Source organism: Colossoma macropomum, unplaced genomic scaffold, assembly GCF_904425465.1.
Source record: "Colossoma macropomum unplaced genomic scaffold, Colossoma_macropomum, whole genome shotgun sequence".
Lineage (NCBI taxonomy): Eukaryota > Metazoa > Chordata > Actinopteri > Characiformes > Serrasalmidae > Colossoma > Colossoma macropomum.
Genome location: NW_023494795.1, coordinates 2,231,515 through 2,364,104, shown reverse-complemented (window position 1 = coordinate 2,364,104; position 132,590 = coordinate 2,231,515). Strand labels below are relative to the sequence as shown.

The window sequence follows — 132,590 nt, the reverse complement described above, 5'->3', positions numbered from 1 at the left end:
CTCAGGGGTACAGCGAATAACATTGGGAGTGTCTCACTCCAGCTCTTTCTGAGCACTGAGCATTCAGGAAAAACCAACAACAGTAGAGTTAATTCAGTTTATCGTCCACTGCTGTGTGCGTGGATGAAGTGAGTGTCCTTTCCTGTCTTGTTAAGGCCTTTATGATGCTTGTTAACCATGTATTTGACCATGTATTTGATTTAGTTTCACTTTCACACACACAGTTTAGATCACCATTATAGTGAGTTATGTTTTAGTAACTGATCATTTGCTGTGATCAGCACTTAGTTATTAGCATTTTGTAACATGTTTGTAGCCATGCTAAACTTGAGCGGATGATGTTACTGTGATATACACAGTATTTTTTTTGTATTTTGTAACTCGGTGTTCATTTAACAGCCGTAGAAACTCTTTCTCACACACATGTTCACTCATATTGATGCTGCAGCCTTTATGATTACAAATAAAGAAAGTTCAGTCCTCTGTTACCCTGAGCTCTGACAGGAACTCCAGAGGGACCCACGCCTGTAATACACTAGGACAAAAACATCTCTAGCATTATTAATTTATGAAATACTTTTCATTTTAAGGTAAACATTAATCAAAGCCCTGAAGACCCGTCAGAGTTCCACCCCAGTGACAGTTCAGTACATTTTTTCTGAGGTTGTACATCTGGTGTGTTGTCATCGCATCGTAAACGTATAGAGGTATACAGCAGGGAGAACCGGTCTAACCTAAACATTTTACTGTGCATTGTTTTATTCAAAGTATTTTAAAGTGAGTTAAAATCCAGTTCAGTTTCTTGTTAGCATATTTAAGTAGCTTTTTAAAGGGGAATTTCATCAGCTTTTAAATCATTATGATGTAAACAAAGTCATTCAGAGTGGTTTGATATAAAAAAAACGCCCATTTTAGAGAAACTTACTGACTCAGAGTTCTTTACAGTGGTGGTGATAGGAACCAGGGGTCACCATGACTACAACACAAATATAGCCACTTTATTTACTATCTAAAACTACCAGTGAACCTACACATGTGTTCTAATGTAAAATTAATAATGATAAATAGTGGAATCTAAAAGAATTTTCTTTAGCTCTATTTGAGCTGGATACGTTTTGCCTGGGCAGGTACTTTAATTTGAATGGTTACTTAATTTGAATGATTACTTATCCAGTACAAATAATAAGTAATGTGATACCAAATTCTGGTAATAGATACCAGCGCCTCTGTTTTTTGGTGAGAGGAGACAAAGCTAACTGTGAAAAATTCAGTTCTTGGCACAGTTCATTTGTGCTCAAGTTGGGCAAAATGTGTTCAGTTAAATGAGCCCTTTTTTGTAGATGTTCTATTTGATTTTAACTGGAAGTTAATTTTGTTGTTTGTTTAGATCAGTTTAATTCTAATCTTAACGCCGAAGTGAACGACCAGGCTATGACATTTCAATCAAGGCTATCGGAGGTAATTTTGGGAATTTACACAGATACTGTATCCCGTATGAATCGGCCAGTCAAATCCCTGAAATAACTGACATTACCAGACCTCCTCTGGTAAAACTAATCCAGCTCGAATAGGGCTTTAGAGTACAGCAACATGTATGTACCTCTCCACCATGAAAATGTTTTAGAAATTACATTTTACACCAAAATCTCAAAATATCTCAAAACTACTGTAAATCAACATCTCAGACAATCAGACAATGCAGCTGTGACCATTTAATATACTAACTTTGTGTGCGGTAGCATTTAGAGGCATTAAACCGTTCAGATGTCTGGTTCCTGTCACCACCACTGTAAACAATTCTGACTCAATAAATTTCTCTAGAATGGAGCATTTCCAAAAAAACACTCTGAAAGATTTTGTTTACATCTTAACTATTTAATTAAGCAAAAATGTTTTAAAAATTGCCCTTTAAAAAGAACTGACAGACGTGTTTCTCCCACTGACTGCAAATCCAGGACCAGATACTGGATTCAAGGTCCAGCTTTGAAGACCTCTGGTTTGCTTCCTTGTAAAGAGCTTTGGCCGGTTTAATGAAGTGGCTTTATGACTTAAAGTCATCCTCGCCAATGTTTGGTAATTGCTCTGCGCCCTATACGCTACACTGTACAGAGCAGTCTATAATGTATAAATGAGTACAGCTTCCACTCAGTATTTCTATATCATTTATGTATTTTACAACACTGTAGGTAAACTTTCTTCCAACTCTATACTGTATTTTGTTTTTTTTTTCTAAATTTTTAGTACCTTACTGCCCTCCAAGACTGTAAGTAAAAACAGGGCAGTGTGTATTATTTATTTATCAAATGATTTTGTACATCATAAACAGTAGCTGTTCTGCATGGAAACCATGATTTTCAACATAACATAAATCACTGTTTGTCTCATTTATCTTGACCTCAAAGCAGAAACACAAACAAGTATTACCTTCTGTAGTTGACTGTGTAAGTATTTATTGGTTGTTTAGTGCAGCGTTCATGCCAGATCATTCAGCGAAATGTGCTCATGGCCGGTTGCCATAGAGACAGGCCGCTTGAACTGCTCAAAGGATGAAATAATGTGATTAGGTTGAGTTATTTTCATTACAATGACAAGCAAAGTGGCCAATTGCCCAAAATGATATCAGACTTAAGAGCGAACCTGAAAAAATTACCCACTTGTTCAAAATTGTTCAGACTTAATGGATATTCCAGCGTTCTTCACCCTAATCTCAAGTCTCAGGGTGGGATCATGAGAGGATGGCTTTAAAGCTGTTCTTGTGAAGCTTTATCTCCGGAGCCATACAGCAAAAACAGCTAATCCAGTTATTTTTCACTTTCCCTTACAGTGTTTGGTACCCATGCATGATCAGGCAGGATCCCTTAGCAAGTGAAACCTTATTAAATCCAGTCATAATATGTAATATTTCTCCTGAAATGTCTGCCGGGATTGTACAAGATTAGTACAGGATTTATTTACCTATTTCTTGACATTTTTTACTTGATTGAAGTTATTTTATCTAGTGGAAGTTTCTTCTGTTGGCAGACGTTGTGCTTGTTTAAGTACTATTTCTTGAAAAAGCAACATTATTTGCCAATGGAATTAAATATTTTCACTGGATAAAATTGTTAAATCCAGTAAAAATGTCTGAAAATATATTAATCTTTTAATATTCTTTTAACAATCTCAATATGAGAAATATTAGATGCTTGAATAGATTTAAGATGATTTGAAGATATTTTTTGCAGTGCACCTAAAATTCTTGCCTTTAGAAAATTAGTTTAAGCTCTAAAGTAATCAATTGTACAGATTTACAGCTTTTTGTAGAGCAGTGTTTCCAGTCGACAGGTTTTCTGTTCTTTTCTCCATGACCTTCCAGATGCAGCAGATACAGATTAGATTGAAAACACTGGAGTAACACTATGAAATAACACCTGTGAAATTATTTAGTTATCAAAACTGTTAATCTAATTAAAACTGATCTTTAATATATATATAATCTTATATTTTAGATTCTTCAAAGTAGCCATCATTAGTCTTTAGGACAGCTTTGCACATTCTTGATCATTCTCTCAAACATCTTCCTGAGGAGCCACCTCGGATGATTTTCTAATGTTTGAAGAAGTTTCAGAAATTATGAGACCTAATTTAATGAAAAGTATTTTAATATTTAAGCTGTCTTTAGAAGTAAAGGTGCCAAAAAGGGCTCTTTGCACAATGCCATAGTTTTGGTTCCCCTAAAAACCTTTTAATGGATGGTTCTTTTAAAGAACCTCCACTTTGTTTAAGATGAGATAAGACAAGATAATAAGATAAGATAATCCTTTATTAGTCTCACAGTGGGAAAATTCTCACTGCTACAGAAGAATTAACAAGAGAGAATTAACAAGCAAGTAATTAACCTCAATAATTACTCAAGGTTACAGTTTGTAACTTGTTACTAGATAAACAGTATATATAATACTAAAGGTAAAAAAGGTGAAAAATTTTTAGTCTATCCCTCACAAAATTAACAATATAAACAAGTATAAATAAAAAAGCCAAAAATGTTTACATTGTAAGGATATTTTACCCACATTGTACATAGAGTATTGATTTACAGTATATTACATAAGGGAATGGTGATGAATTTACAATTTAAACATTGTAAATAGAAAAGCAAAAGATCTTTACAGTATAGCGATACATATTTCACATGGAGTGTTGATTATATTACACACAGGAAATGGTGATGAATTCAAGCTTTAAAGCTTCTAAAGAGAAACATCAAACTGGTACATTTAAGTGAGGTTTTTTAACCTTAAACTGTTGATCTTTTAAGGTTAAAATCTGTTTTTCAAACATGGTGCCTTCAGGAACCAAAAATGTTTTTTCTTTGGCAGAGTTTCTCAACCACTGAGAATCCTTTGGTGGTCCTTGGTCAAATACTGAGAGGGGCCAGTGGTCCACTGTGGGCCAGTGATGGCACTTTGTCATAAAAAATTGACTTGCTGTAAAAACGATATAGCTAATTTGCCACCATTCTTCCTGGTTTCTAGTAAAAAACAAATAAATAAATAAATAAATAAACAAGCGTATGTTGACCTAATCTTTAGAAATTCAGTCTTCAGTGATACACATGGCATATCGTGTGTATCAGAACCCACAGCACAGCTGTTGTGTTGTCCTGAGCTCTCACACTTTCTAGTGATAAATAAGTTGGCCTTGAGGTGGAAAAGGTTGGGAACCCCTGTTCTGTGGCATCACCCAAAGAATCCTTTGAGAAAACCTTTCTTGTTTTAACAGTAGAGACATCAACTTCTTTTTATCAGTTTCTTTTTATATTAGAAACAGATTTGAAGCATTTAGGCAAAAGCTGAAATGAGTCTGGACCAAAATGTCTTTAAAAGGCTCATATCAGGGTAAACTTTCTCCAGTAGAGTCTGACTGCAGACATGCAAACCCAGCCAGATGCCGTCTCAGCCTTGGTGACGTCATATGTACATGCACTGTCTGCCACAGTGGCAGAAGCAGCTCAGCAGCGCGTTACTGTTTGGTTGTTTCTGTTTAACCAGTCGGGCGGTGCACGTCAGTCGGGCGGTGCAATGCGTGTCTGCAGCCAAAGCCCTGTCATTTTTTTCTCTCTTTTTTAAAATAATGATGTAAACACAGCTGTAGTTTCAAAACATATTATTCACTCCCCACTCCATACAGTCCATATACAGAAATGGAGGTGAAAACATTTTTGAATATACTGTTTTTGTAATGTCAGCTTATTTACATGTCAGCCTATTCAGCCTGCAGCAGTGGAGCTCCACACATTCTCACTGAAGTTACTCACTAAGTACTGTTTCAGCCCAGACTGCTTTTTGAATGATGCACGATACAGTGCAGCCAATCAGAGCAGAGGTCATTTACATATGTGAGTCTTAAGTGGTCGTGTTAAAATGATTTACCACATAAAACTAGACAACCATTATAATTGGACTTCAGGGGAAATAATAAGGGTGAGCAGCTACATCAGTAGTGACACTCACAAGCGGTCTTACAATCTTCGTGACACAGCAGTGCTTCTAGAAAACAAAGGCTGATTTCATTGCTTATGAAAGTGTTAAAAAATAGTCTATGTAAAAAAGCCCCCATGTTTCTATGTTAAAGCGGTTATTTTCAGGGAGTTCCAGAGAAAGTATATATATTTAAGGTCTACTGTAAAAATCTACTGCCCTTGTTATTACTGAATAGGTCTCTCAGCAGATACTGTATATGGTGTGCGTGTGTTTGTATGTGGGAACGTGAGTGTTGTAGCTGTATTAAATAATTTGTAGTACCAAGGGATTGAAATTATTTAGTTATGTAAATCATAATGTGTTTCAAGTGCTGCCTTTTGTATGCAACAATTAGAACAAAGTCAGAAAAGGGATCAAAACTGTCATTGTCATTCAAAGACAACGAGGATTCAAGCTATGCTCCAATAAAACATGTATAATGTCACAATGCTGTAACTTAGGAGGTGCCGTATCTAATAAAACATGCCTGTAATTACAGTGTGGGACTCTGTTGCTGTTTTTTGTTGCTAAGTTATTGGTGGTATATTCAAGTAAAAACAGTGGGGAACTCTCAGGGCCCTCTGTGCCCACAGAGAAGGTCAAATGGTTTCTGGACACTAAAAATAAATGTCTGTAATTGGTACATTTTTATGTTGGAGCATCATCATGCTTGTGTTTAAACTCAGTATAGTCTTACTTCATTGTTACATTGGTTGGAAGCAAAAAAGCTTAAAATCTTGACACATAATTGTCCAATCAGGATATGATTTTCTCTGTCGCATCTAGGTAGATACAACCCCATTTCCAAAAAAGATGGGACGCTGTGCAAAATGTAAATGATTCAAAATGCAATGATGTGCAAATCATTTAAACCCTATATTTATTTGAGAGTAGTACAACATATCAAATGTTGAAAATAAGGAATATTATTTTTTTTAATATTTGCCCATTTTGCATTTGTTGCCAGCAACATGTTCTAGAAAAGTTGGGGCGGGGCAACAAAAGGCTGGTAAAGTCGTGTAATGCTAAAACACCTGGTGGTGGATGTGCAACAGGTCAGTAACATCACTGGGTATAAAAAGAAGAGTCTTTCAGAAGTAAAGATGAGGAGGGGTTCACCACTCTGTGAAAGACTGCATGATCAAATAATGCAACAATTCAAGAAAAACGTTTCTCAACACAAAACAGCACTTGGGGATTTTATCATCTACAGTACATAATGTCAAATAAAAGATTTAGATGATCTGGAGAAATCTCTGTATGTAAGGGACAAGGCCAAAAACCAGTATTTGCTGGTCGTGATCTCTGGTCCTTCAGGCAGCACTGCATTAAAAACAGACATGATTCTGTAGTGGAAATCACTGCATGGGCTCAGAAACACTTCTGAAAACCACTGTCTGTGAAAACAGTTCATCACTGCATTCACAAATGCAAAATGCAAAGAAGAAACTGTATATAAACCGAAATGCCGCCACCTTCTCTGGGCCTAAGCTGTCCTGTGGTCCGACAAATCAACATTTGAAATTCTCAAACTCCAATAAAGACTTTCTGGAAAGTTGATATACGTCATTGACTTTGATTTGAACAGTAGTTTAACCAGGTTTTAGTCCGTTGTTAGCAGGTGTTGAAAACAGCGGTAGCTCTGTTCCAGGGCTCTTTACTAAAGGAGTCACAGTAAAACTGCTACATACATGGTATAATATATATTAATATATGTTACAAGCTTTAAATAAAATACATGGGATGTTGTTTACAAGCTGCAGATGTCAGTGTTTAATCTAAAATGACCAAAAAAAAGTTGCATGTGCATCCATGTTAGTGAAGTGCTAACATACTATAACATACCACACGGGAGCTGGCAGAAATGAGCAACATCATATTAAGATTTATTTCCTGAATTCAAAGCCTAGTTTGAATAATCACAGTTCACCACTAAACAGAACTGCCTAAAAACAGGACTCAAGTGTTTGGATGGCGCCAAGTTACAGGCAATCGGCTGTCCACCTGTTATAGACAACCAAGGTCCAGTTAGCTTGGTTGTCTCAGGTACATGACTCAGGTACTCCATGGTAAGTCATCTTTCACCCTTTTTGCCGTCTTCCTCAACAAGCTAAAATTTCTCACATTTTCTTTTAAAAGTTAATAAAAGACTTCTTATGTTCTGATTCAGCATTTTCAGCAATTCAGCATTTAGTTTAATTGCTTGCTGTGTTCCACTGCAAGTCCTAAATGGAATGAAACCTTCTCAAGGCTTTTGTTCCCCTTTCGGTAGATGCTGTGTTTTACTCCCTGGTCTCTAAATTTCTCAGTGCAACCAAGCTTTTTATATTCCACTGGCTTATCATAGAGCATTTGGTCAAAGAGGCCTGTTGCTTCTCCAAATAAGGACTGATTCATAAGACCTCTGGCCCATTCTCAGCATTCCATCAGTCTTGCTTTGGTTTTTCATTCTCGAAGACCTTCTAAAGCTGTAGGGAATGGATGTCCCATTATCTTTTATCATACCTATAAACTTTAAAAGGACGAAGTACGGTTTAAACTGGATTTTGTTTTGTAGATAAAAGAAACAGCTGGAATGGCTTTACTGTGGTGGCCACAAAGAGGACTCAGAAGAGCCAGCACATCTGTTTTGAGTACTGCAAGAACAGAACCTTCAGAAAATGACATCTTTACTAATATATACCTTTTACTCTGTGTGTTAGTCTTTAGAGATGTGAAGCTCTTTCAGCAAATCTTGCATGGTTTAAAAAAGGACCAGGCAGAAGTTGATTTAAATGTTTCTGAGGTTTGGATTGAGGAGAAATATTTCTTCTGTTATATTTTGAATATTATTCTGTGTTGCTTTAAGTCAAAGTACAAACCCTGTTTCTAGAAAAGTTGGGACATTTTGTAAAACGCTATTTAAAACAAGTGATTTTGTGATTTTTTAATTCTCCTGAACCTTTAATTAACTGACTAGGCCAGAAACCACTGTTGAATATGCACAACCTTTGATCCCTCAGATGTGTTAAATATAGCCACATGGGCTTAGGAGTATTTCTGAAAAACGTTTTCACTTAAAACAGTCTGCCGCTGCATCAAGAGCTGCAACTTAAAACTCTATTACGCAAAGAGAAAGCCATACATCAATTCTATGCAGAAACACCACCGAGTTCTCTGGGCCCAAGTTCAAGTTCATCTTAGATGGTCCGAAAGACAGTGGAAATGTCTGCTGTGGTCGAATGAGTCCATGTCGAGTTCTCTGTGCCAACAACAAAAGGGATCATCCACACTTTTATCAGTAAAAGGCGCAAAAGTTACCAACTTTCATGGTATGAAGGTGCATCAGTGCTCACTGCATGGGTGACCTGCTTAGCTGTGAAGGTACTATTGATGCGGAGGTGTATATTAGGAATTTAGAGGGACATATTTTGCTGTCAAGATGTCATATTTTCCCAGGATGTCCATGGTTATTTTAGTAAGACAATACCAGGCCTCATTCTCCATGTGCTACAACAGAATGGCTTCGTAGACACAGAGTGTGTGAGCTTGACTGGCCTGCCTGCAGTCCAGATCTGTCCTCTATTATAAAAAGTATGGAGCATCATGAACAGGACAATCAAACAGCAATGACCACAGATTGCTGAGCAGCTGAGGTCTTGTATTAAGCAAGAATGGGCAAAAATTTTTGCCCATTCTCAGTTCCCAAATGATGAAAAGGGGTCATTATTTTTTTGTGTGTGTTTTGCAGGCACCAAAAAAACATTTGTTTATATTGACAAAATACAGTTGAGTTGGTGAGTGAAAACATTGGAATTCTTTTCTTTGTTCACTAAAGGTTTGAGAGAATTGCCAATTTACAGATTCTTGTTTTAATTGGTTTTACAAAATGTCCAGTTTTCCAGAAATGGGGCTTGTATTTATTTGACTTGAATCAAACCAGTTAAACTGATTGTTACCACAGGTTGACTTTTATTTTTTGAACAGTGAGTTTAGCTATAAGTCTATATTTAATGTTTAGCCTACAATACTTCTGGATATTTCTGTACATTTCTCCTTGGAGGTCCAGCAGGGGGCACTCTAACATATCAGAATCATATATTCACCAGCATGTAAGCTAACTGGAGTTTGACTTGGTATTAATGTTGCGACTCATCACAAGAAAAAAGAACAATGAAGAGCAGAAACAGAGGTAGGAAACATTGACTTGGCTATTCTTGGTAATCATGTATACACACAATATAAATAAAGTCAACCTGAAACCAAATGGTCCTTTTTTACCTTGTTAGCTCCCCAGTCATGTTAAGCATAGTTCATCATATCATACCTCTGAAAATACCAAGTTCTCATTGTCACAGTCATAGTGTGTAAGAAAACTGCATTATGATTTCCGGTTCATGTTGACTTTACGCAGGGTGGGCTGCATGTATTGTGTGGAGAAATTTAGCAATTTGTAAAATTCAATATATTTGGCAAAAATACTACAATTACACTGCAGTTCAGTACAGTTGTGTGATATGGTTTTGCCAAGTGAGGGCAGTGCTGTCATTCATCACTCTAATACTGTGGCCCACTCTAATTCCAGGCCGCTGCCTTGCCCAGTCTGCACTGCATCACTGATGCTCAATTTCCACTCGTCCACAGAACGTCTGTTGCTTTTTTAACTGTTTTTATCCACAACCAGCTGATGATATAAAAGTTCCTCATATCAGAAACATTATCTTTTCTATAACCATTATTTATTCAAGTTTCTCCATTCTAATAATGCACACACAACCTTGGTGCTAATAGCTCCCCCTTGTGGAGAATATTTAATTTGCTAAACTGTGAGTGTGAGTTACAAGCCAGATTCATGACAGATCCATACAACAAAAACACATGGCAAAATAGCCAGACAGCGCATATTATCAGCTTATTGGCATAAAGCACATTTATAGAATTGTAACACAATGTAAACCTTTATGTTGCCCTCAGAACAAGAATTTTGTTTGTTTTTGTTTTTTTCATAATAATAGTGATATTTACCACCCAGATGAGAAGTTTCAAAAAAGTACACAACCAGTCAAAAGTTTGGACACACTTGCTCATTGATTGATTCTTTTTTTACATGACATATTGCTCTTGTTGTGTTATTGTTTTGCTGTCCAGTGTCAACCATAGAAGGATGGGTTCCCCTTCTGAGTCTTGGTTCCTCTCAAGGTTTCTTTCTTTTGCTCTTAGGGAGTTTTTCCTTGCCACTGTCTCCGTTGGTGACACTCATGGGGGCTCAGACCCGGATTTTTCTGTAAAGCTGCTTTGTGACAACACCTGTTGTAAAAAGCGCTACATAAATAAACTTTGACTAAATTAAATTGAATTGGCTGGTAACTGAATCGCGTGCAAAAAGATGTAATTCAACTCTGTTGTAGCACAAGACACGTACAATTTAAATCATATACAGTAGACAACATAGAACAGACAGCATAGAAAGGTTTTCCTTATTTTTTCTCAGACGTCAAAACTATAAAATAACAAAAATAGACCAAAGACCAAAAATAGCTCCTCTTTGTCTCGATGCGGCTTTAAACACTTGATCATTGTCTTAAGCAGCTTCATGAGGAACCTCCTGACATGCTTTTCCAACAGGACTGAAGAAGATTCGACAAATTCATTTTTTCATTTTTTAGAATTTAACTAAAAATTTGAATTTTGTTTTACATTTTGTACATAGACACCAAGTTCACTATTTGTATTTGAAACAAATTTCATTTGCATTTAAATACAGGGAGATTCACTCGAAAGAGGCCCCGAATATTCTGTAATAACTCTATCTTGGTTGAATCAATCTGAACAAAACAGCGTGCAATGAGCTGCACAGTATATGGAGCTTGATCACTTCCAGCATCGCATGTAATGCAATCGATCACACATACGTGAAGATATGTAGTCTGCAGCTTTTGTGGAGCTGAATTCCACATTGTTCCTTCCACACCACGATGAGATATTCCTGTCTGTACATCATTTCTACAAATTTTAGAATTTTGACTGGAAGTTACTGGAACTGAAGTCATTGATATACAGTCAGCGAGGCAGTTGGGAAAGCACACAGCCTAGTGGGGCATCTGTACTAGATCAGAAAGGTCAGAAAGATGGCATGATCTGTGTTTATTTATGACAGTTTGTTTAGCTGATCATAATCAATAATGCAGTCCAGATGTGTTAGGATGAACAAAGTGCCTCATCACAGCGTCGTCCACTAATCTGCTCGCTCTGTAGGCAAACTGGATGGAGTCCAAGTGAGGAGGAGTTGGTGATTTTAAATATGACAGGGTCAAGCTGTCAGATGTTTTCATTACCACAGATGGTAGGGCAGCAGGCCTGCGGTCATTAAGGCAGGTAGCGTTGTCCTTTTTTGGAAAGTGGTACAATAACGATGACTTGAAGTAGTCAGGGACAAATCACCTTGCAGGAGACTGAACTTGTATGTAAACACTGAAGCCAGTAGGTTTGCATGTGTTTTGGTGTTGCACAGGAGACAGTCAGATCCAGCTGCTTTCTGTGGACACTGAGAGTGGTGCAGACAAAGAACCAGTGCCAGTGCCTGATGGACTGATCTGGCCAAACAGCTGCAGGGGGCAGACTGTGGAACATCAAGCAGCACCATCACCATAAAGCATTTTTCCACTTGACAGCGAGGTTTACGGCATGGTACGTTTACAGAACTGTCATTTCTGTCGCCCAATGCCAAGTGAACCATGCTGTATCTGAGGCCCCATGCTGAATTTGGGGTACCAGTGTCCCAAACCAGGTCATATGGGCAGGAGCAATGTAATACACAGGCTTATCTGGAGGGCTCTGAGTAATTCAGGGCTTTTGATTGGCCATTTTGGTTTGTTTATTTTGTTTTATTTTAAATAAGATTTCATTATTTACACTCCAGCCATCCACACTCACACCAGTGATTATCTTTTTATGTATGTCATTCATATCTATGCCTGTTCATTGGCTGGATTTACTCAAAAACCACCTCTGATGCTGATTGGTGGCTGTATAAGCTGCATTTGACTTGAAAGCCAGAACGAGGTCCTTATAGCAAAATGTATGAGAGCAAAGCTCAGTAACAAAATGATCAAAAGGAAGAAGTACCTGACAAGAGCAGACTATATTGAAAGAAAATGAAAGAATAATGGGATTTTTTTCAGTTCAGTATCTAATTATTCCTCTTTTTTTATATTTTTATATTTTTATTTAATTTTATAGCTCGTCGTAGCATTGATAATAAGCACATATGAGTTCAAGTTCAGGATAAGTTTACATTTTATTTTCTAACTTAATCTCCTTGTATGTCCCACAGTCCAAAAACATGCAGTCAGGCTGATTGGACGTGCTAAAATTGCCCCTAGGTGTGAGTGTGTGTGTGACTGTGTATGTCTGTCTGTCTGCCCTGTGATGGACAGGCGACCTGTCCAGGGTGTATCCTGCCTTCTGCCCAATGACAGCTGGGATCGGCTCCAGCACCCCACCGACCCAGAAGGATAAGCGGTTTAGATGATGTATGTATGTATGTATGTATGTCCTTGTATGGTTTTAATGAAATATATATTTTTATATTAACAAGGTTTTGAGTTTCTGGATGCTGTGTGTTGTCTGGTGTGCTGGTGTGATGACCTCTTTCCATGCTTACTAAATCTGGTGTAATTTGTCCACATTAATCAGAGGGGAACTCAGTTGTGTCATGTTGATAAACTGGTTTTATGGATGTTAACTAGACCCATTAGGCCCACAAGCAGGTTAAAGCACCCCTAAATATGGGGAGAGCAAGTGCAACCCACTGATAGGTCAATTGTCACAGAACCATCATGTCATCACTTGACCTGCTAACCACAATCAGTGTGTCCCAATTCAGGGCTGCATCCTTCAGAGGCTGCATTTGAAGGCTGATTGCGTCACAATGGTGCGACTAGGCTGTCCTATTTCAAAAACTCTTTCATATGTGGCCGAGAAATGTGTCCTTCTTTTCCACAGCAGCGAAGGATCCAACAGGTGGATCCTTCACCAGTCAATATATACCGAGGTTCACTGCGTGCCAGCAAGGATTTAGGGACATAGCAGCATCAGCAGAGGAGCGAACGGCGGCTGAGGAGACACTTTTAAATATAAGTACTGGGTTTGAACTGAGGTAAGCTAACAACACAAATGAAAAAAAAACAGTCAGTAGCCGGCGGTGAAGCTTCTCCAGCTGTAATAAATGAAAAAATAACCAACTAAAATCAAAGTTTATGGCTTCATCTTTAAAGAATTTTAAAATGATGAGCGGCGTTTTGTGACACAGCTGTAAGGGCGGAAACAGTGGTGCTGTGACACAAACAGGAAATCTGCTGTAGAGCAGACCATCTCATTTCAGTTCAGTCTTTGCGGGTCTGCACAGCCTTCGAAGAACATGCCTTCGTCGACCACATCCTTAGAAGGATCCAGCCCCTGAATTGGGATGCACTGATGGTAAGTCACTGCCTTTAGCCTAGTGTAAACAATGGCAAGAACTTACGTTTTTTAGATGTTTTTACTCATGTTTTGTATATGCAGATGTGCAAAACCCTAATGCCAGATCAGTGATGGGAACCAGGGCTGGAACAGACAGAGGACAGGCTTCTTTACAGCAGGGGCTAGATTGGAGCAGGTCCACATCTAAAGGACGATGCAGGAGAACCCAAGCCAGTGAGAACCACATCGTACTAGATGTAAGGAATCATTTCTATGTAGTGTAGTGCCTGCCTTTACCACTGAAGTTCTGTCAGAGACAAAGAGTCACTATTCTTGGTTCTGGTTCAACAGTGTAGGCTAGAGGTGCTGAGACAGTGAGAAAGGCTGTCAGAGGCTTCCGGCACTGGGTGAGCAGTGGAGGCTACAAGTGCAGAGACTGTGGGTGCTGCAGCCACTGATATCATGAGTTCTGGAGGCCCTGAGATAACAAGAATAGAAGCAGCACATCGCAAGAAAGAAGAGGAGAAAGTGGACACAGATCAAGGTAAACTCTCCTTCACTGGTACCAAAACTGGATTGTAGGTAAAAGCTGGGACAGGAAAATCCAGAGTTGTAGAAACAGCCACAGACAAGCCATAAACAAGATTCTGTTGGAGACATAAGTGGGACTGGAATTGGGCTGCAGAAAAAAAATGCTTGGAGAACCATCTGCAATGGTGCGAAGACCCCTTTATACTCTTCTTGGTGACTCCCCACCACATTGGAGAGCAGGGAGCCTTTCTGTTTGGCTCTCAGTGTTTTCCTCTTGAGGCAAAATAAGCTGTTCCTCTGAGCTGGAACTTGACGACGGCTTCTGTTTGCTGTCACTAAGGTAGTAAAAGTGCTGAAAGAGATGCTCACTGCAAGCACAAGGAGTCCCATCGCAGTTGCTGGTGAAAGGAAGAAGAACAAGAGAGTGATTAACAGTGGTGGGTCATGTTGGATGACACAGAGGCCCACCAGCACCACCAGTAGTCAGCACAGATCTGGGTGTGAGAGCGTAGGGGTGCTGAACTTTCCTGAAATTACCCTCTGTGTTGTGCTAGCTTAGACTGTGGTTGGTCCAAGTCTCGAGCTCCTGCGTCTCCACTTGTAGATCTAATCAGATTTTCTATGTATTTGGACAGAGAGGTGATCTGTAACAAAGGAGTGGCAAAGTGAGCTGGACATAATTGCACAGGTGTCAACATTTACCCTTATATATTATCTTGTTTTCACTTTCTGTTTTATTAAACTAGCTTAAAAGCTGATCAGGAGTGTAGATGTACCAGTTTACGGGGAAATTCTTCTGTCGTTTGCTTGATATACACGGGCAAAACTGATATCCTCACATGCAGCACAGCGAACAAGTCACCAAGCAAAGCTACATTTACATTAGCTGCATTATCAGTTTTGCAGAACACAGCCTGACTCTGCTCTCTCTCAGACTCTCTCTGGCTGCCTGTACTTGTTGTTGTATGTGTGTTTTGTATAGAACTTCCTATAAGTACGACCAACAAATTACTACTTGTGCAAAATGCAGCAGCAAGAATATCAACACAGACTAGAAAACAAGATCATATTAGAGCAGTTTTATCATCACTGCTCTGGCTGCCGGTCTCTTTTAGAATCGACTATAAAATTTTACTACCCGTTTTTAAATCTCTTAATGATTTACCATCTTCATACATTTCTGAGTGCTGATAGACGATGTTCCTAATCGGGCTTTAAGATCATCCAGTGCTGCTGCTCCATGTTCCACGTATGAAACTTAAACAGAGGCAGCGTTCTGTTTTTAAGCACCAAAGATCTGGAACACATTACCAATAAACATCCATCAGACTCTTTGTACTGTGAAGTACTTTGAGCTGCATTTTTAATATATGAAAGGTGCTATATAAATAAACAATATTATTATTATTATTATTATTATTATTATTATTATTATTATTATATTTACCTGTGTGAGGCAGTTGTTAGGTAAATAAAGTACAAATAAAATGTCTGATCCAGTATGAAGTAATTAGTATGATCACTAGAGGAATATATCACAGTAAGGAAAATCAAAACTGGATAAATCGCTGTGGTTGATAATGATTTTAATGGTAGGATTGTACTGTACCAGTATCATTTATACAGTTTGGAGGCTGTGAATATAAGGGTTTCTGGAGGTTGACTATGTAATCACAGATTCGCAAGCAGAAACACAAGCAGGTGAGATCAAATACAGGAATATACTGTACTAATTGAACACAGTTAGGTCAAATTCAAGAATATATTAGAACCAACATAGAACCACTAGAACAAGACAATTAGGAAAATAAGACACAGGGAGAACAGCTGGTGGCTGAACAACTACCAATAATTCCTCAACCAACATAGAACACAGGAGGGCACAGGCATTGACTTGACCACAACCACCACAACTTAATTATGTCATTCCCACGCCTTACTAGGTTGAGGCCACAACTTATCTTATTTCTGCATCTTAATAAATGCAAGACCTGAAATTAACTATTACAACCTAATTTTCTTGTTTGCTATACTAACTTGTTGTAAGGGCCCAGCCTGTGCCACTAGCCGCCAGCAGAGGGCGACAGCGTCGAGGCACCACAAGCACAGGGAACTCCAATTCCCAGAAGTCCTCGGGCTGATTAGGCCCAATGTGGCACACCTGTGGACTCCTCTACTTAAGACTGTGGCAAACAGCAGCCCTTTGTCACAGCTTTGTAGAGGGTGACCGGTACGGTACTTAGCCCAGGTGTGTATTTAGAAAGGAAAACAAAACAAAAAAGAGAACTTGCCCCAAAACTACTTAAAAGCCCAAAATTAGACTTGAATAAGAAATGGCTGCAAGCCACACAAAAGTGTTTGCTCCACAAAGAACAAACAGGTGAAACGTAAAGCTGATCTTCCCCTGATAATCACAGAGGAAGTGTCTGTTTTCTGATGATCTTTTATTTCACCTTTCTATCTCAGCCTTTGTTTGAGCGCTGTTTTCAGCATCCCCTTTGTTCGCCTTTTCCCGCCGTTCCATTTCCATTCATTGAGGTGTTTTTCCCGTTTTCACCTGTACTTCCCGGTGGTGCAGCGGTAACTCCTTGGACTCCTCGAGCCTGGATCTGAGCCACCTCAACCCCAACGTGCACAAGCACTCAATTACACTCCGTCACCTCATTAATTCATTTAAGACCCTTCCTCATGGGTTTTCCTCTCTGCACTTGGGTCCGCCTCCCTGCTGTCCCGTAATACTTGTAGCCACAGCTTCACTACCATGACTTAACTAACTTGTTTCCACACTTTACCCAGTCATGGCCTTACTTTAGAATCCTGTTCCCACACGTTAGTAAGGGCACACATTATTTTTATTATGAAGGTGTGTCACCACTGGGGCTCTGTAGGTTTCATTAAGTTCCAGAAAGGACTGAAAGGTTCCTGGTGGGACGGGGGGTCTGTGACAGCACGCTCAGATTTTTTGCTGAATGTTCTCTCTTCTTTCTAAAAAGCAATGTTTTATGGAAAATACATGCAGAATGCCTTGCCTGCCTGGGTTGTGCTACGAGAGCCACTAATTGGTCTTCCTCAGGCAGCCACTCAACCGCTGCCTGATAAAGACCAGGAGGATTCTAAAGGACTCCACCCACCCAAGCCACTGTCTGTTCTCACAGCTGCCGAGCAGGAGAAGATACAGAAGCATAAAGTCCAGAACGAGCCGGTTCTGAGACAGTTTCTTCCCCGAGGCCATCAGGCTGCTGAACAGCCAGTAGTGCTGGTGTATCGGTCTGTAGGTCTGGCACTGCACCTCTGAGTCATCATCTTAATGGACAATCCACACCTCATCCACATCTCATTAGACTCACTCTGATGCTCTGCACCTTCAATCTAGCAAATCTGTACTTATGCACATAGACTGACATCTTGTACATCTTCCATTTATATCTTGTATAATGTGGAAGATTTCTATATCAGTGTTCTATCCCTGAGTACCTGCATCATTTATTATCTACCTCAGACTCACTGCACATACGGAAATGTGTACAACAGCACATTTCATAGTTTTATTTCATTACTTATTACTGTACAGCTGTACATTGGAATAGTGCAATACTAGTGTATATTGTGCATGCGTGTATATATTCAGAGTCAGGGTGTGTGTGTGTATATGTGTGTGTGTGTGTGTGTGTGTGTATGTATGTATGTATATATATATATATGTATGTGTGTGTGTGTGTGTGTGTGTGTGTGTGTGTGTGTGTGTGTGTATGTGTGTATATATATATATATATATATATATATATATATATATATATATATATATAAAAAAAATGTGTGTATGTATTTGTGTGTGTGTGTGTGTGTATATGTACACATATATAGTATTTAAATTCTATAGGGGGCTACGCACCTAAGATTTTCACTCACTTTCCACCTGTGTAAATGTGATGTGACAATTAATTTGATGTTTTAGACTGTTTGTGTCAAACAATGGGATTTTTAATCTATAGTATTACATACCACCCTGCGATGGACTGGTGACCTGTCCAGGGTGTATCCTGCCTTCCGCCCAATGACAGCTGGGATAGGCTCCAGCACCCCACCGCGACCCAGAAGGATAAGCGGTTTAGATGATGTATGTATGTATGTATGTATGTATGTATGTATGTATTACATACCTCAAATCCTAAAAGCATTTCTAATGAATGGATTATAGAGGATGTCATTCACATATGTTTCATATTCAAGTGAAGTTAAATGAATTGTGTACGTTATTTGAACTTCTCTGCTTTATTCGCCTCACAGCAAGAAGGGCCTGGGTTTGATTCCCAGCCGCGTGGCCAGGGTCCTTTCTGCGTGGAGCCTGCATGTTCTCCCCTTGTCCGTGTAGGTTTTCTCCGGGTGCTCTGGTTTCCTCCCACAGTCCAAAGACATGAAGTCAGGCTAATTGGACTGTGTGTGTGTGTGTGTGTGTGGGGGGGCAACTTTCAACAACATTGTGTGTCATATGAAAAGAACAAATGTAGCAGACGCTCTGGAATTAGTGAAATTGCTCTCACCAGCTGCTCTGCTCCAAATTTCCATTAAACCTTAAACGGTGCTGCTGAGGCGGAATGTATCGGCTGCTTGGCCACGTTCAATTAACCACTTTCTCATAGTGTCGTGTATAAAGACTTTAAGCATCACAAGTAGCTGTATTTCTCTTCTTCACCTCATCTGCTGATGTAAGAGTAGCTATAAACCTCTTCAGCCTCCAGCTATTTAGATAAAGCCGTTTCTGCTGAGTGTGCTGTTGGCCCCGCCCTGATGGGATGACTGACAGGTTGGGAAGACCATGAAAGTGAAAATAAAATCTGGTCAAATGCTTTTTCAAAGGTATTTTGACACAAAATAAGCCCAGTAGGCCAGAATATGTTACTGCAAAGTGGAGAGTCGCTGTTTCCCATTTACATTTGAATTTTGCTCTGTTTCTAGCCTGGTGTTCTCTTTGAATTCAATTTAAATACATTATTAGAGAGTGAAAATGCAAATAAGAAAAATTTAATTTATCATTTTGACACAATTATTGCATAATCACATTAAGAATAAATATGCAATTCTGGAAATACATTTTAATTGAAATAGAGCTACTCATAAAGCATCTGAGTCTTCGTGTGAATGAAATGTCAAAACTAGTTTACCAAATTGCAAATTAAGATCGCAGTATTGAATTTGAATTTTCATTCTGAGCTCAACATTACATATATTAATGGGAATTTAAAAGCAAACATACAAATAAATTTATTTTACATATTATATTCTAATTTTAATTTTTTATACTGTTATGCTTCCAAACTGGTCGACACTAGAAAGCAAAACAATAATACAACAAGAGCAATATGTAAGAACATAACTGAAATATGAGCAGAGCTCAGTGTTTTGTGAGGCAGGTGAAATAATGTCTAGGTTTAAATAGTCTGTCCAGCACCAGTATCATCAGGAGAGTCATTAGCATGCAGGTGAGCCTTTCTGCACACACAGCATTGGACAACAGGAAGCTCCATGGTGGTCAAACTGGTCCAGAAGGCCAGACAAGCAGGAGCACCCGATCAAGGCAGATGAGGCAACAGTGTCAGACCACATGGGATGGGCAGCTGTTCAGCTCAGCAAAGAAACACACACAGACAGTTGGTTCTGTTTGGTTTGACTGAGAACAGTATGTAGTGTTAAGAGTGCAGCAGAGCCAGAAGGTAGCAGAGACATGAGGCTCCCTGAGATGTCAGCACCCCTCCGCTCCACCGTCAACAAACCTGAGTGAGCGAGTGAGAGCAGCAGGACGACAGCACTGACATTCTCAGCTCATCATAACTGTGTCAGTGAACCATAAGCTGTGTGAACTGCCAGATCTGCACCCTTTATCTAATGGGGAATAACTTGTTACCAAACAAGATCTTACGGTGTACAAGGATAAAAAAACAGTACTTCATTCATTTATTCATTTTAATCAAAGAAAATGGGCAAAGTGTAAAGACACAATAAGTAACAATATAGTGGAGAAATGCTAGCTATTAAATTGTGCATATGTAAAATAAATTGATTTATAAATATATACTGTTTGCTCATTGGGGACCCCTAGTGGCTTGGTGGCCCTAAGGGACTTTTTGTACCACTTACATAAACGACCTAGACTCTAAGCATAACTATTTTTCATCAACGTGTTCAAAATCAGTCTTAGCAACTCTGCTCTGAAAACTCTAACCTGAGACGCTGAAACTTTTCTTTTATGCAGATTTAAATTATGAATTGTGTGAAGGAAAGTGTAGCAGCTTAATGAGAAACATCTGCTGCTGTATTAGCATTTTAGTGGAAATATTCATTATTTTACCTCTTTTTGTAATTTCATGACATTACGTATTAGTTCATTAGTTATATTAAGTTACTTTACCAACCACTGCAGGCCACAGCAATTAAAAAACAGAGGGGTGTGACTGGCTGGTCTTCATTTGAGCTGGTCTTCATTTGGGTTGGTCAACAAGATGCTCTGTTCTGTAACAGGGTGCAAAAATTAACAGGTGTAGCTGATGAACCAGCCTCTCACACTCAATGTTAGTATGTCTGTCAGTGTCAGTGGCACCAGACAAAAGATTAATGCAGGTACCACAGCCGTTTTTAACTACTCATAGTATTAATCTTAGCCTACATTAACCTATCCACCAATAATGCTTTTAAAAAATACATTTTAGGCCTGAAACTTTCTCAAAACTATTATAAAATGGTGTCTCAGGCATCAGGCAGTGAATTCATAACCATTTCATGTAATAACTTCCTGTGATGCAGCTTTTAGAGGAATTAAACGATTCAGATGTCTGGTTCCTATCAGTGCTACTGTGAACAATTCCCCCTTTAACATGTCATTCAACCCAACTCACCAACCCATCCCAATTCTGCTAATATGCTAATATGCTAATCCAAGCCATTGTGCTGTTACACAAATATACATTTGAATAGTTTGTGTGTGTTAGTCTTAAGGCAAAGCGTTCTTTCTCCTTAATTCAGTTATTATAGTGGCATAATTCAGTGTTAGAGACTTAATGTAATGCATTATCCGCCTGTTCTTGGCCACTGATATTAAAAATGTAATAATTTGTTGAGTGACAGTTAGGGTTCATGACCGAATCAGCTGCTATGTTTTTTCTTCCAGCTGAAAGTGAGTATGTGTACTTTGTTTTACTTTCTTTGTAGGGACTGAATCTCTATAATAAGCAGAAGAGATCAACATTTCTGATGCTTACCCTGGTCCCCATGAACAACATTAACTCAAAGTGTTGCTTTAATTTGGAAAACTAAACGTGTCAAAAGCTTTCCTTTTGGTCACTGAGGTTCAGGTCAAAGGCAGTGTTTAGCTACACTTAAACATAGCTGAATTGAACGTCCCTCAAAAGATAGTAATACAATGTGTGTGTAAGTGTTTGCGCACACATCCGTGTGTGTGTGGGTGGGTGGCTTCCCAGCTCATGAACATGGCCTCGCTCCAAGCTCCCTGGTCCCAAGGCTAATATTTCTGAGCTACACTGCCAATTCAGTGCCTCAGGCCAAGCATGACTAAATAAGGATGTTCAGCTTTTGCAGAAGAAAAAAGAAGCCGCCTGATTTTCACAACAAACGCCGTCGAAGAACTGCTTCGATCCTCGTGCGACTGCACACTCTTTCCAGTGTGGTAAAAAGGCCATGACGGATGCCTCACATGATTGATATGGATTTGCAAGTTATTTAGCTTGAGGTTTTTACTGTGGTGGAGGCCAAAATGGGTATAAGACCTCCTGCATCACAGTAACTTCACTCAAAATTCAACAAATTCAAATGTGGCTACTAATTAACAAAAACTAACTGGGAATGTTTAGCATTGTCATTTGGATGATACTCAAATAAACAATGGAGCAGTCAGTTTAACATTCTTGTCCTTCATAAGATGGAAAGACTAGAAGCAGTGCTGGAGGCTGTCTGCCTTCACCTGAACATCTCCGAACAGTGCTGATGTGAAGACAGCAGAGAGCCACTAGGTGGCATCTACTTCACAGGACTCTGATTGCTCGTGTTCAACCACTTAAACGTATTAAAATGAACTTTTATGAATAAAACCAAATGGTAAAGAATATATCCCTTTGAATCCTCTTTGAATTCCAAAATTAGCCCATTCACAGAGTCGTTTACATTACACATGGCACCAGAACAGTTCTCCTGTAATATGTTCATGTTAAAATGATTATATGCAGATAAATAGGTAACAAATTAGAGGAAAAAACCAACATGAAGTGCCTCTGTAAGGTGTTGGGCCACAATGAGCCGTCGGAACAGCTTCACATCTCTGGAACTATACTGGATGGATAACGTATCATTTTTCGGATGATGGTAAAGGAGAGCGCTGTCCAACATGTCGGTTATTAATCTCCCATAGGTGTTCTGGGAACTGGGATAAGGTCTGGTGACTGAAAGGCCAGAGCATATGACTTACATAATTTTCATACTAATCGAACCATTCAGAGCCCTGTGGATGGGAACCGTGTCATCCTGGAGATGTTTCATTAAAGATGATCAGTCAGAATAACTATGTATTGATTTGCAGTGAACTCTTCCTTCTAATGGGACAAGTGGCCCAAACCATGCCAGCAAAATGCCCACCACAGCATAACGGAGCCACCAGACGCTGTAGGGGTCAAGCATTCTGGCCTGCGCTGTTGTCTTGATGTACAATAAACATGCATTTGCCCACTTGTGGAGAATGTGATGAACTTACCATATAACTTCCACATCTTGTACACTGGTATTTCTGTTTTTTGCGCAACTGAACTCAGAAATAAAGGTGCTGAACTGTCTCTGGGTCAGTGCCCCTCTTGTCACTGGGGTGGGACACTCAAATGTCCATCTCAGTACCTTTAGTCAGGGAACATAACTGAACCATAATCCACTGAATGATATGTTCTAAGCTGTACTGACTCCACACACCCCGTCTCGTCTCCAGGCTTTTATTTTACTGTTCTGTTTAAAACATTCGGTTATGAAAAGGTACAAATACGAACTTTTCACCTGGAGAAACTTATTTAAGGTTCACAATCAGACCTTAAAACCACTGTTGGAGCTTTGAGGGAACATTTACACTGTTTGTGCCTTGATGAGGGAAAAACGTACCTGAACAGAACCTTTATTTCTAACAGTGTCTGTAGCTGTAGATGGAATATTCTTGCTGACACAGTCTGATCATGTCCTGTATTCTCAGTCACCTGAGGAACAATCAACCCTCTGTTTTTCACTACATATCACACAAGTGCACAAGCATCACTGTCAGTGAAAGTGCACTTCCTTGTTTACTGATGTCTTTCCCACAGATCTAAATACAGACGTCACTTTAGTCACTGTTCCCATTGAATATGAGGTGAGCAGTGTTTGTGACTGAAGCTCCGGTCCTCTGTGCCCCAATGATGAACACTCTTTCATCATCACTTAGATCTTTATCTTGCATTTTGATCTAAATTCAAGGTCAACTGGAACTGCTCAGCGTTTATATACAGGCCACAGAGCATGATAAGATGGTAACATCTTAACTGACCATTAAAACTCTTAGAAAGCCTCAGATCTCTTTGTTATTGTTTTTACGTCAGTGACTGTCAGTACATTCTACCTGAAAGTATCTGTAGCACTGGTAAATACTAATGTAGGCCAATTTAAAGTGAACAAAAAAATGCATCAACAGTAAATCAGCAGGTCTTCATATCTAATAAGGAAAAGGTTCAATGATGGACGTCACCTTTCAGGGTAGCTAATGCCAAACTAATGCTGGAGCTGGTCAGAGCAGCATTGAATGCTACAGCATTATTACATGCTAAGATAGCAAGCATACATCAGTCCGCTGGCTTGATAAGGTCGGCACCCCAGTGCCTAAATGCCACTGCTTTTCCACCCCGGACCACCTAGATTACTGTCCTGCATACGATGTCTAACTAGTGTGGCTGGTATAGTGTAGTGTGTTACACCACTGCCTTCTACACTGTAGACTGGGGTTCAGGCACCCTACACTATACCAATAAGAGTCCTTGGGCAAGACTCCTAACACTACCTTTGCCTATCTGCGTAACATGATCACACTGTAAGTCACTCTGGATAAGAGCGTCTACCAAATGCCGTAAATGTAATGCAAATTTTTAAGATTTTAAATGTACAAAGTCTTTTATTTTGGAAAATAAACTAAGACCAATATTACAACTGAAACTGAGATTTTTTTGGTCTTCAGTTTCAGAAATGAGTAACAATTCACTTTTCCGCCAGTCTTTTGGGAAATTGGGCAAGCTGGGCTTGTCTAAAAAGAACCAACTGGGTGAGCCAGTTTGCTACAGCGCCACCCTGAGGCAGAGAGTGCTGCATCACTAGTTAGTTAAGAACACCAAAGACAGAAACTCTCAGATTGTGGGTGAAGCAGATAAACAATGACTTTTCCCTGAATTTGTATTTGGGCACCTATTTTCCCAAGGAAAGCATAACGTCATAATACTTTCTATTTCAGGAACCCCTTAGAATTTGGATTGAGGCCTTTAGGGGTTGAAAAAGAGGTCCCAGATCGGGGGGGCTTTTTAATGATAATGTTTATCTTTACACACGTTTTAATCACAAAAAGCGAGCGCCGTACAGTCCTGTTTAAAATTTTAGAAACTGTCAGCATTTAGGTTAAAAAAGCTAACAAGTGATCTCAGCATATCTCCACCATTATTTATCGGTAGACATCATATTAAAATGCTTTTTAGCAAGCACAGTGACAGATGAGGTTAAGCTCATCTTAGAGCCATAAGTTAGTCATAAATATGAAATATAAATAAAAGCTGCACCATCATCCAGAGGCAGTGCACCTTTCTCAGCCACACTGTTCCATCATTTCCTAATCTAATAACTCTGAGTAATTTACTGCCAGGCTGCTCTCACTGCAGGTTCACTTATCTGGAAGCTTCTACAGTGGTTATGTTTCTCTACTCCTGTTTTACCATCTGTATATCCTCACACATCTAAAATCATGTCCATGCCCACTGACACATGCTGGGCCCTCAGTCCATTTACTGAGGAAATCAGTTCAAAGGCCTGCTGCTGTAATGTTTCCAAAAGGGGAAACTTCTTTTGTGTTTCCATTTCGGGTTTAGCCTCTTCATTTCACTGAGCATGGAGCCGCTAATTCTCTCCTAAAATACGTCTCAGGGAGCTCGTTCGTTCTTTCTTGGCTAAACTCTCCAAATATGATTAATGCCTAAAAATAGGCCGAGCAGAATGAGGAGATAAGAGCAGAGGGCTCTGCCTTATAAGACAGAGAGCGACTCATTAAAGCCGGCCGTGAAATGTGACTGACAAGATCTCCTAAGATGAGTTTGCCCCACAAATCTGTGGTCTACATTTCCTGCTGTCTGCAGCTCTGAATGAGGACAGGAGACACACATGAGCATTTGACCAATTGTTCATTTACTTCCATAAAATTGTACAGCAAAGCAGGATTGACATGGCGAACGTAGCGCTGTTTACAGCATAAGAGCAGGTTTGGAAAAAAGACCTTCAATGTCCCTTGAACTGAGAAGCTGGGAAGAGCAGTTACACAATGCAGCCATTCATATTGAGTATTAACAGTATCATGTTGTTATTGTCTTTGTTTTGACATAATCCACAAACTGAAACCAAGCCTAATGACTAATGCGAGATATTACCAAATGGCCACCTCGGGTTTCTCTCCTTGTGCAGAGCATAACTCCTCTAAAAAAAAACTGCACCTTTTTATCAAGCCAAAAATACAGTGAGCTGCTAGACTATCAAGTCGAGGAAAATGTGCAGCTAACCACAACGAAAGGTAGGAAACATGCAGCTACATTTAGTGTTCTTGTGCAAAATGTCACAGACAATAAATATGAGTATGTGTATGACACCCTTGACATCTTTCACACATGTTCACTTCACACAAACACGATTAATCGAAGTTTTTTAAGACACACCGAGCAGAAGATTGGTCGAGTCTTTTTTGTTCTACACAGTACAGCACCATTCCAGCAGGGGGCGCCCCACTCCTACACCTCAGCTACAGTAGGCACTCAGTCTGGAGCCCCAGAGACCAGATCTGGAATCAGCTATAACTTCTACTTTAGGACTTTTGGGTACATCAGCTGTGTTTTTAAAGAGGGAATCTTTCAGACATGCATGCTTTGGTCCCTCCTAACATTCACCTCGTGGTCGGTATCTTTAAAATTAAGGCTTTTTAACTCTCTCTGTGCTGCATAGATCACTGGTTCACACATTTTCAGAAACGAAAGAGAACAAGGCACGAGTGAAACAAGTGACTTTTTGTCTACCTCTGCCTTTGGTCTAAGATTTTGGGAACTGGTGAGCACAGAGGGGGGGATCTGCCCACTGTCCGCCCTTTCAGTTCCTGAATAAGAACAGGTTGCTTTTAACCTCGACTGCTAATGAGCTTAATGAGGAAAAATCCAGGTGACGTCGAATGTTTACACCGCTGGACTCTGAGGGAAAGACTGCAGGCCCCTCTCGCCCTAGTTTACATCAGCCACGGCCCATCAGCTGCTGAACTCGGCCTTCTGTCAGCGGGCCGCAGCCATTCTCGCCCACAAATTAGCTTTTATCGCCGCCTTTGGTTTTCCTTGGCTCGTGTCCGACTATTTGGCCCGGCTGAGTACGCAGGAGTGGTGGATTTGCATAGCAAATGGCCATGCAAATACCTTTTACCTCGCCTCGAAATAAGCTTCAGAAAGTCATGACTCATTTTTTTCCACACCCTGACACCTGAACGCAGCCCAGATCTCTAGAATGAAGGTCTGAGTTACTGTGTTTCCTGACTTCAATCCTGGAGGTCCCAGCAGCACCGCACAGTTTTGTGCTGTCTCTGCTCTACGGCTGATTTAAAGGGGTGCCAACAAATTCTTAATAAAATAATTCCAATAGGAACCAGACGTCTGAAGAGTTTAATGCCGCTGAAAGCTCCCTCACTGAAAGATAAAGCATGAAATGGTTAGGAATGGGCTGCCTGATGACTGAGACATTGTTTAGCTGCACTTTTTAGAAGAGTTTGGCCTAAAATATATTGCATTGTAAAGGAAAAACATGTAGGTTCCCTGTTGGTTTTAATAGTAAATAAAATGGCTATATTTGTGTTGTAGGCAACCCCTGGATCCTCTCACCACCACTGTAAAGAAATGAGTCGGTACATTTCTCTACAATGAACCATTTCATATTAAACCACTATGAATGACTTTATTACCTGAACGACTGAATTATGTCAATTTTTAAAAATTGGTGGCCTACCCCTTTAACTCAAGAACTTGAGGTTCACTAACCAGCTAGGTTAGTATAAATCAATTTTAAAAAATTCAGCATAACTAAATCGTTAAGTTGTAAACAAAGACTGAATGGTTTGATGTGAAATGCATCACTCTAGAAAAAACATAATGAGTCAGAACTTCACAGTAGCAGTGATAGGAACCAGATGTCCGAAGTGTCTAATGCATCTAAAAGCTAATTCACATAAAAATTTTGGCCTAAAACATATTGTAAAAAATCTATTCATGGCAGAAAGGCCTCCTAGCCAGGGTGTCTGAAGGCAAAATAATCCCCAACAAAAAACCTTATACTATGTAAAAAATAAGTTATTTTAGATAGTAAATTAAATGGCTGTGTGCATTGTGGACACTGTGACCCCTGGTTCCTATCACCACCACTGTAAAGAAAATCTTAAGTTACTCTACAGTGCACAATTTCATATTGTTACTCCCTGAACTACTTTGTTTATTTCTCAGTGCCTGAATTATTTCTGGAAAAAAAACTGAAAAATTGAAAGAATTCCCAAAAGTACAAAACTGTGCAATACATATAGAACTTCCTCCAAGACTAAACTCAAAAAACACAGCTTTAATCGTGTTTCCAACAAGTTATTTGGCCAGTATGTAAGGCAGGGGTGTCAAACTGTGTTCCTTCCAGGTCACAGCTCTGCAGAGTTCAGTGCTCTGCACCAACATACCTGATTCTGCTAATGAGCTAATTAGCGAGGCCTTTGTGAGTTGAATTCGGAGTGTCAGAAGAAGGAAAATGCTAATCTCTGCAGAGCTGTGGACCGAAAAGAATCCAGTTTGACACCCTTTTTTTAAGGGTTTACGTGTATTGGCGCCAGCTAAGTGGACACACTTTTGGTCAGCAGTTATTATATTTTAAGACACAGTAGAGCTGAAGACACTATATAAACACGCTGTGTGGGTTTAGTAACAGCTCAACAGTCAGAAGCTCAAAGGCACTGAGTTTGTAAGGTTAGACTGTTTCGCACTTGGTTTGAAGCTGCTTTTTGAGAGAGAGGCAGTGGGAGGTGATCCTAGCTCAGCGCTCTCGCTCTGAGACGTGTACTAATGCATTACACGTTGACCCTGAACTCGTTGTCTGGCGGAGCTGTTCAGGCTCTCACCTCTTGCCTCAGCCATTTGATTAAAGCAACGTTAATTGTAGAAACCAGGCTAGCAATGAGACCACAGTCCAAATCCTACGCACAGCTAAATGCAGCCGTCTGACTTCGCTGTCTATTGTTCTACAAAAGGCGTTCAGATTAAATGACTGTAGGCACATCATTAACACTACGATAATGGTCAGTTATTACGCCCAGGTAAGAACTACAGTATAGCAAAAATCACCAAATCATCAAATAAAATATCACTAAAATGTCCCAAATTAAACCACAACCATTTGAATAAAAACCTACATGTGGACCTCAAAGTTAAGACTAGTATGAGCGCAAATAAAGCTCAGCTAAAACAACTGTGTGCTCAATTTTGGAATGATTTCAGGAATGATGGGAGCCTCAGGCTAATAATGAGAAACCTTAATCCGATGTCCTCTTTTCTGATCCAGTACTGTATAAAAGTCAGACACTATATATTTAATTTCCAGTCAAAACAGTCATTACATTCAAGTTAATTTGATATTTCTGAGGAGATTAGGCGGAAGATAATCCCGTCTGATAAGGAGTGGAGAAGTCAAAGGAAAAAGTGAAAAAACAAGTTTTCTAAAAAGCTATTAAAAGATGATAAATACTGAAAACGCATCTCCTACCAACAGACCTGTCAGACCACTGAAACTGTAACCATCAGAGAAAAAGACAAAAAAGGAAGAATGTCTGAAAACAAAACCTGGAAGCTGTTGGTGTTCTCAGAACAACGGACCGACCACCCCAGAGTCCAGACCTCAACATCACCAAATGTGTTTGGGATTGTTTAAATTGCAAGAAGCTAAAAATGCAACCAACTTCTAAGACTGAACTTTGCAGGTGAGGGAAAATATCCATGCAGATTTCTTTCAAAACTGAAAGCAAGGAAAAAGGGAAGCAGTAATGAAGGCAAAGTGTGGACACTAAATACTGGAAAAAAAATCTTATATTTAGTTGTTGAAGCTTCTCTGTAATTTTCCTGTTTTATTTTTCTGGTGCTGAAAAATAACTTGTAGTGGTTGTTTTGACTGGAGGCTAAATAATTGAAGGGCGGTCTCTGACGTTTGCACAATACTGTACCTGAGGAAGAGGTTTGGGAACGTCTTACTCAGAAACCTGACTGGCGTCAGTGAGGAAAAGGCACGAGTGCTTTACACTATAACACTATAGCATCGTACAAACATCACATTAAAGGGTGAAAAAGAGGAATGTGACATTCAAACATGCGTCGACAAAGCACTAGCTGCAGAGAACCCATTCAGAACACCTCCTACTGTACACTCTATACACTATATGTACAGTATCTATATCTTTACATACATACATACACACACATACATCACACGTGGCTGCCGTTTCGTTTAGGGGGGAAGGTCATTGGGGTAGCTTTCTATGGTAACCCAGGCAGGTCCTGTACTGTAGTGCGGGCAATCCACCCAGGGGGAGTATAGAGAGAGAGAGAGGGGGAGAGAGAGAGAGAGAGAGAGAGAGAGATGTGGGGGTGACATTTTCTCTCTAAAGAGGCTTTGGTGCCACCATGTGGCTTATAATGTCTATGAGATGGTCCAGGCCCCAGAGGTAGCCGTCCTCGCGGTTGCCCTCCACCCATGTGGCCCGGTGGCTCAGCTTCTGGCCCTCGGGAAGCGGAGTGGTCTTTCCAAAGTCTATCATCCACACCTTCGCCTGCTCCTGTTTGTCGTGGACGAAGAGGAGAGAACTGCCAATCACCTGAACACAGAGAGGACAAAAATGACAATGACTGTAGAAACTCAGTATGTTTCTCTATAAAGGTTCCTAAATGGTTCTGCGTGGTGCCGTTCTACGAAAAATCCTTTAGATAGGTATATGGATGGATGGATGGATGGATGGATGGATGGATGGATGGATAGATACTGAAGGGAAACTGCAGTGTTACAGTAGCAAGACATATAATTGCACATAAACTTACAAATATTGGGCAAAAATAAAAATAGAAATAAAAACAGACATAAATTAGGCAGAAAAAGAAAAATAGACAGTAAACTATGAGAGGGTAGGAATAAAGTATACATTACATAGGATATACGACAGATTTGTTGTATTTACATGGCAGCAGGTACTGCGCTAAGTAATATGAGGTGGTTACAACACACTGAGTATAAACATAACTAGGAGTAGCAGCAGTGTTTACAGTCTAAGGTGCACAGTGAAAGTGTCTTTACAGTAGCAATGATGAGTTTTGATGAGTTAATGAGTTTTGAACCTTTACATTATGTGGAGGTTCTTTTAAAGAGGTTCTTCAGCCTTGCTAGAGTTCTCCTCTATTTATAAAAATTGGTTCTTTAGAGAACCAAACATGGTTCTTCTTCACTCCAAAGAATATTTTTGGCTCTTTTATTTTTAATATTAAAAGTATGTCACATTTAATGCATGTTATTCAATAATAACCTGCACAGTATTGTTATAAACTAGACATCAAAACGTAAACCGAGGGTTTATTTACATGTTTACGTATTTTGGGGACAATGAGAAAAGAAATAGCAAATGGTATTAAATAATAAACTATAATTACCTATTTATAGTATTTTCTTGTCACAAAATACAAATAGCTGTTGAATATGAGGCACTCTGGGAATTAATTTTATTAGAATTTTAAATCTGTATGATATACAGCTTTCTCAATTATTATGGAATCATCTTAAGCTGCGTTTATCATTAAAAACGTCTTAATGTTTTAACCTATAAATTTAAAACCTGTAAAATATTAGCATTATTATATACGTGTCTGCAACATAATTGGTTTTATATTATAAAAACAGTGTTTCCAAACTTTTGAACAGTATATATTTCCACAAACAACACCTAACAAACAGACGGCACACAGCTGCCCCTTTTTTTCCGCTGTAACATTAAGTGCTGCTCTCTAATCAACGTGAGCAAACAGTGGCATGTGTACAAACAGTATTAAAATGCTAATTAAATCAAGCAGGATGTATGCTGTTTGCATCAGGCTTACAAAGTGTACCCATCGTAGGTTTAACATGATGATTTGGAAGGAGGTTAACACTGATATGAAGGTCATAATTTGCAAAAACCCCCTCAGAGCTTAGAGCACTGCTGACTTGTTCTAACAGTGAGAAACTTTGCTGTTTTGTGCTGTTTTGGTCTGACTGTACATTAGTTTCACCTCTTTTGTGTATAAAATATGATCAGTTCTGTTTTACACTGATAAATCTAACGTGGTCTAATCTAAACTGATCTCTGTACAAAACTGTATTTGCTCTTATATAAAAGCCTTTCCTCACCTGAAAACTGCTAATGTAATCCAGGATAAGTGAGATAAACCTCACCTCAACGTTATTCTGCTTTTTTCCTTCAAATGTCCAACATTTATGCGCTTTGTGTACATGCATTATTGTTTAATCTATTTTCCCATCAACTGTTACAGTTCATTCTGAATGTGTGCACATTTGGCACGAGCCACACCCCCACTTTGAATGGCACATTTAAAATGGTAACTTAAAATAACCAGCTGCTCAGAGGAACAATTGCAGTGCTGTTTACCTCGTGTGTCTTGAAAAACGGGGAGATTTCCAGAGTGTCCCTGAGTTCCTTTAGTCGGGTGAGATAGGAATTCTGTTCAAACAAAAACATAACACATATGGATACAGTTAAATATGTGTGCATGTAAATATATGTAAGATACATAACGTAAGGTTTACACATATACAGTACTGTGCAAAAGTCTTCTGGACTCTGGGCATCTGAGAACATAAGGCCACTCACTGTATGGCCATTTATTTAGGCCATGAACCACTAAAAGTAGAATACAAATGAACTAATAAATAATACTTTGATTTAATGGGTGTTTTTATCTAAACCATTTTAAAATCTCTGCTCAAAAACCACAGCAATATTTGCTGAGAAACAGAAACAAGTTCTGGCGTTTATTTTAAAAAGAAAACTTCAAAGCGGCACTAAGATTTTTTTGTGTTTGTGCGCTGCTGCGAGTCGTCTTGTAAAACCTAAAATAATCGTGTAAAAGTCAGAGGCGTCGGGTCAGACTTCAATGGGAGTTTTTTAGATCACGTGATACTTCAATATGTACTAAAGTCACACGCACAGACCCAAAAAGAAGGTCCAGCTGCAATGGAACATTTCCACCAGAGGGGTCTCCAAAACCCCAAATCTGACACAGTGCAGCTTTGAGGAAATAAAATTTAGCGTGATATTTTTTGACAACAATTAAAAACATTGTTTTAAATTCGCCAAACCTTTAGCATTTTGACTGTTACCTTTGTGTTACATATTATGTGCATGTTCTAGGGCTGCAAACCAATTTTCTCCATATGAGACAATAAAGAACAAATAAAAGAATGAATGATTCATTCAACTCAAATCATACAGGATTTCACAGTCAGAATCTCTACCACACTGTGAAACCCTTAAAGATAAAACATCCTCTACACCTAAATATGGCATTTCCTGCTAATTTTACTGCACAATTTCTGTTTATTTGCCACAATGTCAAAAAAATCTCTTCTCAAAAAACATAGTATTTACAGTTACCACCCAAAACCTGCTTCAGCTAATCAGTAACTGTATGTCCGAGCAAGAAAGTTATTTTTTTATTAAAAAATTTTAAAACTTTTATTAAAACAACAAAAATGGAGATACAAGGTTTTATTCTAACAGCATTAATACGTCTGCTGTGTCCCTGGGTGAGGGGGTGCGGTTAGATTAACTTTCTGGCCGAAAGTGGGCAGCCCTGATAGAATAACCAGGTAAAGTAACTATAAACTCATCTTCTAGAAGATTAACAGAAGTCAAAGGCCTTCTGAATACATGAGAACCCAGTCAAGTCACCGACTGACAGATCTTCTTTGCACTTGTCTCTTTGATCGCTTTTGAGAAAGTTTCAGGTAAACCTGCCAGTAACTGGCACATCTGATTACATGTTCTGTTCAAATGCATCTTACACTTAAAAACTGCTGAGTAACTGGTAATAAAGTCACTGTGTGACGAATACAGTGGTGGTTTAATCATATCTATAGGTTTTCACGGCACAGTTATCAAATACATTCCCAAAGCTCCTTTGGTTAAGTATAAAACGAACTGCCTTTATTTGTCATCTCTTCAGCAAACACAGCCGGGCAGCTAAGGCAGTGAGGAAGGACAAGCATGGTGTCAGATAACCGGCCGCTGACCTGCCAAGGCCAAAATTCTTCGGAAATGTTTGTCCTAAAGATTTCAGATGCCCTGGTGTCACCATCCAACCAGGGAAACGTTTGTGTTTGTTCTGAAGATATTGTTCACACTATGAAGAACGGTTTTGTTTTTTTGATCTATGTTTCCTGTGGTCAGTCTTTACAGGAGCCTCCTGAGGAATATTATGTTACAGTACGTTTAAAAAACCTCCACATTACCCAAATGTTCTAGGAAGAACCCTGAAATTGGTGTAGAACCTTTATATTATGTGAAAATACCTTAAACCTTCACTTAAATTTCCTTTTCTTTATTGAGGCACTTGTGTCACTTTTTTTTTATAGTGTACATTCAAATGAGGGATATGAGTTAAATGTGAATGTGCAAAAAAACAAACCAAGACAGCAACCAAAACAAAACTAGACAGAACAGCTTTTTTCCACTAGCACGGACAAAATGTGATCGGAAACGAGAAGTTCTGAGCTTCTCTGCTTTATTTTAATACGTCTTTCAGCTTGGAGGAAGACACAAAGGAAACCCTGAAGCTTAACAAATGTCTCTGGGGAGTTTATACGTTTTGAGGTGTTCCCCAGGCTACTTGGCTCCCTCTCACTCGCAGGAGTTCCTCATTGGCAAAAAGCCCTAACACACAAACACGCACTCACCAGGATATTCATGTTTCCTTTGACAAAGTCATGGAAGGCCTCTGTCACCTGCTCACGACTCTTGGTCTTTTTAAAGTCTCTGTTTACTGTCCCGTCTTCCTTCTGTGGGCAGGCAAAGAAACGACAGGCATCAGACACTTCATCAAATCCAACTAGTTAACAACAACATGTGAAAGTGAACAGTTGACATTATGCAAATGAATTCATGCTCACTCAGTAGCAATATTTGTCTTTTCTGAATTTCTGTAAGAAACTGAATCATTTCTGGCCTTTATTTTAAAAATAAGTTTTAAGCGGCAAGATTTGTTTTGTTAAAAGTTCCGGAAGTCGCATTCAGGATGGAAAAACACACTAATATATAGTGTTCATGCGCTGCTGTGAGTCATCTTGTAAAACATGAAACAGTAATGTTAAAGTCAGAGGCGTCGGGTCAGATTAAGAGATTTTCAAATCACATAACATTTCAATATGTTCTAACATCACACGACTGAAAAAGAAATTCCAGCTGCAATGGAACATTTCTACCAGAGGGGTCTCCAAAACCCCAAATCTGACATAGTGCAGCTTTAAGGAAATAAAATCTAGCGTGATATTTTTTTGACAACAATTAACCATTTTTTTTCATTCACCAAACCTTTAGCATGTTTTATTGCATGTTAAAGTTGTTACATATTATGTGTGTGTTCTAGAGCTGCAAACCAATTTTCTCCATATAAGACAATAAAGAACAAATAAAACAACGAATGATTGATTCAACTCAAATCATACATGCAGAATTTCACTGTCAGAATCTTTACCACACTGTGAAACCCTTAAAGATAAAACATCCTCTACACCTAAATATGGCATTTCCTGCTAATTTTACTGCACAATTTCTGTTTATTTGCTGGGTTTAATAGACTGGAAAAATAAAACACATAAACAATGATTTAATAGAAACTTTTGGACAAGCCACATTAAAATCTGAACAAGTGTGTTCACTGTATAGGATGTGTTCACTTATTTTCACTGGTAAAACATGCAATTTGACCAACTTTTGCATATGTAGTTCTTAAAACAAAGCCAATACTTCTTAAATCTGAATCTATTTGTCATCTATAGACTGTGATCAAGTCTGTGTTTCACTGTGGGTGACTGACAGACATAATATGGCCACTGAGACATAACAACAGCTGCCTGTTCTCCAAACTCGCACTCACTTCTCAATACGCAACAGTCTCCGAGGGCAACCTCCAATACCATGACAACAGAGGGGGCGAGAAAAAGAGAGAGGAGAGAGAGAGAGAAGTCAGCCCTGGCCTTCTATGGACATTGTTGGCCTTGTGCGAGTGGAAACTCTGAAAGGAGGAGACCGCCAGCCTTTCCTATTCACACACCACATGGGGAGCTTTCCTTAATGAAGACATATTTTGGAAAATCCAGCTAGAGACCAAACATGGTCTCCCCTAATCCTCTCTTCCCTGACTTAATGTATCCACTGCAGCGCAGTTCAATTCAATTAGCCCGGGTGTTCCGAGCTGTGTTCTGTCTTTTTGACGTTTCCCCATGAGGATATATTTGGGTTTACATAGCAACCGCCGCTGTGTGCGGGCAAAGGCCACAGTCCCGGAACCAAAATCGTGTTGTGAGGGCTGCTGCCTGTCACTAACTGATGTTACGCTCAATGGAAGTGCCACCACCAGCCCCGGTGCATGACAGAAACACTCAGCAGAGCCCGTCCTCTTGAGAAACGGCAACGCTGCCCTGTCACTTCGGCCTATTAGCCCGTTATGTAATTAAGATTCATGCACAGACACGGTGATTCAATTTATGGAGGCGAAACTTCACTTTCAATTTTAGTTTGAGTCAGCTTGTGAATCATTTACAAGAAAAACTAAAAATAATGATGTTCATAAAGGGACACACGAGTGGCAGAGCCAGTTCGCTAGTACGTATATCAACGACCATTAAGTCAGCTAAAAATCCCGACCTGTTAAATTTGAACAGTTGTTACTGTCACATTATAGTGTTGGTAGTTTCTATGGCAAACAGTTAAATTTGAATTTGGAAAATGTGTAAATATTAGGCCAGAGCTTTTCATCATTCTTTTCTACTCATTCGGTTTCATTGGTTTGGTTCTCTTCACATAAATGTTCAGAAATTCTAAAGGTTTTCTTTCTAAAAAAATAACTACTAAATTGGTTCTCTTCACTTAGAGATGTTCTTCATGATAAAAAGTACTAGAGGGCTGGTTTCAGCAGTAAATGCTGGATTGTACAGTAAAGGGGGAAAAGAATGAATTTGATCCAATCCTGTGACAAATCTAGAGAAATAGAACACATTTACATTGTGTGATGTGAAGTTAGCTGTGTATTTCCTCCTGTGGAGTAGTAGAGCATATCTGAGGTGTTAGCCTATTTTAGGTGCTCATCTTAAGCGAGGTGCCTCAGTTAAGAACAACTTTTTTTCAAGGTATCTATGTCGGTAAGGCAAGTTTATTTATACAACACCTTTTAAACAAACACTGCTGTCATTCAAAGTGCTTTACAAATTAGACAATTCAGAGTCAGAAAGTACAGAGTTGTTTAAAGTAAACACAAACAGAAAAACGTAATTAAAAACAACATTAAACATAATTAAAACAATACATTTAAAAGAAAATCATTAAATGATAGATCAAATGAGATTAAATTAGGATCATTAAATAATCAATTAAAAAAATAGTTACAGAGGAAAAGGGGGCTAGAAATGCTAACAGTGTTTAAACTGAGCTGAAAGCAGCTCAGACAGGAGCGTTTTGAGCTGGTATCGTTATTGGGGACAAAAAAAGTAGCATTTACATTTATGGCATTTGGCAGACCCTCTTATCCAGAGTGACTTACAATTTGATCATTTTACACCAGCAGGTGAAGGCAGTGTTAGGAGTCTTGCCCAAGGACTCTTATAGGTATAGTGCAGTGTTTACCCAGGTGGGCATTGAACCCCAGTCTACAGTGTAGAAGGCAGCGGTGTTACCCACTACACTATACCAACCTAAGTGTTGTGTTATGTAACAATACGACATATCATACTGTGTCAAATTCCATCACAGTGTTTGGTATTAAATCGTACTGTATGGTGGTATCTTGACTAGCATGTTAGCTTGCTGGTAAAGCCTCAGGCAGGAAAAGCTCTGTCACTGTGGAGGTTTGCATATGGGAAGTAGCCAAAACAACTGGAAAAATAAGCATTTTGTGTGTTATTTGAGCTACAATGTTTTTTAATTTGTCATATTTCAATCATGATTTTAAGCATGTTTTTGAAGTGTTTCTGTCGCCTTGATTTTCTGGTTTAAACGTCTTTTTCCATGCAAAGAGATACGAGTCTGGTCTTGTATGACTGGAAATAACTACCTCAGGCAATGTTATGATGATGGTCAGACTTAGGTCTTTGCTAAAAGTTAAGGCTGGATGCATTTTACAAGCTTTGGTTGTCTAAACTGTGCTGATCGGTTCAGTGTAATGAAGTTGAGCAGTTAGCAGACTCTGTAAAGGGTGATAAACAGGTACGTTATCATTGAGCAGGTATGCTTCACGCAACAACGCCATCACAGCTGATAATGAATGAAAGTTAGTTGGATCAGTCAGTATCTCACTTGATACTCACTGGCATCTGTTTCCTGGACCTGGTTTACTGGGTTACTTTTTACTGGATTACTTAGTTTACTTTCCACATGGCTGAGATCCACTTATCTCACCTTGATGCCCTCAATGCGAAAGCCCAGCGTGGCTGTGGAGCTGATGGTCTCCCTCCACTGCATGTATCGAGGTTTTGTGACCGCTTTCTGCTCTTTTTCCTCTGCTGTCGGTGCATCTGGGTCCACCTCGGTCATCTTCAGGTACATATCGCCCCTCAGGCTTGGCTTCTTCCTGGCTTTTGTCAACTCTTCTTCCAGATACGTCCTGCAGCAACAAGAAGAGACAATACATGTATTTCTCATAGCTAGTATTGTATTTCAAACCACTATTTTTAATAAAGCAAATATCTAAGCATATCTTAGTATTTAATTTTGTCTGGGTCTTCGTACAACATGGGAAGAAGCACAATGATGATTCCAAAGTTCTAAAGGGGACATCTTCACCTCTGACACCAACCTGAGTAGCTCTGTTGAGACCCCAATTTCATGAGGATTTGTGTTCCTAGATTTTCGTTCTTCTTTAAACGAAAACCTTTTCACTAGCCTGGATCAAATACGGCTTTCTTTGGCGAAAGCGCGGAGCCTAAAAATGTGTTGAAATGGACAGCAAGAATCCTTAAGCACTGCATGGTTTTGTTTGGAACAGGCCTGCATACATTCTGTTAATATCCTGACCATCTGGCTATCTCTGTACTCATCCAGAGTCAGGGCTGTGTTCCAGTCAGGCTTACGTGAGCAAACAGAAGACTACTGGGAACCGCAGAAGCAAGAGAGAATGATTAGAGTCTCACGGTGTGTCGAAGACCACGCTTCACTAACCGAAAAGCAAGTGCACCAAACTGTTAGCAGAGAAGAGGATAAGAGCAAAATTTGACTCAATGTCAAAAGTGATAATGAAACCTGGGAAGCTGTCAAGCTGAAATTTGCATTCATTACTTCCTTAAGTATGTAGGCTTGCATGTGGTGATAAAATATGCCTGAGGCAGCACAACCAACCAAGAACAAAGAGCTGTCTCAGCAGTGACGTGATCATTCTGACATGTGGTTTACCTCCGTCCTTCACTCCTTCATTTGAATAGGCTTGATTTTGCTATTGTCTGAATATACCACCTCCTCTCTCCCTCCCTCTCTCTCTCTCTCTCTCTCTCTCTCTCTCTCTCTCAGAGAGTTGTTCCCAGAGACAGGCATGAGGCATGAAGAGATTTGCACTCACTCCTCCTGTTGCTTCCAGGAGTTACAGGCTCTTTCAAACAGGGAGGATAACATCAACTAGAACAAAAATGAAGCTAGTGCCAACAAGGCTTAGCTTGAGGACCATACATGCAGAATAGCTAGCTTGCCCAGTGATGCCCAACCTTATTCCTGAAAATACTTTCATTCTCACTCTACCACACCTGATCCAGCCAATCAAGATCTTCAAGAGCATCGAAATAATGAGACTAGGTGTGTTAGATAACAGCTGAAGCTCTAGAGGGAACAGATTTTAAGGGGGAGCTCCAAGCTTTAGGAACCTTGAGCTGGAGAGCTATGAAACAAGAACTCCACATCCTCCACTTCTGCACATTTTCAAGCATTATGTTTTTGTTCTAGTTGTGCTAAAGGATGAGGAACTTGGACAGGACGATACTCAAGAATGGTATAAAACAATCTGATAATCTGGGGCCACGTTCACAAAAATGTTCCACAGAAAAAACTAATTTTAAGAATCTTAAGACAAACACTAAGAATGTGCCTCGATCACCAACCGTTCTTAAGAAGAAATTTCTTCTTAAAACCCACTTATTATTAAGATATTGGTGAATGAGGCCCAGTGTTCTTCAATGCAATTCTCATAAACACCTAAGACATTCTTAAAAATGTTCTTAAGTCCTCATTACTTGCTTAAGAAAATCTTAACTGTTTTTGTATGTATGCTGTATGTTATTCTTCATGTAGACTATCAATCTCATGTTGCATTTTACAGAACACCAGAAATCACAGAAGTAATAGCCAACAGAATAAAAATTCTTCTTAATTCACTGTAACACACATTTTGTGAATCCTATTTGAAGTTAGTTTAAGAGTTAACCACTGTCCGTTCCTACAGTCTACGATGTGTGAGACTGTCGTAACGTTAAGAAGATATTTAAGAGCATATTTTTCAAAGAATATCATGTTCTTATAATTGTTAAGAGGAAATTAAGAAAATGCGTAATAAGTGTTTTGAAGAAAAATATAAGAATAATTAAAGAATGTGGAATGTTGCTTGATGTATTGGCATGAATTGGCAATGAATTATGCATATGTCATTTTGAATTTATGTGATTTTCCTAAAATCTAATAACAGCTTTCATCTGTAGTATGTTGTTTACATGACCGCTTAATAATCTGGTAACTGACAAAAACATCTAATTATTAGTCTGCATGTAAACACACTAAAGAGACCACAGAAATGTCCTCTTGTGCATCTCCATGAAACTGACCTCACACCCATCTTGCAGTCCATGACACAGGGCATGTCAAACTCGGCCAGCAGGTCGTCCATCTGGTTGTACTTCTCTCCATCCTTCTCCACATCACCGTGGTACGCTGGTACATACGGCCTGAGAACATCCTTCATCAGCCAGTCCAAACAGCGCTGTTCACACTCACAGTGCTTTTTCAGGATGCGGCCGTTGGCTCCTGCCTTGAAACTGCCTGTGAGACCCAATGCATTGCAGTTAGGACACACAAACTGACTGATTTCCAAAAAACTGTTTAATTCTGAGAAGCAATGCAATTTGCCTTCAAGTTATACAAGTTATGCAAACACAAATGCTGCTGTAAGTGAAAGCCAACTTAAAAAAATATCAATCAAAATGGAAAATCTCGAGGAAATTGGCTGTTCTGTAAAATGTTTTGTAACAATAATAGCCTAAGGCCATTGGCAAGACCTACCTGCATGGCCTGCCAGCTGGATCCATGGGTATTTTTTCTTGAAGGACATCACAAAAGGGGACCAGTGCACCATGTTCTTGATCTTCTTCCATGATTTGTGCTGTTCAGTGAAACAGAGAGAGAGAGATTTCCAAATGAAAAATACAGGCTGAGGGAAGATTGAGGGTAAATAAGGATTTGGCAGTAAAGAGGGTCTGGATAAATAATTTCTTATGTAAATAATTACTTATGCAAGTTGGGTGGTTTCTTTGGAGTTTTAGTGGGAGGAGGTCATTTTCCTATATTAGAATACACCAAGACCAGAAGTGCTTACTCAAGGCCACACTAAAAAAACCTAGACACATTTTGCATGCATTTGACTGTCATTTATGCTCTGTCTCAGCCACTCCTCATCAGCTTGACAAGTGCAGTGAGACAAACAAAATGCCAAAGGCCCTAACTACACCAGTCAGGCATAACATTGTGACCACCTCCTTGTTTCTGCGCTCATTGTCCATTTTATCAGCTCCACTTACTATATAGGTGCACTTTGTAGTTCTACAGTTACAGACTGTAGTCCATCTGTTTCTCTGATACTTTGTTAGCCCCCTTTTACCCTGTTCTTCAGTGGTCAGGACCCCCATGGACCCTCACACCTCAGTGTCACTGCTGGACTCAGAACAGTCCACCAACCAAATATATATTCAGCCAACAGCGTCCTGTGACCACTGATGAAGGACTAGAGGATGACCAACACAGACTGTGCAGCAGCAGATGAGCTATCGTCTCTGACTTTACATCTACAAGGTGGACCAACAAGGTAGGAGTGTCTAATACAGTGGACAGTGAGCGGACACAGTGTTTAAAAACTCTGTCTGATCCACTCGTACCAGCGCAACACACACTAACACACCACCACCACGTCAGTGTTACAGCAGTGCTGAGAATGATCCACCACCCAAATAGTACCTGCTCTGTGAGGGTCCATGGGGGTCCTGACCACTGAAGAACAGGGTAAAAGGGGGCTAACAAAGTATCAGAGAAACAGATGGACTACAGTCTGTAACTGTAGAACTACAAAGTGCACCTATATAGTAAGTGGAGCTGATAAAATGGACAATGAGTGTAGAAACAAGGAGGTGGTCAGAATGTCATGCCTGATTGGTGTAAGTGCCATAACTCTGAGATGTGCCATTCACTACATACAGTACACACTACAGTAGAATCAATAAAACCAGTACGCCAGTATTCTATATTTGTACTGCTCTTTGCAGCATACTGAGCACAGAGTCACGCAGAATCCCCTCCAGATGGCGGAGAAAAGAATGAGAAAATGGGCAAACAAGTGAGCACATGAGCACTCATTAGCTAACAGCTTTGGGTTCATCACAATGCCGCTCGTTCGCCAGTACCGGCTATGCACACAGAATTTGGCTGCAGTCTGTCGCTGAACAAAACATCAGGGTACACACAGGTGCAGGAACAGATGTTAACACACTCCGCCTGATGCGGTCAAGACTGAGACTTGTTAGGACACCTAATTACAGGGAGGCTTCTACAAGTACACAACCGGCCTGTTTTACATGCTGAGCCTTGTTTATCCGCCTCTATGTTACGGGTGGCACTGTGTGCCATGCTTCCCAAGTTATTGTCATGTGAAGTGAATCATAATTACACAAAACACAGCCTTACTGTTCTCGCCCATTTAGACACGCCAACAAACGAGCGCTGTTCTCAGTCGAACCTGAACTGCTTGGTTACGCTGTGTTATTCCGATTCACTTCACATCCTTGACAGATCTCTCTTAAACTTTCCATGCTGGCATGGCCGCCACATTCTTTGCTGCAGTCTCTGAGACAGATGGAGGGGGGTTTCCCTTAGTGACTGGGGAAACCACACTGCCTGGTGCCAGCTCTCTTGGGGTTGATCTCCCTAGCGCTGCGTACACTGTGGCCACAAATATCCGCTTATGCTTCCAAAAGAGCCTGGACTGACCAGTAGAGGCGAATTAAGCAACACATTCAAGAAGAAATTCAATTCAGTTCCCCTCTGTCATTATATCAGTACGGCATAATGAAAAGCTTTCTCACGGTTGGTGTGATATTCATCGTAAACACAACAGCGCAAAGACGGAAATAATAATAATTCTAACAAAGGAAACGTATAGTAAACCTGCAGGTGCTAAACTGTACTGTGTATTGTGAGTTTCATGCTTATAGAGACTGAAAATGGCTTAATAACAGCCCATGAATTAGCATTATAGTGGGTATTATTACTGCACCTTCAGTCCTGGCGTTACTATTGTGGTAACAGAGTCTTACTGCATGTTATAATGCTGTAAATATTAGAGATACAGGCCAAACAAAGCTGGACCTGTGTTTATTAGTAGTGTCAAATTTCACACATTAAATTACTAATTGCTGGTAATGCATTTTATTAGTTTGACCCTTCAAAGCAACCATAGTTTCAGTTTAAAGCTCAGCTGTTCATGCACTGTTGCTACGACTCCAGGACTGAGGCTGTCTCGTTCAAATACAGCTTTAAAACAGTTTAGCTGAAGCCTCTTTTAGTCAAAGTTATTTCCAGCTATTTCCAAGTACATTGAGTCCTTTATTTGTATCATTTACTGTATATTTTAGAAGAAAACAAGTACTTACAAGCATTACTTTATCATTTATAGGCCAAACATTCGGTCGATGTCGCCAATGTCAGTAATATCAGTAACGTTGGCAGTGGATGACGTCTTCCCTGGATGACCAATGGATAAATCAACAGACTAACAAAAGCAACATTAAAGTGGAAAATTACAGTTCACCTATCAGGTATTAGAGTGAGAGGACTACAGTGGTGGAGGAGGTGGAAGCCCTGACTGTATATATGGTATATATGACTTATACATTCACTGGTTGGAACAAGCTGCCGCTGTTGCTCTTGATGAAGCTGGAAACTGTGTTTGCGTTGTTTAATGTACCGTTCAAATTGATTTATTGAAGGAATTATTTATAATTATACTCTAACGAAGCTCCTTTTCCACTCATATAGCCATGGCAAGCTGCACTGCTTGTTAAATGAAAAAAACAGGTCAAAGGGGTCAAATTAGAGCAAATACAAATGCAATTAATCTTGATTCATTATTTTCATTTATTACAGATCCAGTGTTTATCATTTACATGAAAGAAGAAAAAGTAATTAAAGCTTGAGTTTTTTTTAAAGAAAAAATATCATTATTAGCCTGTACTTAGTGTTTAGTGCCATTAAATAATTTAATAAAGAGCATAATCAAAACATGACTAAAGAGCTGATACAATCATGTCGTATTTCATAGGGGTATAAAAACGTCTCACAGACTTTAACAAGCCAACTCTTTTATAACAGAACAAAAAAGCTGATCTGAATGGAGAAACTAAGGTTCCCAGAAGTCATTTACAGTCATCTCAATCATCCCGAGAGTTCTGCTGTTCTGCTGTTCTGAGCCAAAAGAGAGAAGAGGACCATCCTTACACATGACACATTACTGCTGTCTGACCTCTCTGATTGTGTATGCTGTTGCCTGGAAGCCAGCCAGAGCTTTCTCTGTTCCTTTGCACGCTGCCTACACACCCCCTCAAGTAAATTCACCCCAGCAGGGCACGTAGTGGAAACTCAGAGGCCCCGGGGGTCAGCCGTGCTGCTTGGGGAAAGCCAGAATTTGGACATCAAAAATAAACCCCCACGTTCGTACTAGCAAAGGGTGCAAGGTTTTCCCTGCTGGCCCTGGTGCAAAAAAGCCCCACAGAAGAAAGAACAAAAGTCGCTCACAAGCTGAACAGTCATTTTTAAGAACCCCTCTATGTGGACTGGATTCCATGATCAGTGAAAAGCCTCTACATGAACTGCATTCATATTAAATTTACACAAGCTGGGTAAAATATTCCTAGAAAGCAGACAGGCATCTATTTACCAACTGATTAAACACAACCGACTTTATTTCCGAGGTTTATTAGTTAAGTCCAGGCGCTGATTAAAAAAAAAAATAGATCAGGAAAAGGGAGAGTGATACAATCTTTACAACACGATGAAATATGACACAGTTCCTGGATCATCTCAAAGCATCTGATCTAAAGCAGAGCCCATCTGGATGTGGCGGCTGGAGCTTAAAGTGCTTTAAAAACATGAGTGGTGATGGACAGAAAGTGTTCGGCACACCACGGGACACTTTCTCTCAATTCAACACAAATCAAGGCTTGCGGAAAAAAAAACAACCAGATCTATGAGGACATTCTATTCATTGGGCAGCCTGTGGGAAAACAAATAAAGTGGTACAGCTCAGTTTCAGGAAATGATAGGAGATGTAGGCCGCCCACAGTCACGTCCAGATGACAAACTTTACATTGGGTAAAGAAATATCTATAAGTCTGTCAAATGGCGGTGCGTCCAAGGATGAAGCTGAGGGTTTACACTGAAAATACTGAGACTAGTAGTGAATCAAATACACTAAAACATACGTGTAATGCAGATGGGCTACAACAGCTATACAATCTATTGGAGCTACACCATTACATACTATTGAACACCAAAGGTCACAAAGCTCCAGACCTCCTGCCTTTTGACCTCCAGCCTCATCAGCAGGTTGTGCAACAGCGTGGATACATCATTTTCCATTTTTCAAACTGTGTTCAAAATATTGTCAGAGTACCGAATTGCATGGCTGAATGCTTACTTTTAAAATTGGCTATCAGACATGGCAATCAGTCATCAGGTTTTTGTTTCTGATAATTACAATATGTTTGCCAATATTTAAAGCCAATATTTTGAATAATTAAGATATTATGTAATCATACACCACCGGCTAATAGTAACCCATAAATTGCTTAAAATGTTATTACCTAAACACGATAGTGTTTTGTCTGTATTCAGAGAATCAGAGATCCAACATGCTGCCATTCCCACCCACTGAACTAACACTAACGTATCTGATCCAGCCAATCAAGCACTTCTGAAGAAGTTCACTAGCTTGTGTAGGTGTGAGAGACTAGAACTAGTCTCCACAGGAAGGTAGATCTCCAGGACCAAGGTTGGTGACCACTAATCTACAGCAACCTACGTTGACACTTAACATAAACTATGTGTATGAATCACCAAACATGTGCTGTGTACAAACACAGTTGACTGGCTCAGACGATGCGACAAGCTTTATTTAAAGCACAGTAATATCATGTTGTTGTTTGTTAGGTTTTGTTGTTTTGACTACTATGGTATGTCACAAAAAGGAAAAAGAAGCAAACAGAGGCCCCAAAGTAGTTGCAGATGTCCTAAAACTAGTTGCCACGGGCAACGGTCATGATCATAACATGTTATTTGGCCATTAATCACCATATAAATAACTGATTCACAAATGAATTCACTGCATGTTCATTTGTTCGTGTACAAGCCCGTACTGGCTGCCTTCCTGGCTTTTTAGGAGCTTTCTACTGATGACAGACACAGCCCAGGTCAAATAAACATTACTCACCGCCTCCCAGTGTTACAGCACCAGAAGTTACAACATCGTTATGTAAGACCAATGATGTGCCAATAAATGCAATTTCTGCTTTCTTTTATTTACATGCATTTGCCACAACTCGACTGATACAAACGCACCCAGTTTATACTCCATTGACCTAAAATTATGACTGTGAAAGCTAACAGCTGTGGAAAACAACTGCAGTCAGCTTAAATAATAGTAATCAGCTAAACTAATTGCCATCGGGCGATTATGTAATAATTCTGACAGGCCTAGCAATTATTAAACAATTACTAAAACTCTGTTATTTACGTTACCGGCATTTGGCAGACGCTCTTATCCAGAGCATCTTATAATTTGATCATCTTTTTTTTTTTTTTTTACACAGCTGGGCAAAGGTAGTGTTAGGAGTCTTGCCCAAGGACTCTTATTGGTATAGTGTAGGGTGCCTGAACCCCAGTCTACAGTGTAGAAGGCAGAGGTGTAACACACTACACTATACCAACCATGCTGTCTTGTGACTAGTCAGCCACATGTAGCCTATTTGCTACACTCAAAACAACTCAGCACAGGTTCAGCAGTCCTGAATCGGTCATCACTGTCTAGTTCAGATAAGCAACACAGCAAACACAAGGCAGCCTAACTCCTCATTTAAATTGAAACGCCACTGCTTTTACCTGAAGCTCTCTGGTGATCAGGATGATGGATGTGGCGAGAAAACTTAATGCAGGAAGAAGGAGACTCCAAACATGTGAGGCCAACGCTGACATGGTGTCAACAGTGGGGTGCCACTCCAGTGTGTTGCAAACAAGAGTGGTATCGGCCAGGGCTTGAGGGAAAGGAAGGGTTGGGCAAAGGGTGTCTCTCATTTGTTTCTTTGTACAAATGTATTTGTATTTAAAAAATCAGGCCATGCAAATGTTCCCCGGTGGCACGCACTTGGTCTAGGACCATATGGAAACCTATTTGGATGCTGAATGGAGCAATAAGCCATGCAAATCTGAGGGTTCTCCGAATTCAACGTGAGGGCAGATGGGAAAAGAGCTCAATATTACACTGATTATACTCATACATTACTGCCTTCATGTATGACCACCACTGCCAAGCAGACCAAAGAATTGTCCACAAACAGGTCAAGAGATTCGAGTCAGCTGTGCTTGATATGGATACATCATTTTCCATTCCACATGTGTTCAAAATATTGTCAGAATACTGAGTTGCAGGCCCCAGTGTTTACTTTTAAAAGTGGTTTCCAGGATTGGCAAACAGGCATCGGGTTCTGGTCACCAATGATTACAGTATGGTTGCTAATATTTAAAGCCAATATCTGGAATAGTAAGGTATGATGTAATTACACCACCGGCTAATAATAACCCGTACTTCGTTTAAAAAATTATTGCCTAAATAGAATATTATTTTTAGCTTGTTTTCACTGTTACGGGTACTTTACAGCAGTGGCCACCAACACTTATCTTGGAGATCTAACATGCTGCCATTCCAGCCCACTTAACCAACGCTAATGCATCTGGCAATCAAGCACTTCTGGAGAAGTTCATTAGCTGTGGTAGACTGGAAGATTTCCTGGCAGGTCTCCAGGATCAGGGTTAGTGACCACTGATCTACAGCATTTCAACCTCCCTCCTTTAACTGACACTAATGCTTCTGATTCAGCCAATCAAGGACTTCTGGAGAAGTTCATTACCTGGGGTTTTTGTGGCAGATGGTGGCTGGAACTACACTCCACAGGAAGGTAGATCTCCAGAACCAGGCTTAGTGACCACTGATCTACAGTATTTTGCAATCAAAGTGTAGCATGAAGCTTAACATGAAGGGACCTGCACATATGACCACAGCAAAATGTGCTGCATGCAAATGCGACATCAGGAGATTTGAGTCTTTTAAGTTTGACAAATGTGACCAGGCTGCTTTTTTCTTGGCCGAGTCCATTTCGCAGCTACGCTTCCGCGCTGTGTTAGACAATGTGGACAGGCGATAGGAGAAGTTTAAATAAGAGAAGGCGAGATTCACTGTTATTTTCAAACCGAGGTGAGGTCATCTCCTTGCTTTGACGTCACTGAGCTAATTTGTGCGACAGCCAGTTTTCCTTTTCCCGTGTCAGACCGATGATGAATTGACCTTTTTTTTGCCCTAAAACTGCAGGTGACAGATGACTGGACATTGTCCTCCTTTTTGAATAACAAAAACAGGCTGCAATTTTATTTTTTTAATTTTTTTATAGATTCCAAACAGTGAAATTTAAACACTTTTGTTTAAATTTTGAATCTGCCTCAATAATGGAGTTCAGACACTGAGCAGGTAAACATATTAACCGCAGTCTTTGGCTTCATATCTGAATAATTCTGAACGGAAATCACAGACGAAACAATAGATAATTTGCTGAGGTCTTATGCAAAACATACATTTACTGTTGTTTACTTTGGCCTCTATAAACAGAGGAACTAGTTTACAGATTCAGGCTAGTTTACAATTGTAAAAGATCCCTTATTTGCATGCAGGATTGTAATTTGCATGATTGTAGTTGCATGAATGCAGCGCTTAGCACTGAGGAAAACATACCCAGGCTCAGCCTATTGTACTTTCAAATACCTGAAAACAAAAACTGAAAAAAGCTCCCAACAGTAAATGGTTCGTATGACCTATTTACAACTTTTTCGGTCAAGTTAACATTTAATCACATAAAATACAAGGAATGTTGTATATTCATTTGTTCAATATAAATAAATTATTGATGTTATACAGGCTTCTTAGTCATTTTAGTCATACACCACTGCCTGGAACCACCTCTCATATTAATAACTCCCTTCTGTAGGAAGAAAACCTTTTTTCCATTTCCATTTTTGTTGTTTTTCAGTTCTTGACATAATTTGAAAATGCCTGTTGCCCTTTACAGTGTGTGTAAATTTCATGATGAATGGACCAAAAGAAACGGCCCAAAATGACTTGAAAAAAAATCTGGTTCTATTGACTTACATTAAAAGTAAAGTAGGTTTTTTCCTTCTACTGTAAAGTTACCATTTTGGAGATACGAGGTTTTGTTCCAACAACAGCGAACTGCTGTTATTTTATGCAATGGTAACTTATACAGTGTAGATTGAAATATAATACACTAAGAAGGTTTATCAGAAGGTATTTTACAATGTTTTATTCAATATTTCAAAAGCTGGTAACCCTAAGAGGTTATTAAATGATAAACAAAATATGCTGTAATCATCTGACATTGGATCACCACATTTTAAATGTGAGATCTTCTGGATGTTAATTTTACTATAACTTTATTCAGTCTTATACAGCTTTCTCAGTCATTACAGAACCATCTACAGTTCTGTTCATCAGCTAAAATTTCTTCATTTTAACAGCTTCCTACTAATTAGCCTGTAAAGGTGTAGAGAAGCAGTATAATCATAATCATTTTAAACGTGTATCTGCAACAGACTGGTTGTATATTTTTGAAAAACTGATGAATGTTGGTGTGTGCAAGTAGTGTTGGGTCAAAAGGAGAAGCAAAGGTGAGCAACCTCCCCTCTGCTGATATGAGCAAGCATCGTCTCGAAACCACAAAAGTTTCCGACGCCTGTGTGCGTGCTGGGAGACACTCGAGTGATTAGAGTTTTCTTGCGGCACCAATAAGCCTGTTCATCTTGCTGGGGCGCACAGACAATTCAAACCTGCTTTTAATCTCTTTTCAACAATCTATTCCTGATTCCTTGCGAGAAACCGGCCATAACGTCAGTCTCCTGGTCACTTCTCAGAATGGAGAAGTATGCCGGAAAGTACGCTCAACAATAAATAAAAACATACGTAATGCGTTTGAGCTGTTTGCTGTTTGGGAATGCCAGGAAGGCACAACTGCCCCAGGGGACATTTCTGTACGTGATGGTCAATGCCTGGACTACAACCCCTCCCCGAAGGCCCTCGGTCACTGCGTTGGCCTGCTATCAATAGCATTCAGGTTTGTTAAGCTGGAGAGCGGAAGAGGTAGCGCCATATCGCGGGGAGAGCACTTGGCGACGTTGGGTCATGCCATTGTTCTGATAAAGGCCGGCCAAGCTATTTCCAGCACGAGGAAAGGGATGCCGCTGTTTCGCAGCGTCCCCCCTCAACCTCGCTGGTGTTGTTAAAGTTTCCACTGAGCGCTGCTGGGGGAGGAAGTGGCTTTTAACCCCTCGAGAGGAACCTCTCACTGAAGACAGGAAAGTGCCGGGCTTGGTGACAATACTTTCCACATCTGCGACCAACGCGAAGCAAAAACACAGAGATCCTTGCTGAGACAAGACTCACAACCACAAGATATTAGAGAACTGTTTCTGTGTCTGGCCCAAGGCGTCGTGCTCATCCACTGGCCACTCTTACTGCTGGACTCTACTTAACAGCAAGCTTTAAATGCAAGACACAGTACATCACTGTGTAATTGACAGGTCAAAACCAAAGGTCAAAGAGATTCCATGAATATAAAGCTATCATATAAACAAGTGCATGAACAACTGAATGAACATGGTGTTTACCACCAATACAATACAACCATCCTCAAACATGCAACTGGCCAGTTAAAGAAATGGCCTGGCAAAAAAATCTAAATTACACAACTTTCCACTCCAGGTGTAGATTTGCTTCTGTTTTACTTGTCTTTACATTATACTTCTTTAGTTTAGCATTGAAGCTATGAGGCTAACATTGCTAATAAACACCAAAAGTCAATAGTCACCCAAATCTTTTTCATAAAAACATCCCAAAAACTTCTCTTAACATGCTCAAACTGCAGCCAGGTCTTCGATACGGTTACACAGACTCGTTGATGTGGTTTAAGGCAAGGCACAGTATGACTTCTGTAGTTCATGCATATGAACTATGAAAATGAATGAAACGTCAGTAGCTGATCGCTGTGACTAAAGCACCCACTTTAGTTGGGCTGAGTTCACTTCCCCCTTAAACATAAAAGCAGTTAAAAACTTATTAATAAAAGGAAACAACAGAAATCATGACTGTAATTCGTAATGTCTGTATGTAAGCGTGACGTGTGTACAAAACAGGCAGCCAAATTTTGGCACAACATCTGTTGTTTTGTCCATTCTACAGTTTACAGTAACTCACTGTCTCCTAAACCACATCTACAAGTCTGTGCAACTTCTAGCAAAGACCTGGATGCTGTTTGAGCAGCTTGAGAGAAGTCTGGGGGATGTATTTAAGGAAAAGATTTGCGTGACTATTGACTTCTAGTGTTTATTAGCAATGTTCGCCTCAAAGACTGAGCGCAAATCTACCGAAAATTTGTTTACCTTATGTCTATTATGTCTGGAGTAACTGGAACATTTTATTTTGGACATTGTTTGCATAATTTTTTGAAGTAAATCAAAATGGGCAAGAGAGTGCACTCTCACTGCATTCAAATGCTGCTTCTACATCTATACCAAAATATTATTATACTGGGCGATTCAAACAGATTCATCTGATTTCAAAACGATTCATTTCACATGTAAATCATTACAGATCAATGCAGTAAACTGTAAATGGTTTAAATGAGCATAAAGTTTATTATGTAATTGTACAAGGTCTCAGTATGAACCTCCTCCAGCTGTACAGACAACATCAACGCCATAGTCAAACTCATCCCGTACTGGATTGAGCGTGTCGGGTGTCGCTGCACTCACGGCTCTTTCATGTTATTTAAACAGGCAGCTGATGTTTAGTCTAAGACAAATAGCAAAAGAGCACATAATGTTGTGTATATTGCAACTCTGGCTGATATAGTGTAGCTTTGGCTTTTAAAAAAGGCTTAAAAAATTTGCCAAAATAATCAGCCATCAGCCAGTTTGGCTATGAAGCAATCAGAATCAAAATTGGCCACAAAAATTCATCAGTGCATCCCTAATGAACGCTGAATAATAAAAAGTCATCAACAAGGTGTAAACACGTGTTACACTTTTAAATACACTCTTTAAAATGGCTGTGAAACAGTTTTTGGCTTGGACATGTAGTTCTGAGAAGAACCTTTAATTTGGTATAGAACCTCTGCATAAACAGGTTCTTCCCACATACTTATCTTATTCTTTAAAAGAAGCATCCATTGAAAGATTTTTTAGGTAAACAAAAGTGGTTATTCAGAGAACCCATTTTTGGTTCCATTTGTCACCTTTATTTTTAGAAGTGTAGTAAATAGTCTGATCTATTTAAAAGATAGAAGTCAGTTATCAGTGTCATCTCAAAAAACCTGAAGTTCAAGTTTGCCTTCACGCTCACACTCAAGTGGTGGAATGCGCTGTAATGGTGAGCACAACAACCACAAATTACATAAAGAGGTGTTTAATGGTGTACACACGACCTGGACCTCTGGTTGCTTTCAGACATGCCACAGTTAGCACAGACATTTATTAAGTAGCAGAGAGCTACGGGGGAAACACGCAACAGAGAAAAGATACGAGGAACTCTGGAATATCTGGAATTCTCTGTTCTGTATAGTAGAAAATGCCCTTTGACTCTAAACAGTAGCCACTGTAAGCTTCCCTCAGTCACTACAATAATGCCAAGTGATTGAAAACTAGTGCAGGTCTGTTTCATGTAGGTTTTACTAGTTAATACAGAAAATGTTAGAATTTTTTTCTTTTTCAGCTTTGTCAGAATATTCTGATTCTCTGAAATGAACCAAATACCATTCGCCAAATGTGTAGTCTGATCTTCAGAGTCTGACCAAATCGGACTGTGCCGTAAAACTGCTGCAATATCAGGTTTAGCTCAGTTTTGTCAGTTTTTTCCAGATCAGTATTAATGTTGTTTTGTTCCAGCCAGTCTGTAAAGCATCTTACAGCCCATTTAGTTTGGCGAATGGTGTTGAGTTCATTTCTGGCTGATTCCAGGTTGTTTAGCTGTTCTTCTGTCTCAGCTGCCGACTGAAAAGCTGCTCAGTGGTGATGACAGTTTGGGAATTTAGTGTTGTCTCATCTTCAGAGTCTGACCAAATCGGCTGTCGGTCAAATGTGATCTTAAAAGTGTCCATTTTCTGTTTGTGGCAAAGTAAGAATTAAAACATTCAAACGTTTAAACGTTGAAAAGGCTCTTCAAGTATTATTATTTATGTGGATAATTTACGGCACCAACTCTTAAAAGTTCAGCAAATTTCACACGTGCAAAGAGACTTTCTACAGGCACAGGATGGGTCTATGGATGTATATGTGGGCCGGGGGCGGGGGGGGCGGGGGGGTGGGGGGGGGGCGCAGTGGGTCATGGCAGCCTGTGCACCATAGTCTGTGCATGAAAGACTTGGACCAAAAGAAATGACCCAAAATGACTTGGAAAAAGGTCTGGTTCCATTGACTTACATTAAAAGTAAAGTATGTTTTTTCCTTCTCCTGTAAAGTTACCATTTTGGAAATATGAGGTTTCCTTCCAACAACAGTGATATGTGAAAGCTAGGACAGGCCAGGTTCAATTGTGCAAATATAATTATGCTAACTGGTTCACCCAACAATGCTAATGCTACTAACAATTAATGAAAGTTAGGGAAAGGCCAGGTTGAATTAGGCAAAAGTGGTCATGCTAACTGGAAGCAACTGATTGGGATTCACTGTCACCCACGTTAGAGTTTATACATAAAGTAGCCCCTGAAGGAGGTCTGGGGAACCCAAATGTCCTGACAGAAACAAAGAGGGAGTGCATAAATATGCACCTCACGCGGCTTCCCTGCGAGTAGAAAATCCCCAAGGCCTCAGCGTGTTTGAAAAAGGCAGATGCTATCCAGTGGCTCATTAGCAGCAGATGGGTAATTTCCCTCTGTGGCTATCCCCTGTAGTGCACTGCAATGGGGTGTACCACTCACGAAAAAAAAAAAAGATCTTGAGAAAAGAAAAAAAAAAGAAATAAGGCCGGTGAACTTCCTGTCTGTTGCATATGAAACGGCTCTCTCCAGCAGAGTTGTTGCAGCAAAGAAGCCCAGCTGTTTGAAGCAGGCATGCCTTGACGTCAGCTGGTCGCCAGGCAACCATCAACCACAGGGGTGTTACATTTTCCATTGCTTGTAGTTCTCAGATCCTCCAGCAAAAAACAAGCAGCAGCCCTGCCAGGCTCACTTTTTCTTGGGTGGTTGATGGTATCGACTTGTTAACAACTGCAGCACAAAACTTTTGCTGAGTTGTTCTCAAAAGCCACGGCATGTGTAATAATCAGCCAGCCAGACTGAGCAAATACTTCAGCTCAAGTAACGTTGGAGAACTCCTCTGAGAGCTGACGAAGCCACTCCGCTGAGTTACCGACACATCAGTGCAGGCGATGGCAAAGCAGAAGCCTCTCCAGGAGCTTACGGTGCTCACTAGAAGACACAGGCTCACATGATACTGCTCCCAAAAGTGAAATTAAACAGGTCTTCTCCAACCCAGAGAGGCCGTCTGACTTACATCAACCTTGGAACAAGCTCACTTTAAATGCTTTGCGAAGCCTGTTTTGAGTAGAAGGACTGCAGTTCTTATATTTCTATATTATATTATATCAGGTCAGGTCTCTGATCATATTAAAGGGCTACATTTTACATTTACATTTTTACAAAGCTACATTTTATTTTTTTTTCTCTGATGTCAATTTATGATGTTACAAAACAGTCATAGTTCATTTTTACATTTTTACTTTCGAATTAATTAGTCTATTTGTCTTTTTGTCAGACTGATTTATGTATGATCTCCATTCTGATCGGTTTCTCTGCATGATACCTTATAACTTCAGTGTGAACAGGTGGGGCTAAACTCCCATAGCTTAATTTGCATCAATATAGCACAAAGTGGTACATTTTAAACTTCACTGAAGTTTACAAACAAAAGTTTGGGTGCCCTGGTCAGATGATATGTTTTGTCACTTATTTCTGTTTTTCTATGTATATATTATATTTATTTATAACTACACATCCTCCACAGAGAACACACTGCTGCACATTTTAATGCACAATTACTGTTTATTTGCTGAATTTAACAGATTGGGGAAAATGTATTAAAATGTGTCCTGGGCAAAAGTCATGGCACATTTTATTTTATATTTATTTTATGTTTAAATTTTTTAATATGTTAAACTCAGCAAATAAATGTAAAAATATGCACAAAATGTGCAAAAGAAATAGTAATATTTAATGCTTAATATTTTCATATTTAACTTTGTTGCTGTAGAAGATGTGACAACTTATTTTCACTTTTCACAAATCAACAAAACGTCATCTGACTGAAGGTGTTCAAGCTTTAGAATATGACTGTACTGCATCAGACTCTTTTTTTAAAGTTGAGAAAATGTTTTTTCATGATTTAGGTGTTTTAAACATGATTTATCTTATGGTTCAAAATGCAAAATTCTTGTTTTGTCGTAATCAAATGTAATAGTTTTTACCTGCCCAGAAAACACTGTTTTTGATTACATCACCACGCACCAGCAGGTGGGGAAAATGATATTAACCCTGTCTGATTGTTCGTATCTTCTTAAACTCTTCATATATCATGATCCTCATATGTTTCATATCTAAATGCTCCGTTATCATCACTACTTTCCAAAACCGCTGCAGCAGCTTTAGCAGCTGTAAACTCTCTGCACGCCGTTTCACATGAGTCTCCGATGTGGACTGAATGAAGAATGAAGGGTGTCCGGCGTGATGGTCAGTCCTTAGTGATTTCCTGAGTGTCCATTGGTCAGTATGAATGTAGACGGACACACGAATCCACCAGTTCCACACGGTGAGAGGCAGATGACGTGTATCTCAGCCCCTCTTCATAGGCTCATAACTCCGGATGTGAGTCTCGTATGATCTCGTGATAAGATGGAATGGAAAGGGCGACTCTACAGATTCAGGAAACGTCAAGTCACGTCAAGTCAAGGTTTAACCAATAATACATTTCACCTTCCCATCATACTTTCCCCTCCTATCATCAAGCAAAACACAGAGTCCCTCCCTGATACCGTGTTTCACTTGGAAATACGTATGGAAGGAAAATGAGCCATGATTTTGGAGTCACAGTGATTTCAAGACAGGTCTAAAAGGCCAGTGTGGTTGCAAGTTTTTGTTCCAACCAGGCTGGAATGTACTTGATTGATTGTTTTAAGAGTGACTAAACAAGCAGAATCAGGTGACAGATCACAGTGGCCCCCTGCAGATAAAACCGGACACAGCTTAAAGAAGACCTCAAGCTACAGGGAGGAACTTTACGATAAGCGAGGATTAAAAAGAACTGTTTTAGCCATAACGGCACTCTGCGCCCTCATTTGTCAGCTCTTCTAATTGTGCTCGTTTAACTCATGCACTCATGATGAGGAAATATGCACAGCAAACAAAACACATGTAGCCCCTGCAAATTGTATCCTCCCACTCATCGTGGGCTGCAGCTCACAGGAGTAGGCCTAGACATGCGCTTCAGCGTGCAGACTTTCACAAGGATGAGGACAGGAAAGAGCACATGCCTTGCACCTCACTCAAAAACTAGGAGTGAAACAACCACTGCATTGCCAGTGCTTAGTCACGGAGCCTATTCCTGTTCCTTAAGGAAGATAATAGCAATGACAAAATAATTCAAAATATTTTTAGAGAGAATTATATCCATATACACACACTGTTTTACCCTGTTCACCAGTGGCATTTTCGGGAAAATGAAAAAGGGCAACCTGAAAATGAATTAAACTTTAATTTACAGCATACAGCAGACATTCACATCCAGAGAGACAAATCAATCATTCAAATGTACTGAAGTCTAAATTACACATTAACAATAAACTAAGACGGCACTTCTACAGTCTAGGGCTAAGGCTCAAGTCTCCCCTGGGGTCTACCTGTGCCTGGTCAGGACCTCCATGTTGGTGTTACACCTGATTCAGGTGGCGTGAGCTATTCGGCAGTGTGAGCGCTGCACCTCAAACACGCTGGCTTTTCATACATACAGTGTTTACGCTGCGGAGGAGAGCAGCGAGAAACTTATACAAACATTCCTTTTTCCAGACGGATAGATAGTCACATCAGTCACTCTGCTCAATATAAATATAACTTATAAAAGTGCACCGTATATTTGTTTATCCTCGACAGCATTCTGACTTTTCAAACCGGACAGACCAGCCGGAAAATCTGTTTGGAGCACAGAATGTTTAACTAGTATTTCGTCATGAAATAAATTAAAATTAAAAAATGGTGTTAAGTTTTTGTATGGTTTTCTGTAGTTTGTCTGGTTTTGTGTGGTACGGTTTTCTGGCAGAAGAAAACTGCATCTGGTCTATTCTCTAAATATCTCACTGCTTCAGTGCAGCATCTAAGACGCTCTGGTGCTTCACACGCACAGCCTGTGTGAAAGCGCTGACCAGTTAACGAGGTGTCTAAATGAAAAGCAAGACTTTCCGCATTGCTCACGCCATGCAGAAGCAGTATGTGTGAATCAGGCTTTACTGAGAGGGGTCTACCACTCATGTAATACCTACGGGTCATGTAGTGGTCCTGACCAGTGAAGAAAGAAGGCTAATAAATTACGCAAAGAAACAAACAAACTACAAATATAAGATAATCCTTTATCAGGCCCACAGCAGAAAAATGCACAAAAAAGACCTGGCAAACAATCAAAAAGTAAACATACTTCAAAAAGAAGAGGAGAAAAGTATAGAAAGTAAGAGAAAAGCTCAAAGAGAGCCGGAGCTGCTGCGGCAGGCTGCCATCCTCGAGGCGCCATCTTGGATTGAAGTGCATCTATACGTTAAGTGGAGCTGATAAAACAGACAGTGAGTCTAAACACAACGTAGGTACCTAATAAAGTGAGCAGTGAGTGTATCTGCATGCCGTCATTAGTGTATAAACAGATTAAATTCATTATTTTAGAACAGGCAATATTTAGCAAGCTGGTTTAACATGTAAGACATGACATATTTGGTACACTAAGAATAAAATGAACAGCTATTACCTTTTAGCCTTTTTTAGGCTTGTTTATTGGGCCTGTACACAGTCAAGGGACTTTGTGCAGCTGCAAAACAATTGAGGCAAAAATGTGCACCCTTTGTGCCGAGAGCAAGGCCCTCAGTCTATTTACTTGGGTTACGCTTGATACTTGTTACAACAAGTAACCACAAGCCTGTAGCGCCTTTCTGCAAATGCACACTAAGGCAAACACATACGCCAGCCAACACACACACACACCAAGGGCTCTTCTCGCATCTCTTTGCCACAGGAAAAGGAGACACCATTACTCTAAACATGCTCACGACGGAAGAGGTAATGTATTAGAATTAACACCTGCAATAGCCGGCCTCGCTTCTCTGCCCTGATAAAACCCTCTGCTCTTGTAGTGGGGTCATTGGAGAGTCTTGGCAGAGGCACAATTATGTCAGTCTCATTATGTTTCCTGAGATACGTATATCACCCAGTGAGTACATATCTTGGTCTAGTGTTGGCTGCCGAGGCTGCCGCTACTCGTCTGTCCCACAGAAAGTTCCACACAAATAGTCAATTCCACAGACAGGCCAAACGGTGTTAGCTAGCTACGCATTTTGCAGACACACTAAAGGAAGGATGGCTTTTTTATGACATGATGGACATTAAAGGAAGAATATTAGTCTGTCCTTTCTAAAGCTTGTCCCAATAAAAGACATTAACCCTTGTGTGGTGTTCAGGTCTGTGGGACCCGTTTTCAGTGTTTACCAAAAGAAAAAAGAATGCAATTTATTATATTTCAACCCCAGATTTCTTGTCCTTTGCTCTTTCTCTGTGAAGACCATATAAAATAACCCATTTTCAGTGTCTTCACTCTGTTCACCCCCCACACATTTATATTACACATGGTGTTGGGCTGAACCCGCGGGGAGTAAAGGTGTGGAGGTGCTGTGTCCTTCACTCTGTTCTCCTCCTACATGGCCTGCTGTTAGTGTGTTTGTATGTGTGTGTGTGTGTGTGTGAGAGGGTGGACAACATGGACAGGCTGCTGACTGGCTATAGCTGCTAAAGGAAACACATCAACACCACACGGGGGCTAAGCACCCTTGTTTGAAGGGGAATAACATGATTTTTTTTTTTAAATGTCTGCATAATTTAGTCATTTAGGGTGGTTTGAGTTTAAAAACATATCGACTCGGATTTCTTTACAATGGTGGTGACAGGAACAAAGGGTCTTGATGTCTACAATAGGGGTCAACCGTTTTTATATATTATAAATTTTATACATATATTTTTTTATTTATTATTCATATCTGACACAACCACAATCAACAAAACACACTTCTGTAATCTGGACCAACGTCCCACCCACAACATTGCTGGATCGTTTGAATTGTGGACCACGCGTTGAGTAAATACTATCAAACGTGCTTCTCAGCGTTTGTGAGAAGCCGTGTCTGCCTCACTCCCACAGTGAGGAAAAGTCAGAAATTGCTGCAGTTGAAAAATGCAAACAGCTCAAAGCCCTCGGTCATAAGATTTTCCTTACTGTAGCCAGACAAAGTGACTCGTGCAGCTGCCTGGAACATCACCTTTGTTTGGTGTGGTGTGGTTTCAGGGTAAATGAGCAGACATGGTGTGTTGACCCACACAGCTCCTTTAGCAGTTTGAACGTGTTCAGAACGTGTGCGCCTACAGTGGAGCTTCAGTGGGTCAGCTACGCAGACACACCTCCAGAATGCAGTTAATTATTTGTAAAATTATAACTTATTATTTTACAGCTAATAAATAACTTACAAACAATTTCTGGTCACTTTCATTTCTATTTTCACTCGTTAAAAGTGCAGCTGTTTCCATGGAATCATGCGGCACATTTTCAAGAGCCAATCAGAATACGCCTGATACATTCAACATGTCCAATCACTGCTTGATATCGCATGAAATACATTTTGGTTGAACAAGAAAATGAAATAAACATGTTGTTGCTTTTTACAAAGTAATGACATTATGTTTACTGTAATATCTTTACTGTAACACATTTACAGTTATGTATCTTGTTAATGTAGACTTTATTCCGTTTATGTATCTAGGCTTTCTCACTTGCACCAATATAGTGAAAATGCAAACTCCTGATGTGTGGCCTTTCAACGTTAAGTCAGTGACTCATACTACACATCTGTTTATATACAATATAAAAATTGTGTATTTATTTTGTATTTATCTGTTTAAAGATTACTTTAAAATGTTTTAAGTTGCTATTTTTGAAACCTACACTGTCTAAAGCTCAAAGCACTTTATTTTTATAATGTATTAACATTCACTTAATGTAAGTTGGGAGTAAGAGTTGTGTTATTGTAAATTATTACACTACAAAAATAATTTTTTTGGTAAATGAATATCAGCCCCAAATATCGGTTATCAGTGCCATCCATTATTTATAATCGGTAGCAGCCCTGAAAAAAATACACATCGGTTGATCCCTAATCTACAATAAAAATAAAGCAATTTTATTTACTGTACAGAACCACTAGATGAACCAACACGTCTTCTGTGTTTTTATATGTAAGTCTTAAAAGAAAAGCTTTCTTTGGGGACTATTTTGCCTCAAAACACCCCACATCTATCTCTCGGTCATGACTCGACAAAAAAAAATACTTTTTAGGCCAAAACTTAATTTCAAAACTATTGTGAAACAATCTTTCAGGCATCAGACATATACATAACCATTTCATTTAATAACTTATTTAATTTCATAACCTAAATTAATATCTGTGAGGCATTAAAAGCTTAAGACTAGTCTGTGAACAATTCTGACTTGTTTCTCTGGAACAGAGCATTTCATACCAAACCACTCTGAATGACCTTTGTTTGTATCTTAACCATTTAATCATGATGAAATTTTGAAAAATCAGTGGAATTCCCCTTTAAGGTTGCTGATGTTTTGTATGAGGCTAACTTGCCATGTTTTCCATTGGGGTAAATGAGACACAGAAAACAAAACTATTTTTCCTGCCACTTCATTTACGCCTTACTTTGTTATTGTATCCACCGTCTAAAATTGTTAGATGTTTTGTTTTGCTGTATGTTTCTAGAAGCTGTCAGGATTTGCTGCCCGAAGCTGTCTCACTGCCACTCGTCCAGCCTTCATATTTTCATAACCACAGCTGCCGTTTCATATCCACACGACTCTGACGGACAGGACAGTGTAAACAGTGATGTAGTGTCACATCACTAACCCTAAGTTTCTGTTACAGACCGATCAGATGTTAACAGGCTAATTTGACTATAATCTGTCCTCAGTAGAGTAAACTGGGCAGATTGTTCGCAGATTAACAGCCTCCAGTAATCTTCAGTGAAAGGCTTACGGTTCAATTCTTTAATGAAAAAGTCAACATCCAAACTGCATCCACAGCAAAGAGTCTGTTATTGAATGTCTCTTACAATTTCAAATGTCTGTGTTTAAACAGGAGAGTGTTTATAAAGAGTAAATATCGCTGCTGTCGGAAGAAAATCTCATAGTTTTCCAGTTTCTGACTTAATTTGAAAATGCCTGTTGTCCTTTACATCGCATGTAAATTTCATGAAGAATGGACCAAAAGAAACGACCCAAAATGACTCGGAAAAGAATTCTGGTTCCATTGACTTACATTAAAAGTAAAGAACGTTTTTCCTTCTCCTGTAAAGTTACCATTTTGGTTTTCTTGCGACAACAGCGAACTACTGAAATATAATGTAAATACAAAATTTTAATAAAAATATATTGTTTAAACATGTTTAAAATCTCATAGGGATAAGTTGCCATTATCTATAATAGAGGAAAAATAGAGGAAAACAAGCTAACTTTGGGCACATATGTTCTCGCTATTCTGTGCTCCACTGTAGCTGAAGATGACCAAAATATATATTAGTTACTCATCTAACACTCCGGGGAGAAACGCACAGCGAACAGAATCACATCACACAATGTAAATGTGCACAATTTCAAGTTATATTTGTTAAGGATTGGATCAAATTCATTCTCTTCAGAATAATGTTCAGTCCAGCACTTTCTGCTGATGGTGAATTTTTATCTAAACGGTTCTGTTTTATCTAAACGGTCCTTACCTCACATGCACCTCACATTGCTGGGAATGTCGTGTCAAAAGCCCAACAACTGCTTCCCTGTGATGGATCTGAACCCTGATCTCATATGTGGAGAGCAAGTAACCATTCAGCTAAATGCCCGTGTATAAAATGTGCACAACCACTGTACCCCTCTGTCCTGAACTAGTAGCCTTTCACTGAGCTCCAAATGTGATGACTATTCTCTCTCTGTTGTGTGAAATGCATTGACTGTATGAAGCTATTACAACAAACCTGCATCATCATAAGCAGCACTTTGAGGAATTAAACATGCATGAATTCATTTTTTAAGCCTATATTTAAAAAACACACATTTATTCATGTTTATAGCCTGACTGCAAACACAAATAGCGCTTAGAAAAAAAAATGTGTTTAGACTGAAGCACCTTACAGAACACGCTCAAGTTTTGTAGGCAACAAATTCTGCCATTAGCAGTCATACAGCTTTTGATCCTTTGCCTCAGCGACACTGAGTGCCTTTGTTCAGCCTAATAGCACAATGAGTGTGAATGTGCTTTACGTTCTGATGTACGTTACTATTATTATTTCATCACATTCATTCTGCACAATAGCGAACGGTGCTTTTGCAAGTTTGTTTTTCTATTTGTTTAAAGGAGAACCTTAAAGGAGTCAGTAGGGGTGGGCTATATGGTGACATAACGGATCATCAGCACTTAAAGAACGCTTACTAACTCTGTTTCCTTACAAAGTGTTTTATATGTGGCATTACAGATTCTATTTTATCATTTCCAAATTATTAAATCTCCAAACTATACATCATGATACATATCGCAGCTGTCAGAACAAAACCTTGTATCTCCAAAGTGATAACTTTACAGGAGAAGGAAAAAACATGCTTTACTTTTAATGTAAGTCAATGGAACCAGAATTTTTCCCAATTTTTGGCCGTTTCTTTTGGTCCATTCATTGGGAAATTTACACACAATGTAAAGGGCAGAATGTATTTTCAAATTATGTCAAAAACTGAAAAACAGCGAAATAGTGTATCGTGAAAATGTCTTGAAGTATTTATCGCTTCTCATTTTGTCATCGTGATCTCCAACAACTTTTTCAAACATCACATTTTATGTGCATATCGTGCTGCCCTACCTGATACCAACACCGGTTATCAGATCGGTGCCACCTCTAGCTGTAACTATTGCTGAGCTCTCCACACTCTCTGCCCCACCCACTCCACTGAGACAGCCAGTGAGATCAGTGGTCATTAACCTTCACAGAGAAGTGATTGGATAGCAAAAAATAACTGACATCCCTAAAATGGTATGGATGTTGCATCACCTGGAATTTGAGGCTAGCATAACACAGACATGAACAGCCGAGGAGACTCGTCCAGGTGCATTCCACAAACACAAAAACCAACCAAGTAGCTTTAGGGCAACCTACATAAGCAGCAGTCTCTCTCTCTCTCTCTCTCTCTCTCTCTCTCTCTCTCGCTCTCGCTCTCGCTCTCCTCCTAAACTCATTCAGTCTCTTTCTCTCCCCTATCGGCTTCCCTCACCTATGAGGACATGTATATCGAACACATTCCAGCCTGCCTTCGAAAGGGGAAGTGAAGGGTGCATTTAAATCACACGACTCCTCCCTGAAAGGCCAGGTCTGCTTCATTATGCTTTCCATGGCATGAAACTAAACTCATCTATAGTGTGTGGCGTATATAACTGCGAAGATAAATCCACAGATATTAACCCCATGTGTCAAACACGAGGCCCACGGGCCGGATCGGGCCCACCACACAATCCTACCCGGCCCGCGAATGTATTTTAATTTTCAATTAATATTAGCTCATTTCAAAGTGCTCTGCACTACAGTCCCCAGCATGCACTGTAACGTAATGTGTGCTCTGACTCTCCTACCCCAACAACAGTCTATGGGACAGCGGCTACACCTCAGTTCTACACAATTTACACTTATCACCAAACAACTAACTGCAGTTCAGCCCATATAGATACTTAACGTCAGCTCAGCAGCTCAGAAACTGAGCCCAAGTCTTAATGAACTTGAAGCAAAGAAAGGATGGCAGGTGTAGAGTTCAAGCTGATAGGTAGGTTTAAAAGACTGAACTAGTGGGGATGTTTACATGAATATTTCAAGTGTTCATGTAATATTTTAAGGTCTACTACAAGTGCCTATCGTCGCTGTCCAATGAAAACCATGTATCTGCATTTTTGTTGATTTTTATTTTTCATCACTCCAGCTGTCCTTTACACCGTGTGAAAATTTCATGATGAATGGACCAATAGAAAAGCTCTAAAATCACTTGGAATAAAATCTCTTTACATTAACTTACATTTAAAGGTAAGAGTGTTTTTGGTCTCTCCTGTAAAGTTACTATTTTGGAGATCCTTGTTTTGCTGTTTTGGACAGCGATGCTGTATTTTAGTGTTGAAGTTTTTGCGTATCTTGAATAAACAATGGTCAGTTTGGTTTTTATAGCAAAATGTTATTTAAAAATGAAATAAAACATAGTTAACTGGCCCACAGATCTGTTGTTATTTTTTAATATGGCCCTTTTGGTGGTTGAACTGGACTATTAGTCTGTCTATACACAGTAATCATTTTTGCACCAAAGTGGAAAATACTTTGTAACTATACTGAAATAATGTTTTGGAAGATCCTTTACTCTAAAAACTGAATATAATATAAGTCCTCTTACTCACTTACAGCTCCAAGACAAGAAGTAGTATTAGTATCAGTAGTAGTAAGGTTATTATTATACATATTAAAGACATATATTATTATTATAACATTAAATTCATATCAGCGTAAACTAAAACCTCCCACGGCGATGCTTGTCTTTGTGTGAGGAGCAGCACTGCCTACTACTCACACCGCAGGACAGAGAGTTTCAGCAGGACAGACTGAGTGAGGAACTCACAACGCGCTGGTTATGACACACATTATCACATTATCACATTATCACATTATGCATGCACGCCAAGTTTATCTAGTGTTTTAAGTTTATTTAGATTTTACACAAGACTTATTCTGAAGTTACTTTAAAGTTAACAGTGCAAAATATACAAAAATACATGTAAATATATTTAAAGTCTGTTTTGAAATATTTATGCTAAATATATTTAACTAACATTTTTTAATATTTAAATATATGCCAGATTAGGCACATGTATGTATGTATGTATATATATTACAATATATGCACCTATATAGACAAAATATGCTGTTGCTGTCTTGCCGATCTCCTAAAATATGATATCACTTTACAGGAGGAGGCAAAAACCAGCTTAAATTTAAATGGAAGTCAATGCAACAATATTTTTGTAAGTTGTTTTGGACAGTGTCTACTATAAAATCCGTCATTCATCAGTTTTGTCACTATTCCGGAGTTACACAATTAAGCGCAGCGAGCGCAACATACAAACAGCGCAAAACACGCTAAGTTTAGCCTGTTGAGCCGACAGCTTAATGCCCTGTTTAGCTGAATGATGTCAGAGATGTTTGTCATGTTTAAGCTAAAAAAGGTTCCAGCACCAGTTTGTTGTTGAGAGAACGGACATCAGAGAGAAAAATGTAAAGATACAACAACCTAGCATGGACACCAGTCTACTTGCTCGGTCAGGAGCCTCATGGCCTGGACCCACAGTGTGAATCACTGATTGACCTCCAGCAGTGTCTGACTTTCATGTATGTAAATATGAGTGTATGGGATGCAGTTGTGAGACAAATTACTTGAGAAATTTGAATGTGAATCATTTAGAACTGTCTTTGTGAAGCTCTGAGAAGCCACTGAGTGCTTAGCATAGGTTTATTCATATATCGCTCAGTTCTATTTTCCTATTGCATATTAAACATAATTGTTAAATGTGGTTCTTATTAAAACTAGATCTATATATACACCAGACCTTTTTCCAGGTCATTTATGGTCATTTCTTTTAGTCCATTCATCATGAAATTTACAAACAATGTAAAGGGCAACAGGTATTTTCAAATTATGTCAAAAACTGAAAAACATCAAAACTGGAGATACGAGGTTTTCTTTCAACAACAGCGATATGTATATATACATATATCATGCTATTGTGTATTTATATAGACACTTTCTTAATTGCCTTTAATTGAGTAAAATCTCAAAAAAAAAACTGTATAAAAAACTAATTTTACTCCCTTCCTTTGCATATAAGATAATCAATAGGATTCTGTTATTGTCCTCCTAAAAGCATCAGAGCACTTCTAAATCAACTAGCACGAAAAGGCTTTAAAGCAGTCGAGATGAAGGGATTCTCTAACAAGTACTGAATGCTTAGATGTAATTACGGCATAGCTGTCCACAACATAAACCTAATACTGGTGTAAAGTCAAGCCCAGTGGAAACTTTTGTGGGTCACTCGTTTGACCAAAACCACTGATAACACCAGTTAACGCCACTCAAGTTTTCCGAAGCCCAAGAGCAACCCGCAAAAACAAAAACCACACAGCCAAAGGCTGTGAAATAGAGATAAATGTAACAGAAATCTGTCGACCTGCAGAGTTCACTGAAAAAGCCTCCTTTATTGGATAATTTTGAGCAGAAAGGAAATCAAAGAAAAATGCTGTGACATATAACAGATAAGGAACCTCTTACTGTGGAAATAACCTCATTACAGCTGTGGAAAATTACCTGTGTCTGAAAATAATTTGCACTGCCTGATCTGAAGGTGCCAAGTCACTCACAACACTCAGTCCTGAGTAAGATAAAATCTTTTGAAAGATGACCATGCAGTGCCGTTTTCCTTTACCTCTCTTTCTTCATCTCTGCATCGCTTTCTGTGATAAACATGCTCTGAAGGAAAGTATCTGCACTAGCATAGCTCAGTTATGAGGAACTGCCTGAATAAAGTAACAAGAAAAATACGCTTCACCACACTGAGAAAAGAATGACCCCCCGATAAAGAGATGAGCGCTCAAGCCAGGAGTGTGGAAAGTTCAAATGCTTTGAATTCTTGCACGCAGGACTATTTTTAGGGAAAAGCGAGAAACTGAGGAAAAAGTACTGTCATTCAGGAAATACTTTAAAACTCCAGGATCTGTTTTTCACAAACCTTCCCTGACTCTGCTTTCGTGCCCATTGGTAAACAGCCCCAGGTGTGGACATGATTAACTGCTATTAACTGGATGTTAATAACTACAGCACTTTCAGGAACTAAGGCACCAGGTAAACACCTGTATGACTAATGACACGAGCCGAAATGGATGGAAAAGCTCTTGTGCGAAAATCTAAACATTCTCAATCTACAAAATCCACAAAATCCAACACTTCACCCTAAAAAGTGACTCTGTGAATGGCTTGCTTACAGGAACACGTGGGGCAGAGATTGCATCACTTTTCAAGGCTACTGAGTGATCTCGGCCTTGTGGGCACTCGGCGTGTATACACAACCTTTTATGAGCACTGCGGCCCTCATTGAGAGCATAATGGGATGTTTCTTGGTGTTTTCATGAAACGAACGTCCCATGATAGGCCTTCTGGCGGAGGTCCGATGTGGCGTGCAGGGCTGTATTATTCCACTGCTCGCGATGCGGCTGAAGGACCGCGCGATTGCCATCTCTAAACAACAGAGCTCTCTGTGACAGCAGCAACATGTGAACCACAGATTCTCTCAACAGTCCGGCCAATGAGACGTGCCCCGGAGAACGTGGGCTCGACTCATTCGCGACAGGCTTGCACTGGTGATAAAATTCAATATCACAATGCTCTCCAAATATATAAAGGTATCAGGCAATATCTCACCATTTTTCATCAATATTACATATGTAAACTACGAATATGTGAAATTTCACAGGTCATTTTAAAGATTGAAAAAGTGGCTATATTTGCTTTGTTAGTGATCATGACCCCTGGTTCCTATAACCACCACTGTAAAGAAAATCAGAGTCGGTGAGTTTCTCTATACTGCACTATTTCCCGTTAAACCATTCTGAATGACTTTGCTTATATACCACTTATTGAATTATGCAGAAATTTTGAAAAGTCGGTGGAGTTGCCCTTGAATAGGACAGCATTAATAAAATTACTGGCCTACTATTAATGTCTTATAAACCTGACATAGCTTGTTTTCACTGGGCTGTTGAATAATTCCTTCAAAACAATCTGAAGCACCCAGTAACTGACACATGTTGCCGTTAACTTCCAGGTCCTACATACCAGTAAAGTCCAGAAAATAAAATAAAAAAACTAAAACGAAGTGCTTGACAACAGGGACACCTTCATTATGTATACTTATGTATTTATTTTTTGAAAAAGTATCACTAAAACTGAAAAGCAATATCAGTGCATGTCTATATCAGGGTGTTCCAGTCTAGACGATACATAGCCCAGCATTACACACAACTATACAACAGACCTGCTGAACGCTACAGCTGCTAAATAGGAAACGTACTAATGGCCACAACACATGCACTTTCTTCTTTAGCAACTGGATGATTTGTTGGCAAATTACCCATAAAATAGGTTATATGAGACCCAGGCCCACTTGTTAACCTTGTACTGAGCTATTTGTTCTTGGATCCGCCTTTGTGCTCCACTTAAAGGGCGGCCAGCAAAAGTCCGGGAGAAAAGTCCCCGCAGTCTGTCAGCGGGACACAGAAGTACCTTTGTATGTGAGAATGTCAAGCGTTACTCAAGGAGAATACTGACTAGACAGAAACAGGAAAGCTCAGCTTCAGTGCAGATGCAGTGAAGCAAAGCTTATATCAACATGCTAGCCTTTAATGGAGGAAATGAACTGAATTCTCACTCTTAAATAAGACTCATGCAGGAAAGAAGCCCTGGCCAGCTGAAAATATAATGTAAGTCCATTTTCTGTCGGAAAATAAAGATAAACATATAGTACGACGATAGTATGACACCTTGCTTGGCTTAGGTGTTAAAACCAACCCTGCAGCAGAAAAACATCAGAGCTGGACTCACCGCTTTCTGCTGAGTCTGCAAGAAGGCTGGCGTGCGCTCCGGGTCACTGGAGATGTCGTCCTCCGATTCCTCCCAGGAGGAGGAGAAACCTGTGGAGGAGGCCGACGAGGAGGAGAGTTTCCGCTGGGCTCGGGAGATCCGCGGGCTGACCTCAGGCTCCTGGCCCTCCCCGCCAGCCTCCATGCCGTGGTCCGTCACTATGACTGCAGGGATTGCGGACACCTCCAGGCAGCTGCCCTCCACCTCAGCCTGAGGCAGTGCTTCCGCTGGCTCAGCCCCGGCCTCCGTCAAGCACGTCTCAGTCCATGTCTCCAATTGCTCAGAGGTGGCCAAGTCATTGCTAACCTCTTGCGAGGTGCTGGAGAGGTTGCTGACAGGGCTGTCAAATCCGCTCCAAGTTCCCTCTGATTTGCTCCCCTGCGGGCCGCCCTCTTTCGTGTTTGGGTAGCCCGTGTCGTTCTCCTCTACGTGTCCCTCTGGCTCACGACAGTTTTTCCCATTCTGCAGCTCCTTGGGGATCCCTGTAAGGTGGTCCCTGCTCTGTGCGTCCGGAAGGTTCCCCAAGACAGGGACAGGGCACAGCTTGTCTGGCTGAGGCAGAGGGCCACGATTTGGGCTGGACTGCCTCGGAAGCCGTGGGCTCCATTGGAGCTCCCTGCTCTGAGCACTGGCAGATATATGTGCCTCAAACAAGTTCACCTTCTTGTTCACTTCCACGTTCTGCAGCTCACGGCTGCGCTGGAGCTGCTGAGCGGCGCGCCGCCCCACCTCCTCCTGGTCATCCTCTGGACTGGACCCACTCAGTCGCCGCACCCGGGTCCCCACGTTCACCCCCAGCAGGTCAGGCGGGCGGCAGGGCGAGCGTGCCCTTGTGCTGCTGGTGGTAGTCGCCACCGGGGGAAAGACAAAAGCCGTTCCAGAAGAGCCAGGGCTCAAGCTACTAGGGCTGCAGGGGCTGCTGCCCAGCAGTGGGCAGTAAGTGGTGCGGTCCGGCACCGGCAGCACAGGCCTCCCAGTCCGTGGGCTGCTCTTATCAGTCAAGTTATTGGGGTTCATCATGATCAGGCTGTTCAGGGCATAAGCAGCCATAGTAGCAGGCTGGCTCTGTCCATAAGTGCTCCCATTTAGGCCTAGTCATCGACACTGCACTGGCCTCTGCAGCCAACCATCATGAAGTCGGGGTCTTGGAAAGTGGACTTGGATAGCGACACAAGCCGGTGTGCTTCATTCAGTCATTGTATTCCCTGCCGGTACATGAACCCGGGGAAGCTGTTGAGAAGAAAAACAAGGTTATTATAATTTTGCAAGTAGAGTAAAAACACAATTTGGATTCAGAGAGAATTGAGAGGAACATCAGTGGACCAGAGACCAAACCGTTCCAGACTGCTAGCTGCACAATGAACTTTCATTCTGGAACATCTGGATTATAATTACTATAAAACCAGCAGAGATCACTATCTATGACTGAGTGATTAATCATTTTTCTATGAGCTGCCATTTTAATTACATCCTACATTATTTACAGTTGTCTGAAGTTGTAAGTGTAGAAGTTTAACTGAGTACCGCAGAGCCGACGTTCTTTCACTGGCATAAAAACAGCACGTCTGGATCCCAATTTAAAGAAAATAATCACATTTAAAATCCCAATTGAAATACTGGTCAGATTAGATATTTTCCATTACATATTCTCTTCCACAAATCTTTCAGCCCTGAAAAAAAGATTTAAGCAGTAAAAAAGCTGGTATCAAATATCTACAAAATGAAAGCAAACATGATCCGCAGACGGTCCACGAAGTCAAACGCTTGGTAGATCCTCACAAAAATCCCTCAGGAGTCACACCGTCTCCTGAATCTCACCCTAAGCAGCAATTCACCCCCTAAATATTGGAGGTAATCGGCCATGCATTGCTGAATCAGTAAAGGAGGAGGTCCTCAAGTTTCAGAGCCACAGCATAACGTATCCTGGATAAAACCTCCCAATTGTTGGCAAAAATACACACAGATCTCACCAAGAACTGAACGTTTTTTATGTAATTGAGCAAAACAGAAAAAATATTAATAAAATGCTGAAGCCTCATAAGAGGAAAATAACATTAGACATGCTTTAATACTTCAGACCTTTAGCCTAACAACTGTACTCTACCCAACCAGAAGCTTGGTGAAACTGAGATACATATACAGCATTAATTACTCTTGAGTTACACCACACCAGAGGAAATGTCACAAACCACCAAAGCGATTAAGAAAAACCGTGAGGCCTCAGCTCCACTGATGCTAAACATTCGGGGATTAGAGTTAAGGCGAAACGAGCCGAGTGGAACCCATTAGCGATTCCCATTTATGGGAAAAAAGTCAAGACAAGGAGAGATTTGAAATTTGATTAACTGACACTCCTTGTGATCCGTCGTGGATCACAGGAAGCACAAGGAGTCTTTTATATTTCAGACTGTACAGTGCAGTCTCGTTTAATAGGAAAAAACAGGTCCAACACCCGATGTTATGGATCATGGCACATGCTGTGTTGCTTTAATACAAATAATGCATTCATCCTAAACATGTGCTATGGCTACACACTTGTAGCAGCTGCCCCGCCGTGTGTCAGCGAAGGCGACTGCTTCCAGGGAACCCAAATGGAAAATGACAGTCAGCAAATTACAAACGAATCTGATTCAAATGTATAACCCACAAAGATTGAACCTGCAGCCCTGGCATTGCATAAAGCCCAAAAGTAAAGAGACAAAAAAACAAGAGGGAAACACAAAGCAGCCTCTCGTCTTACACTGCATGGCATGCTGGCAGTATATTCGTCCATATGCCGTGTAATAATTGCCACCTCTTCCTTTCCAGCCCTTTAAACAGGTTATTCTCACCAATCTAGAGTAGATAGCTACTAAAGTACTGGTCTAGTGTTGGTCAGTTATACCTCAACATTTTAGCTCCACGAAGAATAACAATCGACCGTGAGATTAAGCAAATTTAATGCAATCATGTCTACACTGTTAGGATCTGTGCAGGTACATTTTTCGTTCATCAAGGTACAAACAGTGTAAATGTTCCCACAAAGCTCCAACAGTGGTTCTAAGGTCTGATTGTGAAACTTAAATAGGTTTTTCCAGGAGAAAAGTTCGTATTTGTACCTTTTCATAACCGAATGTTTTAAACAGAACAGTAAAATAAAAGCCTGGAGACGAGACGGGGTGTGTGGAGTCAGTACAGCTTAGAACATATCATTTCAGTGGATTATGGTTCAGTTATGTTCCCTGACTAAAGGTACTGAGATGGACCCTCGAGGGTTCCACCCCAGTGACAAGAGGGGAACTGCCCCAGTGACAGTTTAGCACCTTTATTTCTGAGAGTGTACAAAATAGGGTTATGCCTGACAGAATGCTGCCTCATATTACGCTGCAAATGCACTTGTACAATGTCAGAAGCTGGACCTGATGCTCAGTCACCATTTAGGGTTGTGCTGTATGGAGCAGCATATAAAATAATACAAAGAGAGTCAATAAACACGTGGTGACTCTCTTACCCGAGGCGGTGGGTGTTAATATCCTACCTTCACCAGCGAGTGTGTACAACATGAATGAACTGGTGCAGATGAATGCAAAGAGTTTCCAGTTTCAGAAACAACAACGTCTCGCCTTTTTCTCAAAAACATGTGGTTAGAAGTTTGAAAGAATACAACATCCGATGCCCACCTCGCCAAGCAGAAACGTATTCGGATGCAACAATAACAGAGAGCAAAGTCGATATTTAGGATACTCTACGGTTTACATCCATGTGTCTGTTGCTAATATTGATTTTTATGCGTTATTTTAGTAAAACAGTGACGTATTATCGCTTTATTACACAGACGTTTGACCAAAGCTGCATTATTACATTGTCATAAAGCATCTATTAGCTTATTTATCTTCTCCAAACTCCAGACTCGACGTCTTAGTTTAAGCTGCGGCATTTCCCGTCGACTAAAGGCACCCAAAAAAGACTCGTTTCTGTCTTAAAAGTGCTGGTTTGTTCGTTAGAGGCTGTAGAGGAGTCAGAAAAAGAGACTCACCGTGTTTTTGACCAGCGTGGAGCGTCTGGTCAGTAACCGTCAGTCACTCTCCCTTTCGTAAATAAACACAAACCCACGTCTCAGTCTGAGCGCCGTACTTCGAGTCTTTACTGCGAACTTGGTGAGGTTATACTCGCTCCAGGTCCGGTGTTATAAGGCAGATGTGTCGTTGTGCTCCTCTGCAGTTCGCTTCGAGCGCTCGGCTACGTTTGGTTTAACGTACAAAGAAAAAACGCAGGAAGGAAGTTGAGCTGCCAGCCGCTGTGAATGCAGAACAGTGTCTCTCTCTGCTTCTCCACAAACACCGGCCTCAGAGGGACGAGCCTTCAGTCCGCAGCTCGCCCAGCTCTCAAACAACTCAGCACAACAGACGCGAACTGAAACTCACAGGGACGCTGTCCCGGCCCGGGTTAAGCCCGAGGTTAGACTCTTGTGACTGGCCTGCATGGTTACCTTCAGCCCTCAGTGGTGCAGCTGATTTGAAAGCATAACATAGAATTACCTTACTTTACCTCTATTATAGTTTATCTAACTAATCTAGGTTTTCTGTAAGAATGCAGGTATGGAAATACCTTTAATGCTCAACTAAAGAGCAGGAAAGTCTGAAGAATTCAATTGTTGAGATGTAAACTCAACAGAAAAGGGTGGATGTGAAGTGGTTGACATTAGCCATGTTATTTACAGTCTGAAACCACCAGTGAACCTACACGAGTCTTCTGAGTGTGTGTTTGTGTGTGTGCGTGTATGTATATATATATATATTTATATATGTGTGTATCTATATATATATATATATTCATATTTTTTCAGTTTTTGACATTATTTGAAAATGCATGTTGCCCTTTACATTGTGTGTAAATTTCATGATGAATGGACCAAAATAAATGGTCCAAAATGACTTGGAAAAAAGTCTGGTTCCATTGACTTACATTAAAAGTAAAGCATGTTTTTTGCTTCTCCTGTAAAGTTACCAGTTTGGAGATACAGCGGCATATATACACTTATATACACTATAAATTGTTTTTCTTTGGGAACTATTTTGCCTTATAACGCTGCATGTTCTGCTCTGCAATGAATAGGTTTAAAAATGATGCTTTAGGCCAAAGTTTTATCCCAAAACTATAAAAACAAAGCTGTCAAAACAATGTCTCGGGCATCTTGCCATGATTACATAAGCATTTAATTAAAAAGCTTTTAGAAGCTTTTAGGACTTCTGGTTCCTACCACTCTTGTGGCTTAAGTGTCTCTAAAACGGCACATTTTACATCAGACCACACCGAATCACTTTGTTTACGTCTTGATAATGTGTTTATACAGACTTTTTGATCAGTCAGTGGAAGTCCTGTGTTCCTATTAGCCAACCAAGACATGATCACTCAGGTGTCTGTGATATTGATTACCTTCAAATGATAACCCGAGTCCGTTCCTGTCAGACGTTTGTCAATCAGAAGTTGTTGATGAACAGTGGAAGCCTGATACCAGTGCTGTTTGCATTGCCTGTGTTCTTGTTGGTGATGTAAAAACAGAGGTTCTTACCATAAAGCCAAGATGATATCGCTTTGTTTTTGTTTCCCTTGAGACAAAGGAAATGTGTCGCCTGGATGACTTAAGTGAATGGAAAATACTATGCTGTAGTGGCCGCTCTGATTTGAATGAGACTGACTGGCTGATAGGTAGTATGAAAATTAATTTTCCATGTCCCGGGACGGGGGCCATGACCTAAGTGCAGACTCAGCGAGGGGAAGATCTTCTTTCTTCAAAGCACAAAACATCCCTCAATGTTTCCAAGAATTTCCTGTATTCAGCCGAACAAAACAACTAACTTGTCCTACTGTGAAGACGCCTCGTATCTCCACCCGGAGAGCTTTAATACTGACCTTTCAAACCAATAAAACTAGATGACGTGTTGGGATCGTCTTCCAGGAGAACTCTTTTCTTCAGTCAGTCATCGACAACACATGACTGTCACTCAGTAAGTTCATGACTGTCTATGTTTACACAGAAATAGGTTACACCACAAAATAGTCTCTCAGTGATGAGCCGCACTGAGCCGTCTTTTAGCTGGAAGCTGATGAAGTTTAGATAATGACAAATCATTTGTGGTTTTTTCATCTCCGTGACTAAACAAATTCCTCTGCTTATATATGAAAATGCCTCAGGACGGTTTAATCGAGAGGGAAAGAAGGTCGTGGCCAATCTGCAAAACATAATTGACCTGCAGTTCTATTTATTTAAAGGTGAGCTGGTGGGAAAGGATTGCATTATATTTGCTGGGATTGCCGCCTGAAGCTGTACGGCCGGTTTGCCTTTTCATTCACATGTGATACTGATGTTTAGCCAAGGTGTGCCCCTCTCCAGAAAAGCAGTGACCACTTCTTCAAACATTGCAGGGCAGGACATGCAATTAGGACAGAGCAGAGGAATGATGCAATCAGGAATCCACCCGAGATAAAACTGTCAGACCCACACACAGGCTGAGGTGTGTGGAGCAGTAAACAAACAATGACACACTGTGCCGGGTGTTCCTGCAGGTATGGATAATGGACAAGAGGCAATGCCAAAAAATGGTGGTTTATATGGACAATCTGTCTTCACTGGACTCATAAATAGACTTTTAATAGAGGAAACCAATGAAGACTTGAAGCACTTGAACGCCATTGGCTTCCACAGATCATGAACGCCACCTGCTGGTAGACCTGGAACAGTAACACTGCCTACGTGTGTGTGTGTGTGTGTGTGTGTGTGTGTGTGTGTGTGTGTGTGTGTGTGTGAGAGTATTGGTATTGCGCTTCTGTTCCAGGTGGCGTTTTATATACACACACACATATATATATATATATATATATATTTTATATACACTGAAATCCCACAGTTCTGGATAAGCCATCAGCCTGTTGCAGGGATCTGTATTTTACTTGAAAGTGTTTCCAGGTCTACAAGCAGGTGGCTCTATATATATTTATATGTATAAAAAAATACACACAAAATATATATATATATATATATATATATATATATATATATATATATATATATATATATATATATATATATATATATAAACATATATGTGTGTGTGTGTATATATATATATATACACATTGTGAGTTCAGCTTCTTTTATTATAAGGGTTTAAAATTACATCACCCATCTATTTGACTGGAAAGAACACAGTTACAGCCTCATACAACACCCACCTTTTGAATGTAGCTTATGAAATATATGTATATATATATATATATATATATATATATATATATTCATATTTTTTAGACAAAAAAATGTGAGTTCATATATATATATATATATATATATATATATATATATATATATATATATATATATGTAATTCCACATTGCTGGTTAAACAATCAACCTGTTGCAGTGATCTGTATTTCACTTGAAAGGTTTTTTTTGTTTGTTTGTTCGTTTTGTTTTTTTAAAAATCGTCTTTTACCAGTAGATGGCAGCAAAGTGTTACAAACCTTAAAAAGACTTACACATGTATTTACTTAATAACACTTACATAAACATTACATTATCACAGTCCAGTTATTTGAGTACTTTTGTTGTTTTTAAGTAGTCACAGATTAAAATAATACATATATTATATAAGATTAGTTAAGCCTAATATATAGCAGCATAACAGGGCTGCTCAAAGTGTGGCCCACAGGTCAAAGTTGGTCCATGAAGCGTGATTATCCCTCACCTAAAAAGAGAACCTACATATTTTTATACTAGATGCAACTTATTAAATCAGTTCTTTGTTTAAAGTTGTATTTTGTACAGAAAAAAAACCTTCTTGATTTAACCCCTCCCAGGGCAAAAGTTTGGATCCCCCTGCAATAGGGGCTTTCAGTTCAAGATGTTTATATAGTTTTTCATATTATCTTTCATATAAAATGTCAGATGGTGTTTAAAGGGAACAAAGTTTGGTCTTTGGCTGGAAAATCTACTACAATAAATGAAACAGAAACTTAGGCAGGGTTTAAACTAACTGGTCAAGAAACAGCTACTCAAAATCATAAAACCTCCCACACCTTATTTACACCAGGTGACTTTCTAGCTAAGCCACGTTGTTTTCCAACCTTTGCCAATAATGAGATCAGTGCAGTAGAACAATGCTGCTGGTTTAGAGACTCTTTCTGTAAACAGAGTAACTAATACATAGATTAGCAGGCTTTAGCTGAGCAAAGGCACTTATTGCCAATAGGAATGGCTTTTCTGAAACCACAGCACAATATTTCCTTGTCATGATATTATAACAGTTTTGAGGGTCTAGACGAGGGGTCAGCAACATGAGGCTCCGGAGCCACATGCGGCTCTTTTACCGCCCTGTTTTGGCTCCACAGCTGAATTAGATTTGTAGGTAAAAATAAAATAATCCTCCTTTACAGTAAAATAAAGCTCTGCTGATCATTCAACACAGTTTAACAATAAATGGTCTTAAACTCTGGAGTTAATGTAGAACACCCTTTAACCCTGAAGATCAGCGCAGACTGCTGGTCACCATAGCAACACAGACAATCTCTCCTAGCTAGTAGCTAACGAAATGGCAAAAAGAAAAACGTAAGATGAAAATCAATAATTTGCAGCCGAATGCACTCATTCGCATTTATAAACACTCAGTTTTCCTGATATGTTTGATCTGCAACGAGAAACTGTCAAACTCTAAAAGTCACGAGGCTGAAAAAAGTAGTGAAGCTTCTCATTCACCAGCTTCTTATTTGAATTTTCCCGTTCCACCTTAAATGGCACAGCAGTTACGTTCTGGCACCATTTAACCTTTTCAACTCCTTCGAACCACTGTTGGTTCCAAAACGCACTTCGTCCTATTCTTCATAACTTTCATATTTCATAAGCTACATTCTAAAGGTGGGGGTCGTATGAGAGCTGTAACTGTCTTCTTTCCAGTCAAATAGATGGGTGATGTAATTTCAAACCTTTATAATAAAAGAAGCTGAACTCACAATTTTTCCACAAATCTGGGCTGTAAACTATAAACAGATGGCGTCTCTTCAGTGATCTGCTCTGTAAACATTATTTCTATAAAATAATACAAAGAGCGTCTAAGATTTTTGGCTTTTGGCAGTAAATTGTAGGCATATAGCGATATGTGTATCATAAAACACACGTTCTGTTAATTTGAGGGGAGCTTTTACAAAAAAAAAAAATAAAATAAAAATGTACGTTTATTTCATGCAGTTACTGAATAATTTACCTTACGATTTGGGCATGTAAATTCAGATGGAAAAAACAAAATATGCCCTGGAGAATAATTAAGGTGGAACGGGAAATTTGAACAAGAAACTGGCGAATGAGAAACGACTTCAGCCTCAAAAAAAGTCGAATGTTGAGAGTCATTTTACAAAAACTGCACTACTTTTGAGGAAAAGTTTCCTGCCAGAGATGCGAGAAAAGCGGCTGTAGCTGAGCTAAAGCTTAAAGCAGAGCAAAGTCACTCTGTGCTTTTGTTTATATTATATTTTTTAGCTTATTCTAGCACATCAGCACAGACTGAGACAGATTTAAAGCCAAGATTCAAGATTCAAGAGTTTTATTGTCATATGCACAGCAGAAACAGGCAGTTACACTGTACAATGAAATCTTACTTTGCTGTTCCTCCATTCACCAAATATAATCTTAATATGATCTTAGAATAAAAAATTGAAAAATAGAGAAAAAAAATAGAATATATAAAATATAAGAATAGCACTGAAAACAAAAGTAAAGTACAGTTATGTGAGCAAAGTTGAAGAAGATTAAAGTTACATGTGCGTAGTGCAAGTATGTAGAGCAGCGCTTCATAAAGTGCATTAACAGATGTAAACAGTAGTGTTCTGACATCAACAGTGTATGTAAGGTGCAGTTATTGAGTGAAAAGTCGGCCAAAAGTTAAACCAGTTCAGAGTGGGAGGGGGGAAGAGGTAGTGTGTGAGGTGTTCACAAGCCTGATGGCCTGTGAATAGAAACTGTTCGTCAGTCTTGTAGTCCTGGACTTCACACTCCTGTAGCATCTGCCTGAAGGTAGGAGTGTGAAGAGTCTGTGCTGGGGGTGTGTACGGTCCCTGATCATGTTGTGGGCCCTCCTGATGACCGTGGTGTGATAAGTGTCCTGTAGTGAGGGGAAGGCTGCTCCTGAGATGGACTGTGCAGTGTTGATCACACGCTGGAGAGCCTTTCTGCCCTGAGCAGTGCAGTTTCCATACCAGACCGTGATGGAGCTGGTAAGAACACTCTCGATCGTACTCCTGTAGAAGGTGCTGAGAATTTTGGCTGGCATGCCAGATTTCCTCAGCCTTCTCAGAAAGTACAGTCGCTGCTGGGACTTCCTGATGATGAGGTGTGTGTTGTGAGACCGGGTGAGATCCTCACTGATGTGGATGCCAAGGAATTTGAAGGTTTTCACCTCTGTCTCACCTATGTACAGGGGTGTGTGTGGTTCTGTGTGTAGAGCCCAACAATCATTTCCTTGGTCTTGTCTGCATGTACAAAGTGCACCTTCAACGCAAAGTATAAGTCTAAAATGTTAAGATGTAAACCTTTGTACGTTCCATGATATAAACATAGAGCTTTCTGTACCTCTAAAGCCAATAATGTCTCTTTAAAATGGACAGTTAAAATGTTGTGGCTCCCAAGCTGGTTTGATTTTTGCTGAAAGGACAAAACGGCTCTCCTTAACATTTGGGTTGCGGCCCCTGGTCTATACGTCAGCTGAGCTCAGTACTTTAAGTACTTTCAGTATGTGACGTGTCCGTTTCTGATAAGTAGCGTTCCGGCGCGTTAAGGCTGCGGAGGCCCCGCGTTACGGGTTAAAACCACTGCGCCTGTTCCTCAATCAAGACACGCCCTTTAAATCGGAACGCCCGGTGTCATTGGTGGAATGACGCGCGAAAGGGAAAAGGTGCGTCATTTTTCCCCAGATAACAAACCAATGAGAGCTCCTGAATCAGTTTGACAGGCAGCGTCGCCTCCGCTGATCGACCAATGGCTGGCCTGGGTGGGCGGGACCAGGACGTGCAGACAGTCACAGAGTTAGTAAACATCGCTCCTCATGGTGCCTCAGCAGAGACACTGAAGGGGAAGGCAGGGCGCGGAGCGCGGCTTAATACTAGCAAGTAGAGGAGGTGAGTGTCGGTTTTATCCCATGCTAAGGCTTTTAATGCAGTTATTCTAGATGTTAGGAGAGTTTGAAGGCAAACGGAGGACTGGAAATAAGTCGTGTTTGGTCGGGAACTGGACGAGGCTGCGTCCTTCAGCGCGTTAGCTCCCTGTGCTAACCCCTCAGCACTGACCCCTCAGCGCTAACCCCTCAGCACTGACCCCTCAGTGCTAACCCTCAGTGCTGACCCCTCAGCCGAGCCTCACTCTCAGTTCTCCTCTTCACCTTTAACTACACAAGTGATTCGCAGAGGTGTAAAATTCATAGTCCAGAAAGTATAAAATCCTTCCCAGGATTTCGTTCCAACCGCCTGGACAGCCCCGCTGGTGGTTTAGTCTAACGAGAGAAGCCAGGCCGTTGGAACAAAATCCTGGGAAGGATTTTTACTTTCTGGACCTGAATTTTACACCTCTGGTGATTCGATACTCGCTTAAGCGTGTAACGTCAACAATTTTGTTCAACTCCATCTGTTTGTTAGTTTTACTTTACACGTGGCTCGTATTTGCGACAGACGTTTATTAATTCCTGACTTAATGCCTCGCGACCGTCTAGGACTAAGTTCGTGTTTGGACGTGTTTCTGAGCAATGGAGCTAACGGTCAGGTGGCCACGTGTCCACGCAGGCTGTGGCCACCTATGTAGTCATACATTCATATTTAGTATCACTACTAATGTTAAACATGTGCATAGTTGGCTGTATTATTTCCATATGGCGCCTATAGGCGTTTGGACGTTTATAAACAGTGCGTGTTTACATAAATATGTATGTGCGCATGCGTTTCCGCAGGATTAGACTGAGCAGAGTGAGTAAAGGAGGTCTGTCTGCTCATAAGGGCTCCCATCAGATTACCAGAGCAGTTTTATCGCTGCAGAAGTTTTGCAAAGTTTGCCCAGTAATGCTGTAGCTGCAAGGCCAGTTCAAGGAGAGATTGTGGCACGGGTGACTGCCTGTTGTTTTGTATGTCAACACAGAGAAAGAGAGACATTATTGGCTTTAGAGGTACAGAAAGCTCTATGTTTATATCATGGAACGTGCAAAGGTTAATGCCAGATAGAAACAGAAAATCTTAACATTTTAGACCCAGACTTTGTGTTGAAGGTACACTTTGGGCTTTATGACCATGGAGGTATTTAACAAAGCAGAATCAGCTTGGCGATGTAAATAAAACCCAAAGTCAGCCCTGGCCAATCGGGACAGAGCTGAGAGACAGACAGCCCTCAGCTTTTAGCTGAAGTGATTTATTAACACACACAAACTAGTAGTTAGCTGAGATTAGTTTTCTTCCAGTTTCATAAGAAATATGAACATGGCTCAGGGTGAAAGAGCCCAAATTTATAAGACATTTATAAATGCTTTGAAATTGTTGTTTGTTTTGTGGTTATAACGGTGCCGGAGGCCAGTATTGGCCCATAATCAGGTCAGAAAGTTCATGTCAGAGGAATTGTGTACCCACACCACGCTGCTGCCGACACAAACAGTGAGCATGTGGTTGAAGCCTGCAGGTACATGTGCTGTGAAAGTGTGATGGAGGTTTTTTTTTTTTTTCAGAAGGCATTGAATTGCAAATGTACAGGCAGGTCAAAACAAGCTGATTTATGAGTGAATATCAGTGAAGACTATAAGTGCCCTTACTTCCTTCTTGCAAGTGCACTGTTGTCAATAGGGATAGCCAAACTACACTATCTGGCCATACATCTACAAGTACACTAATCTGGCTGTATGAAAACAGGAAGAAGAGGGGTGTTTCTCCTCACGTGCACTGTGATTGGCTGTTGAAGTAGCGTGGCCGTTTGGTTCCCCCAAACAAGCGTGACCCCTGGATGATTGCCCACTGGGTTTCCTCTGTCTTGTGAGACCCATTTCCGCATGGCCTGTCACTCCACATCGCCTCTCGACACAAGACAACACTAACCTAAATGATGACATGGCTGAATGGCTCAACGCTGCCTACTGTCAGACGTTTGACGTTGTGGTGTCTCGTTTCATGAGGAGCACCTATTGTTTGGCACCCACGTCACCATCGCCTGCAAAACAAGAGATTTTTTCTATATCTAGGGCTGAAAAGGAAGAATGTGTCTGGTTGCCTGAGTATTTAGATTGGCTGCATTGCTGCATACGTTGCACATGGCATCACAGTGCTGTCCTGAGTGATTGTTAATCCTTTTTTAAGGCGTGTTCGGTCACGCCGCGTCTCCAGATGTAAAGATGACTGTAGCGCATTGCCCTGCCACCATGATTGTTCAGGAAGTGGGTGTACAAAGGCTTGGTTACACAAGTAATGGACTGAAAAGATGAAGGCTAGACTTTCACTGGCCTAAAGGAAGTGATTCATGCTAGGAACCAGAGAACGTGTAGAGAGGAGAATTCTCTCTCTGCCATGTCTCCCGGGTTTCACAGACGCTAGAGGGCAAGTTCAAAGTGAATGGGTTGATATGGAGCTTTTGAGCAAAATCGTAGTTTATAAATGCTTAAAGATTTTTAATGTAAAATAATTCATTTGTTCACATTTAATACACAAACATTTTAACACTGCTGTTATGTTTTTAAGAGCTTTTAAACTCGAGTTATAGGAGTTTAAAACGGCGCCTCATGTATGTTTATGACATCAGTGAGCGCGAACAGCCAATGAGCTGCTCCACTCGCAAACCGATCAGCAGTCAGTATCAGTAATGCTAACCGATCAGCACTCACTATCAGTATTGCCCGCCTTCTGCTGCCCAAAACCTGTTTGCTGTAGAAAAAAGGAAACATACAGGTGAGATTTCTTCTTTCTTTTAGTGAAATTCATCCTTCTGCTGTCTAAAATTAAAGGAAAGGTCCGGGCGAGGGATTAGAAACTATTTTAACTTTTTGTTTTTAGCTGTTTAGCTCCATTTACTCCCATTCATTGAGGACTCCCTCGTGGGCGCTCTCTGCTGTTTAGCAGTCCTGTTTTTGATATAATGGGGGGAAATAGGAAGTGGCCAGACTTCTCATAAACCGGCTCTGCTAGGAACCCAAATGCTACTGTCAAATTTAACCTTGACTGCTAAGGTGGGCTGTGTGACAGTGTTTGTTGTTATCGTCATAAATCAATATCATCACATTATGTGAAAAAATGACTTCGTTACTAAGAGAGCATAATTAGTAGGGATACATAATGATAGCGGAATCATATTGGTATCAGGACAGGTGTTTAGATTTGACCGATATTTGAAGCCTTTATTATTTAAAGCAGATAATTTAGCACATGTATATGTATATGTATGTGTGTGTGTGTGTGTGTGTGTGTGTGTGCACTTTGTAGTTCTACAGTTACAGACTGTAGTCCATCTGTTTCTCTGCATACTTTGTTAGCCCCCTTTTACCCTGTTACACAGCAGTGCTGCTGGAGTCCAAACTGGACTGATTCACTCAGACCAGCGCAACACACACTAACACACCACCACCACGCCAGTGTTACTGCAGTGCTGAGAATGACCCACCACCCAAATAGTACCTGCTCTGTGAGGATCATATATATGTATGTATGTATGTATGTATGTGTGTGTGTGTATATACATGTGTGTGTGTGTGTGTGTGTGTGTGTGTGTGTGTGTGTGTATATATGTCTTATGGATACTAGACTATACTAGCATTAGTTTTGCCATATTGGTTTTGATGAAATGTGTGAAACTTTGAATTAAAACCTCTATTTATAGTCTTTGACAGTATTTTTTAAATGTATTTCTTTTTTTTCCCAACTTGTCAAATCTCACAAAAATCAAACGTTGTAATGCCTGCTGTTTTCACATATATCTTGAAGTCTTGTGTAAAAGCGTTGTTGTGAAAATGCCGAGAATAGTTAAAGGAAAAAATGTATCTGGCACAGAAAGGATCTGCGTTCGCTGGCAGGACGGCAGCTGCCGGCGTGATGTTGAAGCCACCCAGTGCTTTATTGAGTTAGTCCAGCCCAAGCAAGATGAAGAAGCTCAAGTCACGTGTATCAGGCTTAAATAAGCCCTTGCAGAGCCCAGTAACGCTCACACTCACAGGAATGCCTCTGTCTTTTTACAGCTAAGCTAATTTTGCATTTATCGAGAATGAACTCGCGTTACTGAGCTCTGATTCGGCTTTGAAGCTGGAGTGCATGTAATCTGGTGGAAACTCATCTGGAGCACTGAAGCCTGTTTCTGGCAGAGCCTCTGATCTCGAGTCTTGTCAGACACTCGCTGCGTGATGACCTTATTTCCACTGTGGTGAAAAGCTGCGTAAGGCTTTGAAAGTCAAGCATTGCATCTCACAGCGCTTCTAGTCTCAGCAGCCAGCTTGAATAGTCTAGAATAAAGTGGTCAGTAGAGAAGAGCGGGGCACAAACTAACGCGGGGTAAAAAGTGACATGGATAAATTCAGGTTAAAACCAAATGTAGTCATGTCCTCACTTTATCTTAGTAACATCACTGCTGAATTTTGACAGCAGTTGGACAGATATTTATTGAGATTCATACTGAAGATCCTGGTTTGTGACATAAAAGGATTTGTTTTTGGATTCCTGAGATTTGTGCGCACAAGTAAAGCTAAAGGAAGGAACTATTTCCTAAAGGAAACACTGGGACACGGGCACATCTCTCTATATAAACGCAGAACCGTCCAGTTCTGCCCTCAGTTTAATCAAAGATGTTCTATAGATGTCATGTAAATAAAACATAATTCAGTTTTAATATGCAAGTATTTGCGGTTCTACTTTGTGGTTGAAAGTAAATTTGCCGCTTTTATAGCCTGTGTATGTATTTAGGTTGGCAAGCTTGTCTAGTTTAAACAGCATGGAACCATATTGAATTAACTGCATTGCATCGCTTTTATGTGGGCAGTCGTGGGCTGGAGGTTAGGGAGCCAGCCCTGTGAACAGAAGGTCACGGGTTCGATCCCCTGAGCCGACAGTACGTGACTGAAGTGCGCTTGAGCAAGATACCTAATTCCCAACTGCTCCCTGGGCGCTGTGGATAGGGCTGCCCACCGCTCTGTGCAGGTGTGCTCACTGCCCCCTAGTGTGTGTGTTCACTAGTATATATGTGGTGTTTCACTGCATGGATTGGTTAAATGCGGAGGTGAAATTTCCCTGTTGTGGAGTCAATAAAGGGTAACTTAACTTTACCAGACCTTTTAGCAGCAACCAGCCCCTCCGTCTGTTATAATCAACCCCACCTATGGAAGAAGTCAGGCTTTGTCATTCCAGCTCTATACAAATTCACAGTGAAACGAAACAAGGAACTACACAGGGACACAAGTGAGACAATACAATAAACACAGTGCAGACACACACACACACACATAATCTAAACCGCTTATCCTTCTGGGTCGCGGTGGGGTGCTGGAGCCTGTCCCAGCTGTCACAGTGCAGACAATACAGTACAATAAATAAATACAAAAGACTTACAGTAAATAGAGAACAGAGCGCAGGCAGTACACAGTACTGAGAGTATGTGGAGCTGTGCAAAGGAGGATGAAACCTACTATGACATATTAGCAGCTTAGGAGATAGCCTAGCATATATGAGCATAACAGTCACTGGTCAACTCCTGGTGGGAGTTTATAAGCAGATAAACACTTTTCCTTCCACTCTATAGTGGTACAGATGGGAGGTAGTGGTCCAGATCTGGGGTTCAGCCCAGTTCACTGTAGAGCTGTATATTCTGGCAGATCATCACCCAGAATCTTTTGATTAACCTGTAAAATGTGCAGCTACTTTTTTTGATTTGACATAAAGATTTAAACATCAACAAAACATGCAGTGATTCCGTATTGTTTATTGGGTGTTATGAACTAAACCATAAAAACAAACAAACAAAATAAGAAACCAGTGTAGCAGAAAGACAAAAAAGGAAAAAAAAATTGATGATTCTTCAGTAAAGCCGTTCTTGAAGTCCTCTGTACGTTTCCTCACATCACTGTTACACTCAGTGAACCTGAAATATAAAAACAGCCAGTTTACGTTTTAAGTTAATATGATTTTTGTTTCAAAGTGGAGCAGATTTGCCTTTTTTACAGAGATTTCAGGCTCTCAGGCATGCATTCTCTCTCTCTCTCTCTCTCTCTCTCTCTCTCTCTCTCTATCTCTATCTCTATCTCTCTCTCTCTCTATCTCTCTATCTGTATCTCTATCTCTATCTGTATCTCTATCTGTATCTCTCTCTCTCTCTCTCTCTCTCTCTCTATCTCTCTATCTGTATCTCTATCTCTATCTGTATCTCTATCTGTATCTCTCTCTCTCTCTCTCTCTCTCTCTCTCTCTCTCTCTCTCTCTCTCTCTTTCTTTCTTTCTCTCTCTTTCTCTCTCTCTCTCTCTCTCTCTCTCTATCTGTATCTCTATCTCTATCGCGCTTCTCGCGTGCATTCGCCCACATGTGCTCCCCCGCTCGCTCTCACACCCCTGGCATGTCACTATTTGCATGAGCCAAGACTTAAAACTAACAATAACAAACACAGTTGATTTTGTCGCAGCGTCACGACCAGAAAAAGACTGAGTTAAGACGGCCGTCCTGACCACCTCACACTGAACGAGTGCGACGCGACTCTAGCAAGACTCTCATGATTTTATCCCGACATTGGAAAGTCTATTAAAAGTCGTTTGGTGAAAGGCTGGCGTAACATTAAGTGTGTTTGCATGCACTCACAAATCACACGCAGATCAGATTGTGTCAGTAATCCGATCGTGTTTATACGCACTTGAGTAATCAGATAATGGGGACACTCCTAGCCTATGTGAATCAGACAGTAATCAGATTTCTGCTTTGCAGCCAGCCGATAAACTCACAGAAGAAGACAAGATGTCAACGTAACGTAAAACTCAAACTTAATGAGCAGCTTTTTTTAAACGTTGCGCCGCTTCACCTGAAAATATGAACATACATCATCTAGAAGATGAAGAATATTTACATTCTTTATTTATTATTATTTGGTTTCAGCGCCGCTCCAAAGTGTTTTGCGGTGTTTCGCAGCAACACTGCTCACTCACTGATCTCGCGCATGCGCAGACTGAGAAATCCGAAAGAAATCAGAGTAAGAGTTTACATGAACTGAGAAATCTGAGTACTGAGCTAAAATCCAGTCTCTTTATCGGATGTCTAGATCGGAGTACGCTGTTTACATGACCATTTGCATAATCGGATAACTGCAGAAATCTGATTATGATGGATTACTGAGTGCATGTAAACACACTTATTGTTAAAGTAAACTGAAATGTGCAAAAATGCACGGAGTCAAGTTCATGCTTTCATTTGTAGCAGAGGTGCGTGGGTTGCTTGTGTATAAACCTGTTATTCTTGCTCAAATGGCATTAAAATGTGAGCGTAAACGTGCCGGGCCGTGCCCCGCTCTCGCCTACACGGTGTTATGACTTTCCTTTTGTTGTTGTGGTTCAAATCTAAGTAGTCATCAAAGCCTGTTCTCCACCGTTGGCTATAAGCTAACTCTTACTTCGGGAATGAGGTCAAGTCTAAAGTCCTCTTACTCACAGGATGGGCAGGCTGTCAACACTCAGGCTTTCAAGTGTCCTCCTTTCTCTCAGGGCAGAATGCTTTATTACTCCCCCCAACAAAGTGTGATTTATCCAGCCTCTGATTATCGAAAGTGATTATTATTGTGAGGGGAGGTTTTTACATCCGTGAGGAAGCTAGAAAATGGGATGATTGTCCCCAACGAGTGTTTCAGTAGTTTCCATAGAGCTTAACATTTAGCATGTATGGGACGTCTTTCTTTACAAAAACATGGTTAGGGCTGGGCGATTAATCGAAAAGTAATCAAAACCGACTTTCAGAACCTCTAACCAATGTAATCTGGGCCATGTCGGTTATTTAGATTTTTTTTTTTTTTTATTTAATTCTGTTAATCCTTTAAAAATCCCTTAAAACTTACTACCGCTCGTGTATCACGTGACTCCACCACGTCCGGTCTGCCACATGGAAGCTATGGCTGCGTTCACACATCAGGTAAAAGTGGCCCAAATCTGATGTTCTCACCCAAATCTGATTATTTTGTTTGGCTGTTCAGATTATCTTTTAAATGTGATCTGTATCATCAGTCTGAACAGATCAGCTCCTAAACTGAGCCACATGCTCAAAAGAACAGAGCGTCACGCTGCTTCACGGCTCATCCAGAGGTAAACAATCACGACCGCCAACGAACGCCAGTCACTCCCGGAGGATCAGCTTCATCTTCACCAGCATCACAGGAGCCGTCATGAAGCCTCACTGACTGACAGCTGGGCTCATCACCCAGAATGTGTTCCAGCCGTAAAAAGGGCGCGGTCACTTCTTTGGTTCGCGTCCTCGGATTCTTTAAACTTTGCTTTCAGACTTTTAACTGTTCTTTGACGCTGCAGCCTCGTTCTCCTGCGGCCGCGTTCGGACATTTCTTTAGAAATCCCTCCAAACACGGAGGGTTTTGGATCATTTTTGTACAGAAATATCAGCCCAAATATTTATTGGGTCTCAAATTATGACGACTGTCGAGTTGGGTTGACGTAAAAGCTGCGCGAATTCTGATCTGGCTGTTGAGACGAATTACATTAAGATATGCAGAATATATTTACAGCACAAACCTTGTCAGTGAACTATGAGGGCAAAAAAGCAAACAACAAAACAACAACAAAATAATCATTCATTAATTGTAATCAAGGTAAAATATTAAATTAATCATGATATTGATTGAGGTCATACCGCCCAGCACTAAACATGGCTACCCTAAGGTGTTGCTTATGACGTTTAAAGCCCTCAGAGACCTGCAGTCGGGTTATAATGTGATGAGGATTGCACCTTCTAGCCATTTGCTGATTTAACAGAGTACTGTATGAGCCGAAGGGCTTATTTATTTAGGAATGGTGACAGACAAACGAGATCTTTTCTCGAAAGACAAAGATTTATGTGAACCTCTTTCTCATGATGGTCAATCACATGGAAATATCTGTGTGTATCTGCACACCATCTGACCACGTTTTTGGCTCACGTAGGAGAAAAGTACTGCAAATATCGGCTGAGTAGCCTCTCACAACTCTAACCTGAAGGAGCCTCTTATAATCCTGTGTCTGCTTATATGGGAGCTGCACTCATCGCATTCAGAAAAGCACCTTCGGTCAACTGTTCTCTAATCCGCATCAACACAGAGGCTGAAAACAGGTTGTTCACGTTTTTAAAAAAAACATGCTCGTGTTTCTGCTCAGTGTCTTGCTGGCTAACTTGGTTTGGTATCATCTGGTGGTTCTTGCTGTAAGTTTAATAAATCACTCCTAAACAAAAACCTGTTGTAATAATAAAACCCCGACAGCGTGCTGTGTGTTAAGTTACCCTGTAGGCTACAGTTATCAGGGCGTACAGATGGGCGTATAAGGGGAATTCTGCCAAGTTTTCAAACGTTCTGCATATATTCAGTGTAGGCGAGGGCAGTATGGGAAAAATATTGTATTGTGTAAAATTGACCATGTTATGCGTCGTTACATTATATAATTTGAAAGACAAAATGTGCTATTAAATCCAGTTAAACAGGACAGATTTTCAGTTTTTTAATGAAACATGCAGTCGATCAGTGCTCTTTAAATACTGATGATATCCATTAAATGCACAGAAATACATATAGTGCATCAAAATAACAGTGGTGATTAAGTGTCATCAGTAACCCAGTGGTTCAGGTGTAAACAAAGTTATTCAGAGTGGTTGAATTGAAGTAATTCATCCTTGAGAAACTTGATGTGAAGTAATTTATTATTAAGAATGTATGAATATTAGAATACAAAATGGGGGAAAAAACAGGTGGAGCAATGCTTAATTAGATAGATTGAGTTTATGCAGCAGCAGCATCAGGAGGGTCAGTTCAATAGCTGATTTAACCTTGTTTTCTGATCTGTTTTCCTTGGTTTGCTCTGATCTGTGATCTCTTAGTCATGTAGATCCACATGTTCGTCACCACTGAAAGCTTATTCAGTGAAACCGTAAGTTACAGGTCAGCCAAAATCAAGGAAAGCTGACAGATAAAAAATGTGAATATTTTAACCATTCTGAACCAGCCTGGACTGACGAACCCTTCCACGATGGTGGATCATTCATAGAACTCTGCATTATGACATCTCGTTTCCTAACCCCATTTACCAGCTCTGTCTCTCAGTTCTTTTCCCAAATCAGAGATCATTGCCTTGTACACATCACCACCGGGTTACTCGTCCATCATTGAGGATATCCAATCCCATCGCTCCATCTTCCAGGCCTGGATGTGCTACCTTCACATCAAGCCTGTTCAGTAGCACCAAAGAAACCACAAGAAATGTAAATGATTAAAAATCTTTATTTAAATCTCGAAGCACTTTGCTCTAGGCACATGTTTGCCTGTCATTTCTAATATTCTTTGGCACACAATTCCGGAGTTGAATAGCGAGTCTAGGGCTCGTCAGTAAGCCTGCCTCAGCCGAGTGAAGTGGCCTTGATGGGATAAAATGCTTCAAGAGCGGTAGGATGCGCTGGACGCCTGAGCTGACTGACGACATTATTGCAAATTGATTCCATCCATTGTGGTGACCAACAGGCTGGACAATTAAATGTAAGACGCTGATGCTGTAGCCTTCTATACTCAGAATATCTTCCTTTGCAAAACATGAATGGGGCCTTAGTGATTTTGAAGCTGAGGGTACACTAAAGTTAAACACTGTAAGACAATTTAAACGGTCAAATTTTAAATAGTCACTCAGAACGGTCTGATGTGAAATGCTTCATTTTACAAAATATGTGGTACTGGTGGTGACAGGAACAAGACATCTGAGGCCTCTCAAAGCTCCTGTACATAAAGTATTTACATAAAATGGTTCTGAATACGTGTTGCCATTGGCGACGCTCACGGGGGCTCGGACCTAGATTTTCCTGTTAAGCTGCTTTGTGACAACACCTGTTGTAAAAAGCGCTACATAAATAAACTTTGAGAACTTTGAATGCAGAGATTGTGTGAATTCTGTTTGGTTAAATGTTCCACTGATTGAATGAATAACACTAAATCTGCCAGTAGCTCAGTGAAATACAGCATTAACAGAGGTAAATGTGTCGGTGGCTGAGGGGAAATAACCGTTTGTAAACTGTACGTGGGCTTTGAGTGACTAAAATCTTAGGACCTACTTAAAGGAACAGGCAGGCAAGCCTCAGACAAGCGAGGAAGAGTCTGTGAATGAGAGAGGAGGAAACATTAGCATGTTCAGATCATTACTTCTCTGGGAGTTTGTGTGGATCCACATAATCACTAAGGCTAATTTTATCATTATTAGGTTGTTTGCCCTTCTTCTGGAGTTAAGATACACTGCCATTTCATTTGATTCAGTATGAAGCGTGACAAGCCTGAAAATCACAATAAAACGGCCAATTTTTCAAGCTCTTGCAGTCTAAGTGAATATTTGCACCGTGTAAACAAAGAACGAACCCTATCAATTTGGTGGAACGATCCCATAATGCAGGCATTCCCAAGCCCTGTTATAAGAAAGATGAAGGTAAATTAGTTATCAAAAGATGTTGAGTTACTGAGTATTAAATTATTTAATGTGATTTTTATAGAAGATTTATATTAATACAGAATAGAAAGTAGGTCAAAGCTGCGGTGAGCAGTGTGTATTTGTGTTGGGGGGTGGGGGGGCGTTATAATCGATAATCACGCCTTTTTAAATGAGAAAATGTTGTGCTAACTATTTTTAGATATCGCCCAGGCCTAATCTAATCTCTGTCTCATTTAAGTGTCCTTGGCTTCCTGAGTGCACGTGTCAGTCATGACCTCTTACGGCATGAATTGTGTTGAACCTTTGATGGGATCTTTTGGCCAAAGTGAGCACTGATAACAGCTGTGTTTTGCTTGCAGGCCAGGAACTGTAAGGCTTGTTGATCTACTGAACTGGGCAGTGCGCTGGCCGCGGGCCTGAAGAGCTCAGCTCCCACGCCCAGTAGAATCCAGCCTCCCTTTTGGCATGGGCTTTCCTTCAGGCTGCTCCTCTAACTTGTTTTTAGTTTTGTGCTGTTATTTTGTCCAGTAAACTTTTATAGCTTACTTTATTTATTTTATAGCTTTTATAATTACAACAGTGGAGCCACCAGCATCTGGCACTGATCATGAACTCTACCTCTTACTTTGACAGAGAACGTATGAGATGGTTCTAACTTTGCTACACTTCCTCCTGTGATTCAAATCTCGTCGGCTCTGCCATTCTCTCTTCATCCGGGGTCACCCAGAGGAGGCTGGGTTCCTCGCTTGAGGCTGGGTTCCTCTCCAGGTTTCTTCCTCTTACTCATAGGGAGTTTTTCCTCACCACTGTCGCCTCTGGCTCGCTCAGGGGTGGGGCTTGGATCCGAATTTAGCTCCTTACGTGGACTCCTTTTTATTTTTATTTTATTTTCTTTTTATTCTTTTGATGACCTTTCCATAAACTGTTTTCCTTCTATAAACTGCTTTTCTGTAAAGCTGCCTTGAGACAACACTAGTTGTAAAAAGCGCTATATAAATAAGTTGTTGTTGTTGTTGTTGTTGTTGTTGTTGTTCCTTTGATCTTCCTTAACATTTGTGTTACAGTTATCGAAACTGGTTTGGCCCTTACTTAACTTAAAGGGCAAAGACAAGAAATGCTACAATTGTAAATGCTTACATCACAACATTTAGGGTGTTTTCACACACGAGCCGTTTCAGCGTCTGAAGTGGACTCAGACCTCTGAGTCATGGTTTCCTGGGCATATGTTAACACGAAAAATGGACTCGACCCTCTAACGGCTCTATCGAGAGGTGGTCTCAGTCCGGTTCGTTTTGTGGCTCGTTTGCAGCTTACAATTGCGTTGCGTGCCCAGCATGAGCCTTTAACCCTGCTTTCACACTGAACTCTGAATGAATTAATGTTCACCGCTATTCTTTCTTCATAATTTCGCTGCGGACACGGACTTTTTCCGGGTGGGGCTCAATGAGGAGCACAGCTGAAAACGGAACCCACCGCCACAAACACGCAGGGTCATTTTTCCAATTTTGCGCGATGCACGTCGGCCAGTCGTTTCAGCGCGGCTAATAGGAGAGCAGCAGGTGGGTCTGGTGGTTCCTCTCACCACCACTGTGAACACAAAAAGCTCTGAGGTCATTTGCAGTGGGTTGGTCACTTTCAGTTCGGTTCATTTGAAAAGAACGGTATGTGAAAACACCCTGAGTTGTTTTTGTGATTAATCGGCACTGAGCTTTTACTTTGTTCTCACACACTGAGACCAGAAGCAACAGGTGATGCATTATTTATGTGATATATTATCACCAGGAGCGCTCTTTCAAACTGTGACCCAGAATGACTAGTTGACCTTCGGCTCGGGTCTGACTCTGCTTTCTCTTCTAGGTGTGAGGGAGCGAGCACGCACCATGGCGGGCGACATGCTGTTGCTGATGAGGGGTTTGGCCAAGCTGAGCCAGGCGGTGATCGAGACCCAGTCCAGCACGCTGCGAAGTGGAGTGTCTGTGGCCCAGAACATGCAGATGACTGCAGAACAGGGCATGAGCGTAGCCATGCAGAAGATACAGGTGGGTTCTGCTCCATATCATGCTCCTAAACTGTGGACATGAGGGGATTTTTAGAGGTATTATTTTATGTGTATATATATATGTTTTTATACATATTTATGTGTAACATCATGTCTCAGGGGCCATGGATTAAAATGAGCCAGTTTGCTAAAACCAGGAAATTTTCTTTTGTGATGATTAATATGCATTGTCATATACAAATGGACAGGTGATAGGGGTGAGAGTCTAATCTGACCTATCAAATCCAACGTTTGCCTACTTTCTGTCGTACTTTAAACGCATATGCTTCTTTAAATTAAAGTCACATATTAAAAAATACACAATTGAGTAATAAACTCCTGCTGGTGTGGGTTCAGTGTGCTTTAAAGCAGGGGTTCTCCACCTTTTCCACCCCAAGGCCCACCTGTGTATAACTACAAAGCATAGCGGCCCACAGAAAAACTAAAATCAACAAATACAACTTTATTTTTCTATTCTTAATTGCTGACACTGACAACTTGAGAAGTCTGGTTGTCAGCAGTCTAGCTGTCTGCATCGCAGTTGTCTCAAACTGGTGTTTGATCAGCCTGCCGCTGCAGTGTTTTTATTTGTATTTGTCTCTCTTAATATTTATATTGGTTATAATGTGAAAACGTTTCATTCTTAGATTTTTAATTAAGTTCATCTTTTTTCCACTTATGTTTTATGACTTGCAGTGATGTTACCGGCCGCTACAAATTACCACCTCCCCCTGAGTTCAGGCGCGCGGACCACTAGAGGGTGCTTCCCAGCCCGCTGGTGGTCCGCGGCCCACAGGTTGAGAAACCCTGTTTTGAAGGACGCAGAAAAAGCGACTTTCTTTTCTTTCTTTTCTATAAATCACCCTTAAAAAGTGACTTGCATTTCTGGAATTTGGCTGTAGACAAATGTGGGACACCACAAAGTTTTAAATTTAATAATTTTATAGCTCATCTGAGCCAGTGAGTCACTCATGCTCTGTGGAAAATGCAAACTGGGAAACCCCCCCCAGCATTGGAGTTAATCTTTCAGTAAATATTTAAACCTAAATCCTAACTCTGCGTATTACTGGGTTAGCCTGTTAACTGGTTAGCAATCTACTGAGCTGGTTGCTAAACAAAGCCAACCTGGTTCCCCCAACTTTCAAGCATTGTCAGTCTTGAAGTATTGTTTTAACGCAAACAGTCCTCCTGATCCATGTGGGCTGTGAGAATTTAGACCAGCAGCAGAGCGTGAGGTCTAGCTCTGTAATGGGCAGCTGTCTATGATGTAGCGAGGTTAAATTTTGGAATTTGCTGAGACGGTTATTAAATGTTTTGAAACGCCATCTCATCTTTTGTCTTTTGAGTTTTGTACACACTGACGGTGTTGGATTACAGCCCATTTGTTTCAAAGTCTATTATCCTTCCGAAGCATGATTCAGTGCAGTGTCACACAAACAAAAGGTTTAATCAAATTGCACTTGCTTATTAAAGGGTTCCTGTCTGTGTTGAAAGTGACCCCACTGTTACAGCGCTACCTGCTTATCAGAGGCCGTTTAGATCACTTGGAATTATAGTAAACCCTCATTGAAGTGACATGTCTTTTATTACTGTTTATGAATTTTTTTAGCTTCTTCTTATGTCTCTTTTAGTATTCTGTCTATTAATGTGTGGACGCTGGTAAATGTGTAGTGTAGAGAAGTGTTTGAAGGGCTTCCCAACACAACAATGTAAAAAGGTCAGCATTAAAGGATTAAATAATGGTCATTTTTTGGTCTCTAACTTTCAATTAGTTAGTCATGTTGGCATTTTGGTTGGAGTATTTTGAAAGTAACCCGTTCCTTCTGATCTGCATTTGCTGTAGGAGTTTACGGGTCAGCAGCAGAGTGTGACGGACTTCAGTGAAGAAATGGACAATAAGTATGATTTTTCCGGCAAAGAGGACAGCTTTGAGGGTACGGAGCACAGAGGCTCGGCCGACGATGCTTTCAGGGACGCTAACGTGGGCGTGGCCGGGGCGAACAGCCAGCCTACAGGCAAATCTAAGCTTTTTGAGGGCTACAAGGACCCTACTAAGCAGTTCACCGGAACTCGATACTATCACCAAGACCACTCGTCTGTGGGTGGTCTCACGGCTGAGGACATTGACAAAGCCAGAGAGGCCAAGCGGAGTGGCACCAAACCCCATAAACAAATGGTACAGAAGTCATTCCTCTCAACATGTCATCACCTACGTGCCGACAGTTATAAATATCTCCTCTCCTTTCACACGTTGTGTGTTAAATAGTTGCAGGGATTGAGCAGTTTGGTGCTGCATTCTATCCTCTTTGCTAATCACTCTTATGAGTTCTGTACAGTTCTGTGACTGGCAACAGTAGCGGAACCCTATACAGAGCCATTTTTAGAAGATTGTTCTAGCAAGAGGAGATTATATATCGCTGCTATCTGAAGAAAACCTTGTATCTCCATTTTTTTACGTTTTTAATTTTTGACATAATTTGTAAATACCTGTTTCCCTTTACATTGGGTGTAAATTTTATGATGAACGGACAAAAAGAAGCGACCCAAAACGACTTGGAAAAACCTCTGGTTCCATTGACTTACATTAAAAGTGAAGTGCGTTTTTTCCTTCTCCTGTAAAGTTGCCGTTCTGGAGATACGAGGTTTTGTTTCCGACAACAGCGATATAATGCAAGTATAACAACAACAATAATAATAATAATGATAGATGCTATGTACAATATAACACTATTGCCTTTACTAAAGAACCATTGAAGAACCCCTTGGAGAACTGGAGAGAGATTAGAGGAGTTTATGACTTGGTCTGGGCAGTAATGGCTTGTTTCTCTCTCTGTGCCCTAAACTCTACATGAACCTTCAGAGAGTGTGTTTGTTTGAGGGTAAATATTTTAAATTTGAGTGTATATGTTTGGGTTAAATGGAGAAAATGTATGGGTGTTGTTTTTCAATCTCAAGTCTTGGTGAAGAAGATAAGATGAAATCGTAGTCACTGCCTTTGCTGTACGGTACGAATGTTGTCTTCTGTTTTTAGCTAAGCGAAAGAGCGAGGGAGCGGAAGGTTCCTGTAACGCGGCTGGGAAGACTGGCAAACTTTGGAGGTAAGACGGGTTGACTTCTAACTTGTTTGCAAACAAATGGTGGTTACCACAGCGTCAGTGCTATGGCTGTGTCCTCTGTCTAGCTTCATGCCCAATAACCTCGAACAACAGTGTTGCATAACCTTCTGTCTAAACTGCCATTAGCCTGCATCGCTGAGGCATCCCAGCAAGGCCAGTGTCAATATTTACTCAAAGCAGTGGTTATTTAGTGTTTTTTTTTTTTGCCAAAGTCTCCATGTCAGACCAGTTTTAATGGCACAGGTCCATCGGGGCTCTTCACCGTAAGCCTTTTAGAAGAATTATTTGCATTAAATGGTTTGTTCAGGGTAGTGATGAAAATTTTGGTCTTTACTTGGTGAGTAATCATTAACTGGCAAGTCTAAAATCAAGGACACAGCCGTCAAAATATCAGTTATAAATGAACACTTCTGAAATCTGATTGAAAAGACTAAAATAACACGCTAATGGAAGCTGACATCAAATGAATTCTGTACTAATAGATTGAGATGTGTTATTTGGAGCGTGGAACGTAGTACTGATAGATGGGCCCAGGCATATACATGCAGATAAATAAACAGCTTGAAATCATGTTATACTATATAATATTTTCATGATTTTATGACTGAAAACTAGAAATGACTGGTAAATATAATACAGCACTACTAGTAGCCCAGCATTATATATCCCAGTCATTGGTAGCTCAAGTTAAAAAGAACATAAATGTCATGACTGGGGCTTTGGCTCAGTGTCAGTAGCTGTTGAAGGCGGTCACTATCCATAATTTCACTCACGTATTTGTGAGTATTAAGAGGACTCTTAGCTGGATTTGATCTACACATTAGAGGCTTTCGCACAAACTTGTGAAGTCCATGTCAGCTTGAGTGCACAGTGTTGTTAAAGCAAAAGAGGAGATAACAAATACTAAAATTCTGAAATTCATGTACAATTTCAGAGATTCTATTCTTCACTTAAATGTTATGCTGATAACATGTGTAATAAAAAAAATTATTAAATTGGAAAGGAATAGAAAATCGAAGCATTTTCACCAGCGATCTCAGACTTTTGGACCCCACTGTAGTTGCCTGTAGTCTCTTGAAAAGTGCTGCCAAACACCACTATTTTTTTTAGAGTGCTTATCTGTGTGCATGCTAGGGCTGGGCGATTAATCGAAACGTAATCAAAACTGACATTCAGAACCTCTAACCGATATTATCTTGCCTACGTCGGTTATCTAGATATTTTGTTAATCCTTTCTCCGCTCTGTGTGTTCATGTTCTGTCCCGTTAAAACTTACTACTGCGCATGTATCACGTGACTCCACCACGTCCAGTCTGCCACATGGAAGCTAAGGCTACGTTCACACAGCAGTCTGTTCAGATTATCTTTTAAATGTGATCTGTATCATCAGTCTGAACAGATCAGCTCCTAAACTGAGCCGCATGCGCAAAAGAACAGAGCGTCACGCTGCTTCACGGCTCATCCAGAGGTAAACAATCACGACCGCCAACGAGTGCCAGTCGCTCCCGGAGGATCAGCTTCATCTTCACCAGCATCACAGGAGACATCATGAAGCTTCACTGACTGACAGCTGGGCTCATCACCCAGAATGTGTTCAGCTCGCCGTAAAAAGGGCGCGGTCACTTCTTTGGTTCGCGTCCTCGGATTCTTTAAACTCTGCTTTCAGACTTTTAACTGTTCTTTGACGCTACAGCCTCGTTCTCCTGCGGCCGCGTTCAGGCATTTCTTTAGAAGTCTCTTCAAACACGGAGGGTTTTGGATGAGTCTCTAATAAAGTTTAGAGACTTTAGTACAGAAATATCAGCCCAAATGTTTTTCAGGTCTCAGCAGCGCTAAATAATGATGACTGTTGAGTTGGATTGACGTAAAAGCCGTGTGAATTCCGATCTGGCTGTTGAGACGATTTACATTAAGATATGCAGAACATATTTACAGTACCAACCTTGTCAGTGAACTATGAGGGCAAAAAACCAAAACAAAAGGTACAGCATTCAATTAATCGTGATATTGATTTGAGGTCATAACGCCCAACACTACCTCATGCTTTTCTCCGCCTATTCAAATAGGAACTGTTGTTTATTGGAAATGAAATAACATGAACCTTTTTTAACCAATTAACATTTGTCAAATAATTCATTATCTCTGGTCAGTTGGTTAAACATTTATATATCCCTAGTTTGAGGAGTAGTTCACTAAGCCCGTGTGCTGTCCTTGCAGCGTGTGGCCAACGTACGATTCTGTGCTGCGCTCAGAACGTCTTTCCTCACGCGACCGGGCGTGAGCAGATTTAAGGCTGGAACTTAATCTGCATGTTGACCAGTAATAGTTTAGGCTGCCGTTCTGGGATTACCTGGGAGAGTTTAGCCTGTCTGGGAATGTGCATCACATACTACCTTCTGAGACCTTGGCTCAGTCCGAAACTATTCCTTATATATGTAGTTTCTTCATGTCAAATATTTTCAGTTCTCATTATGATTTCATCTGTCTCCTTCTGGTTTCGGCTGTCGCTCAAAGAGGGAGAGTGTGTGTGGACACTGGGAAAGGAAAGTGCTGTCACTTAGGAAAATCACATGGTGTGAGAATAGGGTGCAGGACGGCTTGTGGTTTTCCAGGGACGGTTCACTGCTGCAGTGGGATTAATGGAGCATAAACAATATCCTTACCTCAGACGAAACTGCATATGTGTGTGTGTGTGTCTTTGCGTGTGCTGACCGCTAGCCTGAACGCTGGGTATTTTGTTGCCGTTTCATTGGGGTTATCAGATCCGCCAGTTACCCAGCAGGGCTCGAAAGTACACCCAGCGCCACCTGTTTGCTGTGGATCCTTACATGGTCACCGTGTCCTGTATTCCTTACAGAAGGAGCTTCCTCTCCACACTCCTCGGGCATCGTGGGAGCACGTCGGTGTGCATGAGGTTTCTGATGACGCATTCACGTCTCCCCACTGAGAGGTCATCCAGTTCACAAATCCCTAAATAAAGGGCAGCTAGCATGTCATCCAGGTCATGCAGAAACCTTGCGTCCACATTTTTGTCTTTTTTAACTTTTTTGTGTGAGTTGAAACTCAAGACCAGAGGAGGGGGGGGGGTCAAATTACCTAGGAAAAACCTTTGTGTTACATTGACTTTCAAGTTTTTTTTATCGTCCTGTAAAATTACTGTTTGGAGATGCGAGGTTTTGTTCCAACTGTGACGATATTCTAGTTAGTTCAGAAAAATTTTAAGTAAACAAATTAGCAGTTAAGCCTTTATTTATTGCTATTGAAGTGAGTTCATAGTGGACACGGAGAGCTAGCTGGTACTATTTACCATGGAAACGATGCCCCTCGACTGTGCCGAACCCTAACTGCTGTATGTTAGATAAGCCTAATTAGCAACACGAGTCGGAGAAAAGAATACGTTTCAGGGATGAATGCTCACTGAAAGATAATTCCGATGATGGACACGTTTGTCCCGGTTTGAAAGTGTGGGAACGCGAGTGGTGAGAACTTGGCTAACAGTGCTTGTACAAAAATTGAGCTTGGCATCTCACTGGCCGATGCAGCTGGTCTTGATTGAAAGATCGTGTAGTTTTTGGCAAGTCACCGTTGTATGAAGGTCACCACCTCGTCTTTGGTGTGGCCGATGACGTGAATGCCTAAGCGGCTGCCCTTTTGCAGTGGCATGTTGCTGCTGTTTAGTCTAGATGCCCTTTGTTAATGTCCACAAACATACTTCTTTGTTTTTGTTTTTCTTGTTGAGGCGCTGACATGCAGAGCTGTTGTGTTTTGGTTTTGTATCAACCAAGCTTGTGTTGTGAGTCCAGTTAGTGCTGTTTGGATAGGTGGGTGTCTTCTGAGAGATTCCCACCCCAATCAGTGTGTGTACTCACGCCATTTCCTACACAATGTTTTGCCATAAACACTGTAATTAAATGGTCCAATGCTGGGCAGAAAGCCTGGAGTAGAAGGAATATGGTGTAAATGTTAAATAAATCTAATATATCCTACAAACGTGTATAACACCACAAAATCACAAATTATATATTTTTTTAGCTAGTGAATAGGGCTGGTTGATAAAACGATAACGCTAACTATTGCGATATAACTTTTCTCGATAGAAATATAAGAATTGTTTGATAAATGTTCGATATAATAGAGCATTCTCACACAACTAAACAGTTTAAAACTTGTAACCAGATAGCCTGGCGCCCTTGACCAGACAGCTAAAAATAATGTTTTCTTTCTTACATTATGAATATTACAAAAACTGTGGCTGTGCTTTTCCAGCTTTTCCACTTTCTCCAGCTGTCCCGTGACAGATTTGTGAAATGTTCTCCTGTTTGGCGAGTGTTTGTCATGTTCTGACCATAAAGGATAGTTTAAAACAGAAATGAACCACTATGAAATTTTTTATTGAGGTAAAATTTTTGGCCATATCGCCCAGCCCTGCTAGTGAATTCATTTATGTATCTAAAATAGATGAGTTAAAGGGATGAAACTACGATCACAGAGCTGGGCAATATAGCCAAAAACGTTATCACGATAAACAAAATTCATATCGTTCGATATCGATACATACCGCGATAAATGTCAAATCATGATTTCTTTCACGTTTGAAGGCTGATTTTGCTCCTGGGTGGTTAACTGTGGTTTTAAACTATCACTTATGGTCCGATCAGGACAAACACTCGGCAAACAGTGGAACATTTCACTAATCTGTCTTGGGACAGTGGGAGAAAGTGTCTGAGCTGTTTTATCAGCTGGAAAAGCACAGCTGCAATTTTTGTAATAGTCATGATTTAAGAAAGAAAACAGATTATTTTAGCTGTCTGGTGTCGAGCGCTCGGCTACCCCGCTACAAACGCTAAACAAGAGGCCAACAACAGAGCTAAACTCTTTAGTTTCTCAACAACGACGACTCGATTCGGTAGGTCACTGCGGTCACTCCTACCACATCCATGTCAGAGCAGATCACAGTATTCAGACACCAGCTAGACGGCTGGGTTTCTCTATGCTACCGTAGTAGTTTAAGGGGTGAACCGCAGTATATCTGACGCTCGCTGTGTAAAAGCGTTATCTGCAGTGTGAATCTCTCACACCAGTCACAGAGTCCTCCTTTTAGGCACGTTTAAACTGAAAGTGGTGATTTTGTGTCTTGTTTGATCTACAGTATCATCAATTCACCGTGTTGTGCCGGAGCGCTGCTTCAATTAGCCAGCAGCTAAAAACAGCTAGCCTGGAGAGATACCGCTGTCCCGCTCTCCAACGCCTCACAGCTTCCTCAGTTTACTTTCGAACATGAACCACTTCTTTCTTTCACTTTCGTTGCTTGAGAATGCACTAATACTAAAATATGGCGGTTTGGCGCTGTAACACGGCGCTGCAGACGTGATTTAACGCCACTAAAGTTGTTAGGATGTACAGAAAGAGGTGAGTTCGCCGTACAGTTACACCACTGACCTCGTCACTCACACTCGGTCACAGGAGAACAGATCGCCAGTTGCTCCACTCAAACAGGGACTGTATAACTCCGTGTTTCAGATGTTGCTAAAGTATATTTGGCGACCCTTTTTTTACTCGTCGCCCCTCCCTCTCTAATCAAGTTGAAAAACTCGGAAGTGCGCCCTCTCCTGGCGACAGCAGAGTAGTGTCGCTTTCCTTGCAATAGACGGCGTCACCAGGGCTTTCGCTAAAACGTGGAGGTGTGAGAGTGGTGTATTATATCGAAAAATTATCAAACCTGTCTTGTCGCTCTATCGAGGAAAAGTTATATTGCGATACTTATCGTTATCGTTTATCGCCCAGCCCTACGATTACAGTTGTAATCAAAACTGTTTTTTGGACTGGAAGGTGGCTGTTGGTGCTGTCATAATGTGTAATCCTGAGTCTCATATTCACTAATTCAAACGCTCCTTTGATGTGTTCACTTGGTATGTTCACCAGTGCCATTGATTAACAATCTGCTAAAAAAAAAGATGAATCCTTGATAACTTGGACGTCTTGATTCGTCCAAACTCCCACTCAAACTGATTAGTCAGGCTGCTCTTAGCCCACAATTAAACGCTTAGTCATTGCTTAGAGTCTAATTTGGTGATATAATATCTAATATACCAGGCAGCCCTACTAGCTAACATTATTAAACTATTTTGTTCCGACAACAGCGTTATTATACTTGCCAGGTCAATGTAACGTGATGTGAAGCTCTCCACGTTGAAATCAAGATACTACCACACTGACAGGCAGTTTCGTTAAGTACACTTTTTTTGTATTTACACTCTTCATCCTTTTATCAGCTCCATTTAACATATAGGTACACACAGTTTATGTTAATTGTCCTATTGCCATTTATCAGTGGTCACAGGATGCTGCCGACAGGACACTGACGGCTGGATATTTTTGGTTGGTGAACTATTCTCAGTCCAGCAGTGACACTGATGTGTATAAAAACTCCGGCAACACTGCTGTGTCTGATCCACTTGTACCAGCGCAACACACGCTAAGGCCCGAAACATACTTCACACAAGGACACGAACGCAAATGACAGCACTCGTTCAATGCACTGCAAACTCTGTTCTTCTGTACAAACTCACCGTGCGTTATTGCATTGCTGTGGCAGTTAAATCACTCAGTACTGAAGGGGGCGATAGAGGAATCTACTGTTATTCCAGCAGCCTCAACAGCTAAATGTGGAGGAGAGTGAGCCGCTTTACCTCTTCTCTTGAAATGGAAATGCGCTAATGTATGATATTTTTATGTTCATGTAAGCCGTCTTAACGTGAGACTCAACTGCTCGTCTGGTATGGCCGCTGGGACAGGCTTGGCTGTCGTTATAGCGCCCCTTGCTGTAACGCTCAGATTGCAGCTTGTGCTTGCATCGCATTATGAAATGCAACTACGCTGAAACCCCGTCTGTATGTTTCGGGCCTAACACGCCACCACCCTGTCAGTGTTACTGCAGTGCTGAGAATCCATCACCCGAATAAAACCTGCTCTGTGAGGGTCCATGGGGGTCCTGACCACTGAAGAACAGGGTAAAAGGGGGCTAACAAAGTATCAGAGAAACAGATGGACTACAGTCTGTAACTGTAGAACTACAAAGTGCACCTATATAGTAAGTGGAGCTGATAAAATGGACAGTGAGTTTAGAAACAAGGAGGTGTACTTAAAGTAGGGGCCGGTCAGGCGGGTATGTCCATAAAAACACCACTACAGTTCATTGCTACGTGGAGTTTATGAAATGGAGCATTCTGCGACTGATTGCATACGTGTGTACAAAATGATTTGAACATGCAGAGATGCAATAAATGTTACGCTTAGTCATTAGTCGAACTGAGATAATGAGGATGTTTTTAATGCATGGGTATGTCCTTGTGCCTTTGTGCATGTAGGACTGTTTGAAATAATATCTCAAAGGAGGTCAGTCTCAGCGTCTGAAGTGTAGTGTGTTGTTTGACTGCCCGTGCACGTTCCTATGTGTTCAGCCACTCCTCTTGTTTTGCTCAAGTTCTCCGTCAGCGCTAACCTATACAGACTCTAGCTCCATATAATGATTCACCAGCACTGACCTAGAATCCCACCAGCCCTGCCAAAAAGACGGGAAGGGACTGGAGGTTAATCTTGAAGGCAAACCAATTGCTTAGCAAATGCACCTAAACATGAAGATTAGTTCAGGATACTCTGTCTCCCCTACAGCAGCGGTGTGTTTTGACTGCAGAGCTCAGAGCCTGCCTGCTCTCGTTCGCTTTCAGCTCCTCCTGAATTTCACAAATCAGGGTTGTTACATAACCTCACGATTACATAACATGCGGCTGTTGGTGGAGGCAGCAGAAACTTGGTATTGTTTTTGTGCTACGCCCTGGGAAACATGCTGACCTAAGCACCATTATATGTGCTATTTTAGTTCCTTTTGTCGTGTTTACCATGCTCATGTGTTTAGCAGTAGATGGTGATTTTTTGATGGAGGTTGCTCCTCAAATACGAAGCATTGCATGCTGCTATAATAAACAGCTCCAAATACCAGTCATTCATCCAGAGCACTGCCAGATTGCAGGCTCTTACTTGCTGATCATAGATGTAGAGACACCAAAGCAGCACTGTGCAGTTTTCCATTATAGCCCTATGAAAACAGGAGCTACAGTAAAGCTGGGGAAGCATTAGAATCAGATTAGGTCAGTGTGCTGTTAGGTTAATTGTGGGGAATTTCTAGTCCATGTGGCTAAAATGCAAAAGCTTCAAAAGTAGCACAGGTGGCAGAGATTTTGGATTCCCCTTCATATAATATCTGTGACGTTGGGAAGCTTTTCCAAATTACACAGACAAATACAAAGTCAGATATGTGCATAACTGTCTAGAACCCATGTGTCAAACACAAGGCCCGTGGGCCAAGTCAGGCCCATAACACCGTCCTATTGTTTTTTGCTCTGATTTTTCTTCTCCTTATTATTATAAAGAAAAAAACTCCTGAAAAACTTGGCGAGTAGGTGTAGTTTGTGTGCATCTCGCCAGGCAACAAAAATGACCCCGATTGGCCAAAGGAGGGGGCGCTATAGAGCAGCAAAACATGTTTTGCTTTATAACTCCTAAACCAAGACGTGTAGAGATGAAGTTCTTTTTGTTCCTGATTCCTTGGGTCAAGCCAGCTTGGCCATTTGGACAATTTAGTTCCGCCCACTAAGATTTTTTGCTAATTTGCATAATATGCAAAACCTACTTTTGTGAACTAGTCCTACAATTTTCACTCAATCCTCGTGTATCCAGTATCAAAAAGGTAAAGAAGAGTCTGTTCATCAATATTCGTCAAAAACATGTTGACTTTTGTAAATAATGTGGCTGCCATATGCTAATTAACCCTTCTAACATAATTTATAATTATGACAATTTTTAATAAGTATTCAGTGCCTATTTTGCTGCTGCTGTTTTGGCATGTTTTGAATAAACAGTGGCCCTTTCAGGTCACGGCAAAATGTAAAACTGAAATAAAAACACAGCTGGTCCATGGTTTTTTAATATGGCCCTTTTAGTGGTTGGGTTTGTCACCCCTGATCTAGAACATGCTGTGCAGAGACCTCCTGTATTAAAGAAAACAAAGCATTTAAGAATAATGGTTTTGTAAAGTCTTGTGTCTGTGTTTTGCTCCTTTTGTTCTGTTTGATGTGGAGAGGAAGTGTGTGCAGTGGATTCCATCTTCCTCTGTGTTTCACAGGCCTCGCGGTGGGTCTCGGCATCGGCGCATTAGCTGAAGTAGCCAAGAAAAGCCTTCGTCCAGAGGAAAAGAACGGTAAGAATTTTCCCTGCTCTCTTTGTTCTCTGCGTCAAGTCTCATCACTTTAGATCCTGTTTTCCTGTTCTGGAATTGAATTGAAAGTCTGGCCTTTCTTTTCATGTTGTAAATATGCTTAAGCCTTGGGTTCAATGCACGACTTTTAAAGTCTGAACAGGTTATGAAGGACTGAGTGTCTCACTCTGTCCAAATGATTTTTTTGGGTGACTGAAATATTGAGGATCCACACTGAAAGCTTTGGCATCACACACTACTCAACTTCTCAGCTGCTGCTGAACCGAACGACTCACTGAAGTTGTGCAAACTCTCTCGTTCTCCCTTTAACAGGAGACGCTAATAAACAAACGTGGAGCTGCTGCTGCTGTTTTCTCTGCCGTTTGCGTTGAAACAGTAGAGAAGCAGCAGGCAAACGTATTTAAGGGGATCATGGATTTAAAATGTGATCAGTTGGTGTTTTTAGAGTTTTAAATGTACATCAACTCGATTTTGCCTTAAACTCAGCTTATTAACAAGCTTCACTCCACACGTGAGAGACTCTACACTTTTTCTTTCTTTACTTGCTGTTTTTTTCTTCTTTCGCACTCTGTTTTCTTTGGCTGTTGCAGGAATCCGTTCAGATTGAGTCGTTGACCAGTTCACACTAGATTTCACTCAGAGTCGGGTCAAAAAAATCAAACGTTTGATAAACTCCAACTGGTCTGAAACGCGATTAGGAGGCCAAAAATCTGAGTCTGTGCCGGGCACACACGACTCGACTCTCTCCAGCTGTCAGGTCAAAGTCAAGTCAAAGTTTATTCATATAGCGCTTTTTACAGCAGGTGTTGTCCCAAAGCAGCTTTACAGAAAAATCCAGGTCCGAGCCCCCATGAGCGTCGCCAGTGGCGACGGTGGCAAGAAAAATCTCACGACTGACCCAAAAATCTGCAGACTAGAGCCGACTAGCTCAGACTCAGCCAGACTAAAAATCGGGGTAAAAGTCGTGTAGCGTAACCCCGACTTTACTCCCATCCTACAGTGGTGCCTCAGTCGTCTCTAGAGTGAGTTTTTCGGTTCAAAGATTAAGAAAACCCCCTTCTGGTGATGTTATCTTGAAGGTGAACTTATGAAGAACTGCAAGTGCTTTGGGGGCGAGTACCTGAGAGCAGGCTTTTTCAGTAATTTATTCATTTACCCTTTTCAGCTGGCTGGCTGATGCAGAACGATGCCAGACAGCTAACTCACTGCTAGGAAACGGAATTTTATGTCTGTGTTTATTAGGCTGTACATGAGTGGCTATGCTAGCAGTCAGGATTTTTTTTGTTTCATCTCTGGGGGGGGATTCCCAATGGCTGTATCACGTGTTTGTGTAATGTATGCTGGGTATTGTAGTAAGAGAACACTTTGTGGACAAAAACACAAAAAGGAATCTAGTTTTAAGTTTCAAGTTTATTTGTCATTTGCACAACATGGCAGGACATTCAGACATTGAAATGCTTGTGGTGAGGCTCAGCTAATCACTCTACAGCAGGGCAGCATTAAATACATACTGAAAACAGTGCAGACAAACTGACAATATATTAAATACACACAATATAGAGTCAGGAGGGACCTACGCAGAAGAACTCTGAGTCATTCTATAGAAATGTCCATTTTTGTGTCCCTAGCGTTTACAGATATATTACACCTGAAAAACATGTTAGGGTTACAATTTATTTAGATTTTAAAATAAAACAATGTTATTTTAACAATTACACCTTCTTGAGCCTCAATTTAGCAATATTGGTTTTTAAATCAATCATATAGAATTCCATGCACCACAGAAGAGCTCGTCCCCACAGTCATGTGTAAAGACTGAGGCCATATTTTGAAGTAAAAAACATGTTTTTCTGCAGTTTTAACTGCAATAATCTATACATGACTATGAAATATATGAATTAAATGACAAAGAAAACAAATGCCAAATAAATATTATAAAATATACAATGACAGTTGTTGTCCCCAGGAGTCGAGTCACTGGTGTTACTGCGTAACAATAAATCTCTTATTTTGAAATAAAAGTCACACTGATGACATCACTTCCTTTTACCTGTTTTCTGAGGATCTATGAAGAAAAGCACATGGTGAGTCCACTGTGTGTTTCAGTTATCAGAGATATCAGGGCGGGACCCACAGCTTCACCAGTTAACACATCAGTTTTAGTCCCAGATGCCCCTTTAACTGCGTAACCCATCTGAATGAATCGTTGATTCGCTGAGTTTCTGTTTTGGCCTCTGAAGCCGTAGGAGGTCATTCAGAGACAGGTGAGTTGCTGAGCCTTACTGCCCCTGACCGCTGCAGCTGTTGAACAAGAATTGGGGCAAACCCTTAGTTAAAACTGACCTTTCAACAACTTTCCTAAATTAGCTTGTCATCATGTCTGAAAAGGCTGACTTAATGTAGACCCCAGCCATTGTCTCATAACACTCACAGAACAGTATGTGTAAAATAGGAATGCCCAGACGTTTTTGGCCCGCTGAGCTGGAACATGTAATCAGAGCAGAAAGCTTAAAATAAAGGGAAATGCCATGTAATTTATACCTCAGTCAAAATACAGCTTGTCTGACAAGACTAAACATAGTGATCCCACATGTACAGTCCGAACAGTCCTGCTGTGGAATGTAGCTATTGCGTATTGAACGAGCATTAAAGGTAAGGTGTGAAATACAGGGTCCCGGGACCCCCTAATTAACCCTTTTAGACCCCCAGAATGTCTCAGTCAAAATTATGGGAGGTTGCTGGAAAGAAACTTTTAAGAATTTGTTAATGGTGTCCAATAGTGGGGAAAAACAGATGTAATGAAAAATAATTGAAATCAGAAAAAGCTCATTGAAAAAGTGATGTTTTGTTTTAGCCTGCTTTACACTCAATAGTCTGCCTCAGGGTGGCGCTGTAGCAAACTGGTTTCTCCCCTAAACGCAAAGTCCACTAGGAGTTTGGCAACTATAGCTAGGGACAAACACTTCAGATGCTCCGCAGTGCACTGCCTTGTTAAGACACGATGGGCAGTGTTGGATCTGGATTAAACGCTGTGTTTTATTTGTTATTAACTTGTTGAGTCTATGGAGTCGATTAAACCCACACTGAGCACGAACTCCCCATGAGCCTTAGAGACAAATGGAGAATGTTGACCGTCTAATCTACAGGTGGGCAAAATATCGTTGCAATACTTAAAGATACTTAAAGTTTTATGATGTGAGATGCGCATAATGATATCGCTGCTGTCGGAAGAAAACCTCGTATCTCCAAAATGGTAACTTCACAAAAAAAATGGAAAAACCTACTTTACTTTTCAGTGTAAGTCAATGGAACCGGATTGTTTTCCAAGTCATTTGTGGTCATTTCTTTTAGTCCATTCATCTTGAAATTTACACCAAATAGGGCAACAGGCATTGTCAGAAACTGAAATGTCAAAAATGGAAATACGAGTTTTTTTTCTCGACAGCAGCGAAATACCGACACACAAACGCAGTGCACTAGTAATTTTTTTCAAACACGCAGTAAATACTGGCGAGACCCGCGATGTGTGCCCTTTAAGCATATCATCTATCATGATGATAAAATTTATCATAATTACTATCTAGCTAACATTGAAAGTATGTAACAACTCAAAGGGGCATAATCAGTAAAAAGTATCTTTAAACTCATATAATCATACTAGTTTTTCTCCAAACCGCCATCAGCAATTGTCCAATTCAATATTTTCATTTTTGACTAGTGTTTCGGTTTTGTAATGTACCTGTGAGCTGGGTAAGTGCACTCACGCCGACTCTGCTGAATAGCTGGTTGCCGCCTACTTTTAATGTAGCTTTTTATGATAAATTGGCAACTATTATCATTACCTTAATTAATTAATTTAATTTAATTCATTCATTCATTCATATCAGAGTGGTACATTCAGGTTGTTAAGCAAAATAGCCCCCAAAGAAAACACATTTTTCATATTTACCACTTTTTTAACTACTATTTTACCTTTATCAACATCACACGTTAAAGCTCAGAAGACACGTGTAGGTTCACTGGTGGTTTTGGACGGTTAATAAAATGTCTATTTGTATTAGATATCGTGACCGCTGGTTTCTGTCACCACCACTGTAAAGAAACCAGAGTTGGAACCATTTTACATCAAATCACTCTAAATTACTTGTTTGTCACTAATTAATTTATGCAGAATTGTTGAAAAATTGGTGGAATTCTCTTTTAAAGTGCTATTATTTGGTTCAGTTCTCAGTAAAAGAAACAGCTGTTTTTTTTTTTTCCCCAGATACATCAAACAAATGGGCTTCTTCCTGCCTTGAGTAATCTTACCATCTTTCCCAAATCATGTGGCTTAATATTCTCTCAAGCCACATTGAAAGCATGGTTTTAAATGAATACACTTGAATGAACAGTAATACATTCAGTAGCCTTTCACCGTAAACAGTGACTTTTCATTTTGAATCAGCATAACGTTGAGAAGGTTTCAGTTTTACAGTGGGCTGTGATCTAAATTTGTGAAGTCTACTGGACTAATCTGAGGGCTGAATGGCCTCTGAGTCTGGCTGGACGCAGAAGAGCCCGTCAGCTGAAGCCTGTAATGAGATCACAGAGTTAGATGCCACATGTGTGGGTTAATGAGAGACTTTAGCAACACACACGAGTAGCCAGACACGCGCACACAAACTCTGTCTGTTTTTATAGTGGATCACCTTGGATTCCCTGGTTCAAAGTGTTTGTTTACCTGGTAACAAAAGCCAGACATACTATAAATATGATACATATGCATGGCAGATTATCAGGTTTGCTATTTTGATGTTCAATTACTAAATTCAGTTTGACCTGCATTAAACTGAAAACATTATCACCCACCCCATCCCCACACACACACACAATATTGGATCTTGTACTTTATGAACTTTATTGTAAATATTTGCTCATTCCGAATATGATGCCTGCAGCATGTTCCAAAAAAGTTTGGACAGGAGCTTGTTTACCACTGTCTACCACTTTTCATGCCATGTGGTGTGAATGATCCATCATAGAGCCATGACTGTTGTGCAGTGCCATCTGAAGGGTCAAAGGTCACAGGGATTTAGTTGTAGTTTTTGGCCTTTGTTTTTATGCACATAGATTTTTCTGGATTCCCTGGATCTGTGGAGAGGGAAATACCTAAAATCCTTGTGTATTGGCTAGATGGCGAGCCGTGACCCATCCTTGCTCTTTGAAAACCAGGCCTTTCCAGGATGCTTTTATACCCAAGCATGAGTAATCTGCCCCATGCAAGTTGTTGTTAAGCAAAATAGCCACAAAAGAAAACTTATTTTTCATATTTAACACTTTTACCATCAACATTATGTATTAAATCTCAGAAGACACGTGAAGGTTCGCTGGTGCTTTTGGTGTTTTTTCTCCGTTGAAGAAACAAAGGGGCTTCTTTCTGCCTTGAGTAATCTTTCCATCTTTCCTAAATCATGTGGCTTAATATTCTGTCATGCCTGTACATAAGCATGATTACATCATCTCTTTTAAAATGTTTTCTGAATATTTAACAATGTTCGTAGTATTAATGAATTAGTATGCGGGTTAAAGCGTATTTACAAATCGCTGCTTTCTGTTTTTACCGTTTTTTGAATTGAGTTTGTATTTACACATTGTAACTGTGTGGTCCTGCTTTGAAGTAACCCTTCTGTTCTTCCAGGAGATAAGAAAGCCGTCCTAGACTCCAGCCCCTTCTTGTCCGAAGCCAACGCGGAACGCATCGTCAGGACGCTGTGCAAAGTGCGTGGCGCAGCCCTCAAACTAGGCCAGATGCTCAGCATTCAGGGTAAGTCAACATGTTCTAAACATTAGGCTTTATAATATGACCACAGCATCTGACCTTGTGATGGCCCCAACCAGTAGGCCTGCTGTCTGGCCGGCTTTATGGCCACTGCCTGCTTACGCTGTCATGGAAGCCGTAAGTCAAGCTCATTCTTGCGGCTACGTTGCGCTCTGTTAATGGTCAACTCCACTTAGTGTCACAGGCTAGTTGTGTCATTGTCAGTGAAAGATGTTACTGGCACTCACATTTGGATAGGAAGTTGGGGGGGGTGGGTTGCGGGGGGGTGTTGGTTACGTTATGGATTAAAATAAAGTTCTAGAACAAGTTCGAGTTACAAGTCTGGATTTCTTTGTTTCTGACGTCGAGTGTGCCAACCATACGCAAGTGGGCTGTATTTTTCCAGTGGGCACAACCTAAACCTTGTCCTAGGCTGAAGGGCAAAAGGCCTTTTATCATAACTAATTATCCTTTATAGTGTTTAATCTACTAGTGACGTTGCGTTTGAATGTTTTCAGGGGGTCGGCTTTTTTGCATTTGAAACATAATTGCTGAACATGGTGTTTTAATTACCCTGCATTGCTAATGTGATTTTAAACTTACATCATTGATTTTAATCCGATACCAAAAAAAAAGATACAGTGCAAAGATAGTGTTGTTTTGGGTTAATGTGTCTTTTAAGGTCGGCAGAAATGCTGTTCTGTGATGTATTTCTGAATGAAACACAATATCAGGAAGGGTCTCTGAGCTTCTTGCTGAGCGATTTCGCTCAATTATTGGTTGAAGTTATTTTGATTATTTAACTATTTTAATTTAATTTCTAATTTGATTCTTAATTTAATGATTTTCTCTTTTAAATGTATTGTTTTAATGTCGTTTTAATTATGTTTGTGTTGTTTTTAATTGTTTTTCTGTTTGTGCTTACTTTACTTTTTTTTTAAACTCTGACTCTGAATTTTCTCATTTGTAAAACACTTTACATGACAACAGTGTTTGAAAATAAGCTTGGCTTGCCTTGGTCAGTTGGATAGGCATTGGACAATGGGCCGCTAAGCCTAGACTTACAGTTCAATAACTACATCAGAGCAGCTCATAGCCGCGCACACTTTGTCTGATTCTTTTCACATGGGGCAGTTTTGTGTGTTTATATCCCTCTGAGTCAGCATAAAAGTTTTGGCAGACTTCTTCCTGCTTGATCTTCATCGAACTTTACTTGGTCGTCTCTCTGATCCTGCCCTCAAAAACAGTTTTGCTCCAAGCTGCAGCTGCGTAAGGCCGGCAAAAATACGCTGGCCAGCTGCAGAGGTCAAGAGCCTCGCTGTCCATGAAACTTGACCCAACGTTTCACTTCACATTTGCCGATTTGGCCGTGGCCTTCAGTTCGTGAAATGTGGGTTATTTCAAATAGACATGTGAAGCATTTCATTCATTCATGCATGTGTAGCCACGTTTACATGCAGCCTAATAATCCATTAATAAGCCGACTAATAGATCAATCAGAATAGAATACGTGTAAACACCTCAGTCAGAATAGTTTAGTCTGACTGAGGCCATTCAGGAAACAGTTTCTATCCAACTGAACGAGGTGTGTAATCCTGTAAATAATCTGTTAAATAGAAGAATAATATCTGTGTAAACGTCTGTATCTGATTACATTCCCTATCGGAAAGTTTAAGTCCGTTCTGATCATGTTCGTCACGTCATAGTGAGAGTTTATACCGTTCAACATGGCGGAGCAGAAACTGGTCTGCAGAGGAGACGAAGTTTATGCTCTGATCTTTAAAAGACGGCGGTGGGACGGACGTCCAGCTTATGTGTCTCAGAACACGACGTCTTCCTCTCGGCCTTCTTTAATAAGGACATGTGAAGGACGTTTTCCTGAGTCTGACATCATTTTAAAGGAATTAAAAACACAAGCGCTGCTCACTGCTGCTCATCTCACTCTGACTGGACTCGTTAAGCTGACATGATGCTGGTTGCCATGGTAACGTCTATGCATGTGTGTAATTTTGGATCTGATTACTTGTAGCGCCGTACTGATAATACGGTAATTAAATATGGAAACTTTCCAAATCTACCACGACGAGAAGACATGAGTGTCGTCAGTGTCGTCATAACCTTCTGAGGAATTACATTTCAATGTTGTGACAATGTAGAAAAGCACCAAGCAGACGACGCTGTGGGCACCAAAACAGTCACAGCGTAACTGTGTTTGCAGGGCCTTTAGGAATAAAACCTGATGGTTTTGCTTCCTAACGGAAATTGGCTTGATGGTTGCAGTCAGAGACCATTAGGAAACGTTCAAATGTATGTGGAATTAGTCCCAAAACACCTGACGATCACCTGACTAAACAATCATAATCCTTTACACTGTGATATCAACCCATCAGGAAAAGCAGAAGACCATTAGTGGCTACTGAAAACCACCAGGAACCAACAGACACGAGTTATGGATGAAAAATAGATTAAGTGATGTCGCTAAGCAGTAGCAGCCAAAAGTTACCGTGCCGTTGGGCCGATTCTGCCGTTGTGGCAGAGGGTGCATGTGCACGTGACGTCGCTGGGGCTGAGAGTGCATCTGGCTGAAGGTGCATGTCTGCAGCCAGACTCTGTTGATCAGATTGGCAAAAATCTTTGCATGTAAACACAGACAGTGAGACACAAAGCGGCTGTCTCGTCCGTCGCCCACACCTAAATGCATCTCCCTATTAATGGACATCATTTTAGAAGACATTTCTGTAAAGCCTTCATTCACCACCGTCATGTGTTGCTGTTATCCTGACAGAATGAATGGTAGACTTGCTAGTGCTTGATAATGTCAGGTTCAGGTTCAGGTTAGGGCGACAAAGGAATGGTACAAATCGATGGCCTGCTCCTGGCATTGTCCTGCGAAGCTGTCAGTCGCATTACAGCCCTAGCATGGGCCAAGTTTAAAATAAGCCAGCCACCATGCAGAAACGTCTGACCTTTTGCTTTGAAGTGCTGTGAAGCTGCTTGTTGCCCACAGTCGGCACGGTTTGCTTTTAATAAACAAACAGCTAGGAGAAGCTAATGTAAACTGTTTATGGCTGTGGTTAAAAAGAGGAGAGAGATATGAAGTTGTCCTGCATGGTTCAAGCAGAGGCAGCGGGCCAAAGTGCTTAACAGCAAAGATTAATTCTTAAACAGATCAAATGGAGGCAGATATCTGTCCCTTGATATGAGGCTCATGTTTATTTTACCTTTAAGGTAAACCAGAGTAAAATCAGTAGCGCCGTATGAAGTCTGTGGATGGATGGATGGATTTAACCCGTTTATCCATGACTTTAAACTGAAACCCATGTATGATCAGCGTGTTGTCAGTCCAGTGTTTTAATCATTTTATGAACTCTTGGCAGCTGATTGTGGTGTGAGTTTGCGGTGTTCTGATGTGGTATGCGCTGTTTATCTCTCCTCACACCCTCCCACTATCCTTCACTCCTCCCTCTCATCCCTTCTCTTGGTGGCTCTTGGCAAAACTCTCAGTGCTTAGCAGTATAAATCTGGCCTAACTGTCGTTTCTCTTACAGCCTTTACAGCCCCATTAGCATGCACAGGCACTACCAGCACAGGACACAAGCTTTACCAGAAGTATATATATATATATATATATATATATATATATATATATATATATATATATATATATATATATATATATATATATATATATATATACACACACACCCCGATCAGGCATAACATCATGAACACTTACTATATAGGTGCACTTTGTAGTTCTACAGTTACAGACTGTAGTCCATCTGATACTTTGTTAGCCCCCTTTTACCCTGTTCTTCAGTGGTCAGGACCCCCATGGACCCTCACAGAGCAGGTACTATTTGGGTGGTGGATCATTCTCAGCACTGCAGTAACACTGATGTGTTGGTGGTGGTGTGTTAGTGTGTGTTGCGCTGGTGCGAGTGGATCAGACACAGCAGTACAAAGTGCACCTATATAGTAAGTGGAGCTGATAAAATGGACAGTGAGCGTAGAAACAAGGAGGTGGTCTTATGTTATGTTATGTTATGTTATGTTATGTTATGTTATGCCTGATAGGTGTGTGTGTATATATATAATGTGTATGTGTGTGTTCTGCCCGCGTGTTTTGTATGAATTCAGAGTGCACAGCTTATGTACCGTCTACATGGGAAAAACATGAAACGTGTTTCTTTTCCTTGTGTTTATGTATTTGTGGGAGGTTTACTTCAAATATGAGAGGTAAAGATGTTGCGAATGTTGCTGAGTGTTGCAGTTTTGTGTGGAATTTTCTTCACCTCTGAAAACCAGACATTAATTAGCAGATGGTCTCAAAAGTGTTCTAACAATGTCAGCAGTCATAGTGACTGAATGGACAGTGCTGAAAAATATTTAACAACAAAATAAGCTAGAATATTTCCACTCTCAGGGTAGATGTACGTACATGAGAAGGGGCAGAAAAATGTACTTTGATTCCATCACCGTGTGCATGTGCAATCCATGTTATTGGTTGCCAGATTGTGTTTTTTGGAGCTGGAGTGGAATCACGCTCTTCTAGAATGTTTTGATGGTTAAGAATTTAACACCTCTCTCTCTGGCTTTGTTCACACAGCAGGTAAAAGTGGCCCAAATCCAGTCTTTTTCTTAATTTGTGGCACAGATGAATATCTGTGTGTCTGTGTGAACAGATAAACACACTAAATCTCACATTTTTGTCTCTCATTGTTTGCCTCTGGATGATCCACATGAAGCGCTGTTCATTTGCGCATGTGGGTCAGTTTAGGAGCTGATCTGTGCAGACTGATGTCTCAAGTAGGTCATATTTAAAAGATATTGTGAACAGCCTAACAACAAAAAAATCTGATTTAGTAAACGTCAGATTTGAGCCACGTTTACCTGCTGTGTGAACATAGTCTTTGTCACTGAGCTGCATTTTTGTCCCGAGCTTGTTGATGGTTCCATTATTTCACTTTACCGTTTAAATGCTGTTCCTCACAAGCATAATAAACTGTAAACAGCAATTTCTCGTACATACATTGCACCTGATTGGTGTTTATTACAGTTGTTAACTTTCAGAGTCTGTTTTTTACATTGCAACAAACAATATGAATTGGGTGGGTTGATTTGGAGCAAATGCATAATAGAAAGCAAAGTTTCTAGAATAGGAAGATTTAGAAATAACATTTCCTGCTTTTTTTTTTTTTGCTTAGAAAAAAGACAATTAAATTGTTTATTGACATTTTATATGATTATAGTCTGAAATTTCATGATCGCAACAGGCCTAACCTATATCAACGTATATTTTTAACGTGCACACACAGCTTTGATATGCCACAAAACTTGCATAGAAAGGATATTAGCATTGCTTGTAGCCATTGTACCTTTCAGAATGTGACTGTTTTTCTCTCTTTCCTCCTCAGACGACGCCTTCATCAACCCTCAGCTAGCTAAGATTTTTGAGCGGGTTCGTCAGAGCGCCGACTTCATGCCCATCAAACAGATGACGGTACAGACTGACCGAACACGATAAAATAAACCTTTTGGACGTTCTGCTAAGCATGCAGAAGACCACCAACACGTATGTTCATCTCTCCATCCACAGAAAGCTTTGAACAACGACCTGGGCCCCAACTGGAGGGACAAACTGGAGATGTTTGAGGAGAGGCCTTTTGCTGCTGCCTCCATTGGCCAGGTGCATTTGGCCAGGATGAAGGATGGTCGAGAAGTTGCCATGAAGATACAGGTAAGGCTAAAGAATGACATGAAAGAAGAAAAGGTAGCTCTTATCCAACTGAAGATGGCACGCTGAAACTGATCTTCATTATGCTGAACACAGAGGAAGCGTAATCATCACTGTTTCATCTCTAACGCGTATGCCTTAATCAGTAATCTGCTCCGTTTGTTTTAGTACCCTGGAGTTGCACAGAGTATCAACAGTGATGTAAACAACCTGATGGCTGTCCTTAGTATGAGCAATGCCCTGCCTGAAGGTGAGATTTATTGTTTTATTGTTTACACGTGTCTATTTGTATGGTTTATTATGGCAATTATATCCAGAGAATGGCCCTTTACTCTGGCTACTTACTGATCTGTGTTTAAGGACAACTTGACACCATTTCCTCACTCTGCCCTAAATCCCTTTATTCTTCTTTATTCTTCTATTTAGTGAATAGAATTGTGTTAAAAAAAATATAAGTTACTGGGTACAACATTATTTTCATCTTGAGATAGACGCACTTATCAAATGAACTAAATCAAATCAAATCGCCTGTCACATCATATTTACACAGGTGTGAAGGTGAGTGAAAATCTTAGGTGTGTAGCCCCCTTGTAGAACTTAAATACAAACAATATAAGAAAGGAAAAAAAGGAGATATTATGTAATATATATTATACACACACACACACATTAGACTCAGCACTGACCACCACGTGTTGAGAATGATCCACCACTCAAATAGTACCTGCTCTGTGAGGGTCCATGGGGGTCCTGACCACTGAAGAACAGGGTAAAAGGGGGCTAACAAAGTATCAGAGAAACAGATGGACTACAGTCTATATATATATATATATATATATATATTAGGGGTGGGAATCTTTAGGCACCTCACGATTCGATTCAATTACGATTCAGAGGCTGCGATGCGATTATAAAACGATTATCGATGCATCTTTTTTCTCTATACATGATTTCTATCTTCCTACTGTCTGAGGACTTGGTAGTTTTAAAGCAAAGTATTTGTAATGATCCAGAATGTAAATGCATTACGGATCATTACAAATACTTTGCTTTAATTATCTAAAATATCTTTTATTAATAAATCAAATGGAAGTGATGCGGCAAGTGAACTAGAAGGCTCTCAGTCAGAGACGCTGCTGCCACTCATCTGCGATAAAATGCGCTGTTGCCCTGAAATAAGATCCAGTGGCAATGGGTGTCCAGACAGCGCGTTACAGCCACCCTTTTGGTCTCGTTGTAGAGAGTTGGGGGTGGGGGGGGGGTATTTTCGAGACTGGACGCTGAATCTTGGCTCCAAAGTGTGCAGCATAGCGCGAAAGCCCTGGTTCTCAACGACTGAGAACAGACAGCAGACAGCAGGTCACACAGCCCCGAGGTCTGGCCTCGCCAGTAGCGAACGAAAAAACAGATTCAGACGAACATTTGGAGACTTATTCGCATTTATAAGCAGCGCGGTTGGTTAAATCTGCTGAGAGACTGTCTTTCTCAAAAACGTTGCGAAAATGAACTCGCTTCTCTTTCGAATTTTCCTGTTCCACCTTAAATGGTGCAGCAGTTACATTCGGCGCCTAAGGCAGAATTTAAGGTGGAATGGGAAAATTAGAACGAGAAGCTGGCGAATGAGAAGCGACTTCAGCCTCGTAAAACAGCCGGACGCTGAGACATTTTACAAGAATCTCTTCTAGTTTTGGAGAAAGGTTTTCTGGCGGAGATGGGAGGAAAGCGGCTAAAGCTAAAGCTTAAAGCAGAGCGGAGTAAATCTGCGCTCTCGTTTATATTTTTAGCCCATACTAGGACATTAATACACACTGAGACATACTGGGCATTAAATGTTGTGGCTCCCAAGGTGGTTTAACTTCGTTGAAAGGCAAAATGTCTCTCCTTATCGTTTGTGTTGTGACTCCGGACCTGACCTGGCTTTAACGCAGAGGGAGCCGGTCAGATTTCTCACTCATCCAGTAGTGTTTTTGTTATGTGCCCCACAGACTGTCCGGGCGCTGCACTTTCCCACTTGCAGTTTCGCCTTTTGCGTTCCGTCAACATTACGTTATAAATTAAATATTTAGAAAATCGATTTTTGACGTTGAATGAATGGATTCAGAATCGTTCACGTCCGCATCGCGATGCATCTAAGAATCGAGTTTTTCCCGCACCCGTAATATATATATATATATATATATATATATATATATGTCTGGACACATCCTGAACAAAAATGTCATTAATGGTGAGCAATAGAGCAGGAAATCTATAAGGAAGTATCCATATCAGACCTTCCATTTATCAATCTCACAATAAAATGTTGTACATCTTTCTGCAAAGCTGTCATATCTCAATTTATTTTAAAATATTGTTTTGAAGCCTTGCTTTTATCCTCAGATCATAAGAATATCATATGTGTGAGTATAGTGCAGTAAACAAATGCACTTACTTCAATATGTAGTGAACTTAAAATACAGTATCTGTTTACTGTCCATCTGTTGCCCTGACCAGTGTACCCTCTCTCTCTTCGTCTACAGTTGTCAGCGTGTTTATTAATACAAGGTCATTCGCGGATTCACAGGTTGCAACTAAAGATAGAACGTTTTGTACATTTGGGCTGAGGCTGCTCGGCGAAGAACATGTTGTCTCCGGCCGATGATGTTGACTGAGTCAGTTGGAAACTTGTATGTACATCTGTGATCCAAGAAGCTGGCCTGAAATCAGAGACTTCAGGGCCACAGGGAGTTCAGCTCGCGTGTGAACAGATAGAGCTGGGTCATTGTGCTGTGTCACTGTGTGGAGGCCTCGTTCTCACCATACAAAATCAGTCTGTTTCAGAGATTCAGCTGTTGGAGATTCTGCTAAACCCACGAAATAGTGTTCAGGGCCAGAACTGCAGCTCTGATGAGCTCGTGGGTCACTGTGGCCCATCAGTCCATTATTTTTGTTTTTTTTTTTTAAATTATGGTTATTGATTTGATTGAATTATTGTTTAAATTCATTTGTTTATTTATTTAAATGAACCATTTCCCTTTATTACTGCATCGTGTGAAGATATATCTATAACGAGTGGTATTTTTTCCTGCAACTTTTCACAATCTGTTTATTGTTGTCAGACTTATTTTTTAGGTAATATATATATTTATCGCAAAATTTAGTGTTTTATCTCATTCCCGCAACACGTTGACAGCCATTGAGGTTTGTTTTTCTTGTTACTGGTGCCACAGAACATTTTGTTGTTTTGATTCACAAGAGATCAAAACTTAAAGGTAATATCAGCCAGTTTATTTTAAATTAACAAGGCAAAATAAAATAAAAAATAAAAAAAAAATAAAATGGTAATGAGAAACACATCTGTGGACACGTTGCGGTAATATAAATTACGGTAAAATGCGGAAAAAAAAACCTTTAAAATAGAAAAGTTCTTTGCTGTACCAAATTGAGCTCCAGCTGATCTGCTAAAAGATACTGATGTTCTTTATCTGCATGAGGCTTATGACACAAATATGTGTGGCCATGTTTTGAGGCATGACACCTGTGCGTACTTGACATATCTGTGAGACATGAGGGTGTAACGATACACCGATTTCACTGTATTTACGCTGTTTATGCACCACAATACAGTACATTTTCACACAGAAGTGGGGGGGGTTCTTTTTTTTGCTTATATTTTGTCCAGTTGGCAAAACAAGACCTGTGTAACCAACAAAAACAAGTAATTTTTAGAAGTTTGAATTGCATCACACTGTGTCGTGGTATCGGGACTAGAATGTTGGCTTGTGACATTTTAAAGCCCAGCTTTTGATTCAAATATTGTACTTGTATAATGTTTATACACTCTGTAAATACTCTATAAATAATAAACTGAAAATCAACATCAGTAGTTTATTAACAATAGGCACATTTTTAGCCACGGCCACATTTTCACTGTATTGAGAAATGTAGTGAATCAAGAAATTAAGTATATTGTATAGAACACCCTACTAATGGGGCACATGGTCACCTAGGCTTATATTGGGGCATATAAAGCTGAAACAGGGATTTGCCCCTAATTTGAGAGTGATGTGTAAAAATTCTCCTTAATTTCCGTTTTCCTGAAGTTCAGCTGTAATATTCATCTGTTGTAGACTTCTTCCCTGTTGACAGGAGTATATATGTCTACGGGTTTAATGTTAATGAGAGAAATTGGTAGACATACTCGTACAGTTTGAATTATTAATTTACATCTGTTATTATTATTAATTAATAATGTAATATTGATCCAGACACACCTATTTAACTCTGTCTAAGCTTTTAAAACGTTTTTAGATGCAAGATTATGTGAAGTTTAATCCTAAGTAATCATGATCAACAGTTTTAAAGTTTCCCATGTCTGCATCGACTGATGTCTCGTCTCCTCTGTTTGCCTGTTGTCGTTTGTCTGATCAGGTCTGTTTCCAGAGCACTTGATAGACGTGATGCGGCGCGAGTTGGCTCTGGAGTGCGACTATATAAGGGAAGCCAAGTGCGCTCGCAAATTCAAGTAAGTTAACCACCAGGAAAACCTTTGTCCTCTGCTAAATTTTAGCATTTCCACATGGCATGAATCATTTCCCTCATTTCTCAACTTCTCTAATCAAGTGGGTGCCATCTGTTGACCTTTGCCCTACTCTTTAACTGGCAAATGGCTACACTCGGCCGGCTTTTCCTTGACTGCCTGGTGTCATACTCAGTTAATCTGAGGCATGCTTCATGGCATTGTGTCCTCCCAGGAACATTTGCACATGGTATAAATAAACATTAGAGTATTCAGAATGATTGTGCTCTTCTGGAATGGTAACCCTCCGTGGCTTCACAGCTCAGGACTAAGAATAACGCCTCCTGGCTTTCGGGTCTGGCGTCAGGTTTCGATGACCTGACGTGAAGGAACTGTGTCTGTTAGCTGCCAGATCGTAAATATAGATAAACTTGAACTAACACACAGTGACAACAAGGCTACCAAATGCCAACCCCCCAACCCACCCTCTGTTCAGGCCCCTGCTGCAGGCCCGTGTCTTTGATGACACAGAAAGGGAATGATTTGATTTACATCCAAGGAAAGGAGTGAATGGAATACAGTTACATCCAAGTCCTAATGGGAAGAGAGAGCATGCATGAAAGACGACCCCTCACCCCACCTTCAGCTTCATGATTCCGGGCTGACCAAGGCCTGAGCTGGCATAGCCAGTGTAGGCCAAAGATAAAACAGAGGCCCTGTGAAGTGTTTCTTTCTTGGCGACGTAGCATGTTCCACTCTTCAACTGGAATTTAATGTTCTCAGGTTTAAAGCCCCAGGGAACCTAAATGAGTGATGGCTTCCTAATTAGGTTAATATTGGTCTGGTTGGTGCACACAAGGTACATATCACCGTTGTCGGAACAAAACCTGTTGACGTTTTTGACACAATCTGAAAGTGCCTGTAAATTTCGTGGTTAATGGACCAAAATAAATGGCCCAAAATTACTTGGGGAAAAAATCAGGTTCCATTGACTTACATTAAAAGTGTTTTTTCCTTCTCCTGTAAAGTTACCATTTTGGAGGTGTGAGGTTTTGTTCCGACAGCAGCAAAATGCAAAACAGACCCTATGAATTAGCTGAGTGTGTATTTCTCCCCTCTCAGTGTAAATTGGCCGTTGTGTGAACTTCGGTCCCACCCATCACAAGGCTGGTGTCACTTTGTCCAACAGCTTTTATCACAACAAAACACTCCTGCTTGAAAAGACTTGACTACTCGACTATCTTCAAGTCTGCACAAACTAGCGAGTGAAAGTCTGAACGTACACATAATGGAGCAAATCCATAAGCAAATATGGAAATGAGCAGGTGTTTTTAGGCGTGTAGTTTCTTTTTTTATTATTATATTAGAAAACCTCTCTCTGGTGCAGAACGTCTGTCTGATCTCAAACTCAGCACTGATACATTCATACCTGGAGTTGAACCATCCTGATTCTCCTCTTGTGCCGTTTTATAAAGTTCTGCTTTGTGCATCCGGAGGGATGTCCGTTTAACTCTATTGGTATAGAGGTGGAAAAACTGATTCTTAGATGCCTCACAGTTCTCTTGAAATATTCTGAATCAGTTCACAAAATGTCAGCATCCGATGTTTATGTAGGCTCTGCATTTCCTCTACTGTAAAAGAAACTCTTGTGCACCCAGAGGTCCAAAACCATAGTAAACATGACCCTCCATAAGGCCACACCTCAGCTGACAGGCTAATCCTGTAATCTTCAAAGTTAGGCTTTAAGTTTAAGCATTTACTGAAACTGTAGCATGGATATTAAAAAATATATATGTGTGTGTGTGTGTGTGTGTGTGTGTGTGTGTGTGTGTGTGTGTGTGTGTGTGTATATATATATATATATATATATATATATACTTGACTGTTAGTAACTTCAGATGTTCACATTTAGGCTAGAACTGCTAAAACTAGTATTAAAACTAATCAAGGTCGGTCAAGGCATAGCAGCATTAGACTGGTGCCAACATAACATTGAACATCTAATAAATAGCAGTCAGTAATACTGTAGCAGTGTTATTTGGATAAAAATGCTTCTCATAAAGATATTTCTACATTAAACGCTGCTAAATATGCGCATGATTATATGGCATATTTATTAATTTGCTTTTGAAATGAGTGAAACATTACATGCTTTACCTTGTTTATCTGTTGTACTGTGTTACCTGGCAGTGCTTCTCAATTCTAATCCTTTTTTCCCAACATTTTTGCTGAAGAATTAAACACTATGCTGTCAGAATAAGTGACATAAATAACAAAACAATCATATAAAATGTAGTTTTTTTTTTTTGTTTTGTTTTGTGTTTTTGTTTTTTTTTGTTTTTTAATTTGCCTTTACTAGACTTTTTTTAAGTTTAAATGTAAACAGCTGTCTGATCAGGAAATACAGCTGGATTTAAAGCTTGTTTGTCCTTCTTTCAAACTTTGATGGATGTTCAAAATAACCCTAAAGTTTGATGCAGCAGAGCATTTAATATTTTACACTTTATTCCCTTAGTCTTTGAAGTACAAGTCCATGAGATGCCTACAGAGTTCCATGCCACAGTCCAGGAGAAACCCTCAGTTTGCTAACAGACAGCATAGTATATGTAGGCTACATATTGATTTATTATCATTATTATTATTATTATTATTATTTTTATTATGTGTTGCGGTATTCGGTGTGGTATATTTTTTTATCGTGATATTTTAGTGTACAGTGCTGCTTGAAAGTTTTTAAACCCTTTAGCATTATGCAAACGTCTGTGTAGGTTTGCCCTAAAACGAGGTCAGATCTTCGTTTGAGACATAACAAAAGATGAAGAGAACCCAATAAAACAAATAACCTAAGCAGATTTATGTTTTTTTTTTAATTAATTTATTGAGCAATGTGATCAAACATATATTTATGTGAACCTCTAGAATTATCAGTTTGGTATTTGAGCTGAGCATCAACGTCTGGCCTTTACACACACATTTGTCAGTGCATGCCATGTCACAGTTAAAGGAGATTTCTGAGGACCTCAGAAAAACAGTGGTCAATGCTTTTTAGGCTGAAAGAGGTTCCAGAACAATATCTGAAGAGTTTGGACAGAATATTCAACACCTTATGTTTACTAGAGTGTGGTCATCCAACAAAATCGACTCCAAGTGTAAGGCATATAATAATCTGGGAGATCACAAAGAACCCCAGGGTAACGCCTAAGGATCTGTAGGCCTCTCTTACACTGGCTAATGACTGTGTTGATGTGTCCACCATCAGACAAACACTGGACGAGAATAGTATGTATGGAATGATAGCATAGAGGAAGCCTCTGCTCTCCAGGAAGAACCCTGCTGCCTGTGTAAAGCTTCCTAAGAACACCAGAAGAGTACTGAAATAATGTGGACAAAGAAGACGAAAGATCTTTATGGCCTAAATGAGAAATGTAATGTTATGGTTGGCAGAAACAAACACTGCATCCTAGCGCAAGAACCTCGTCCTAACCGTGAAACATGGTGATGGTGATGGCAGTATCATTATTTGGGGCTGTTTTGCTGCTTTTGGACAAGGACAGTTTGCCATCGTTTAAAAAAGGTAGTGTTTGTGTCGGCACTGGATTATTCTAATTTCTCTCTGCTGTAACCAACTGTACTTTTTTACAGTAGCAAAATCCTTCTAGGGTCAGAGATTCCCAAGCCTTGTTAAACAAACCACGTTTTCCAACCATCTGCTTTTCAATGAGTCAGCACCTTGCATCAGCGCCGGGGCAGCGCTGCGCGTGCAGTGTGGCACGGGCCTTTTCCCCACTGACTGTAAGCTGTGTTTTTTGGCAGGGAGCTTCTGAAAGGCCACCCTTTCTTCTACGTGCCTGACGTGATTGATGAGCTGAGCAGCAGGCACGTCCTCACAACCGAGCTGGTCTCCGGCTTCCCCCTGGACAAGGCCGAAAGCCTCACTCAGGATCTTAAAAACGAGGTTGGTCCAGTGCGATTCTGCTCAAAACGATGGTTAAAAATGTGAATATGTAATATAAAAACTAGTTGTGGAAGTTATTACGACTTTTTAATGCATATTTAATATTGATGGACGTCATTTTGTGGTTGAGAATCCTTAACCTAAAAACAAAAAATGAGGATTTAGATCACTCAGACATTGAAAATGGACAGTGTGACACACAGGAAGAATTTGTATTGCACTTTATTCATAGCATCAGCTTCCTGTTCCGTCACTCTTAGTAAAAGGGTTCTGTGTAGTACGGTTCTTTGACTAGCAATAATGGGAAAAGTACTTGAACTACTTTTCTTTTAAGGGTAAACTGTGTCTGTTTGACTTTTTTTTATTAAATAAACAAACATTAATTAAATAAATAAACACAGGAAAAAAAGGTACTCAATGGTCACTGTGGTGGTCACATGTCAGGTCACTGGGTTGAGGGTACCTTTAGTTAGGGAACATAGTTGTACCTTGTTGTTGTTGTTGTTGTTTTGTTGTTGTTGTTGCTGTATGGGTTGTTTTTTCCTGACAGTGTCCATTAAAATCCTTTATCCAGCTAAATGTAGCTAATCACCAGTAATGAGCATTAACTGCTTGGCACAGACGGCTTTGAGCCTTTCAAAACAATACATCGTTGCTGGATTGAAAGAAAATGTGACATCATGTATCTTAAAGTTATTAGAGTTTTTGTCTTTCATGTGAATAAAGACAGTCAGTTACATCAATTTCACGTTCAAATAACACCGATAACTGTATGAAACCCCCACCTACAGCTTTGTCTTCTATCATTTGTATTTAAATACAACTCACTCAGTTCAGAAACATGGATATCGTCACGTTTATGCCACCCACTACGCTTCCAGTGCCCTCCAGCTTGCCTGGTAGAGTTTTTTCAGTGCAGTGTCGCCACCTGGTGGTTTCATTTGTTAGTGAAGGCAATGCCCCAGAAGCTGTTTATCGTTGCAGCAGCAGCTTATAAATATTTTTCTCAAACTTGTTTTCCATCAGATCTGTGAGAACATCCTGACTCTGTGCTTAAGAGAGCTCTTTGAGTTTCGCTTCATGCAGACAGACCCCAACTGGTCCAACTTCTTCTACGACCCCCAAACCCACAAGGTAAGGAAGCCGAGGGCCGATTCTTCCCGTGTTCTGTAGTCAGTTAAGTTTAAAACCTACACACGTTTAAAATGAAGTGTTACTCAAAAGCACATAAGACAGGAGACAGAAAATAAGCAGGAATAAATATATGAGGATAATTATAATACAATAATACAACACTGGAACAGAAAAATCAACACACTGCAGATAAAAGCCTTAAAGGAGAATTCCACCAATTTATCAGATCTTATTCAGTTCAATCGTGATGTTAACGAAGTCGTTCAGAGTGGTTTGATGTAAAGAAATTACTGACTCTGATTTCTTTGATGGTGGTGGATAACAGGAGTGATGTCTACAGTACAAATATAGCCATTTCATTTACTATCCAAAATAATCAGTGCACCTATGTGTGTCTTCTGACTTTTTATATGTGGTGTTAATAACAGTAAAATAGTGGTAAATCTGGAAGGGGAAAAGATAAGTATTCATTGTTTTGCTGTACTACGCACCGTATGTACCTCTTACCACAGAGGTCATCTTGACTATTGTTAAACTATATTTAAGACATCAGGAAACACATTTGCAACTATTTCATGTGATAATGTACGGTAAGGGAGCGTTTAGAGCCAGATGAGTTTCTCTGGAGCGAAGCGTTTCACATCAGACCACTCTGAATGACTCGGTTCACATCTTAAAGACTTGCAGACATTTTTGACAAATTGATGGAATTCCACTTTACCAAAGATGCGCATAACAATTTTAAACATGCACTTTGTTAGTTGCTGTTATTCATTATTACACATGGTTTAATATTTATTACCTATACAGTATTACTTTTATATAGTGCTTTCGTGTGTCAGCTAAACTAGTCACTGTGGTCCGACTCTATAGACCGTTGTAGTCGTGTCGTCATTCTGTAGTCGGCGCTCTTATGCCCATATTAGGAACTCCGGGTCTGAGCTCCGTTTCTCCATGGCCAGAATGAACAGGGTTTTGTCCTGTGAACATGCTTCTCTCGAATACCACTGGATGACGAGGACTACAGAATGACGCACGACTGCAGTGGCCTATAGCTGCATTCCAAAGCCGAGGCTGCAGCCGAGGTAGTGCGGGTCCTCGGTAGGACTGTCCTGTGAAGACTCCTCCTTAGTAGCCTACTGGTCACCCAAATGGAACAGTCCTAATGAGACTGCGTGGTGACGCCACCAGAGTGGCGCCAAACTGGTGAGAGAAAATGCAGCCGCTGCATTGAGTTTGATGCTTTTTCATTTCTTCATGGAAAAGGAGGAGATGATCTTATGTAGTACGATAAACTACATATATACAAATACTTCTAAATAAAATACGATATATGGATGAATAATTGAATTAATCAGTCATTTTACACTTTATAAGGTAACGAAGACGAATTCAAGGACATGAACAAGCTCTGATATGACGGCTTCATTTTCCGCTATTTTCGTGGTGCTCCCTTTATATCGCTCGTGCGCAGAGAACTGTGGGTAACCGATTGTGGGGAGGTTACATCTGATGCATCCTTCAAATCACTCAGAATGTGGGCTGCATTTCTAGGCCGCTTACGAAGGATCCTTCGCTTTGGAACGGCCTGCTGTGATGTAGCGGCCGAGAAATGCAGCCTAGACTTTGGAACTCAGCTCATATTTAAGATAAGATAATCCTTTATTAGTCCCACTGTGGGGAAATTCTCATAGTGTTTCATCTTCAATCTGTAGGTTGCATTGTTGGACTTTGGCGCAACACGAGGCTTTGATGAGAGTTTCACAGATCTTTATATAGAGGTAAGCATGGATGGATTCACCGTGAATCATTTCTATTCAAATGCAGAATTAATTAACTGCTGATTTAGTGGTTGTGAATTATTATTGGTTGTGCATTCAGACAGAGAGAGCAGTACAATAGCATTCAAAAGTTTAGAAGTAATGTTTTTTTAATAATCTAACATTTTATTTTCTGAATTTATGCATTATATATTTTAATAATAACAGTAATGACAATATAAAACCAATTTGGTTGCAAATAAATGCACAGCTTTCAAATAATTACTAGAACTCTAGGAAGCTGAAAAAATAATTAAAAATTAAGAAAGGTATTAGATGAACAGCACTGTAAATGAGTCTAAATGACCAAAACATCTATATCCAGTAAGTTGCGATATAATTATTATTCTGATTTCAGCAAGTTTCAAGGCAAATAACCTTACAAACAAATATGTAAACAGAATTACTGTACATTATCATTTCATACATTCTTGTTCACAGAACTTTTGAAACATTAAACAAAATATCTAAAAAATACCTTTTTGCCGATAGTTTGTAATATTTAAAGAAACATTGTTTTATAGAACACAAAATAATTGTTTATGTGGTCAGTGATTCCAAAGTTTGGAGCGACAGTGTAGCTGGATGTACTTTATTGATCCCTGAGTGTTTTGGGTGCAGCACTAAATGTAAATACACATTATTAAAAATTTAATACAAGTTGTTTGTTGTAACAGATCATCAAGGCAGCGGCCGATGGAAACAGAGAGGCAGTGTTGAAGCGCTCTATAGAGATGAAGTTCCTCACAGGTTATGAAACCAAGGTAAGAACCCACCCCTTACCACATTTCTGAGCGACATCAGGTGCTGTACACACGTCTGACCTGGTCAATCCTCTGCTGTAGACTATGGAGAACGCCCATGTGGACGCGGTGATGATCCTGGGCGAGGCTTTCGCCTCGGGAGAGCCCTTCGACTTCGGCGCTCAGAGCACCACCGAGCGCATCCACAACCTAATCCCGGTGATGCTGAAGCAGCGGCTGACTCCGCCTCCCGAGGAGACCTACTCTCTGCATCGCAAGATGGGCGGCTCGTTCCTCATCTGCTCGCGTCTCAACGCCAAGCTGTGCTGCAAGAACATGTTCCAGCAGGCTTACAGCAACTACTGGAACGAACGGCAGAAGTCGCCGAGCCAGTGATCGACATCCATCGTCTGGCCGGTAGCGACGCAGCTTGTCGGGAGTAGGGCGGGGCAGAAACCCAGGCTTCTTGTGACTCGGCTCAAGAATGTAAAAACAACAGCACTTTCTTCCCGACCCCTACCTGCCCAAGCCGAAATCATAAACTTGACGTTTTTGGTTTGGTTTCGCTTTACGGGGTACATTATCCATTGATCGTGTGGCTTTTATGCTTTCGACAGCATTTGTCAGGTTGTCCTTCAGGTGGAGGCAGTGAGGCTGTATAACGTGCCAGGGAAACTAACCATCTTAGCTCTTTGCTCCTCGTGATGGGGATGTTTTGCTGAACGGGAGGAAATAAAATATGTTGATAAGAGTTTAGCTGCAAACTTGATAACACTGCCAGCAGGCCACGCTTGCAGCTTGTTGGATCACTTTTGACTTGTAGTTTAGCTACAGAACGTTTCGTTTGAATAAGTATGTTTTTTTTTTTTGTGTGTTTCACATATGATAACCGCACAAAAATGTAGGCTCATCCAGGCCTAAGTTGTATAAAGGGAGAAATTTGTGTAGAATATTACCGCCAATCCCTTTTTAGGTGTTTCTTCACCATCGTTTGAGAGATGCTTGTGTCAGCACAGATTTGGCCAAGCCAGAAAGTCTATTTTTGTACCCTTGAGGAACTGCAGAGGGCCAGCTTTCCATAACTTTCCATACATTTGTCTATATATGTGTAATAAAACTACTCGGCCGTGGACAGTGAAGTCACCAAAACCCTGAGACAGTGTTGGTGGAATGGTGACCACGTTGTCCAGCATTATTAGATCTATATTGCAGAATTTGCATGCATTAACTGAAAACACCATCACTAAAAAAAAAAAAAACCTGCTCCTAATTTCTGTTCTGTCTATTTTCATTTTTAAGTCCTGGTACATTTTGGAACAGCAGATTATTATTAGCAATGGCAACTTTTATGATGTGTGAATGTATGTGTGATTAAACATGTGCCTATAGTAATTCTAGGAGTCCTAGAACAGAGCATTAATCAGTCTTGCAACAACCTAATATCAGAACTTTTTGGGGGAGACAGTTTTTAATATTCCTATCAAAGTTATTACCAAAAGCTGTGATGATCCTGGAAATAAACTTTTTTTGATAAGACGCTTATGCATTAACGATCATGTGGTGTGTTTTATTTTATTATTTTATTGTTATGCAGTTACACAAATGACAGGCACACCAACCTTCAGCGGCAGCAGCTGCAGAGATGGTGATTAAACATGGTTATTACAGGGCTTTCAGTGAGTAATAACACTGTAATTGCACTTGGTGCATAATTGCACTGCAGAAACGTAAACAAGGATTCAACCTCACTAATTTGGAATCATTAACTGGCAGACAAGTTTAATCATTAGTCTTCCATCATCATCAACACCACTTCAGTCATTAATATGCACACTGGCCACTTTATTAGAAACACCAACCTTGTATGCTCAGCTTTTCAGTGTTCAGTTAGAGACTGTAGCACATCTGTTGCTGTCCACGGTCAGTTAGCCTTCCTCCAGCTCAAGTTCTGAATATGGAACCACACAACACTGAATTCAGACACAGTGCAGCTCTGCAGACTCAACATTGTTGCATGTGAGCATTGGGGCTTAACTAATGCTAAAACAATCATG

General features: G+C 40.4%; 2 protein-coding genes across 3 annotated transcripts; one reads left to right on the top strand and one right to left on the bottom strand.

The window, feature by feature from the left end:
- Positions 1-25,904: 25,904 nt before the first annotated feature.
- Positions 25,905-75,437, bottom strand: itpkb (inositol-trisphosphate 3-kinase B). 2 transcript variants are annotated; one of them, XM_036581190.1, is made up of 8 exons: positions 75,323-75,437; positions 69,733-71,001; positions 41,350-41,449; positions 40,896-41,109; positions 38,494-38,698; positions 34,779-34,880; positions 32,473-32,544; positions 25,905-30,657 (listed from the first exon to the last, which is right to left on the bottom strand). In XM_036581190.1, the coding sequence occupies exons 2-8, from the start codon at positions 70,819-70,821 to the stop codon at positions 30,445-30,447; spliced, it is 1,995 nt and encodes a 664-aa protein (XP_036437083.1). In that variant the 5' UTR covers positions 70,822-71,001; positions 75,323-75,437; the 3' UTR covers positions 25,905-30,444. The 2 variants fall into 2 exon arrangements, with proteins under 2 accessions (XP_036437083.1, XP_036437082.1); XM_036581189.1 differs by lacking the exon at positions 75,323-75,437 and adding an exon at positions 73,787-74,181.
- Positions 75,438-80,805: 5,368 nt separating this feature from the next.
- On the top strand, positions 80,806-132,066 carry coq8aa (coenzyme Q8A, genome duplicate a). Its single transcript, XM_036581188.1, has 15 exons — positions 80,806-80,913; positions 94,282-94,463; positions 96,306-96,638; positions 97,494-97,560; positions 106,760-106,834; positions 112,530-112,655; positions 118,067-118,152; positions 118,249-118,389; positions 118,555-118,636; positions 122,797-122,890; positions 126,698-126,839; positions 127,866-127,973; positions 129,689-129,754; positions 130,471-130,557; positions 130,639-132,066. The coding sequence occupies exons 2-15, from the start codon at positions 94,305-94,307 to the stop codon at positions 130,930-130,932; spliced, it is 1,860 nt and encodes a 619-aa protein (XP_036437081.1). The 5' UTR covers positions 80,806-80,913; positions 94,282-94,304; the 3' UTR covers positions 130,933-132,066.
- Positions 132,067-132,590: the final 524 nt, after the last annotated feature.

Coding starts and splice junctions, on each gene's coding strand:
- itpkb (XM_036581190.1), bottom strand. CDS start 70,821: ATGGCTGCTTATGCCCTGAACAGCCTGATCATGATGAACCCCAATAAC. Junction 41,110..41,349: donor CCAGCTGGCAGGCCATGCAG/GTAGGTCTTGCC, acceptor TGGGTCTCACAG/GCAGTTTCAAGGCAGGAGCC. Junction 30,658..32,472: donor CGTTTTTCAAGACACACGAG/GTAAACAGCACT, acceptor CTCTGTGTTCAG/GTGATTGGCAGTTCTCTCCT.
- coq8aa (XM_036581188.1), top strand. CDS start 94,305: ATGGCGGGCGACATGCTGTTGCTGATGAGGGGTTTGGCCAAGCTGAGC. Junction 96,639..97,493: donor CCAAACCCCATAAACAAATG/GTACAGAAGTCA, acceptor TTCTGTTTTTAG/CTAAGCGAAAGAGCGAGGGA. Junction 130,558..130,638: donor TCACAGGTTATGAAACCAAG/GTAAGAACCCAC, acceptor CCTCTGCTGTAG/ACTATGGAGAACGCCCATGT.